At 40.1% G+C, this 121896-nt stretch overlaps 1 protein-coding gene across 10 annotated transcripts; it reads right to left on the bottom strand.

Annotated features, from left to right (window-relative positions):
• Positions 1–604: 604 nt before the first annotated feature.
• On the bottom strand, positions 605–101116 carry OSBPL3 (oxysterol binding protein like 3). 10 transcript variants are annotated; one of them, XR_012994719.1, is made up of 25 exons: positions 100897–101116; positions 80938–81054; positions 54804–55046; positions 41585–41701; positions 41330–41383; positions 41006–41119; positions 40052–40222; positions 36579–36705; positions 35634–35737; positions 35392–35484; positions 34624–34780; positions 32165–32295; positions 29246–29353; positions 26252–26386; positions 25450–25543; positions 22139–22389; positions 20092–20229; positions 17287–17350; positions 14217–14295; positions 10780–10924; positions 9285–9429; positions 8457–8583; positions 7771–7893; positions 5295–6200; positions 605–1325 (listed from the first exon to the last, which is right to left on the bottom strand). XR_012994719.1 is itself a non-coding variant. In XM_076331312.1 (25 exons), exons 4-25 carry the CDS (start codon positions 54894–54896, stop codon positions 6104–6106), a joined length of 2667 nt encoding a protein of 888 aa, XP_076187427.1. In that variant the 5' UTR covers positions 54897–55046; positions 80938–81054; positions 81173–81245; positions 100897–101116; the 3' UTR covers positions 605–6103. The 10 variants fall into 10 exon arrangements, 9 of the variants coding, with proteins under 9 accessions (XP_076187427.1, XP_076187426.1, XP_076187428.1 ...); XM_076331312.1 differs by adding an exon at positions 81173–81245 and having other exon boundaries at positions 605–6200; XM_076331311.1 differs by having other exon boundaries at positions 605–6200.
• Between the last annotated feature and the right edge of the window lie 20780 nt (positions 101117–121896).

Here is a 121896-nt window from a genome sequence, read left to right as displayed (position 1 = left end):
CACATTTTTCAAGATCCTAATCCATCTGTATTGCATCTTATACACATATGGTGGGACCGTGAGACATAGTTGAGATCTGATTGGCAGAGCTGTCCTGAATCACCATCTCCAAGGGAGAAAACACCACATTGATACCATTTCCTTCCCGTTATTTATTTTATCCAGTACATACTATGTTTCCTTATTTTGAAAAGTTGTTTTAGGGAGAACACGTGGTTTGTGGTTTCCACACTCATGCTAAAGCATAACATTTATGCTGCACATCTGTCTACTAAAAACTGCTTTTAAGAATCAACTTCCAGCTGTAAATGAATTCCATCAGCTTACCCCTTTCCCTGCCCCAGTGTCTGGCTTAATAGCCATATGACAGTGCTGTACAGTGCGTGCAGGTAACTGGTAAACAACTGGAACACTGCACAACTACCAGACAGATTGTAAGAATGATAAATAAGGCTTCTAGCAGATGGAAGCCCTTTCATACTTGCCATTTTGGAAAGTGTAAAAAGCACAGATCACTACAGCAGCTAGACTTGTTTCAGCTGTCACTAACAACCTTTGAAGAAAGATGCTTACAACCCCTGGGAAAAAGTCAGGGTGCTCTATGACCTTTTGCAAGTATGATTTATTAACATCCAACTAAATTGGTTACAGAGACAAAAATAATAAATCAAATTGCACATCAAGGTGCTCCAACATTATTACAAATTTTTGGAGTAAGTGAAGCAGAAAACAGGAATGATCCTGACTACGGAACATTTTCTCAAAAATCTGAAAGTCAGTGATAATTCTAACACATAAGATACCTTTCTTCATTCTGAAATCACTAATGCCCTATCAAAACAAACAATAAATTCAGCATTTAGCAGCTTTGCGTATGTAACACCTCATACATATGGTATGTTTTTCCAGTACTGGAACTAGTAAAATAACGTTAACATAAATACAAGACTTCCTGATTCTCAGGGGTACCAACCATCCCAAAGGTGCCGGGCTGAAGGAGCTCATCACCTCTTGTGGATCCACCTCCCAAACGTTCTCATAAGCTTTAATACAGTTTTGTTTTATACAACAAAAACACCAAATCCACAATTTATATAAAAAAGGAACTGCTTAAAATAATTTTTTAACATATGGCAACTATTTATGTGGAAAATTTCTCTTATTGCTTTCAAAAGCTGCAGCAAGAACAGTATCTAAGAACTGAGCAGTACAATAACACATTTGGTGATAAGTTACAGCATTTACTAAGTTTCAACAGATAAGCTAGATAACGTGCAGTTTCTTATGAACCCACGGCTGCTGGAGTAAGTTGCACCCACCAGTAGCTAGAAAATAGAAAGGATGAATTAGTGAATACTGTGAATTTTATTCATAATAGGCATAATCCATGAATGAAAACACACTCGACCAAAACAACCCCTTCCATTTTAACTTCACACCTTTGAACACCACCATCTGACTCTAGCCCTTGCAAGATGTATTCAGTTATGTGGAGAGGTTGGATTTCATCCTTCTCTCTATTATATATGCACTGTGGGCCAGATTTTGCACTCCTCTTCAGCTTGCCCCCTCTGTATGAGTTGTACACACAAAAAAAGCTGTATTGAACAAAGCAAGGTATGCTGAAAATCTCCTGCCCTGCAAAGCTGGTCATCTAGAGAGATGACAGAAGATATTTACGCAAAAGCAGGTGCAAGGACGTTAATTAGGAGTATGCTGAGCAGATGTAGCTGCGTATTTCTGCAACATGCTACCCTACCAGGTCTGACTCCAGAGTCCAAGTGGGAAGAAAGTCCTGTTCACAGTCAAGGAAAAGATACAGAAGTAGGCCACAATGTTTATGGGGAAAATTTTTAACTGCAGCTTTTAGGCATGATTTGTCATTTAAAAACTTGTTGGAATGGACTGTTTTCCTACTCTTCAGAAATTTTTTTAATAAAGAGAAAATGGGACACTGAATAAGGACTTTTAGGTATGAGGGGCCATGTAGAAAACCTTAACAGGACTGTAAACAGCTGAGGGAAAGTGGGGGGCATGGGAAGGGGTGAGGTTTTTGTTAGGTTGGTTTTTTGGGGTTTTTTTTGAGACCAGCACTAGACCTTTGTGCAACCCCAAAGCTGTCCCTGGTTGTACGTTCTGGCCCTGTGAATTTGTGTTCCTTTCTGTACAGTGATCTGGCTTCAACACTAAACTGCCAGATAATAAGGTGACCGTGTTTGCAACCACCACCTCCTTCACAGGCCAGGTTTTAAAAGAAAGCAGCAATCCTGCTTCCAGTTCTTCAAAGAAAGCTTGGTGGTGGAAGAACAGATCTCTAGGATGTTTCCTTCTCAAAATTTTGGCTGTTTTCGCTCTTCCTGCCATGCATCTAGTTTTCCAAGCTCTGTATAAAGAACCTAAGTACTTTACCGGATCTGTATTTCAAAAAGCATCTAAAAGAAGTAAATCAGTGCTGGCAAACTAACACATAAAGCATATGTCAGAGAGCAGAGATTAAGAAAGGAATGCAATGATTAATGGTGCACTCCAGTTCCACTCAGGCTAAAGGGCACTTTATGCTATCAAGAGTAGTCTCCTAAACAAGTTATGCTGTTTCATAATCCCAAACTTACACTGTACCAAAATCAGAAACTAAGTGTCAAGTTGGCAAATCTGGAAGTAGAGCTGTGGGTTTCTATGAATGCTATTTCCCTGGATTTTTTTTTCTTCCTTTGCTGTATAATTTGAAAACTGAGCCAGTGTTTTAACACCCAAAGGCCTGAGCTGCTCCATCACCTTGATGTAAGTTTATAGTGAGTTTTTTACTTTGTGAATGGATACACAAAGAAAGGCAGTGCTAGATGAGTGCTTCTCAAAGTGCCCTCCAAAATCATATTAAGTAATGCTTATAAAGTCATTAAATAAGAGAGCTATAGCAACTGGCAACAATCATCAGGAAATTTTAAGACTGATCCATTGAGCTAAACAGCTTGGGGATCACTGCTGTGTATGAAAGAAAGCAGTAAGTTGCCTGATACGTTCTTTTTACCATTCAGGGTAGAAATGGGGGAAAACAGTCCCTCAATGTCAGTTATTAAAAACAAGAGCTGTCTTAGTTATATTGCAGAAAGCTGATGTAAGTTTTGCACCCATTAACACATCTGAAGTTTTGGGGAAGAAAATTACCAAAATTTCATATTTTACCAAGAATAACTGTAGAGAGTATATTAAGGTTTGTGAATGATGACTGTATTTTTATGCAGAAATACACAGAAGTAACATCAAGACAATTTGCTTCCACTACTTGATACACAGTTGACAGAAGTTTAACAACTAAACCCAATTGTTTTGTACAAAAGTAAGCAGGGACAACTATACTGCAGTTGGAAACATGGGGTCAGAGGATCATTCACAACTGGTTACACCATGTTTGCAGATGTGTATCAGAGATTTACAAAAGGAGCTATTGTGCAATGATTTTGCTTCATGTATTTAAGAAATGCCCTGGATTATTCTCAGGCATTATTTTTCTGGAGATGACAGTAAAATTCTGAAGTTTACCTTTTTGATATGGGAATTTTGCTGAAGAAAATTTTATATAAGGCACTACTCAGCCCAATGCTTCTTGTCATCAATCAAATGTATTTTAGACATTTTAGATTGTAAGATACAAGGCAACACTGCCAGTCTGATTTCCCAAAAATCATGACTCAAACACCCAATAAGATATTAGTTTTAACACCTGCTGATTTTAATGCATTATAATCCTTTAACTTTGCCTTTTGGCCTCTAATCCTTTAATTTTAGATGCTATCAACTATTAGGTCATACGACAAAGTATGGGGAAATCCCCTGCATACACAGAAAATACAAACCCAGCAATCAGATCAGACCGTAATCACAGTAGCTGCCAAGTATGATGATGAGCAAGTTTAATGCATCCTCCACAAATTTTGCTCCCTTTCTTAAAAGCTTTTTTTTTATTTTCCCTACCCTTTTTTGTTGTTAAATGAATGTTATTTTTAGTATAAATGGTAATTACCAACAGCAAGAATAATTACAGATATCAACTCATTTTTGTGCCAAGTTTTGACAGTCAATACAAGACTAAAACAGAGGAAGGGAACAAGCCACAAAGAGATCCTCACTTTCCCTGAAAAGCCAAACAGCCCCCAAAGGTTAAGATTTCCTTTGGAATCAAAGCCCAGATTTTGTCCTCGTATTGACGTGAACCTTGCCTTATTCTAAGCTGCTGGCGTGGTAGTCAAGTCTTTAAAAGACATATTAAATAGAAAGAATTATGCTAACTTCTTTGGTAATAAATTACAGAAATGATAGTGAGGCAGAGTTCCTGGGCAAAGTGAAAAAGCGTGAAAAGGCATTCGTCTGCCTCTAAGACAATGGGGTTTCAATGTAACAGAAAGCAAAATTCAAATATACATCTAATCTGACATCATAGATGTGGTTTAAAGTGGAAGCGTTCATAGTATTTCCTTCATGTTACGTATAATACATGGATCCATTTTTAATGGGTTTTCTTTAGAACAATGCAGCACACAGTAAAGTGCAAGCTTTTCTAAGCTACTAGTCCCCTTAGGAGTCTCCCTTATCCATGCCCTGTCCAATTGTTCCAGTCATAAGCCAGTTAAACATGCCAACAACATTTGGGTTTATTTTTTGTCATTAAAGTGGCATGTAAGAAAAAGAAAAGGGGGTGCTGGTGGCGACAGGATACAGATCTAAACTTGCAAACTGTGTTGTTGCCAGAGAGTCACAGACACAGAACAGACTTGAAGAATCATGGGTCAGGCTTGAGTGGCAGATAGGTAGGAATGCAAATTATTCTGTTAATGACTGTGGCATTGTGATTTGATGGGGGGGGGGAAAAATACTGCCTATCTCTATAATCTTCATTCAAAAGTGCGACTTTGCTACATTTGTTTCCTGCTATATTTCTGACCTATAGTTTAGTAGTTCCACAAATCTAGCCATATGTATAAAATTACAGGAAAGAGACGCAATTGGTTTAGTGCAAGACACTTGAATATTTATCTGAACATAACAAACAGAGGAAGATCAAAGACTCCATACATTTCTCCATAAGGCAGATGGTAATTTTTTAAATATAAGATCTTAAATATGCTGTTCATTTCTTAAGAGGTAGAAAATATCAAAATACTAAGAAAAAATTTCTAGCTTAAAACAATCAGTTTGCTTACTTTTTAAAAAGTCTTACTGTTGCAATTTTTAGGTTAATAAAAACAAATAAAGCTATGGAAGCACAGGATTTCGTGCTCTGTATAGATTTTACTTACTGGAAAAAGAGAGCTTCTTCATCTAGTCAGTGCTCAAGCATTATGTACAAAGGATCTCCTCCTCTTGCCCTGTTGGGGGCTATAAAATCTGAAGATTCCCAGTGCAAAATTTTGGCGATTCCTGAATTTCTAGCACTACATTTAGCCAGGTACAGTTTATGTATAAGGCAGTAGAACCACTGATGTAAGCTCAGAACTACCTCTTCCATAATGCTAAGAAGAAAGCTAATAGAAACAAAAGCTTATTTAAATCTTTTCTACACGCAGCAAAGGATCATACTCGGATTCCAGCACCAGCTGATAATCTGTTTTAGCAATTTATACCAGCCCAGAGACAGCTGAACTACTCATTGAACTGTGGAAGCCTACTTACAGTTTGAGTTACTAAGGCTTACGCTCTGATTTCTCAGCACAGCTAGGAGATGCTAATGCTGCTGTCTCCAATGCAATTCAGTAAGGCATAAGTTAACTCAGAACTGACATTATTACATGTTGGAAAAGTAGTGTAAAAGGTCCTCTTTTCCCTCTCGCTGTTAACATTCAGTACTATTTATTAAATATTTTATAAAAAGAAGTTAGGGTATTTATACATTCAAACAACTACTGCAATAGTCAGAGTAAAGAAAACAAATGAATTATCAGATTCTAAATTAAGCACAATTATGCACACTTACACACATACACGCCCCACACATATATTATATGTGTGTGTGTGTATATATATGTATATATATAGATATATTTTATGTATACTTCTTTTAAATCAGATCCGAGAATACAGCACAGAATATCTTCACTTGACTCCTCTTTCACCAGAGGACAGGATTGTCCAGTTTGGAAAAACCAGGTTCTTTTCTAAAGTCCATGTAGGTTCCGTTGCTCACCCAGGAATCATCATTGGATTTCCTATCAAAGATTAAACAAATGCCTTAAATGTAAAGCTTATATTTTCCATACATATGCTGTGTAATGCAATGTAGCACTATGCACAGATACCCAATCCAGCCCGTGAACCAGGTGCAGTGCAACTCAGTACAGCCTTCAAACAAGGCAACATAGCTCGCGGAGTTTAACTGGTCTGTCTGCACTGGGCCTTGGAGATGCACCTCAGTAGCCCAGTGTTCAGCTGAGATCAGCGCTCTTATTTCACTGTCACATGCCATTGCTTAGCACTTAAAACTACAGTCCAGGTCTATTTTGTGGTCTCAAAGGTAGCTTTGAGTGGAAAGCGGAAACTTTCCTTTTACCTCTCCAAAGATGGCTCACCACAGTTATTGCATAAAGAGAGCCTATAGCTCTCAGTCAAGAGGCGAGACTCATTGCTCTAGGGACTGTAACCTGAAGGAATCAGTCTGCTTTTAATCTAGTGTACAACATTTTTTGGCACAACAGCAAATTATTCTTTTAAGTAAATCAAGGCTTGTGATTTGTTGAAGAGCGAAATCGCTATTGAAAAGCCAAATGCATAATTCATATCTACTCTAAAACCGGGTAACACTTCTGCTATATAGTAATTACATTTTTTATTCTGTTATTTAAATCTAAAGCACAAATCTCGACTTTCAAATCCTCATTGTGAGGATTCAAATCCTCATCCACATTCACAGTCCTCATTGTGAATATACAATTACAAAGTACTAGACTTTGTCTCTACCCTGTCTTTTTAGCCTGCTGGAAGCAACATATGCTTCTCTTTGGCAGGTGTGATTGACGTGATGAGTTAGCTCACCAGCTCCTTGGACAAGTAGCGGTCTGAGGCATTTCCTTTTTGCACCTATTTTAAATGTTTCTGTGCTCGTCAGAAGTACAGTATCTATCTATCCAGAAAAAAATTAGGATCCCAGATCTGTTAACTGTGATACATAGGCCCATACAACAATCACCTTGGCTCCAACTCTTTCATTGCAGGAGAACAGAGAAGCTGGAGGGCAAAAGGCCATGTCCTCGCTAGCATTCATTTTTGTCTTTCAATGGCTGAAGTCTCCCATTAATTGATTTACAACAGGAGGAAATAAAGTGCCCTCTGAATGATAATTCTCTCCCTATCATATAGGGGAAACATGTTCAGAAATAGCCCTGGAAATGAAAGGCCCCAGCTCTGCACACTTCTGCACAAGGCAATCCCACTGAATTCAGCCGAAGTTCAGCAGAGGTAATTAAGCTAAATCCAGCTACTTCGCCTTGCTTGAAAGAATCAAAGATGCTACATTCACTCAGGCAAATTCAAACGTAGACTAAATATCAATCACCATCAAGGCAAAAAAATTAGAAAGAAATTCAGGGATGCACTAATGAAAAAGCAATATATAATCCTGAGTTTTAATTAAGTCTGGAGTGTTCTACATTGCCAAAGTACAAAAATCAAGAATATAGAAGAAACCTGGAAAAAAATGGAGCCTGCTCTATGGCAGTTTAGAACCAGAACTATAATAAGAATTTCAATAAATTATAGTATATGTTAATTATTATATAGTACCTGAAAAATCTAGGCTGATGCTCTAGATTGTTTTCTTCCAGCACCTTCCGTCGTTCCCTCTGTAGCTGCTCGATCCTCTGCTTTTGCATTTCAGCTCCTTCAATATTCCCTTCTTCTAGAAACCTGTAGGACCAGCGGTGATAAGAGACACAACTGGTGTTCCTGTCCCCCATCTTTGCCAGGCCCTCTAGAGCTCCAGAATCTAATCTTTACAGCAGGCAGTTCACAGTGTTTGAAAGGTAAACAGCTACATCTGCAGACAACTGCACTATCAAAAAGCACTTAAGGAAGAGTAACTCCCATAACAAGCTCATTCATTGTTATATTATATTCTTTTCCTTGGAAGTTAGCAACAGTAGAAATTCCACCGCAGAAAGAAATTTCAAGTGTCTCAGTTTTTGGCTATTCAAACACAGTACGCTCAACAGCCAGTACCTGAAGTACTGAAGGTTTAACATCTTTGGAAAGGCAGTTACCTAGAAGCATGCAAGAGCCAATTTTAGGAAACACTGGTCCATAATGACTAGACCATCTCTTAGTAAGTGATTAAAATGTCTGTTTCAGATGCACTTTAACATAGAAATAGAAATACGCTCAGGTATCTACACAGAATAGTCTGAGCTTAGGGTAAAGTGAGCGTACAGAAGATTAAGAACTATTTGAGGAAGATATTTAAAACTTCTTACCTTTGGTCTGGCCTAAAACGTGTATCAGTGGATGGGAGTAATGACCTAGTTTGCAGCTCCAGTTCATTTAACTCCAGTGCAAACTGAGTAAATCCATACCACTGTTCATGATCTTTAGGCATCGGATCTACAGAAGAAGAGAGTACATGCAGAATTCCAATTAAATGCTATTATCTTTAGAAGGAAAATTCCAAGCTCCCCTCAGTCATTTGTTCATCTCTGAACCACGGTCTCAATTCTGGGAGAAGAGGAGGTTTTCAATAGTGTGACAAAAGAGAACATCCCCCTTGATAATTGCACTGCAACAAAACATATTTCTGTTCTCTCAGCTGAATCAGAGCACAACTGTGATGAAGGCCACAGTATTATCATAGTGCTTTTTCAAACTACAGTAGACAAAACCCCATGAGTTTGGGAGAAGTTCAGAAAGTTCAGAAGTTATGGCTGTCACTACAGAACTGAGCTTTGTGGGCTAGTCTCCAATGTTTAATACATGAAATACACCACACTTCTCTACACAAAAAGTGGGGGGTTCTGTTACTTCTTTTTTTTTTTCTTTTTTCTTCCTTTTAGAGTCCTCAATACCCACTTCATGCCCAAATATGAAAATGAGGGAGAATGGAGAAAATGCAGGAAGCCATGGGATTAGGTTCTCTATATTATTTAAGTTAAATGATGTATTCTTCTGGTCTAAATTTTAAATGCTTGACAAAAATCTAATATTCCACATAGAAATAACAGGAAGTTGGGGCCTAATAGAGATGAAAATAGTAAGCTCATTCTCAAGCAGATCTCAAGTTCTGTACGTCAGCCATTCCAATCACTAACTTGCTCTCCATATGCAGTTTGAAGATGAAGTTGTCCCACAGTATAAACTTTCATGCCACTTCCCAAAGAGTCGATGCACAACTTTCCCGGCTTTATCCATGACACTGCCTTCAATCTCATGTGCATTTGGATTCCAATACTTGGCCTAGAATGAAAAGAAACAAGGGGAAAAAAGGTGCATATGAGATCAAGTGTGAGTGATTTTGCCGTGTCAGTAGCACCATGTTGTAGAGTGGTTTTCTGAAATGAAAACTATTCATTTAGGTGTGCATTACAGTATCATATGCAAACAACTGCTGTTAGTACTATTAATCGGCTTATTAAAATACTAACATTGAGAATCATATTTATTTTGTTTGTCTTTTTTCGGGGCAGTACTAGGTGAAGCATAGCTGACCTTGAATTTTGCCTAATGACAGGTAACACTGACTCCTGCCTTAGTTACCTACATCTTCCCCAAATTTGCAGAAGAGGAAGAGAAGGAACTGATACAGTAATCTCCACTTTAGACAACTTACAATATCAAAGGTATAAGATTTGCAAGCTCTCAATCTTTAAAATTTGGACTTTAAACATCCACTGCAACTCTGCAAATACACTACAGTACTTTGAAATAAGTATTTGGAAAAAAAACCCAATCACCCTAACGCTTCTTAGAAAGCACAAAGTATTCAGGAAAACAAATAGGAAAAGGAAACTTTCTGTCTGCTGCTGAACATGCCATGCTGCATAGGTATGCTGAAGTACTTAGCTTGTATCTGTATGGTCTGTTTCTATGTAAAGTACAGCCTTTCTCCAGCAATCAGATACAGAAAATGCAGGTTAAGGTAAGTGTCCTAGCGTGCTTTGCAGGACTATTTCTCAGGTTTGAAATTTTGGCATTGTTTTAGGTTTTCATTGATTTTCCTTTACTAGGAAGAAGTCATCTATCCCCCCAAACTAATTTTAATTTCAGTTATAAGGGCATTTCCTGAGGAAGTCATATCTTGATGCCTTGTACTGAAGCAAAAGCTTTGAGTAACACGACAACCTCTCACTTAAGCTCCTCCGAGTACCCGCAAAGGGCTGGAAAAGAGCATTGGGTGAAGCACCCCGCATAAGCACTGGTTCTACCGTTGCTGAATGAATGCAACCACAGCACATGCCAATCTGTTAACAGGAGGCATGTGGTAAGCCACCTCGTGCCTACCTCTCTCATCAAACACAGTGTAGGTTTTTCATCATATGTCTTCCTTTCCTTTCCCCATACCTTTCTGCATCTCAAGTGGAATCACCTGAGAAAGCTGTTGCTTCTCTTTCTTGTCTGGCTCTACCTAGTGAGTGGCAGTTCCTTCAGAGTTAAAGTTACTCAAAGAATCACAGGTAATTACAGCAGAACTATAGGAAAATACAGCTTGTAAGCAGCTGTACTGAGCTTCAGCAGAGAGCATCCACCCACTGCTGTGTCTGTTAGAAAAGGCACTGCCAACATTGCTGTGGTTACTGCTGTGGTTACCTTTATGAAAGTCAGTTTGCAGTGGCAAGTGTCATCATTAAGATTTTTGATGATGATCTCTCCATAGTGTTCAATCCATCTTTGCCCACTTAAGATGTTATGGATGCAAGATGTCACCTTGTTCCATGCAAAATGGTCTTTAAAACTGCAAGAAAAATACACGCAAGAAAAATCTCATGCCATGTTCAAATGAGCTTATAAACTTGTGAAAAAAAATTGCAGAGAACTTGCATTAGAAAAACCCCACAAAACAATTTTTTTTCTGGAATGCCTCATCTTCTTGTCCCACACCTTCTCAAAACCAAACCCTATGACAACAATCCTGTCTCCCAGAAAACCCTTTTCACTTCTGCTATAAACTTTGGTCTTGAACTCAGTTTTCTCTCAATTTACTTGCCCCTCTTCACCAGCTTTAAGTTTCCAAAAGTAATCATTCTACTATCTTCTACTGGCTGAAATGCCCATTTCACAGCTTGCAACACTGTGACAACTGAAAACAAGGATATGGGCCACCAGAGTCATCAGAAGGCTTATTGAGTGGAATGAGCTTGGCTCAAGCTCTCAAGGCTGAGCCTATGTGTGTGCTTCAGGCAAGAGCAAAAGCTCTCACCAGGAAGTTCAAGATGCAGTTGCACAGTGGAAGACAGCAGACAGGGAGAGAAAAAATACCAACAGGTAATACAACATTTTACCTTTTATTAAAGAAGTATATGTTCTTATAAAACAGCTTTATAAAACTTCAAGAAAAGGAAAGTCTTACGAAGACATATATTCTACAATTTATTCTGGGTATTGATAGCCAAGTCGCTACTGGTAAGGTAAAGGGTAAACTTACAAAGCACCAGTTTCCCCATAGCAACTGCCTCGCACACATCCCATGAGGATATTAGAATCTTTCCTTACCTCCCCTTAATCATTTGCTTTCACTTGCTGCATTGTGAGAGCATGCACAAGGATAGTTTTTACAGACTAGCAGACAAGCAGCCAATTTATCCCACAGTAACTCATTTTCCTGCCCCTACCTGCAGGTCACATGCTCTATTATGCATGCTAAAAATAATGTATTTGCTCCAAAAGTAACCTTAATACTAATGCTTCATTTTTGCCTATAGCCTCAGTACCTTTTCTGTACCCAATTCTGTATCAGCTACACAGGAATACAAACCAGCACATGTAGACCACACATGAATCAGGTTATTTTCCAGTTCATCAGCCCACCATTGGCCCTAATCCATTAGTTACTGTCCTGGTTTCGGCTGGGATAGAGTTAATTTCCTTCCTAGTAGCTGGTACAGTGCTGTGTTTTGGATTTAGGATGAGAATAATGTTGATCACACACCGATGTTTTAGTTGTTGCTAAGTAGTGCTTACACCAGTCAAGGACTTTTCAGCTTCCCATGCTCTACCGACTGAGAAGGCTGGAGGTGCACAAGAAGCTGGGAGGGGGCACAGCCAGGACAGCTGACCCAAACTGGCCAAAGGGACATTCCATACCATGTGACGTCATGCTCAGTACATAAATTGGGGGAAAGCTGGCCGGGGGGGCCGCTGCTCAGGGACTGGCTGGGCATCGGTTGGCAGGTGGTGAGCAATTGCATCGTGCATCACTTGCTTTGTATATTCTATTATTATTACTATATTTTATTTCAATTATTAAACTGTTTTTATCTCAACCCACGAGTTTTCTCACTTTTACTCTTCCGATTCTCTCCCCCATCCCACCACGGGGCAGGGAGTGAGCGAGCGGCTGTGTGGTGCTCAGTTGCCAGCTGAGGTTAAACCATGACAGTCCTCTTTTGGCGCCCAACGTGGGGCTCAAAGGGTTTAAGATAACAACAGATTAACCAGAGCGCATTAAGGAATTTATATCAGTTAACAGTTGCGGGTCACAATATTGATTCATCTGTTCTCGGTAGTAGTTTATCTGATCTGCATCATGCTCTTTTTTTTGCTGTACATGTTAAAGATTAGTGTTGGGTTTTGCAGTTTCCTGTGGTCTGCAGTGATTAGTGATGTTTTGCCTGGGAGGTTTGTTATTAAAACACTGGCCTTGAGCTTAACCTGGTATTTGAGCTTTGCACTGAAGCCATTACCATACTTTGGGTACCACTTCGTGGAGACAATTAGCAATTATAGTTCTTCCTCTGAGAGGTTTTTTACAGAGGAAATACAGAATGGCAGTGTCACTACCTTCTTCTATGATGTTTCCTCCTTCATTACCGTAACTTTTCAGTATCTTGAACATCCTTGGGTAGTTAAGATACTTCTGTTGGTATTTCTTGGGAACACTGTTTTGGTTTTGTCTAAGGTTAATAAGCAATTTAAGAATATCATCCAGAGATCTGCCCCAAGGCTGGATAGTTATGACTAGCAGGGTGTGTGGGATAGCATGGGCAAGTACCTAGGACAGTGGAACACCAAGACAGTTACCTTGTTTCTGAACCCTCGCTCACATCCTAAAGACCTTTCACTCCGCAGCTTAAGCTAACCACTATGAACACAACGTTTCATACATCACCTTTGGGATACTATCTTACTATATTGAAATTTTACCCACTTAAAAGAAAAAGGCATGCTTAGGCACTTAGTCTATGTTTAATGGCTAAATTATGGTAAATGTTAGGTTCTCGGGTTATTTTTCTTTTTTCAGATGGCAGAATAATTGATTTTGTAGACTCTCTTTGGAAAACAGATTTAATTGGAACACTACTCCACCTTTAGACCTCAGCTTCTGCAAACACACAAAAAAAGGCCAAATTTTAAAGGATTTTAATTCTTGATCTATAATGGGCGCTCTGACAAGCCAGCATAGGAACACTGCAGATTTTTATTAAAAAAAAAAAAAATTAAACTATACTCAATACTTACTACAGTGGCTTCTTACTTCCTTGGATAATAAACACCAGATATGCAACTGGATCTATTTATCACTTACAATAATTATTTATGCAGTGATGACAGCTGTCAGGCTCACCTACAGACCAGGACCCCATGGTGTTAGGGTCCATACAAATATAGGTACAAAAGACAGCAACAACACCACCACACTCTCCCTCAAACTGATATTCAAGCAAAAGAACTCATAGCTTCCTCTACCATGCAGTTTTTCCCTGTGAGTTTAAAATGCACGAAGCTTGAAATTCAACTGAAGTATGAAAATACCAACTTTGCTTTTTTCAAGATACACAGGAGTGATGTTTTTTTATTTCATCTTTTGTTTTTTATAACCCTTGGAAGAGTTACTGCTTCTCTTATATGCTTCTGGTTTGGGTTGTTCCCCCCCCCCTTTATTTTTAAACTAAATCATAATCACCAGTTCTTCCAAAGGTCTAATACAGCACAGCACAGCTTGTTCTCATCTGGAAAAATGTGGCTTCAACGTGTGCAAGCATGTCTGTGCCTGTGTGTGAACAGCAATGCATGACTGCAGCACTTACACTGGAAGAGTTACATGTGTTGTACCAACTGGAACAATTTCCATGGACTTTCCCCAGAATTTGTTTTTCCATCTTACATCTGAAACAGGAAGAGGAAAAAAAAAAGACAGGTTTAGTCATAAGCATGGGTGAATCATTCTATTTCTGGGTTCTAATTTATTTTCAAGAAATGCAAAATAACAAAGTGCGACATAATAAAAGTGTTCGAAGAGTGCTGTGGACCTTCGAACATGGGGGGTTTGGGGTTTTTTTGTTTTTTCATTACGTTATTGGTTATTTAAATAGCAAAGTCCTCTCTCAAAAACTTTTTCAAAAGAGAGGAATTTGAATAAGCTATAGACAGCATCCATTTATCTGCAATTGCGTTGCTAGTGAATGAATGCAGACATTTCCAAAAACAAAAGCAGAATTTCAAATACAAAAATATAGCAACTATGAACATCCACAGTGAAGAAGCAAAAGGATGTTTCAAAGGGCACAAAATTGCAGAGGGATTTAGTCCAACTTCCTCTGTAAATTTAACTGGCCTTCTAAAATCTTGTCTGAATCACAGAAAGACGCGTCCAAGTCTCACGTCATTTCTCCAAAAAAAGGTGAGAAATCTCAATGCAAGTTTAGCCAAATTTATTGAGCAAAAACACCTGGAAGAGAAAGAAACATGGACAGAGAAGCACGGCAGAAGGGGTATAGAGTTAAATTAGGCTAGATAATCAGGCAGTAACTTTCACAGTAACTTCAGAGCTCAGGGGAATAGTATCCTTGCTGTATTAGACACTAGGAACTCCATTTCCTGGCCAATCTGAAAAAGAGGGAAAAAATCATCTCTAGTGTCAAAAAGATGCTAGTGCTAACACAAGGAAAACCAAAACACTGTTTTCTATGCAGTTGTGGGGAGAATCTGTTATGCTGGCTGTGAGACAGATGTTCAAACCGTAGTTAGGAGACTACGTATCTCCCGAGTATATATGTTCAAGTGATAGGACTGAGCCACACCAAGCTGCAAAGGCTGGAATGGGACATAGGGCAGAATTCCTCATGAAAAAAGTAACCCTTTTCTTGTCACTTGAGAACAGGACCCTTTTTTTTTTAAATTTTGAAGTGTGATGCTGGGCCAGCATCCTTAGTGACAGCAATTCTATTGTGATTCCTATACTGCACAATAAGAGGTCCAAAACTACCTTGACTAGGATGGTGTTGAGCCGAATTCTGTACTAGCTTTCTCTCTGTCGCAGTGGGATGGAAGAGAAAGGGCAAAGACACACCCTGCTGAGTTTAAGAGTTAAAATGTATTATCAGACTGTGTTACGTTCTATGTTCTCATAAATGGCACAGCTGTCCCACAGAGATCAGTACATGAGAAAGAAACATCTTGGGAACCAGTGTGTAACTTGAACATGCAAAAATTTTAGGACAGCTAAGAAAAGCAAAGTGTTATTTTCAAAGCTATGCTCAGACTAATTCAGGCACAGGTACTGTAATAGCTGGAACTTTCTATTCTGCGTTTCTGTTGTTCATGTGTCCACACTCCTTTGCAAAAGCAGAGTCAGCTTCATAAGTCAGGGAAAATGATTTCCAAAATAACTGTCCCTGTCAGAACCCAGTCTTTTGGCTCACTAGAGATGATCAAGAGATTTCTTGATGTTGAAACAGATGAACTAGCATCAGCATCTGGTGGGATGACAGCACTAGTCTGGCAATGTTGCTGAGGACTGTCTCCTTTTCGGCTGAGGAGGTAACATAGCAAGTGAAAAGATCTTTGCACACAGAAAGAACTTGTCTCATTGACAAGCTACCTTTATGATTAACTTGATGTTAATCTTTCCACATAAGTTAATATAGCCCCATAACAAGAGGCCACAGCATTTACAAACTGCCTTTGCATTGGAAAAAAATCATTGTCTAGATCTCCCATAAGCTCAGCTAGCCACATTTAAAAACAAAACAAAACAAAACCCCCAAACCCTGCAGTACCCTGAGTCTCCTGTGCTCATCAAGACCAAATCTCAGACTCTCTCTCATTGATCAGATTCTCAGCTCTCATCTTTACAGAAGAGCTTTGCTCTCTAAATGCAAGTGTTAAAATATTTGAGTGATAACCGTTGTCAAGATGTTAAACAAATCAGTCTCATCAGTTTTTATGAAGACAGGCTGCTATCTAGTCTTATTTATACAGTATTCAGTTACTGAATAAATTTTTGGTCATCTCTGCTTTTTGGCTAAGAACAAAAGGACTCTTGTCCCTGTATTTGTTTACAAAGCAAAGAATCACATTGAATAATGAAACCCAGACTAATGACAGAGTTCCAATTTCTGTTCAGTGTGGCTCCAGCCGTAATAACTATAATCAAGTCAGCAGAGTCAATCATAACAGAATTAAAGGTTATAACATGGCTACGTTGTGAATTGACAAACCTCTGGATGAAGGATTTTAACTGAGTTAAAAGGCACAGCTATGTTCTGTGTACACTCCAGAAATATCTAACCGCACAGGTAGTGTGACTGGCTGACAACTTCACTAGCATTACACAGCAAACAGAGCTCCAAAACAGTTTTTTTGAAACACAATGTTAGTAGTCAAATAGCACAAAATCTTACATACTGTAATAATGCCAGCAGAGAACGACATGGTAAATATATTTATCCTTGCTGTTATGCTCATTTTGGGAATTTTTTTTCAGAACAGGTTTACAAGATCTGCCAAGGCTCAGGATTTAACTTGTAGTTTTTCAAGCTGTGTTCTAGCTTGTTTGTTTTATAAATAGCTTGAGGTACAACTCTTCTTTACTAAAGAACTCCTCCCCAAAACAAACCTGATTTTAAAGAAATGCAGATATTTGTACATGAAAAGAATAATCAATTAATTTTACAAAAAAACCTTGAACATTTTTATAATGTCAGAACATCCAAGTAAGAAGCATGCAAGTAAGTATAGGCTAGCATTTCTTAAAGCCATTCTAATACAATTTAAGCAGAGAATGTCACCTTTTCCCAATTTCTGGATATTTCATGTTAGACATACAATGAAAATATTATGACCACTGTAAAAGTAAATGATAGACTGAAGAGTTACCTTGCCAAAAAGTATAATTCACAGATTCAGCATGGCATGCAGAAATAGGTGGATGGTGACTGACCTAATAGCAAGACATGAAAGGAGAAAAAAAAAGATGGACATATTAACACTTGAATAGTCATTTTGGTTTGGGTTCTTTTTTTTTTCTCCTTCATTTTTCATTCATATACGGCCTTTACAAATTGAACATTTACTTTCCTTTTGCAGTTGTGTCCTGAAGGGGGAGTCAGTGAGATTAATAAAGTACTGAGACCTAAGAAGCCTTGAAAGAAATAGGAAGCACTTATTTTAAAAGGCCTGTGAATTTTGTTCATCGAGTGAAAAACTATATATTTTGTACATTGTCTCTAATGTGATAATTACATTTACCCTTAGGGCCCCCTTAATATACTAACAGAAGCCGCACTTCAAGCACACAGACAAAAATAAAAAAAACAAAGGGCCAAATTCTTCTGTACAGTAAATAACCACAAAACGCTGACTATGAGGGAGGAGACAGTGATCAGCATCTCTGAGGGGGCCATGGGTGGAGAAATCAAGCCATGAAATTCCATCTAGAAACCCTTAATACTGCAGTAGTGACACCTCAGGTGTTTCTAGTGCGAAACTCTAACCATGTGCACTGCATTTTATCAGCTTTGGGTAATAGCACATACATGAATTGGGGCAACCACCAAAATAGCAAAGCAAGGACTGTGAGTAAATAAAGAAACACACAATGGAGGCTATTAAAAGGGAATAGTAAGTAATAAAGTAACTGCACAAAGTGAAAGCAGCCACTCCTCCTTGGCTGTAAATTCTCCCTTCTGGGTGAATATGACTAACAACTAACCAGGACCAACTCTTTGACATGTAATGCCTACTGTTTTTTTGAGAGACAACTTTATTTTCAAGTCAAATTGCTATTTCCCACTATGAATTTAATTTCTTAGCCACCTACATGGCTCAAATGCAGTTCTGCTTTCTTCTTCGTTACTCATTTTGCAAATCTGATAATTTTTTTCTGCAGGCATCCAGTTATTTACTGAACATCCTCTACTTGGTTTAAAAAAAAAAAAAAAAGGAGAAAAGTACTAATTACTCTCAGCTATGCCCTAATCCACCAAGAGCAACACTCTCTCTCACATACTGTACCCAGATTAACCCCAGATGTCACTACAATTCATGGGTTAAACTTAGCTCTCACTTAAACTGTTATAATTCCAGAGTAAGGTCATGGTGCTAAGTGGAGTTATTCTAAACTCACTCTAGTAATAGAACAGAATCTCTGTTATTTTATATGTTTTGCCTATCTATCCCATGGATTACATACTATCTGCACTAGCAAGTTATCTAGAGGAAGCATCAAAATGCTTGCAGAAACAAGCAATAAGCAACAGCTCCTGATGCGAAGAGAAATATTTAATGTGTGCAAGCTGCATGAAATTTCTTTCCTCCTATACTGCCCTCGCTTCCTAATATTCCTCCACTCCATACTATTACAGTAATTTTATCACTCCATAAACTCACGTCACTTATTGCACGTATTAGAACAATAGTTGTTAACAGCCCAAGCCCCCTCATGTATTAAAATTCCTCTTTAGAAAAAGTAGCCTTTGTACTGATTTATCCAATATTCAAGGGAAAATCTCTTCCTTTAATTCAATCTAACATTAAGCACAGTACCAACCTTTATTCACCACTTTGTTACTTCAGTTTGAAGTTACACTGGTAAGCGCAGTGCTCTATACACATCATCTTAGAACTGAAGTAACACAATGAAGACCCAGATACACTACTTGAACTTTAAATTTGATTCTTGCTTTGACTGTTTTGCCTTTTTTTTCTTTTCCTTATTTTTACTCTTGCCTGTGACATTTCCCGAGACTAAGGAAAGATCACATAGCACTCCTTTTTGTCAGTTCTAAAACATAATGTACAAAATGTTGTATCCTCAGAGATGGTCAAAAACACTTTTCGTTTCCTAAAGGAAACCTCTTAGAAGGCTTTCTCTGATCAAATTTCTAGGTTGTACACCCTTGCCCACTGCACTTTTTGTAATTTTTTTTTTTGTTACGTCTAGACAGAACGAGACAGCTTTCAATTATTCTTACTATGCTAGGCACCAGGTCATTTAAATTTTATCTCTTTTTAACATATGTCTCAAGCTTAGCAATTTTGGTAACTTGTCTGGTTTAAATTCAGTATTTTTAACCCATACTTAATAATTATTCTCCTGTTGGGGAATTTTTTTCATAAACACTCAGACCTTGATGTGTTGTATACATCCTTCACCTACTAAGCTGTGGTACCAGATTTGAAAAGCTTAGCCCACGAAGTATTTGGACAAGAAGGAGAAATATTCATGGTGCCATAGAAAATACTAGTGGTTGATTGACTTACACAAGGGATATATTTGTTGTAAAAGAAGACATTAAACAGCTGAAGATACAGTATTTTTAATGATCACACACAAAAGAAAATGACAAGAATGTGAATGCTTGTTGCAGTTGTGATCAGATTTCAGCATGGGGAATTGCACTCTACTTAACCAAGTTATCTAGTTACTGGAGTAGGCAGCCTGCCAGTCCTCGCTTCTCAAATGTCAGCTGTTGTTTGTCATGTTCCATCCCAGAGTTAGCAGAATTTCCTCAAAAACCAATTTTCTTAATTTATAATTGTGCAACATCCCTTAAGTTTTGCTGGGCTCAGGTTATGTAAAGTAATTTTGTCTTCTGCTATTAATTCCAGAGGATTCCAGCCATGCATTTAGAATTAAGCAGTGTATCAAGTAGCAAATCTAAGGGTTGCAGCATACAGTACCTGTTCTGCAAAGAACTGGAAACCCTTATCTTCACGAATACATTCGTAGGTTTCTCCAAGCACAGGATTAAATGGCTTACTTCCAGCTCGGTAGTAACTGGATGCATATGCAGAGACTGCAAATGCAGCTATATACACCTGGGAATAACATACATGGAATTTTGATTAATTAATTTACCACAGCCATGCACAATTTTTGCTGTACATTCTGATTTAACAGCAGAAAAAAAAAATAAGGTCTTATCCTAACATCAGATTCTGTATTTTTCCCATCATTTGCAGACTACAAACATGCATGCCTCCTGCAAGTTAAGCACTAGCTCACACACTAGAGAATTATTCAGTTTTCAGAGAGTCATTCAAGGGTCCAGGGATGGAGTTATTAGGGTCAAACACTGCAAATTTCACCAACTGAAAACAGAATTTCTGAAAACTCTTTGAAAGAGTTTAGCATTCTGCAACACAGTTCAAAGCAGTAACCTTAAAAATCAGTATAGATTTTGTATTATAACTGGCTTTTATAGTTATGGTCTGTGATTCTAAGGATCTACCAACTCTCCTTTTTCCTAAACATGGCACAGGGAAGTATTGCATGAGTTTTCACCAAGTTTGCTATTTTTAATGCAGTTTGAATTGAATTGCCTTTTATCTACTGTGTGCTACTACCTAATCATGAAACTGTTCTTGATTATGATTGAGACACAGGTAACCCTTCCAAATTTTTGCAGTCAACTCAAGCATAATTCCTCCTTAACCTGAGGAATTAGGATTTGGGGTTGTTTGATTCAGGTCTCTTTTGTACCATTTTTCTCCCTTTTCATTCCCTTTTCCCCATCCTGTGAAAGCGTAGATGCTCTCCTTTCACAATTTCAGAAATTGAATCCACTTCAGAATGGCTCTTTTATGGACTATTACAATTACTATGCAACAGCTAGCATTTATTTTGCTTCAGGAGTTTCTCAAAGGCAAAGAATACTCCATTCTGAGGTAATTTCCAGATGGTTGGGTGTGGGAAGGAGGGAAAAGGCTTCTTTTCACTCCCATATGAACAACTACTGCGTCTTTCCTTTTCCTTTTAACATATGTTCTCAAGAGAACAAAAAAAGCTATGCACCGAAAACCCCAGTAAATAGCCACACCCTCTGTCCTGAGAACAGACACTAAATTGTAACCCTTGAAGAGTGTCAGAATGGAGCAAGAGGCTTTTCAAACTATTTATACACAACTATTTACATTCATTAATAACCTCATTTTAAGATAAGATATATTGAGTTGAAAAGGCTTAATTCAGTTTAAGGGACAATCTATAGCTTCCATTTAAGATAATTTAGAGAGCTTTTAATCCCTTATTTATGGGCTTACATATTAAGTAGCTCTTGTGCACCTGGAAGCAGAACAACTGAAATGCATTTTTCACTTGTTCTTTTGCCAAATGCTGAATTCAGGGTTCTGAACTGGCAGAAGATGACACCATTATTGTACCCAACATACAGTCATATTTCCCAGTTTTGAGATCCTGAACATTTTGGATCAACCCCAAAACTTCACAAAACGAGTTAATAAAGCAAATGGAGCTAATTTAGTTAATATAAAGATACCACAGTAGTGTAGGACTGGAAGATCCAGCATCCTCTATGCACAAATGTGTTACCAGATTAGATGCCCCTAAAAAAAGATATATTGTAGCTTTCATACCCAAGAGAGAAGTGTATTAGTTCAACTCCCCTTCCCTTTTTGCTGTAAATTTTTAATCATACAGAGTAAGAGCTGCAAAACAGAACTAAACTACTTCTTTGTTTAACCTTGCAGGACAGCAAGGTACTTGAGGAGACAGACTTTCTGACAAAGCAACACAAATTATGCAGAAGAGTCAAAAATAGTGGGTATATAACTATGTACAGACACACGTTTGGACAGTCTGCCACTCTCAACTGGGAGAAAAAGAAAAATGGAACAGAAAGTCTTCATTTCTTTGGCAGATTGTTTTTATATTTACCCTATTCTAATTATATTGAATGTTACTAAGTATTTGGAATAACATATTTACCATCCGTTCAAATGGGTTAGGCGTATGTGCTGCTTTATCTAGTAGTTCACTGTACTCCAGCTCCTCGCAGAGACGCTGAAGGGTGTTAAGTGGCTCATTTAATTCAACAGGCATGGCCACTTTGGAGAGATCCTTTCCTATGTTATTTCTCAGGATATTCCATAGGCTGATGTTACTCGTATTAGGACATGGGGCTGGTAAGCATGTTCTCCGTTTAGAATTGCATCCAATTCCACTTTCAGAAATACAGTCTGAAAAGGAAGGAAGTGGCAGAACAAGTCAATTCACTGTTTACTTAGTTTCATCCCCTTTGCAAACATACATTAAAATGCAACCATCTTTTTTCTGTCAAAACTTCCTTCCACCCTCACAATTCATTCGAGTATTTCACTTGTGGTTTGAAGATAGCCTGTTATAAAAATGATAAAATTAAGAACAAGATTTTAGTTTCTGTATGTTAACTGAGGTAAATGCCAGGTACAAAAGATGCATAAAAAATGACCTTCCTTCCCCTTAAAGGCTATAAGAAAGACTCAGGCTTTCCATTGAATTTGAATGAGTAAATATTATAACTATTTTATTTGTAACAGAGATGGATTCCTATCTGTTTAAGGAACATAAAATCTCCCTCCTTGACAGAGCTTCAATTAAGTTGACACTTCTCAGAAGGCAAGGCATAACTTACAGATCCAAGCATAATAACAACTCCTACCTATCTTTTCCTACTTTTTTGAATTCTCCTACCAGGGAAATTTACTGCACCACAGATTTACATGCAGGCTTTTCCACAGTGCTCCCCACAGTGCTTAGCATTTAAAACATTTTAGTGATGTTAGCTTTTAGATACGCCTATACGTTGGTGGAGAAATGGCCTGTTTTAAAGGTGGAAAAGCTGAAGCAACTGTGGAGCTATGGGTTTGCTGAAGATAAAAAAAAAGGACTCAGGTCAAGAATCCTTGACATGAATATCTGAGGTCTGTGTTGCCCTGTCAAAGCAATCGGAACAGGATAAATAGTTCTAAGTGTGCCATGAAATTATTTGTGGCAGAATCAAAATAGAGCTACAAGCTTCTGCAACAGGCACTAGTCTGAAGTAATTACATTGCTTAGCTGTACATCAATCTCATTTCAGAGAGGAATACGGTTGCCACTACAAGAACATATTTTATCTTTACACGTCCTTAGAAGCACCTAGGAAGCTCCTGCCCTAGAATCAGTTACCATTTGGAGACATTCAGGTATAGCCCCAGTCTGTCAATCCCTGTCCTCATCCGGCTTTCCTCACACTGCTTTGTCTTGGAGGAGTTAAAACAGCACTGGGCAGCACATCTTTCCTGTGCTGCACATGCCCAAAGAATCACTGCCCTTAAATGCACGATTTCAACCAGTATTTCCTCTGCTGGTCCACTGATATAAGCATGATATCATTAGTGCTTCCAACAGTGACAAAGTATAGATAACCACAAGGGCTAACTTCTTCATCACTGCCATGTATGCTAGCCCATGCCTCAGATGGAGATTTTCAAGTGGAATCAGCAGCCTCAAAGTTTTGAGGAAGAAGTTTCCATCTTTCCTGCCACTCTCAAACTAGAAATCCTAATATCTCATATGACTGAGTTACGGTAACAAGGACAGGTGAACTATTTGCAGTCTGCTGCCTATCTTTTTCTTTTTGCATAAAAATGACACACAGGCACTATGAATCAAAAAATCTACCTGAAACAATTGTACTGTTAAGAGGTTGGCTCCTATACTTCCCTCTTAGAAGAATTTATTTAATATCAGAAGAGGCCAAAAAGAAGGATGTTCCCTTAAATACCTCAGGAATGAGGGGATATCTGGAGAGGAAGGAGGTAAATGCTAAAAATTTATCCTTGTTCAAAAGAACTCTCTGAAATGGGATTTGGCTATGTCCTTTGACAGCTTCTGATTAAAAGCAGAGTACTAATTGACTGAACTACATATTCCGGACTAGCCCATTAATTGGGGTAAACTGGTGACAAAACAGAGTAGAGAAACAACTAATATATTCAGATACCAAATTTTCTATACAGTGAAGTTTACCCACCCCCCGTGAAAAGAAAAGCCCATGCAGTTCTGATTTGCAAGAGCTGTGACAAATGGCCAGCAAAAATACTGAAGGAGATTAAGACATCTGACCTCCAGCTAGACTCAATGACTTTTAAGGCCAGACTGGACCATTATCATCATCTAGTCTGGCCTTCTACATTACAGTGGCCAGAGGATTTTATCATAATCCCACAATTTAGGGTTCAGCTAAAGCCCTGTAGGAAAAAGACATGCAGTTTGCTATTAATGGGAGTGGCAGGCTGCCCAAAGCACAGAAACAGCAGGTACCAGAAGCACGTGGAGGTGCTGCTAATATGGAAGAGTGATAGTCTTTGTTACAAGAAGATGAACAGCCACACTAGTACAGTTTTCTAAGGTCCAGATCATGAAATAAATCAATCTGTATTCTTTCTTATCTTTCAAAAAAAATCTTCATTTTTAAACAGTTACAGAATACAACAGATCTCCAGGCATATCAAACTACCCAAGTATGTAGGGATCCACTGGTCCTTGGAGACAGTCAGGAAACAGCTGCTAGTAAGAAACCACTGTTCAGCATTTTTGAAGATAAAAATATAGATAGAATGGGAAGAACATTGTGGTTAGCTGAAAGGAGCTGAAGGCACAAAGCCAATTAGTTTGTTATGACCAATTCTTCTCCTTCTTTTTTTGATTCTGTCTCTAATTAGCAAGACAGTTAAATAAGCATATGTACTAACAAGACTGTCATGATTAAAACATGCAAAAAAGAAATCCTTATGGTCATACACCAGGCCTGCCAGTGTGTAATTATTCTCATGTTCCTTTAAACACTGAGTTCTGCTAAAACCAACAGAACTCTGAATGCAGTTGTTAAATTGCGACTGAAAAAAGAGTGACAAGAAGAAAATTACTTTTTGAAAAAAAGAAAGCAGCTAGGCCTTGCTACTTTGAAAAAACCTGTGGCCATGAAAGGAACTGAAAAGGAGTGGGAGTTGCACCAAAGAAGCCAAGAAAATAGGTGTTTCTCTGCTGATACAGCACGACTATCCTGCTTAATCAACAGTGCCTGGGCCCTGTTAATCGGATTAGCCAGAATGTGCTGTTTAAAACCAATCTGAGGCTGTAAGAGAAAAAACACAGGCTGTTTACATCTCAAAAACTGTAATATCAAATTATTTCTAGTAAGAGAAGGAAAAAAATATCCCAAACAAAAAGAAACAAAATTCTCAAAACATGGTATAATAAAACACTGAACCTACCTAAAGTTTGTCTTTCATTCTCCATGTCATTGCTTAGGTTATCTTCTGAGACATTATCACTGATATCACTTACGTATGAGTCATCATCTGATACCTGAGTGTGGGGTGGGGAAATAAGCAAGATACATCACTCATTAAAATAACCCCATACGCACATGAAAATTGTTACTTTCCACTGCAATTATTGTTTTAATAGATTTGAACTGTTTAAGCTGTCTTTCAGTATTACAGGAAGGTACTAAGAAGTCCTAAGAAGACACAACTGAGTTTGGGAGAGATCATCATCATTGAAAATTCAGCTATTCTTTTAGTGGAGAATAAATCTTCATCTTCTTGGCCCCACAGCTAAGAAGGCTTTCCTCATATCAAAAGCCAAGGTTTTTATGGAGTCCAAGAGAGGTGACAAAATGAGCTATTAAAATCCAATATGCATGACATCAGCCCCAAGGTACCTACAGGTACCACAAGGACAGGTATGAATATATATTTCTGTGATACAATTTCTAAAGCACCTGTATAACAACTCAAGCCAGACAGTACAATATATGCAGTATCTGCATATTAGCTACCTAATTGCCATTTGCCTCAATGTGCATATAAGACTTCTCCATACTAATTGTTACATTTTCCTGTGAAGAGGCAATGACAACAAATAAATACATGCAGCATATTAATTTCTAAATGGTTTGAAAATTTTCATTTTCTGGCAGTCATCTGATGTGCAGTTAGCACTCAGAAAGACTGCACACCAAGTAGCAGATGAGAAACTACATCAGAATGATGTCAATCTTAATGCTCAGACCTCATTTTCTGAAGAGCTAGCAGACAGTAGGACTTCCTGTGCATCAAAAAATTCTGTGAGAGAGTCAGCTATAGACAGTCTGCTTTCATTGGAGACCTGGTGAACCAGACCTCTGCTTTCTTCTCTCGAATTTTCCTGTTTAGAAGAAATAAAAAGTTTTGAGAGGAGAAGTACCACAAATAGCATTCATGCACGCAATTCCACGTTCACATAACTTAAAGGGCTGTAAAACGCTGGGAGAAGATTGCACATGCTCCTCTCCAATTTAGTGAAAGGTAGCATGTGTTTCAAAGGGGGATTTAAAACCAAAGTAAAACAGACCAAAGAGAAGAAGAAAAAAAGAAGGGGAAAAAAGGCAAAGCATATTCAGTAAATCAGTTATGGCACTGCATGTACTTTTTCATAAAAAAAAAAAAAAAAAGGTAAAAATGCTTTGATATTTGAATGATTTAGCCAGATATACACAAGTATATCATCAAAAAGCCCCCAAAAGAACAAAACACCCATCTCTTTATATTACATCCTAGATTCACATTCCCTTCTGATCTTAGCAAATGAATTAATCTTTTCCTCCCAAGCCTTGCTTAATGCAAAGCCTGCGGTGCAGTGGCATACAAAATTCAGAGGGGCAAAGTTACTTTCTATATAATAGCAATGCTTTCCTAGCTCTCTTTCTTCACTAGATAATTGTGACAATCTTCACGCACTATGCTGTGCTTTGGAAAGCCTTCCTTCATATCCACACCTGAGATAGCTCTGTGTTAACCAAACCAACTTATCGAAGTCACGTAAGCGACATTGCTTTTGCTGCTGCAGGCATGTTTGACTGCCACGGAGATCTTGGTAACTCTTCCCATGGAAGCTCTACAGATCATTGGTGTAAGCAGAGTTCGAAAAGGTGGCCTAGCAAAGGTGGGGTGACCAGTGAGACTTGGTTCATTCTGTGGAATGCAGTAAAAAGGTTGGAGAACATTGTGCACTATTGTTTTCCCTGATAACTCCACCAATGCTAAGAAAAAGGGCTAGCTGGCCCAAAGGAGTGTATTAGCTGCTCTCAAGCTTTTCAGCATGAGATGGTTTACTAACTTGTAACCATGACTGCCCTATTATAATTTTGCAGGAATTGTACTGTTTTACTTTCAAAACAACATAATGAACAATCTGACAAGTCTATAATCAAACTGACAAATCTTCTTTCAAGGCATTTCTGCTAGTAGATTTTACTACAGTATGGAATGTTATTCAGTACGTGCTGATAATGGTGACATGATAACAAAACAAACTGTTATCGTACAAGAGACTTTTTTTCATAAAAAAAACCTTCTGATACAGCAGCAAGAAAAGAGAAAACCTCAACATCGTCTCTGGTGTGGGAAGGCAGTTACACTAGCCTACAAGTTAAAAAAAAAAAAATCTTACACACGTGAGCATTGCTACTGGGATTGTTTCCAATACTATTTTGAATCTGAGAAGGAAAGTGAGCAGGAAAGGCTCATAAAAGAACAGCACGTTTTTATATCTATCACGTGAGAGTTTCAGGTTGTCTTCTTTCATGTTCCCACTCTGGCATGACAAACTACAACATAAACTGCCCAATAGACAAACTAAACTTCTACCTTATACAAAGGCTTGAGATACTAGTTTATACTGCTTCAATTTTCACAGGTCTATCATAGCACCTGATGTGTCATTTAAAGCCAAGTTTTGTGCAGTGGCCCCGTCTTCCTCACAGCAGCACTACTGTATCACAGTCCTCAGACAAACCTAGAATGAAGCTTCTCCAGCATAAGTGATTTCATCCTTAAGTTCCATCCCAAACCATGCCAGAGGGATTCTGTGACTGAAATCTCTAAAGGACCTTTTGAAAGCTATTTTTGTCGTGTGTGTGTGTATATAGTGCCTAGAACAAGTTTCAGAAATAATCCATTGTCATTGCAAGGACCTTCACTAAATAAGAAAATAAAGAACTCCTGAAATTAAAAAATAATGCATTAATGCTTGTCTGGATAGCAGTTTAAGTGCTGTTCAAATTCTCATGGGATTAAAAGCAAAAGGCATTAGAATGATCAACTACCTTAAAGAAAAAAAAAAACAAACGGCTAAATATCACCAAAACACGGCTCTACTAAAACAGAGCTAAACCAGAAGTGAACAGACGGAATGACTAAACTGCCTTTAAAAATAAAAGGAAATAATAAGTTATATAAAACCCCCAGTGTTACATCCACTCAAGTTCTAATGAAAGATTTATACTACAAGCATAACACAAATTTGGATATGAGTTAACATTTAGGAAAATCCATCAGAAATAACACAGTTCTTGCTTCCCTCACTAGCACCATTAACACCTAGATCCTATGACCTATAAATACACCACATTCACATGCATTCTGCAGCAAGCCAAAAAACTGTCTGAACATCAGTATGTCTCAAACTGGCTAATTGGATATGTAGAAGTATGCACTCCCTGGCTTCACACAAAGAAAACCAAATGGCTGAAAGGGCTCTTGTACATCTCATTTCTTTGATCCTTTCATGGAAATGTCTGATAGTTGTTCTAAACCTTACACAAGCCACGCTGGTAGCCAGCGTTCTGGGCTAACAATATTTAGACAGCCAACAGAAAGAACTACAGAACTTGAATGTTAACAAGGGAATAAGGGGTAAAGAAACAGTAGCATGAGGGTAACAAGACGGCAGCTCTGTTCATGCTGAATGGGAAGCGGGCAGGAGGAGAGGGAGAACACCAGGAACCAGTAGCAAAAAGCAATGGAAGTGTGCTCAGGAAAACTGCTCACAAGGAAAGTCTTTGAAATCAAATATTACACAATGCATCATCAGAAATGACTCATAACCATGAAAGCGGACTCGTTTTACTAACACAATACGCCATAGCGAAGACATGAAGAACAGGACAAGATGCAGCTACGCAGCACTGTCTAGATGTAGGGGCTTGCGGAACAGACATCACTGAAAGAAGAAATCCATACCCACCTTCACCAAATCTGGACTTGATTTTGCATTAGATGCTGAATCAAGGATCATAGATTCGGCATGTATTCTGCGTAACCGGTCTTTAAGATCTGTGTTTTGTGCTATTGCCTGGAATATTTAACAAAAATATTGGGGATATAAAGTTCTCTCAACTAACTTGAATGTGGCTTTACTGTGTAAAAAGGGGTGAAGAGTATTTAAAGTGCAGTATAAAACACCATCACCACATGATTTTTCACTGGTTCAGCAAATCATTTATTAAAATGCTTCAAACCTCGTTCCTTATCTCTCAAATTAAAACTATTTTTGTTCAGTGTGAGGGAAAAGACACACAAATGGAGGAAAAAAAGCCAAAGATGGCAGGGATATTTCAAGTTACCAGGTTTTGCAAGCTGATTTAATAAATGAATTTTGTGCACCTTTTTTCTTTTCAAGCTCCCTTCCTTCACCCGTCTCCAACCTCGCCTCTATCAACATTAATTCTTACTCTTGCCACATCCAAAACCATTCAATTTTCCCATCAGCCTGCTATATTGACAGTTCCCTTTGCCTTCCGCTGACAGAGAAATAAGACTTAAATTCAGACAGGTACAGGTACAATTTATGTCCTATCAGCTTATAATGGCAGTGATCAGAATAAAAAGCCTCTACTGCAAACTCATGTTTGTTACATGTTATTTACTCATGCTAGGTGCATCTGATGGACAGGTGTCAGTTAGAGTAGACTTGTAGGAAGAGAATGCAACCCTGCCTGCAGTGAAAATATCTCTGAAAAAAAAAGATTGGGTTACTAATTTTGGAACAACACTGAAGACTTACTGCCCATTTTAGTGAACTGAATCAACACTAGGATGTGGAGAACCCTGCTGTTTACACATCTGCTTTGTCCCACAAATGCTTCTGATTTTGACAGTAAATTTTTGTTGGAAATAGTCTTGAGAGCAGGAAAGACAGTAAGCTCAAAGTGATGATGGGGGGAGAAAGTAATTTCTGGCTTTACATATGTGTGGTCTGAATTGGCCATACAGGCATATATCACTTTTGTGTCAAGTGTTCAAGTGGACAGCATTGTGTTATACCCACAACATCAAATAAGTGCAAGAAAGAATTTACACAGCTTTCCTGTAACAGCATCTTCCAATTTTCATTGTTTGCTACAAAGTGTTTTCTTCTTTCTATTGTCTTCTTCCTCGCCCAAACATAAAAATATTGTATTTTTCCCCATTCTGTATTTGCTTTTCTTAGACTGTGTGTAGGTCAAGGATACTATCTTAATGAGGGAGAAGCAGACAGAGAGATGCTAATTTTGTGGTGCTTTATCCACTTTAAATCTGTTCATTTTTCTTCCCCTGCCAGGCTGATGAGAGCAAAACAGACTTATGTTTGATAGCTTTCAACCTGTGAGTCTGACTTTTTGTTCCTCACGTACAGAAAACAAACTGAAATGAACAACAACAAACACGAAGTCAGTGTCATCCACACAGGACTCTCTTTCAAGTTTATCATATCTGTGCTTTCATACGTCTTCAAAGGAAGCTTATTCCTTTCTCCTACAGGATCTCTTCTCCACAGGGTGAGAAAATTTCTGTTGGTATCATGGCTTTACAGATCTGCAGGCTAAGAATAGCTCTCACAGGTGTTAACCGCTGCTGAAACTGCCAAGGTTCACAGACAACTTCTGGATGGGTTACAAAAGGCTTATTAAGTATCAGATACGACCTAAAAGCATGACTTTTAAAAGACATTTAGAGGATGAAGATGGACAACAGAATTTCATTGCTCAGAAAAAAAAAATTCATGCTAAGCTGAGTGTTCACTGAGTTCAGAAATCTTAAAACATTTTTTTTTTTATAAAATGGTAGGCAAATAACACTGGAAAAATAAAAGTCACCTATTCAAATATCAGAAGTGGAACATCTGAAAGCCAAAAACAAAGAAGCGCAAATGAGTGAGTACAGTTATAGAACAGGTTTCAGCTTTCTCTAAATACTATGAAGACATCAGAGCCTCTAAAGGTCTAGGCAGAGAGGCACGTTATACGCTTAAAAAACTATAACCATACACAGCTTTTGTAAAGCAAAAGGAAGTTTTCATACTGAAATAATTCTAAGATGATCTATATCACATTTATCAATGCCAGAGAGTCTCCCCTGCCTCTGATTAGGAATTTGCAACAAACACTGAAATCTTAAGACCATGGTAATGATGGCACTCGTTGTTCTGAAATCAGATCACTGTTTGGTTGACATGTTCAAACATGACCAACCTGAAAGTTCTGGTCTCAACCAATTACAAAAAGCACACCAATCAAAAACCCCCACCTTTTTAAAGAGCACAATTTTTTGTCATTTAGAACTCTGCCCTAACAGCTCCATTTGCTGCTTTTAGATGACTAACAGATAATTAAGGTTAGAAGTCAATATAAACAAGTTGAACTTGAATTTGCTTTGCAGTGTCTTGGTGCAGCATGGTGAAGCTCTAGTGCATTAGAAGGGACAGCTGAGTGCTTTCAGCCACTCTCACTTTTATTTTATGCCAAGTCATACAGTGAATACTTGAGTGCTGTTTAGGAAAAGAAAAGGAAAAGGAAACCTGCAACCTACCAGAACTGAGTGATTAAACGGTGTATGTTTTGAGAGAAAGTAGAGTCATCGTCACAGAGCAGCCCTCTGATTCTTATCAAATGATACAGATTATACCATATACCTAAATCAATCTATCAGACTTCAGTGATTTCACAATACCTTTAACATTTAGGAAAGAGTCTTTGAAAAACACCATATATAATAACTTACTATGATTCAATACTGCAAATTCTAGCACAGAACAGACACTAAAGAAACAGAAATTAACTACTATAAAATTTAAAAGTAGTATCTGATGACAATGAAGCTTGCTGAGCTTCAGCATGTCACTTACGGATGTTAAGGCATTCTTCAAGCCAACTATTTGTGCAGATGGAGATGAGGATGCATCATGCTCCAGCACCTGCTTCAGCTTTTCTCTCTCTGTGGATATGGTGCTGAAAGCTGACCTCAAGGTGAAGTAAACTAGAACCATTTCGTAAAAATTGACAGTTAAAAACAGCTACCAATTGTATACATACCAATTATGCAAAACTTCAATGAAACATCATTTATGGTGACAGAAACAAGAATTTAGGTTGAGAGATCCAGGGTGGGTTACTAAAAACAAGTAATATTAATCAAAGTTATAGGGTAGATTTTTTAGTAGGAAAAATGTTTACGGTGAACACTACCGTGTTGGCTATATTAGCCACAGTCAAAATTACTCTGATTATTTGTGACAGATGGCAACAAAGCTAACTAACCACATCTGCTCTTCACTTGCTTTTGTTCCCCAATTAGCTTGAATCTTCAGATGGTCATGACTCTATTCCACATTCCTTTAAGTATTCCAGTGGGGGAGAAGAAGAGAGGGAAGAAAAAAAAAATGAAATAGAAAAAAAATAATCAAAAAAGCAGCTATAACACATACTGTGCCACAGCTGTAGGGTTAGTACTTTCCCCACAAGGAAGTCAACTGTGGTGTTGAGTTTTGTTATCTCTTTTTGGGATAAAGAAATTTCAGCTTGTTAGATGATTTAGTGACTCAAAGGGTCAGATCCTGAATGTTGTGCACGTTACGCTGCTACTTCTACTCCTTCCTGAGCCAGTATCACCAGCCTGAAACATTTAAATCAGACAACAGATCATGCAATTTTAAAATCACTAGATTTTTAAAGGGGAAATGCACTTTCCTTACTTTTTTACTTTTAAGACTTTTAATCTTTTCTTTAACCACAAGGAATAAAAATTTATTCGAGTAATATTTGTTTATGTAGGATTTCAACATTCATCTAACTGGAGAATGAGAGGATTTCTGAGGGCCTAATCAAGCCTTGTAATACAGTCATGAGAACTGTATCCATTTACAGGGAAATGGAGATGTAAAATCTGAGCATGGATGCATGGAAAGGGCAAAGAACAAGAAATCTCTGATACCTCCCCCTTCTAATCATCCACTCTGAGTTAACTTGAATCATCATCACTTCACTGAGTATTTGCTGTAACCTAATTTACTCTTCTAAGAAAATATTCTTAAGGTATATTTCAACACTGCAAACCATTACTGAAGCTAATTCTCATACTTGAACCTATCTGAAGAAATCTTTAACAGTATCACAGGGGATGGGGACAAAGAACTATCCACTATGATTTATTTTGTTAGCCTTTCATATGTGGATGACATGACCAGAATCTTCAGTGATCTTAAATGTCATTTAATAAGTTGTATACTAACTTAAATTTTCAAGAATTATTACATACTAAAGTACTAATGTTACATTTCATTTAATTTATATCAAAAGCTAAAGCAAAAGTTTTCTTCACTACCCTGTTTTGGGAGGGGTGCGGTATAAAGCAACTTTGGAAAAAAATTCTTTGTACTCTTAATAAAACAATACTGTATTAAATAGTACCAAGTCAATTGTCCCCTCAAATGCATGGGTCAACCTAACTAAAATTTCTGACTTGGACATTTCAGGTAAGATGATCTTGAGTAGGTGATCTCTTTGCTCTGCTTAATAGCAACTTTTCCAACTGTGCCCACCCTTTTTGGAAAACATACATCAGTTTTGAATATAATTGACTTTATAAAGTTTACTACTTAGGTATATTCCTTACATAACGGAATCAATCAGCACCAGAGGGCAAAAACAAGCAAAGAATGCTTATTGATAACATGAACCATTATCTTGTGCAAAAGGGGCAAAGCCAATACTTCCAAAAGTCTTTCAGATATAAATGCTTAAGTGCCTTCCTCACCAAGATCACTTAAACAATAAAAATGTTTCTGGTGCGACGCTGATGGAGCAAAGCACTGCTAATGAAAAATGATTTTGGGAGAAGAAACATTTCTAGTCAAGCTGCCCCTCTGGCTGCTTTACATGATTTTACTTTTCTGTATTCACTAAAAATAGGTTACTACCATAGCAACCCTTGCATCACCAATAAATGTTGACTCTGAAATACAGTGAAGCACACCGAATATACAAACATACATGTGCTCATATACACACATGCGCATGTAAACACAAAAGAGTATAATCTGCTGTTGTGTTTATAGCAACTGATTTTAGGATTTTTACCTTTTGACAAAAAAATACAATCTGGGTTTTTAGCACATAAAACAAAGGGCTGTCCTTTATTAAATAAAAAACAAAAAAATGTTATGATTAAGCCACTTTTTTTCAAATTACTCAAGATCTCAACATTTTCTGCTTTTTCTAAACATTAAACAGGAAGCATTCTCAGAACTCACATCATTATTTAAATTGCAATGATACAAAACCACATATGAAAGACAATTTCATTTACCTTTATGTGCAATATGAAATAAGTCCTCTTGCATTTTAGTAAATTCTGATGATGCTTCAGAGCCATCAGAGTAATTTTTCTCCTCTACAAAATCTATTGTAGATAAGTTTGGATTGGAAGCATGCAGTCTCATAGGGGCAGAAAATACTGAAGGCACCTGTAAGGAGGAAAGCCGTTTGTGATGTTTTTACAAACTGCAAAGAAAATTTTGTTTTACTGTACCCACCCGGGTTACATGTTGGAGGCACCAAAACTGGAAAAACTGCTGTCAATTACCAATAGGCTTGGAATGGATGACACCTGGCAAATGAAACCATAGATATAACTTTGCCCAAGATATCATAATTGGAGATTTGGCAAAACTCCAAGAAACAAGCCCATTGAGAGCTGTAGCATATGCTATACTATTTTTCCCCACTTATAAGTATCTAATCACATGGCCTCTGGATACAAATGTGTACAAAACTATCTGGAGAATTTGCAAAAATCTGTACTGATAAAAAACCCCAACACCGCAACCCCCCCAGATTGGAGGCAGATTGAAAACATGGGTAAAAAACATGACCAGTCCCCTGAAAGTAACAGCACAGATCCTATTGCAGATATCAATGACAACGTATTTGTGTTTTGTCTGATAGATTACCACTTAAAATGAGCTAGCACAGAACACTACTTAGAAAGGATTAATATTTTCTAAACTGGTCACACCGAGAAGTGATCAATAACTAAGATTTGAAGAAAGATGGGCACTGAAAGGACTGAAGTCACCTGTAACATTCCTTTAGCCTCTTTCCCAACAACTCTGGATCGCCACCTCCTGTGTGTTCTCTTTTCCTTCTTTGGGCTTTCAAAAGGTCCAACCTTTTAACAACAAACAGGACAAAAATAATACAGATTGCCATGAAAATAGCAGAGCTAAGAAGAAATACCTTGGATCCTTTAGGATTTGGGGTTGTTTTTTGGAATTGCAAGGGAAAACTTTTTTTGGTTTTGTTTTTTAAACAACAAACCTGCATAGCATTTATAGCAGGCGCTGAATATGTCCTGTGAAGAACATCCATGCTCTGTAACAGCTGGTTCATTTCCAGTAAATATGTGTGACAATTGGAGAGGTCTGTTTTGAAAAAGAGAGTATTTTCAGTTGCCCTAAAGTAACAGACACACTGAGAGTTTTTTTTCTTCGTAGGTTAGTCTTATTTTGATTGTAGCTAGCTTAAGTTATTCATTGACTAAAAGCACATTATTAGACAACTGGATAAAAAGCTTGTATCCTTCTATCTTCATGTTCAAATTCAAAATACTGAAATGCATCTACATGGTGTGTATAATGATCACGATATTTTATCCTAGTTGGTTGCAGAAAAATGAGAATAACATGATAATTACTGCAGGTTGGGACTAGTCAGAGCTCCTCATGGTGAGGGTAACAATGCCATAGGCATCAAGACTGAGTTGTACATTCAGAGCTAGAGATGAGGCTCCTCTATATTAGAGCTGAAGCTCACCGGTAGGCAGAACTTTACCAAATAAGTATCACACAGACACTACCAACATGAGAAAGATCTTCATGCTCTTAGGAAAGCATGAAAGCAGAAAGTGACTTTGAAGTAGGAAGATTTAGTGCTTTTTAAATGACTAGATTTTAGATGCTTCCCTTTTTTGAATACCCAGCTTAGGAAAGGTCAAATCTTACTACTGAAGGTGATGTTCGTATATAAAAAAAATGTACTGAAATATATAGGTTCCTTGAAGAGGTGCCCACAATTGTTACCCCCACATCCAAAATCACTAGTCCTTTTGAGAAGAAGTGAGTAGCCAGTTAATCAACAACCACCCCTTTCCTCCCTCCAGTTTCAGAGAAAACTCTAACTGTAATGACTACTTACAGTGTAGTATTCTTGTCAAGAAAAACTAGGGGAAATAGGCTACTTTCAACTTCCTTCAAATATCATTACCTCTTGAGCATTTTTCCATGTCTTCAGAAGACTGTAGCCAAGATGAAATCCTGGACTCATTACTTGAAAAGGAAAATGACAAATTACCTCCAGGTGACAACGAATTCTGTTTGGTCAAGCTGCCTGCCTGTTCCAAAGAAGAACAAGTGAATTATTAACAAACAATATCTTAATGTTGTATGCACCAATTTTGACAACCAACAGTTGAGGTCCATGATCAGGGACAAGGACTGAAGGCATCAATAACATGGAGGAGAAAAAGTGTATGAACTAGACTAGGTGTACAGTCATTGAGCATAACGTCAGGATATCTAACATAACTGCTGTCCACAAGCAGTAGAAATACTAAACGAACCATACAAATTTGCTGAAAACTAAATTTTGAGGAAGGGCAAAGTTCTGCATAAATTAAGTCAACTTAATACAATTAAAGCACCATATCTGAACAGAACCAAAGCCGGACATTCTGTTCCTTCTTCATGCTCCCCAAAGAAGCCCCCAAAGTAACTTAAATGTAACATGCACATATTTGTTAAAGCTATTTTTCAGTGAAGAAACCAAGATCTACTAGATGTTATTTAAAAATTTTACTCAATGTTGTATGACTTTAGCATGGATTTGACTTGACAGGTCTTAATAGGTGTGTGACCATACACCTCATCTGGGTAAATACCCTTTTACAACGTCTCAGTAACCATTTTCAAACTGATCTCATTTTCAGCAGTGCCCACTATCAGATGCTTCAGGAGATGCTGGAAATTCTGTGTAAGAGCTAACTGAGCAGTAAAATTAAGTAGCTTCCAATGGGAAGAAATTTCTACCCAATACTATTACCAGTTGATTGTGGCCTATAATGATGGTTTCTTCTCTAATGTAACTACAAATAATAGCCATTCAAATGCCTCATTATTTTTAGACCTTACTAAACTTTTCATTTTTAATAATATCTATGTCAGGAAGTTGCACAAATTACATGCTTTGTCAACGTCTTGTTTAAAATCAGTTTTAAAATGTTTCATCTTAAGTGACATTACATGACCACTTTACTGGTTATGAGAAAAGCTGACTAAATTGTTTGGCTTGTCTCTGAAGCATACACTTTACAAACTTTGTTACCTCCTGCTCACCTTATATCAAAACTCAGGTAGTATAGTTTTAAATCTATTCATAGGAAACATCATCTACATCGCAGTCAGCTGCCGTATTCTTAGTTGGTCTTTTTAAATTTACAATATAAGCTCCAACCTGAGTTGCAGAATAAAATAAAATGCACTATCCACATGATGTCATTCAGTACTGTGTAAATTTGTATAGTCAGTATGCAATAATAGTAAGCACCAATAAGCACACTTATTTTTAAATTAATCTATGTAGTTTAACTGTTTTATTCCTACATAAAGCTGTATGAGCTTTAGTCATCTATATATGTATACCCAAATAATAATCCCAGCACCTTTAAAAGCACAAGTAAACTGAATTTAAAGATGAGCAATTGTATTGGCATTTTGTGAACAAATCCCACATTTATCTCTTCAGAAATCTATCTCATGTAACCAACTTTTCCAGAACTCATACACATGAGGGGCATGAGCAGGAGGGAAGAAGGAAGTAGGCATTGCCAAGAAACGGGCAAGAGAGAGTTTGTGTAGCTCCAGTTAGCATAGTTTTGCTTTTGATCAGCATGGCTAAGCTTTAAAATCCAAGCATTCCACATAAACATATGTAGATACACGCACCTACCTCCCAACAACAACAAAAAAACATATGTGAAAACCGATCAGGTGTTTCTAAAAGCAAATAAAATGCAATGCAAAGCTCACTTGATATATTTTTCTCAAAATAACCTAACTGCTGGATTGATATCAACTAACATCAAACTAGGACTGGTGTAAATTGGCAAACTTCCATTTAGCTTCAGCAGAGCTAAGGTGATTAATTGCAGCTTAAGAACTATCCCCTTCTATTTTTCACATGAAAATAAGTAAGGCTTCTTCGCAGTCCAAATCTGGATTAATAAATTAGAAGTGAATTAAAGTCTTTCATGCCAAAGAAAAAATGGTTAGTTTCCTGACAGTGAGCATAGATTTTAGATATGATGGTTACATGGAATTTTTTTTTTTTTTCTTTGAGAGCACAGGCATAGATATATCACGGGCTTTGCAATGTTCCACTTTTGCCCTTGATATTCGTCTCCCCTTCTATCCCTGCTGTCTTTTAGGAGAAAAGAACTAAATGGCCACAGGAGGTTTGCCATTTCCTTGCAGACACAGCCTCAGAAGAGCAGGCTGTAGGAGCCACAGAGGTGCTGGCACCATGGAAAGCATGCAGACAGCTCTTTGCAGAACAGCCCTGTTACCACAGGGTGAATTACTGTTCTTTCAGCTGCCCGCTTGCACAGATCCCCTCCCTCTCAACCACTAGCAAAAAGCTGTTCAGGCACGTAAAACTAATACTGTTACAGCATAGTCCTACCAAAGTGATGAACTGCAGGTATTGGGGAACAAGCCCACTCATCATACAGCAACACAGCCAGGGAAAAGAAAACCTTAGACAGCAGAGTAACAAAGAGGTGATTGCTGTTTAGGAGACGCTCTGGAGTTGACAGAAACAGAGAGCCGTTTCAGTTATAGTAAGTAACACCGTATTGCTAAAAAAAGACATTATTCTCAAAAGAGATCACGGTTTCTAAACTAGAGCAGAAAAGCTTCTTTGGGTGAACGTCAGCCAGTCAATGTGCAGACTGCTGAAGGCACAGAGGTTGTGTTCAGGCACAGGACACAATCACTCTTCTGTGAGCCTGCATCAAAGAGGTCATTTATGGTGTCGGACTGAGCATTTGTCAGGTCATTTGTGAAACTAACGCTCACAGACTACCTAAAGAGAACTACACTGCTGACTGCACCCATCCAGACCCCATACCCACCTACAGCATGGTCCTTGGATTGGTTTGAATAATGCTTCTACCTCACTTAAAAATATAAATAGTGGCTACAGGTGATGGCTCTTGGATAATTCCTACATACTCCTCATGTAAGCACAGTCAGATTCATTAATGTAAAAGGGGAGAGGTTTTATTAGCTAAAGGATAAATGAAAAAATGCTAAAGGGGAAAAAAAAAATCTAGCTGAGTACTCTTCTGTGACCCAGACTAATATTCACCAGCATGTATCAGACACATACTGATATATGTCTCAAAAATTATGAGGATTCTAACTCAATATGCAGTTTTAAAAGTCATCATGAAAATATAATTTACTGCATTAAAACAATGAGACAATATTATGAAATTTAACAGCATCATAGAGAAAACTGCTTGGGAGTAAATCAATAAATAATATCATCTTCCTCTTGACACGTTAGTTCATAACGTAAACCCCACCACAAACTTCCATTATGCTCTTTACTTAATAAACACAAATCAGACTAATTTAATCCCTGATGAAAGCTTATTATTTGTAAATCGTAACTATTACCTTTCTACCTGGAGTAGAATCACAAAAACCAGGGACAGAGTCCGCAGTAGTAGACACAGGGAAGAAAAGATTATTGACGTCATGAGGAAACATGGAGATTTCATTCTGACGGTACATTCTGTGATGACGAAGTTTTGCTACCCATTCATCAAACAGGTCCTGAGATTTCACCTACACAAAATTTCAGGTTTTATAACATTCACATTCAAAATCACTATCAAAGAAACTAAGGTATTTTGTGCTCATTAGACAGCTAGCCTGGCTGACCTTTATTGGCAAAATATCAGGAAAGTTTTTCTAATGATGCTCCTACTAAAATGCATACTGTATGAACTTAAGCATGACAGAAAATTAATCACAGGATAAAGTCAAGAATAAGAGAAAGTTCGATTAGTATAGTTATGACTTCCAATGCAGAACACAATACCTAGCAACTTCTAGATGGAAAAAAAAAACAATATAAATAAAAAAAAAATTAATTTGTCATTTCTTAATTGCAATTTTTAAGGTTTAGTCAAGGTTTAACTAGCCACAAATAGAAATTTGATTTTGGTGATGTATTTTAAAACAATTTATTCCACAAGGATAGACAAATCTACATATTTGACTGTGGAAAATACTTCCTATAGATAAGACAAAGAGCAAGATACAACTACTGAAAATAAAAGCACTTGTGCAACAAGTGCATACCCTTCGCTGAAAAAAGTGCTGGGTGAAAAGAGTGCTGCTAAACATGAGGCATCTTTGAAGTTTCTATTCAGAACAGGGTTACTGACTCTGGAACAGTACAATAAGACCTCTCAAGTTATAAAGTGTAAACTAGCCTGCTGAGAATAAAAGTAAGTTATTAGTGTAACTAACAGACCTCCTACTATTAAAAAAAAAAAAGTCTCCACCACACACAGCTAATGTTGTTATTTTGGAAGCAAGGTTATAACAATCTTGAAGACCTACCTTCAGATGGTATATCTGCTCTTCTGTATCCAAATCTATACATTTTGTTGATTTCTTTACAGACATGACAGAAAGTCCAACATCAATACAGCCATGAAGCTTCCCTCTCTCTATCTGCAAAGAAGTAAAAAGAATACAATCACTCCAGAATAAAGAAAAAGGATAGATATTACCTGCTGAAACCATCATTTCCCCCCCCTCAACCTACTGTTTAGAACTGCTGAAACTCTATTTCCCATTGCCAACAATATGGAATTACTGTTATTTTGGATAAAATAGTGTTGTTACCATACAATGGCCTTAAAGGGTTTCAAGATCACTTACATCAGCTTGGCATTTAGAATACTTCAAAATCCCTCTATCCAAAAAGAAGTATCTCTGTAACCAGAAATGCAGAGAATTAAAAACAAACAAACACAACACCCCCCCCAAAAAACAAACAAAAAACCAACCCAACCCACCCCATATTTCTTTGGAGAACACTTTCTCTGCTCTTAAGTAACCTTTTTGCCACAAAACCACACCAAGCAAGTCCCACTCACATGGCATTACGCTTTCAGATACACATTCCATTCCTACCTTGTGCCAGCCCTTCAAAGGCCATTTCCTCTTTTTCAGCAAGCAGCCCTCCTGCTTCTGTGGCTCCTGGGTAATATTCATTGCTCCTCGGAGTCCTTCTACAATTTCCCAGCTGTCCTGCTTAAACAGAAAATCCAAATGTAGATCTTATTTCTTGCAAAGAACAGAATTGTTAAGAGAGATTCAAGAGGAAGAAGGCTGTAAGTAAAAAAACCCAAATTATGTTGAAATCTAACCTTAGATCTGTCTTTACACTTTGTTATGTATCTTCCAAGAGACAAGATTCTTTTTTTATTTTGATAGAAAGAATACAAACTAAACACTATTTTTATGACACTGCTTCATTGAACGTTTGTGTTTACCAGAATTTTATATGTATATTTTTCTGTACATACATACACACAGTGTATAGCCACAGCCTAGTCACAATTTAGCATAAAAAACCTTCTGCCATCACAGGCAGAAACAGCCTATGCTAAAAGGATATGTTTTATAGGTTATGAAGCAGAAATAAAAGACACTGAAAATGAAGACCTTTTCTATAAAACTCTTTTGCCCGTATTCAGTAACTCAAGGTTTTGTGTTTGGTGTGAATTACAGCCTCCCTAAAGTCAAAATAACAAAATAAAATAAAAACAAATGAAAAAACCAGGGCAGTTACTCAAGTACTATGAGGAACATAACATAAAAGGAGAACACAAGAAAAATAAAAACTACCCTTCATCAGATACACCTCTAATTAAAAGAGGATCTCTCTTTTTTGCCATCAGGAACTCTTAAATGAAAGACCCTGCAGCAACATAACAAAGAAGAGAATAAATCTCACAGTATTTTTACAGTTCTTATTTATGGAACGACTGCTAATGACAACGTAACATGAGTTTCAAGATTTCTGATCAGAGATCTCATGAATTATTTATTGCCAGCTACCATAGGATTTGACAAGATCTAGAATTATGAACAACTGACAGGAAATGGCATGTGCTAGTACCATCCCCATATATTTGAAAAAGACAAAGAATACTTTAACATCTAGAATTTAATGACAAAAAAGGATTAGTATGAAACACTTTGGGGAAAACAGAACTGTACCAGGTAGGTAAGTACTTGTGATCCTCCCTGTAAGATACACAGGGAAGTATTCCCCAAAAGAACTTGACTGACTCAAAAAAACTTAAAAACAAAAATGAAACAAAAATTAGCAAAAGTGCTAGTTGTGCTCATTTATCCATCTCCAGAATCCTTAAAATTCACCCCTAGAAACCTAGAAAAAAAATTACGTCAGGTAATATGCTCATTACTTGAGTAACAAGGCGTAACGGCAAACCATCTTCTAAAAGACATTCATTAAACACTTCAAGGAATGTAATCTCTTATTCCACCACGTTACTGGTGGCACTCCACTATTTTGTTATTATTTTCCTTGCACTGCACTTTATGGAACAAACTGGAAAGCTGCTCTGCTTCCCTGGCTTGAGTTCACTCTGCCAACACTCACCACAAAACAGGCTGCAGGCAATAGAAATGTGGGGCTGAGCAGCTCCACAGACCACCCAATGATGTTCTACTACTTGAAGGTAAGTCAAAACTGCAGTTGTCCTAACTGAAATTGTTATCACGGCACACATTTTGTGCCCCTACAGGTTTGGGTTTTATCCTTGTCAGTTTTGTAACAAACAGCTTCTTTCTTCCCTCCAGGTTGAGAGAGATTTTGACAGCTACTTAGATACCATTATTTCTAACCAAGGATCATGAAATCGTATTTTTTCTATTGAAAACCAGAAGTTACACTCCATATTCTTTATTTTTTATTTTTACTACTTTGGGACTCACTTATAATTCTCAATAATCATGAACCTTTTCCTGCTTTGGGGTAAATTACTATGATACCAGATCAGGGAACAGAGAAGTTATTCATGGATATCATGAATTAGCGGGCTGAAGGGAGAGCAGAAGGCCTCCTCGGCTGTCTCCAGCACATCAGCCTAACACCAGCCACAGCAGCACGTGCTCTGCTGCTAGGGACCAACAGCACTGGTCTTTCACAGGGTGAAGCTGGCAGAGAATGAAGCAGAGAGCCAGCCTGTGCCTGTGCAAGGACAGTTAGCTAGAGCTTGCTAGCTGCAGTTTGACAGCTATTCAAGTACAAAGGCAGCTCTAAGCCTCCACAATTAAGGACTTTTTTTCCCCTCTTTTTTTTTTTTGACAGAACATTCCAGTCTACAACCTTGAAAGCCAAAAAGAAATTATGTTCCACCACCTCTTTTGCCATAAATTTAAATATTAGGCCACTAAATGCTTTCTGTAGTGGTCTTGGATTACTTTTTCCTGTTAAAGATTATTAAGCCTATAATCACAAGGATTGGGACTGTTATGATGACAGAGAGCAGCCTCTTTAAATATCATCAAATATAGTGTAATGCTACACTTTACATTAACTAAGTAACTGCTGAACTTACTGCTGCTTAAATGTCCACGTGTGGATAAAATCTCATCTCCTCAGAAAATATGATCTACTAAATGAGCCAATATAAAAAATAATCTTGACATTAGCCGATTTCAAATTGGGGAGTTGGATAAAGGTAAACATTTTAAAAAGTGAGAAACCTGATGGAACTAGTGAGAGAGAATTCTAACTAACAGGAGCATCTGCGAGATTAAGAAAAATGTTGTGCTTATGCTTTTGCTTCTTTCTTCTTGAAATTAGCCAGAAGAGTTTAAAGGCTGTTTTGCCTGATTACCAAGCAAGCTATTTCCCCTGCCTTTGCCAAAATATATTAAACTGCAGTACCCAAACACATAACTTCTCCACTGAGAATTAATCTGATAGCAGTCAAGACTAGCGAACAGTAGATCCTTTTCAATATTCTAGTGTTATACCTAACAAAACAACTTTCTTGAACTTTGGATCAAGTTCTCACAGACTTTGGTTAAGCTTAAACACAGTATATGGTTGATAGAGTGGTCTGCTTGCAGGAGACAAGCAGAAATTTCAGCACAATCAAGAAAAACATAAGAATCCAGATTCACCTTTCTGTAAGGATAAGCCTTAGAAAGAAAGAGAATCCTGAAGTGAGACAGACCAATGCTACACTGGGCATATGAGATGAAGAGAAAGGAAGCAGCTGAGAAATAGCTCAGCCAATTACACCCACCTGGAATATACATGGTGTCAATAGTTTTGGTCAAACTTTTAAATACAGAGCGCGTCCTGGCCTGCATTACAACTCCAATTTTGTCTGGGCCTCTCGGGCAGTCCAGACACAAGGTGTCTCCCACGTTCCGGCAGGAGAGCTACATTTCTCCCTGTTCTTCAGGTCAGTGAGGTGGCCAAGAATGTGCCTTCATAATTAAGTAAGTGTGAAAATGGGAAGAAAAGCTGAAGTAGGAGCACTTCTTCCCACCAAGTAGGCCCGATGGCCTGCCAAATCTCAGGCGGTGAAGACAAGTCTCCTACTCTCATTTCTGCCCTGGGAACCTCACCTTCAATTGCAAACTTTACATAAAGGTAGCTTAGTTGGATTAGAAATGGATCCTTTTAGAAGCACGAGACTATTTAATCAACTAAGTTACCCAAGGAAAGGCAAGGAATAGCTCAGAGAATTAACAGTTTGGGGACCTGCTGGATACATGCAAGGTGCAATGCTGCATTAACAGCATCCGGTCCTCTTCCACATACATCTGTCCAGAAGACTCCAACCTTTCCCACCTGAGCCTCAGAACTCCCACATTTTTCAAAACAGTGCTGCTGTGACTGGTTTTGCATCTGTTTGCTCTTGACCCAGACCCTACAGGATCTTGATCGGTATTTTGTTTAGTGAGAGATCTGACACCTCATTTAATGAGGAAAAAGCATCAGTTGGCTATTGCTGGGAGCAGCTGCAGAAGTGAAAAAAACCTGCTTACTCTCTAAAATGAAGGCAAATTAATCAGGCTGGTCAGTTATCATCTATTCTCATCTGTCTGAAACAGCAGAGGAGTGAATTGGAGATACAGATTTCCTGAAAGCTACTGGAAGCATTCAGATTATGCTCCATTTTGCTGATTCTTATCGCACAATAGGGAACTGAAAGAGATACCCCAAACCACAGTGCTAAACTAAAAAAACCCAACCACTACGCAACCCCCCCCCCAAAAAAAAAAACCAAACCAAAACTCCCAGCTGAATGGCATTAACAATTCTAGCATAAGGCTGATGTCCAGACTGGTCGTGTCTTAAGGCTATGACACTACAGAAGATTTTGTATCATTATGGGCCAATATCTGCACAAAATGATCAACACTGCATTTGCTGCCCAGGCAGAAGTTTCACCCGAGGCTGAGGGAGGAACATACTCTTTACTTTTCTCAGGTCCAGAGGTGCTTATTTCAGATCAGCACTGGAAAAATCACCCTATAGTTGCTACTTGGCTTATACCTGCTCTGTGGCTGAGGAAAAAAACCATACACTTTTGTCTTCAGAGATAAGTCTGTCATTGGGTAACTGCAGTAATTTTCTTTGTTTAATAAAATAAAAGCCACCTCATTTTCTGCAATATACTGTACCATATATCTCCTCAAGGCGAATTATTTCAGGAGAAATAATGAAGTAATGAGTTTGAACGTCTCTCAGACCGATGCTTGCAGTTGCAGCTCTCTGAACGAAACAGATGACAGTGCCAGACTTTCTTCCAGTGTAAAATGCAGTCAGTTGTACCGAATATTTTAAAGTGCCAAAAATAGAAACCTGCTTTGTGGAGGATAAGGATTGGCATCAGCTGCAACTAAAGCATTTGTTACAGTTCATAAAATTGGCAGAAATGATCTAATTTTCTTTTTTAGAACATGAGTTTTTTAAAGCAGCTCTCCTGACCTAAAGCTTTTCCCTACTGAATCTATTTTAAAAGTTAGTTAACATATTAGACTTAAAAATAACTACCACAATATATCTTCTTTTGATCACAGGTCAATTTAAATTTAAAGAAGATCAACACCAATTTTCCTTCCTCACAAAACACAGTTTGAGTTGTGGCTTTGTAGGAGAGACCCCTTTCCATGACTGAAGGAGAGGAGCAGAGAAGAGCAGAAGTGGGAAGTGGCAGTAGCCTCAAACCTCCTATGAGGCTTCAAGGTGAAGGTGAACTTAGTGGAACAGCATTAACTGTTAACCTCTTCAGTTCACACTGCAAATGTGTTGCATCTGGCAGAAAAGGAGCACAAGTGTAGCAAAAGAATCATAGAATAGTTTGGGTTGGAAGGGACCTCTAAAGGTCATCTAGTCCAACCCCCCTGCCATGGGCAGGGACATCTTCAACTAGATCAGGTTGCTCAGAGCCCCCTCCAACCTGACCTTGAATGTTTCCAGGGATGGGGCATCCACCACCTCTCTGGGCAACCTGTTCCCATGCTTCACCACCCTCAGCATAAAAAAATTCTTCCTTAGATCTAGTCTCAATCTACCCCCCTTTAGTTTAAAGCCATTCCCCCTTGTCCTGTCGCAACAGGCCCTGCTAAAAAGTTTGCCGCCATCTTTTTTATAAGCCCCCTTTAAGTACTGAGAGGCTGCAATAAGGTTTCCCTGAAGCCTTCTCTTCTCTAGGCTGAACAACCCCAACTCTCTCAGCCTTTCTTCATAGGAGAGGTGTTCCATCCCCCTGATCATTTTCGTGGCCCTCTTCTGGACCTGCTCCAACAGGTCCGTGTCTTTCTTATGCTGAGGGCTCCAGAGCTGGACGCAGTACTCCAGGTGGGGTCTCAGCAGAGCAGAGTAGAGGGGCAGAATCACCTCCCTCGACCTGCTGGCCACGCTTCTTTTGATGCAGCCCAGGATACGATTGGCCTTCTGGACTGCAAGCGCACATTGCTGCCTCATGTCCAGCTTTTCACCCACCAGTACCCCCAAGTCCTTCTCGGCAGGGCTGCTCTCAATCCCTTCATCCCCCAGCCTGTATTGATGCCGGGGGTTGCCCTGACCCAGGTGCAGGACCTTGTCCTTGGCCTTGTTAAACCTCATGAGGTTCACACAGGCCCACTTCTCCAACTTGTCCAGGTCCCTCTGGATGGCATCCCGTCCCTCTGGTGTGTCGACTGCACCACTCAGCTTGGTGTCATCTGCAAACTTGCTGAGGGTGCACTCGATCCCACTATGTCATCGATGAAGATATTAAACAGTACCGGTCCCAATACGGACCCCTGCGGGATGCCACTCATCACCAAACTCCATCTGGACATTGAGCTGTTGACCACGACCCTCTGAATAGAATCATAGAATCACTGAGGTTGGAAAAGACCTCTAAGATCATCGAGTCCAACCATCGACCCAACACCACCATGCCCACTAAACCATGTCCCTAAGTGCCTCATCTACTCGTCTTCTAAATACCTCCAGGGATGGGGACTCCACCACTTCCCTGGGCAGCCTCTTCCAATGTTTAAACACTCTTTCAGTAAAGAAATTTTTCCTCACGTCCAATCTAAACCTCCCCTGGCGCAACTTGAGGCCATTTCCTCTCATCCTATCGCTAGTTACTTGGGAGAAGAGACTGACACCCACCTCGCTACAACCTCCTTTCAGGTAGTTGTAGAGAACGATGAGGTCTCCCCTCAGCCTCCTTTTCTCCAGGCTAAAATCGTTGCGACCATCTAACCAATTCCTCACCCACCGGACAGTCCATCCATCAAATCCCTACCTCTCCAGTTTAGAGAGAAGGATGTTGTGGGGGACCGTGTCAAAGGCCTTACAGAGGTCCAGATAGATGACATCTGTAGCCCTTCCTGTGTCCACTGATGTAGTCACTCCATCATAGAAGGCCACTAGGTTAGTCAGGCAGGACTTGCCCTTGGTGAAGCCATGCCGGCTGTCTCGAATCACCTCCCTGTCCTCCATGTGCCTTAGCAGAGCTGCCAGGAGGATCTGTTCCATGATCGTCCCAGGCACAGAGGTGAGACTGACTGGCCTGTAGTTCCCCGGGACTTCCTTTTTTCCCTTTTTGAAAATGGGGGTTATGTTTCCCCTTTTCCAGTCAGTGGGAACTTCACCAGACTGCCACGACTTCTCAGATACGATGGGTAGTGGCTTAGCAACTTCATCTGCCAGTTCCTTCAGGACCCGCGGATGGATCTCATTGGGTCCCATGGACTTGTGCACCTTCAGGTGCCTTAGATGGTCTTGAACCTAATGTTCTCCCACAGTGGGCGGTTCTTCATTCTCCCAGTCCCCGCCTTTGCCTTCTGTGGCTTGGGCGGTGAGGCTCGAGCACTTGCTGGTGAAGACCGACGCAAAAAAGTCATTGAGTACCTCCACCTTCTCCGTGTCCCAGGTAACCAGGTCTCCCGTTTCATTCCGGAGAGGGCCCACATTTTCCCTTGTCTTCCTTTTATCCCTGATGTACCTATAGAGTCTTTCCTTGTTGCCCTTGATGTCCCTGGCCAGATTTAATTCTATCAGGGCTTTAGCTTCCCTAACCTGATCCCTGGCTGCTCGGACAATTTCTCTGTATTCCTCCCAGGCTACCTGTCCTTCCACCCTCTGTAGGCTTCCTTTTTGTGTTTGAGTTTGTGTTTGAGAACAAGGCCTTGTTCATCCATGCAGGCCTCCTGGCATTTTTGCCTGACTTCCTCTTTGTTGGGATGCATCGCTCCTGAGCTTGGAGGAGGTGATCCCTCAATATTACCCAGCTTTCCTGGGCCCCTCTTCCCTCCAGGACTTTGTCCCATGGCACGCTACCAAGCAGATCCCTGAAGAGGCCAAAGTCTGCTGTCCTGAAGTCCAGGGTAGTGAGCTTGCTGTGCGCCCTCCTCAGTGCCCTAAGGATCTGGAACTCCACCATTTCGTCGTCACTGCAGCCCAGGCTGCCCTTGAGCTTCACATTCCTCACCAGCCCCTCCTTGTTGGTGAGAACAAGGTCCAGCATCGCACCTCTCCTCGTTGGCTCCTCTACCACTTGGGGAAGGATGTTATCATCGACGCATTCCAGGAACCTCCCCGATTGCTTATGCCCTGCCGTGTTGTTCCTCCAACAGATGTCGGGGTGGTTGAAGTCCCCCATGAGGACCAGGGCTTGTGAGCGTGAGGCTGCTCCTATCTGTCTATAGAGGGCCTCATCCGCTCGGTCTTCCTGGTCAGGTGGCCTGTAGCAGACCCCCACCGTAATGTCACCTGTCCCTGCCTTCCCTTTAATGCTGACCCACAGGCTCTCGGTCGGCTCCTCATCCATCCCCAGGCAGAGCTCCATGCACTCCAGCTGGTCATTGACATAGAGGGCGACACCCCCTCCTCATCTCCCCTGCCTGTCCTTCCTAAAGAGCCTGTATCCCTCCATCCCAACACTCCAATCATAGGAGCCATCCCACCACGTCTGTGTGATGCCAGTAAGGTCGTAGCCCTGCAGGCGTGCGCATGTCTCTAACTCTTCTTGTTGGTTCCCCATGCTACGTGCGTTTGCATAGAGGCATTTAAGTTGGGCCCCTGATGAAGCTGTCTTACTGGCTGGAGTTCCTTTGTGCTGCTCTTCAGGCACTCTCCTGCTGCCCTGTGTTCCTTCTCCAGGCTCTGGGCATCTATTGCTGGCCCTGGCATCAAACTGGTAGGAGTGGGATGGATTGAGGTTCCCCTCCCCTGGCATCTCTAGTTTAAAGCCCTCTTCACCAGCTTGGCAAGCCTATGACCGAAGATGCTCTTCCCCTCCTCTGACAGATGGACCCCGTCAGCCCCCAGTAGACCAGGTTTCTCAAAGTGAGTCCCATGGTCTAAGCAGCCGAACCCCTGGCTATGGCACCAGTTTCGTAATCATTTGTTGACTCGCCAGATTCGACTGGCCCTTTCAAACCCCTTCCCTTTGAATGGCAGGATTGATGAAAAAACTACCTGCGCTCCAGAGTCCCTTACCGTCACTCCCAGGGCTCTGTAGTCCTTATTGATAGTCCTCAGACTGCTCCTGGCTGTGTCACTGGTGCCCACGTGAAACAGCAGCAGCGGATAATAGTCAGTGGACTGTACGAGGCTTGGTAACCTCTTGGTGACATCCCTGATGCGAGCCCCCAGTAAGCAGAACACCTCTCTAGAGAGTGCATCTGGTCGGCAAATGGGTGCCTCTGTACCTCTCAGAAGAGAGTCGTCTACTACTATCACCCGTCGCCTTTTCTTAGTGGCGCTGGTTGTTATACGGGGGGCAGATTGGGCTGCATTACTCGGCTCCAGCGCTTCTCCTGGTGTGACAGGACCTTCCTCTTTGGCCTGCAGAGCGGTGAAGCGGTTCTGCAAGGGCACCTCAGGCTTCAGGGGAAGTCTCTTCCTCCTGCTGGTCCTTGCCTTTGCAACTGTCCATTCTTCTGCATTATTGGCCCTCCCGCTCCCTTCTGTGTGTGCCGATGGGGGAGTTTTTGGCTGTTTGGCTGTGGGCTGCGGGTCCGCTGCAGACTGCGCTTGGAACCAGCTATCTAGCTCGAGTAGAAGTAGGCCCCTCCACATCCTGCAGCCCTGCTTAAGTCAACTCCTTTTTAGCAGAGGCCCATCTTCTGCATCACAAGACTCATGCTCCACACCAGCAACACACTGACACATAACTAAATTTTAGCAGACACAGCAGCCTTACACTATTGTGGTTCTATATCCCAGCCTCAGGTCAGTTATTATTTGGTGCTACTGTGTACCAGCAACAGTCTGTGCCGAGGAAATCATAGAGACTCAAAACTCAGATCCCACTATTTTTTGGGCAATGCTGCCCCCCCCAAACTCTCCAGGTCCCTTCCCCCTGCACTTTTCAGAATTCCTACTTAATCAGATTAAAAGAACTGCTGTGTCAGACCAGCAGTGCAGAGAAAAGCACCTGTCAGGCAGATCTGTTGTTAACCTGCAAGCAACGAGCCTAGCTCTGAAGGTCCCTGAGAAAGGCGAAGTGTTTGAAGGAGGAATAAGCCCTCCATGGAGCTGGAAGATGAAGGAAAGAATATCAAAATCATAGCACGTCACTCCCTAATCTGCACAGCATATGGCCAAATTATTTAAACTTGCATGATACTATTAATAAAAAAGTATCAGTAACAGTGTTGCATCATACTCTTCTACCAGGTCTTTGGAAAAAACTAAAATTAAAAAAAAAAAAAAAATCTGCTGGAGGTGTATGTTGCACATGTGGTACTTTTTGGATTAGGGGATTTTTAATGGTTTTATAGAACTTTAGATTGTTGCTGTTTTCTTAATAAAACACCTAAAGTGCTGCCATTTCAACTAACATGCAGATGAAAAGGGCAAATTAAATAACTCTCAGAGAGTGGCATCACTCATCCCTAGTCTTGTCAGCCCTGAGTAGGTGAATATTAGTAGGGATGGACTGTGAAGCTCCAATTTACCAATACAAGAGGCTGAGTGAGAAAAGAAGCAATTAATGATATAAACAAAACTACTTGATTAGGTGTGACAAGAAATTCTCTGTGGGAAGGGGGGAGCAAAGGGACAGGACCCAAGAACATCCTCACTGCCCAGACCAACAATTCAGGTTTTATAATATATGCTATACTATATGGTTTACACCACTAAAGAGGGGGTCTATCTAGCAAGGTAAAGATCTTTATAATCTGCAAGACCAGAGCCTTTTGGGGAGCAGGAACAGGGAGAAGATAACCGTTCCTCACCCAAAGCACTACTGTGTCCAGTCCAGTAAGTCTTGCAGAGTACTGCCTCTGTTAGACCTAAAGGTCCCTCTTTCCACATGCAGCACAGAAGACTATATCTAACAAAACAGCCACTGAAACATGCTACCATCACAAACTATAATTAAAACAAATAAATTAAAAAAATGTAAGGGAAAATGACCCACAGAAGTTATTTTCAAGTAAATAACTGGAGTGCATACTGCACAGGATATTTAAATCTTTGTTTCCCCAGCAAAAGAGTTTGTTCTGTAAACTGCAAGACAACTTCAGTGTGAAAAAACAGCCATGTGAAAAACACCAAAAACATCAGGGAAATAAGGAAGGAACAGCAATACACAGCCATGCACATAAACACTGACAATGCTGAAAGAAACTGTAATTTAGAATTAATTTTTTTTTTCTTTCCAGATTTTGCTACTTTGAAGGAAGACCTCTAGATCACTTCAGCAGATGCAAACAAAGTTATAGGATAAGATAGAAAGTTATTGCACTTGGTAAAGATGGAAATAGAGAAAGGATTAAAGTATTCCATACAAATATTACAAGTCTCTATTTAAAAATAAAAATATCAGAAAGACCAGTGGAACCTTAAAAAGCACATGTAATTTCTGAAAAATGTTTGTAAATTTTCAGGCTATATAGAAAATGCAAGCAAGCAGAGCTTTTAGCCCTGCTTAGTGATCATTTCCCAGCATATAACAAGTCACACAAACTCCCCAACTTCTGTGGGCTTCCCTCTATCATTACCACCCCCTGAAAACATGGACAATCAGTCAAGCCATGTAGGTTCCCTAGATGCAAAAGTATACTGTTACTTACTTGGTATTGCAATGACTGACCATGAAAAGATTAATACTGAAACATTAATCGAAGTAGAGATACTTATTGCCATGCCCCATATTATCACAAAGAAATATCAGCTGTATCGCTCTTCAATATACATTGGGAAACAACCTACTTTATATCTCCATTTAGCTTGACATGACAGGTGTATGAGGCAATTTACCGTCTGCCTGACTATAATGAATGAGCACAGATGTACCAGGAATACAAACAAAACACCAAGTTGCATCTCCCATCTTGGTCAGGTACACCTTGCATTTTTGTACAAGGATCAAAGACTAAAAAATTGGGGATTGACAAGATGACATTAAACCTTACTGAATTATTCCTTTTCTTTAAAGAGAGCAGATGAGAACAAAATGGATAAGAAACGGGACCCACTAATAATAGTATCAAAAGCCTGAGCTAGCCAACAGATTTGATCACGTTAAATGGCATAAGCAAGGTTCTTGCAGAAATTGCTTCTGCGTAAGTATGGTTGCTTATACTGGCTGTGTAACACACCAATGGATTTAGTCATGCTTACGTAAATCTTATTATTTAAATACTACATGGTAACACTTGATAGACATGAACTGTTGAAATAAACAATACCAAATGTTTTAAATTACACTTTTTAAAGGTAATCTCATACCGAGGATATAAAAAATAACGTTGCAGGAAAACAAAAAAGGCATCTTGAAAGCAAGGATTTCTTTGCTCGGTATACTAGAAATTCACAGTATTTCTTACAAGCACAGCACTTTAAAAGGCATAAATTTTCCAGAGATTTGTCTGCCTTGCCAAGTGTATGTAGAGGGCCAGAAGTCCCAGAAAAGCAGATGCTATTTCAAAATACAGCTGAGGTCTCCAGAGCTTTTGGGGGATTGGGATGCTCAATTCCAATTAAAATTTCAACCTGAGGCAGCTTCAAGAGCTCCACTAAGCCAGCATCTGCACAAATAAAAGTTTATGTTGAGCATGTTGCTCATGATTTTGCAAGCATGGATTGAGCGTGTTTAAGCTTAATTCTCAGTGTGGATGCAGGTCAACGTTTCTTGCCCACAAACAAAAGCTCTCTTCAGCAGTCTCACTTGTCAGGTGCAAATACTTGTAGACATGTCTTTTAAAACTGTAAGTTTTAAAGAATAGCATCATCTCTGCAGAAAACAAAGCATCCTTTGCACTAGGCACCCAGATGCATCACGTTACACAAATACTTATTTTCTTAACTATAGTACTACAGCAATAACCAGCACACGCAGGCATTCACAGGCACTTTTGCATTGTCAAAGAGGCCCTATGTCAAGTTTCAGAAAAATGCGTTCTTTCACACATGCATGCACACCTTTCCCTGGAAACTTGAAATAAGCAGAGCAGTTACACAATATTCTACCACAAAAGTGGTAACTTACAGGGAGGATTTGGGATTTCAGGATCAACCCACTGAGACCAAACCGCTACAGCAGCAATATTTCACTATAAAGACACCATATATACAATGTGATAGAAATTCAAATTCACTGTTAGCATTCCAGTTTTACAAGTGCCTGCTATTCAGTAATATGCGTTTACTGCATTTGACTCAAAACAAGATGCTGCTACCAACAAAAAAGGAAAACAGAGTAAGGAAAACAGGGAAGTGATGAAACAAAACAAGCAACATGAAAACAGAGTTTAAGAGATTCACTGATATTCAAGAGTGAGCAAAAGTAACATCCAATCTTAGTGATGCTTTCAGTTTGGTTGAAAAAGTTTGTATTACCTGTCGACTTCCCTGCTTGGAGGAGCAGCTGCTAGTACTTCTTGAAGGAGACAACATTTTCTGGGATACACCAAAGCTTTTTTCTTCACTCATGATCCAATATCATTTGTTTCACATAAGCTCACTTAGAACACCATGAAAAGGTAATTTAGAAAATGTGTTGGAAGACTCCTGAGAGAAATGCAGAATTCATCCTTTACCCAAACGCAGTCCAGTGGTATGATCTGCATCCCATGCAAATTCCTAAATGGGAAAAGAAAAACAAAAAGCCAAGTTATCAGATGCCATCTCTTATTGCCATCCTGTAGCACAGATCATGAAATCATAATAAAGGCTTTGGTAATACAAGCTGACTGCTTTACTGCACACTGTTAGAAATTAATTCAACAATCACTTTAGGATAAATTTTCACGCCTCAAACAGGAACAATAAGAATTTTGGATCCTAAATGCATGATTTAATTGCCACTATTTATTCAGAGGACAAAGTACAGTATCAAGCATCTTTTTAAAGATCTAAATTAATAATAAAAAAGATTAGTAAAGACACACGCAGAGTATAATAAATATCTATATAAAAAGAACCAAAACACCCTCAAAATGAGAAGAAAACATCTAATAAAATGTCTCACAAAAAGGATGGTAACCCAAAAAATACGTCTTTTTCCCAGTTCCTTGATAATTTAAACAAGTAAGCATGGCTTCAGGTTGTAAGGAAAAAAAAAAAAATCTCTCTAGATAAAAGAGCAATACGTAAAAGTAGTGAGCATGCAAACTCAGCTGCATAGAGCTGTGCATGACCACTCTTGCCTGGAATCAGAAAGTTGTAACTATTGTCACATCAGTTGTCTCAGTCAGTGACTGGAAGAATAATTAACAGTCTGTTTAATAACAGTGCTGTTTGCAGCATATGCAAATAAAAACCATGCCAGAAACTCCCAATAATGGATTTCCAGTGTGGGCAAGAGTTGTCATGGTAACTGCTTTTTTTTTTTTTTAAAGCAAACAGAGAACATAACAAAAGGGTGGTGCTTTCCAAAATTTGGGGTGGTAGAGGAGCTTTGTGAATTGTGTATCACTTCAGATTTTATTGTCTCGGGCAAGGAATTTGCACATTAGGAAAAGTGCAAGAACAACCACTGAGGAAGGTAAGGAAGTTTCCCCAAAGAGAAGAGAAATGTCATTGCTGAAACAAGGAGGCACTACTTCACAATCCCCTTGCTTGCACTGTCAGAACAGTCCTGAACTTTCCCTTAAGAAAAAAACAACAACCAAACCCCACATAAACAAACAAAAAACCCCCCAACAAATAAAACCAGGTGCTATGTTTAAGATGAAGGCAACAGTATGCTGCAGAAAATCTCTCTCCCTACTGCCATAGTCTGAAGCATCCAACTTCTGAATAAAGACCTTTTCCAATCTACAGTGCCTCTTTGGCAATACAGTTTGCTGTAACATTTCAACCAACATGCCCTCTTTCCACCTGAAACAAGGTCTCTCTTTGTGGCATTTACCTTACCTAATTAGAAATACTCAGTTACCCCCAGAGCAAATCTATGCTCAGCAACAGTAATGAAACAGCCCGAGTCTCCAAAAGTCAGGTGAGAAAGCGAGCTCTGCTGAGGCTCTTTCACTGGTGAGTCAGCTTGGCAATTATTTCCAGGAACCATCAGACAGGTACAAAGCCAGTGAGCACAATGCAAGAGCCTAAGAAAGGCACAACAGCACAGCAATGTGATAGTAAGGTCTGAATTGGGCCTAGCACATGGGTTTTACACTGAAATTACTACTGTGTGATTAGGAATAGTGCGTTTGGGAGAAGGTATAGTCGCTTCCTATCCAGAAGATAAATTTGTGTGGCATTTCATTAATGACTAGCACTTTTAACAGGTTCAGATTTATCTCACTTTATACAAGTTTTTAACTGTGGAGTAAATGTATAACTTTCTTGCTTAGTTACAAGCTGCATTTAGTAAAAGAGTTTAATGATAACATCTCTATTAACAAGCAGAGGTCAAATATTCACAACAGGAATGGAAACATGCTTCCTGCAAACTCATCGTTCAGGTACCCCTTCAAAGTACCATGCAGCAAGTGCTTTACTTTTTTGGCACACTATTCACTCAAATAACTGCCTGTCCTCTTCACTGCTCCATGTTCAAAATGAGCACTTTATCACTTGGCTTTCATTGGTGACTATCTGGCATTTTGGCAAAGATTGGAGGAGTTCATGGCAAGAAACAGGCTCTAATTTGCAGCAAAATGCACTGAAAGTTGCTGTCATCAGTACCTTGTGAGTGTATCTCCAGGACACACTAGAGGTAAGTTATACGCCATCCTGGGCTAGATGTTGGGTCCTCACCTTTAACTGATTCACTACAAAGGTCGACTTTTACTGCACTGCTTTACCTGCTAACATTGATGTCATCTAGACACAGACTTACGCCACCTAAGTACTTAAGATCTCCTAGGGCAATGCCATTTGTCCTTTTGGAATCAAAAAGAGAGAGAGATGGGCCCTTGTCCAGAATTGAAATGAGCTGAAGGTGACTCAGCCACCTAACCAGAGGTGCTTAAACGAGGGGCAGGAGACAGGTGGGGTAAATCTGACAGAGAGCACCTGAAGTATTTTGTCAGTCTGCTTCCAAAATTGGGCTTCTGAATTTTCCTTTATTCCTTCAAATTAATTTACTACATGGGCTGAAGAAAAGGCCTTTGTTACCAGCCCTGAAGAAGGCAGGAGTGAAATGTGCCCTCTCTCCAAAGTTTTTTATTATTATTTTATTGGTGTTTCCCAGTAATTTAACTTATTACCTTGAAAATTCCAGATTTGAACGTGAAAGTGTATATGAACAATGAACATGGCCCAACTCATCTGTGAAAACTGCTGCATGCTCCAACAACTACTTTGTGGTCCTTCTTTAAAATTCTCTTCAAGTTCAGGAAGAAAAAAAGAAAACTGTGGTTGCCCTTCAACAACAACCCACTTACTCTTCCAGGAAGGTGTGAAAACACTGATCCTGCATCCCAAACTGACTCTCATATTCTGGCTGCCAGCAGCAGTGACTGGGCCTCTCTAGGGCGACTGATACTTTACATTACCTGTGGAACTTAAGGCTACCAGGTACAAAAGCAATTACAACTTTAAAGCAGGCATAAAAATCAGTGTTATGCTAACTAAGCTAAGATTACAGCTGAAATTGATGTTTTGAGGTCATCATGATCCAATTGCTTCAGGTTCAATACATTTTCCTCCTCCCCATGCCACAGGATGGCCTCAGAACTGTGTTTGTTCCCACCTTTCCTCTGGAGCACACAGTACCACTTACTTCGGTCTACTCCAAAAAGACAAATCAAAAGTGTGAGGCTGAGGCAAATCCAAATAAATTTAGGACAGGAATTTTCATAAGTGCTAAGTATTGGCCTAATTCTTCGCTATGAAGTCAACAGCAGCAAAAGTAGGCCAAGAATACTTTTGCAAATGACCTCACCAGGTGCATTTTAAAGAATTAAGAATACATGAGTATCAAATATTATTTATAGCTACTACATCCTAAACCCATAAACAGCACTTATCTCTACTTATCATCTGTTACTAAGAGCCTTATCATTCTACATCACTTAAAGCTAATGTAAACATATGATAATATGTACAACAGGAAGACCTATTTTTAAAAAAAAAGTTCCATCCTGAGTTGTCCTCGAACCTTTAACATTGCACAGGTTCAGAGCAACCTCTCAGTATCACAATCCACCTCTTGCAACTCTCAAAGCAATAAGCTTACAGCAAAATTCAAGTTTTTCCACATCTCACAAAAGACGACAGGCAAAAATCCAGGGGAAAAAAAAGAAAACGGCAGTAAAAAAATCAACGTGATGCAATTATTTTTGTATTGGCTCTGGGAGAAAAATAAAGCCTTCACAGCTGCTTCAGAGCTGATTCAGCAGTGAAAGAACACTGAAGAGAGATTTTGAGCAGCAAAACTGGAAGCGCACATCTCATTCTATAACAGTAGTCAATTCAGGTTTTGTGGATAGAAGAATAGGAACAACAGAAAGCCTGATGAGAGTCACGTGGACACAGCAAGCACAGGACTAAGCAATCCAAATCAGAGTTGCAAGCAACATTGAGTGACTTTCATGGAATTAAAAAAGAATCCATGCTGAAACCTTTGCTCTGTAGCTATTATTAAATTATTAAGTTACATTCACTCACATCCACCTGGATAAACAAAGCAACAGTCTTTTCCAAGTAATGCTTTCATGGCTTTCTCTGTTCTAGTTCAAATTGTCAGGTTTAATCTATCCCAGTATCTCATCTGGCTCAAAAAAGGAAAGTATTATTTATAGACTACAAATACACCATGTACAACTACTGGAGATGTCTTTTCGAGGAGAGTATTAGCTGTTCCTGAATTACCATAAGGTTCATACTATTGAAGGACTTCGAAAACAAAAGTTCAAACAACTTAGGGAGACTAACAGTAACAGGAAGTATTTCAGAACTGCCTTCCATCAGATAGGTGCTGTCTCTAGACATTGTTCAAATCACAACCTCTGTTGAGCAGGTGCTTTCATTAGCCGTGGACACATACTACTCTCTGAAGTAGGCTGTGATGCAAAGAAACAGTTGCTTCCATCTAGACCACCTCCTTCAGGAGGCTATTGTAGTAATTAAATCATACTATTTTAGTGACCCAAAAGAGGAAAATTTAGTTCAAACAAAACTCTCCTAATTTTCTAATCAAGGGAGACACAGACACAGTGGGAAAGGGAAAAAGCTAGACAAACGACAAACATACCGCACTTAACAGGAGATTACTTTTCATATATAATGTTCATTACTTGATGAAACCAAATCCTGTACGTTCCAGTATACAGAAAGCAAAAAACCAAAACAAAAAAAGAAACAATCCAGTGGAATACATCCCAAGAAAGACATCAAAGAAGAACACGCTTCAATATCAAGTCTAGTCAGACTTTCCTGAAGCAAAGCAAATATCTGCTGTTTCACTAACCATTGGGGTGATTAATTCAATCCTTATATTAGAAAAATCTTATATAAATTTAGAAATAGGTCACTCGGCATCCTGAAATATAAGTATATATAAAAATACCACCTTTCCCTCACATCCACCATAGAAACTGACTATAATACTGCATATGACATGATTCATTTTAAATGCGTAAGCTTGACACTGTTTCCACCCCCCCAGGAGATCTGTGATAGATTACACTTGTATAAAAAAACTTGCTGGGTATATATTCTAGACAGATATGTTAAAAACCTTGGTGACTAGCAATACAGAAAATACATGCAGTAATGGCGGTATTGTTACAGTAGTTAGTCAGCTGTCATACCACGTTTTCCACCTAACTTTTAATCGTAGTTGAGAATCATAACTAATAGGACTGACCTAGCTCACAGTCAGGTCCTAAATAATTAGTTCTCCTTCTCCCCCCATCACTTTCGGAAAGAGCCTTGCCTAGGGACAGCCTAGCAGCTCAGGGCTCTCTAGCAGGAGCTACCAGACTGAATGGGGTCCCACATGCCCCCTCCAGCTCTTAGCATGACTCTCTGACACTCGACTGTGAAGCCAGAAGCCAGGGGACCGGAGGAACCGGTTTGTGACCCAGTAACAGAGGGGTCCACAGTCTCCCTGTCAAAAGGATGGAGCAGAAAATAACAGCTACTGAGCTGTGATCAAATCCTACACTGGAAGAACATACACTGCATACAGCAGTGCTATCGAGGTTGACAGCCCTCCCTATGATCAATTAATAAAGAAGCAGTGGGTCTGTTTGCACCGGAAGTGCTATTCATCTAAAGGAGACCTTACAAGTGAAAAGACAAAGGATGATCAGGCAATAGAAAAGAGAGGAAAGCTTATTATCATTTTCAGTAAGGAAAGTAACAGGCACGCAGTATCATTTTAGTCTGTACCAAAAACCTTGGAAAGGCCCATCTGTTAGTGATAACATCCCAGAGTTGGTACGAGTGGAAACATTACCATCAGTGCTTTGGCACGGGCTTGGTTGCCTTTCATTTTTCTGCTATCTGTTACTATTTAAAGCTTTGCTTTGTTCACTAAAACAAAGATACTCCACTATGCCTCAGGGTCTATTCCTTTTTAAAACTGCACTCATTATTGCTAAAATGTTACTGAAATACACACTGTTTGTTTTCCTAGATTCAGTTTTGATAGGCACAATGTTAGTTCTGGAAGTCAGTGCCTTCTCGTTGAAACATCTGTCAGTCTGCCAGCATGTAGTATAATTCAAGATCTTAAGACAACACTGCCTGCACATCAAGAAAAAGACATCACTTTCCTGTCAAATCATTGAAGGCATTCACGTAACTTCAAATCAGACTGTCTCTGTGACCTGATAAGCTGCATAATGCTGAGAGATGCATAAATCTATCAAGGCTGACATCAAGCAATATATTTCATTAAACCAGCTGACATAGTTGGTTTAACTATGGAGAAAGAAACCCAAAACCAATCACCTGTGGTTTCAGGTAGAGCAGCAAATAGGATTATTGGAAGAGTTTTGGTGGCCCAGGAAGGATCCTTACCAAAGTCTGAAGAAAAACGTCATGGGGTATATGTGAACAGCAAACACAACACAGAGATCCTTTATCTCATGCAGGAAAGCTAGATATGTTCATTAAAGAGTGGCAGGTTCCAACAAACCTGCTTTGTCCTCTTTGATGTAGTGTTTTACTTTTCACACTTTGGCATCATCTACTTTCTAAAAAAAAAAAAAAAAAAAAAACAAAACACCACCCCCCAAAAAAAAAACCTAGGGTCCCCCTCCCAGATATGTTTTTCCACGATACACTGGAATTGTCATGTATGTCTTGTGTATGTCACTTAATTTCTAAAAGAAGAAAGTTACAAAGGAAATAACACTTCCCTTTGAGAATGTTTAGTGCTTCTCCTTTATAAGCAGGCCTATTAGCTCAAAATTTAAATCCCATTAACTTTAATGACTGCGGTAACAAGATTCAGGTCTTCCTAGTATACACAGAAATTCATTTACACACTTTAAAGTGTAATGACCATGAGTTATGACAGTGTCACATTTCTTCTTGATCGACTTACCATATATTTAGAGGCTTCTGTCTCCAAGTCCATTCCAGTACACCTTTTTCAGTGTACTTTACAACATTAGTATTTATAAATGCAGAGCTACAGCTTTGTTTTAAATATTATGCAGATTACTTCTTTACAGAAGGTCTTTCATATGAAGACAGCTTGAAACATTTGAAGAGGTGCATAGTATGCTGAAGGAGGGCAGGTAGTTGTTAGCACATCAGTGTTAACCCTTTCTAACATCATCTTAGGCAAGGGGCCACTAACTTCCCAACACTGTGTGTCTGAACATGCAATGCATGAATAAACCTTGACACTTTAGAGATGTGTTGTAGGAAACAACGTGTATAAAGTATACTGAGGACAATCAGTACTACAAGCGCTAAGTATTTTTGTTGTTAATGCCAAAAGTTAAGAATTTGTTAACTCCAAGCTTTAAATGAAAAAAAAAAGCAAATATAAAGAAAAAAGTGTACACAGAAATATGTTTCTTTTAAATAAAAATTAAAAATGTTAAGGCTTGGGCTGGAGCTCTTCAAGGACAGACAGGACGATGCCTGCAACAGTCCTTTGCTTGGAAACACGTATCACGTACATGTATGCAGGTGTCAAGAATCATGAGAAGCAGATGCAGATGGAGTGAACCATGCTCTTGGAAGAGTCTACATTACAGTTGGTCTTAAATCCATGCATATTTATGATTGTAACGAACACCTTGATAATGGGAACCAGGAAAGAGGTTCCACGGATCAGGTTTTCTGCAACATTATCCTCATGGCATAAGATAAAGATGAACTGAAAGAGACCTAAAGCAGAGATATGCAAGATGCGGGAAACCAGATTATAAATCTGAATGATTACATGCAATGTTTTGCCTAAGTAATATGAAATAAGGAAGTATCAACCACAATAGCTGGGTCAGCCAAAAAAAGATGCAAGCTAGAGATGAGGGCCTCCGACTAGGTTAAAAGGGTAACTCTTGAGCAGAAGAGAGACCATAAAAGGGATCCTCTCCCCACCTCAAATGATAGAACCCCACCACCACCTCCTCAAGTTCTGGAGGAGAAGCCAAATACAGCTAGGGTTACCTTAGAGGCTCTACTTGGACAGAGCTGGTAAAAGAACTTTTGACCTTGAAAAACGAAGAATGTGAACACAAAGCTGCAGAAGCAGCAACCATGCTCAGGAAGAACAGAAGGTCCATTTCAGAGTGAGTGCTTTCATGTCAGATCTTGTCCTGCCGCTGCCTAGCTACAACGGAACAAAATCTAAAAGCAAGTTAGGAGATTGGCCAAAAAGGAAAGCTTCAATTAAGACTGAATAATTTAACACTATTACAGACAGCCCAGAACAAGGAAGATGTATAGAGTTTTAATGCACTAAATTTGTTTATACAAGTCTACCACAGTATGACATCCCAATGTAAAAATATGGCCTGTCTCCAGCAATAGAGCTCAGTTAATACAAAGCCACTGAGAACTTTTATGGGACTCAGTAGCAGCTCAGTGCCTCCACTGAAAGGTTAGAGCTCAAATTCATATTCACTTTTAAAACTGCCAAAGCAGTTAATGAAATTCTTGCTCCTAAGCAATTTGTTACTGTCCCTTTTCTAGAGATCAGTAGTTCCCCTGACAATAAATAAATAAATAAATCACCAGAGCCCTCCCTAATTCATTTCAGCGGAGAGTCATTTGTCACAGGAGGTAGTTCACATACTTTGCTTTGGCCAAAACGCAGGAATGGTCATCACCAACTTGTGGGCAAGAAAGTGGAAGCAGTATTATTTTCAACTGATCCAGACATATCTGAAAAAGATACTCTGTCCCTAGTCTTACATTTAGATTCAGGTTAGTGCAAGCTACCGGCTTTCTATTTGAATTTAAATTAAAACCAAAAGAAACTGCGCATAATTAGGAAAAGCTTCAGCTACACCCCTATTCTCAAGCATTTTTAGAGGTTTAAAAGATGGAAGGTTTTAATTAGGATGCCTCAGCTATATCAAAGAATGAATAATTTACAAAGATGATTTGATTTGAGCTCAGTGAAAGGGTGCTACAACTTAACAATCCATATGTGTTATTTTTAACAAGTACTCTCATTTTTTACTTCAGTTCCAGTCACTGTAAACAGGCTATAGAGACAGCAGACAACAACGTGAAGAGTTTTATAATGTGTGCAGTCTAGCCTCTTGGTCGCTTCACAGCATTTTTGAGGTTGGTTATACTTGAACTGCAACTAACAACTGGATTTTAATTATAGGCTATAAAAGCAACAATAAACAGAAGTGTTTACAAGTGATGTAGATTCTCCTTAAACTGCTTAATATTAGAAGAGTGCCACCATTTTTAGTCTTTGTCTTCTATCTCTCTACTCTCCTCCCAACCTCTCATCATTTTTGTGCTTGTTTCTAAAATGCTGGCATATGGTTGTGGCTTTCTAGAACATCAGGACTTAGAACACAAAAATAAATTAAACCTGCAGTTAATTATGAGTAGTGCAGCATAAACATCAGCATCCTGACATACTTAACAAGACATTTTCCACAATTTTTCATATAATGCACTTGATGAATTTCTGAAAAGGAAAATAGAAAAAAGCAATTTCTTAGAGAAAGGGGTTTTATTTTTAATAAATATATGACTAAAATAATAACATATGAAGTTGCAGGAAACAATAGTGAAAGCTAATTTCTTATCAGATGGCAGTCATACCCACTTCACCCATGCTGACCTACATATTTTTTCCTTGACTTTTATTAATATTCATCTTTCACTGACTGTTTTCCACAATTTTGCCAGCAAATGATACTTTTAGGATAAAAGGTCCGAGAAACTCATTCAAGTACACCTTTTTTACATGGTAAAACATAGAACACAAAGGAGGAACACACCTTTAAAAAGCTTATGCCATAAAATTGCACTTTTGACATAAAAATTGTCTTTTCAAAGGCTGCTCAAGATTGTACATAGAGTTTCAAAGTTTTCATCAAGTCTTGACCACAAAGCTTGAAGTTTGCAGACATTAAAGCATTTTCATAACTCACACTTTCTTCTAGAAAGAATACACCTGTGCCATACAGACAGTTAAAACACAACCATTGAACTGAATTTCATTATTTTGTTCTATGCATTTAATTGTGAAAAGGTAGAAAAATTAAATGTATGCAGAAAGTGAAGACCTGGAGAAGGAATGTGAAAAAAAATTACTGTGAATGATAATTTAAGTCAAGAGAATTTAAAATTTCCATATAAAATGCACCCAATCTTTTCTACTAAGCATTATGTCATACTGTTTTTAAGAGCACATCATAAAATACATCAAAAATATTCCAATCTTTTACTTTTGTTACTCCAAAATAACAAGGATTTACATGGAATATCACATTAAAGATAAATCTTGGAATGACCGATGGCAGTTGGAAGGATTACATTTGGAGAAGTTACATCATCAGCATTTGCAGTTTTCCAGTCTTCTCTTCTGTACTCAAAAATAAGAAGATAACTCAACTGTCTGTCCTAGCAGCAAAGAAGCAAGGTGGCTGTGGGAGCCGGCAGTCCCCCAGCTCCTATTTCAGACTGTAGTTCTCGGGCATGCTAACTCCCCTGACTGCTCATCAGCATCTGTGGAAAAGAGCAAGGTAGTTTGAGCATATTTTCACTTCATGTGCAATGGAGAGACTGCTGCAAAAATATCCTTTTGGAAAGACTTACAGGCTTTCCTGGAGTAGAAGAGGGGGGCTTCTATGTAACAAATTATTCATGGACGAAATTTGAGCTGCATTTTGTGGTTAGCAACACAAAGATGTCAGGAAAAGTACCACACACACACATCTGATTTCCTAAAAAAACTCTGAAAGCCTGCACATACAGAGAGACTCAAAAGGACAAACCATTCCTATTTTGACTGAAGGACCAGCCAGCCCCCTGATGTCCCTCGTTATAATGATCTTCCAGAGTAGAAGACTTGCACTAATCTGGAGAATAATATAGTTGTTGTTAAAGCTATTCCTACATTGTTCCCAGAGTGAGATGATTGACAGATTGTTCTCTAGTATGATTTTATAATACCAGTTAGGCAGACGAACAGTGAAGGTGATCATTGCTTCAAGTCAGTAACCAAACAATAAAATAAAGTGACAAAGCAAGCAGGATCTCCTGTAACACTCCAGTATCATTTGCATCACCTAAAGAGACGATTTTAGGAATAGACCGCTTATGCTGAATGGGTGAAAAGGTAAAAGTCAAGAAATACAGAGTATAGCACAACACGACACATTTCTTGAGCACCTGGTGTTGTATTCTGTCTCTTCATTTTGGTAAATTGAATTAAAATGCTGTTAGAGCTGCATGCCAGTTCATTTAGGAAGCCCACACATTAAAATCCAAATAATTTATATTTGTGTCAAGTACAAAAAAGTTATCGAATTACTTGGAGAAAAAGATTCTGGTCTCTCTCCTTGTGTTTCTCTCCTTTCAGCACCATTAGGTTTTTCAACAAAGATTTTCAAAGTGGAACAAATGGTGAGCCACATGCCAGGCTCTGGCATCCAGTGAAAGCTGACTGCATCTTCATGCTTCCCAAAACACCCACCCTAAAGTGCAGTTCATTTAGACTGACCCAAAACCACATTAAACTTTCACACTTCACATTTTGCTTTCACATAAATGATAGCTTTCCCAGCCATTCAAGTTCTGACCTATCACCATCACCAACCTATCAAAAAATTCAGTATCATTCCCAAAAACTGGATGTAAGTTTGTCTTTACTCCCTATGGCGTCCAGCAACTCATTTTGAAGAGTCTGTCATTTGCTGTTGTGGGTTGTTTATGCAATTCCAGCATACAGTGCTTTAAAATAATTAGAGCTTCCAGTAAATGCTGCAACACACTGTTTTTGCTGCCTTGTACAAAGGGATCTGACTTTATATTATTTTTTCCTGGGGACTCCACAAACTGCTCAAACAGAGTTCACATCTCCTGTTGCCAGTTCGTACATTCACAGCTCCATCTCTCTCCATCTTCCTCCTTGCCCCACTCCCTGTGCCTAGAATACTTTTCTAGAGCTAAGCGAGGACATGGAAAAAAGCATGAGGCATTTAGAAGTTAAAACCAGCAGCTTAACCACCTTATACAGCAAATTTAAGAGGCTTAAACTCACCAACAAGTGCAGGAATTGTCAAGCTGGACGTTATGCATTAAGCATGAGAAAGTAAATACATGCAACAAATGCATTTCTTCCCATGTCAATGTAATGATTCTCAGCTAACGTATCTAAATTAAGTCACACATTAGTTATATCTGAACAGAGCAGAACGACAATTTACATTTTGTACATAATCAACCACTGGCTTTTTTATATTCAGAACCAATGCCAGGGATGCTGCAGGCCTGACTTTTCTTCAGCTGAGCAAGCAGCGAGATACTTAAAATCATAGAATCATTGAGGTTGGAAAAGACCTCTAAGATCATCGAGTCCAACCATCGACCCAACACCACCATGCCCACTAAACCATGTCCCTAAGTGCCTCATCTACTCGTCTTCTAAATACCTCCAGGGATGGGGACTCCACCACTTCCCTGGGCAGCCTGTTCCAATGTTTAACCACTCTTTCAGTAAAGAAATTTTTCCTTACATCCAATCTAAACCTCCCCGGCGCAACTTGAGGCCGTCTCCTCTCGTCCTATCGCTAGTTACTTGGGAGAAGAGACCGACAGCCACCTCGCTACAACCTCCTTTCAGGTAGTTGTAGAGAGCGATGAGGTCTCCCCTCAGCCTCCTTTTCTCCAGGCTAAACAACCCCAGTTCCCTCAGATGCTCCTCATAAGACTTCTTCTCCAGACCCCTCACCAGCCTCGTTGCCCTTCTCTGGACATGCTCCAGCACCTCAACGTCCTTCTTGTAGTGAGAGGCCCAAAACTGAACACAGGATTCGAGGTGCGGCCTCACCAGCACCGAGTACAGGGGCACGATCACTTCCCTACTCCTGCTGGCCACACTATTTCTGATACAGGCCAGGATGCCATTGACCTTCTTGGCCGCCTGGGCACACTGCCGGCTCATGTTCAGCCGGCTGTCGATCAACACCCCCAGGTCCTTTTCCAACAGGCAGCTTTCCAGCCACTCTTCCCCAAGCCTGTAGCGCTGCATGGGGTTGTTGTGGCCGAAGTGCAGGACCTGGCACTTGGCCTTGTCGAACCTCATACAGTTGGCCTCGGCCCATCGATCCAGCCTGTCCAGGTCCCTCTGCAGAGCCTTCCTACCCTCAATTCTAAACTTACTGAGGGTGCACTCAATCCCCTCATCCAGATCATTGATAAAGATATTGAACAAGACCGGCCCCAAAACTGAGCCCTGGGGAACACCGCTCGTGACCGGCCGCCAACTGGATGTAACTCCATTCACCACAACTCTCTGGGCCCGGCCGTCCAGCCAGTTTTTGACCCAGCGCAGAGTACACCTGTCTAAGCCGTGAGCCGCCAGCTTCTCTAAGAGAATGATGTGGGAGACAGTGTCAAAGGCCTTACTGAAGTCCAGGTAGACCACATCCACAGCCTTTCCCTCATCCACTAGGCGGGTCACCTGGTCATAGAAGGAGATCAGGTTGGTCAGACAGGACCTGCCTCTCATGAACCCGTGCTGGCTAGGCCTGATCCCCTGGTTGTCCCGCTCATGCCTTGTGAGTGCCCTCAAGATGAACTGCTCCATAATCTTCCCTGGCACCGAGGTCAGGCTGACAGGCCTGTAGTTCCCCGGATCCTCCTTCCAGCCCTTCTTGTAGATGGGCGTCACATTGGCAAGCCTCCAGTCGTCCGGGACCTCCCCCGTTAACCAGGACTGCTGATAAATGATGGAGAGTGGCTTGGCGAGCACCTCCGCCAGCTCCCTCAGCACTCTCGGGTGGATCCCATCCAGCCCCATAGACTTGTGAGCGTCCAGGTGGTGTAGCAGGTCATTGACTGCTTCCTCTTGGATTATGGGGGGTTCATCCTGCTCGCCGTCCTTGTCTTCCAGCTCAGGGGGCTGAGTACCCTGAGGATAAGTGGTCTGCCTGTTAAAGACTGAGGCAAAGAAGGCATTGAGTACCTCAGCCTTTTCCTCATCCTCAGTGACAATGTTCCCCCCCTTCAACAACAATCCACTTCAACAACATCCACTTAAGAGTAATCCGCATTCATGTCCACGTGTGCAGAAACAGGATATTTCACAGGTAGCAAATTAAATAAATCATGTGAAAGCAAACAGTTCAAACTGGGTCACCACGATTTCTCCAAAACCACTAAAAAGCCTTCCATTTGATCTTCCCTGTAACATACCGAATCAGGACTTGTTCACCACTGGTAACAGAAATAAATAAATAGAAATCAGCAATGCTGGTTTTCACAATCATTTCAGAGTACTCTGAAATACAAACGCATACAGAAATATAAGTACTTCTTTTGTGACAGCAATAAAAAATTCTTCATAAAGAGGAAGGTACATCTTCCTTACCCTGAACTTTATAACATGCTATTCTGATTCACACCAGCTAAATAAGCAAAGACCTTGCTAAGGACACTTTGTTAGACCTCAAATAAAGCTATCCCTAAAAAAAGAAGAACGATGGCCTGTTGTACTCAGACTCCAGCTTAATGACGGGAATTTTACTGACTAATACTCAATTGTGGCAGTTGCAGACTGATGCTGCAAGGCTGAAGGACAATTAAAGGTCACTGCCTATTAGATTACACTAGCCCCACAACAGAGTGTATTTGGAAGCTAAGGCAGAAGCCCCCTAGCTCTGAGTCACTGCAGAGTCTGAACAGATCCGGACATTTCACTCAACACCCGCATCACTTGTGCTTTCTGAGGTGGCCACTGTACTCAGATCCATCAGTATGCCACCTGCCTGGGAGACGCAGGTGGACCACAGCCTTCCTCTCTACCAAATACACCTTCAGCAGCTGTATTCCATTTATCAGGCTAAGAACTTCTGCAGCACCTTCCATGGCAAAACCCACAATTCTTGCTGGTCATAAAGCTGCTTTATTTCCAATGCCTATGCAGAGTATATGCATATTTATATACATGCTTTCTATACGTACATCTACAGTCATGCTATCACCTGGTTCAAGTGCTAATGATCTTTTTTAATTAAGTCTAAACGTGCAGATTGTTTTTTCCTATGACAATGCCTTTGTGTTTTAAATGCATACATCATATCTGGCATGTTGTGGTCAGACTTCTGGGCTGTAAGTTAAATAAAATGTGATGCATAGTTGTGTAACTGAAAAACATGAATTTATCTTCCCACAGGTGACTAGCCTAACAGCACAGCTGGAGCATCCCACACACAGCCAGACATCCAGGCAAAAGACAGTGTTAGTAGCTCCATATCCCTTGCAAGCCACTATTAAAAGGGCCTCCAGCTTGTAGCCAAAGATTCCACTTCAAAAGATTTCCTCAAATTTTGTGCCGCTAGTCATGATTTAACCAAGTCTGAAGATGCTAACAAGATAAATCCCAAAATATTAAAATCTGCCTAAACAGATGCACACTAAATAACCTGTACCTTGACCAACATAACTTTGCAGAGGTATTTATATCCTCCTCCATTAGGACTTCAAAGAAAAGAAGAAAACTGTGATAGTCATGTACATTGAGTTGCATTTCAGTCTTAATGAGGGTTTTCAAAACCTTTACATTTGCTTTTTCAAAAATATTGAAGAGCCAAGACAACGCTGACAGGAATAAAATGAAATACATTTAGAAATAATATTTTAGCCTGGTTATGTTTTACAGAACCCTGAAATCTGTTCATGATTTGAAAACATCTTTCTACTTCTGCTTTGAAAGATACATGTATTATACAAAGCCCGATACTTGATTTTAAGTGCAGAAATGCGAAGTTGTAAGAAATTCTTATCACTCCTTTCTTTCATTCCTTATGTTTCCCTGAAGCTCCTAGTCACTGTCCTCTCCATCTTTCAGCCATACTGTCCTCTGTACTTCCCACTGCCATGCAGAGATGATCACTATCGATGCATGGTGCCACCCTCCTACCAACACATTTGCTTTTACTAAAGCACAGCTCATTTCAGTAATACTGTTTTGACATACTGACAATCTGAAAGATACTCAGTATTTAGGAATGTTATGTGGTTCTTCTTTTGACAAATACTTCTGTGATATTGTTCAAAAGTCTTCCACATGAAATACAACTGCAGGGAGAAAAACTGAAGAACACAGCCAAAACCAGTGAGAGATTGCAGGCATTTCTGGGGGTGGGAAGAGAACAGCCTCAAATGAAAAAATGAAGTTTCTCACTGCAAGTGTCTTGAACAAGACATCTCAATTTTGTCAAGTGAGATTTAATGATACAGTGTAAAGCTACTTCACTGGAGGGGTGTTTAGTCCCCCCCCCCCCCCTTTCATTTCAAGGGCCAACTTTGTTATTGCAGCTGTTACAGTTCACTACAGTCACTGCTTTCTTTAGCTTGGTGTTTGGGGATTTTCTTTTTTGTAGTTTCACTTTTTTATTTAAGTGAAATGAGCATTATTTTTTCAAGCTGATACATTAGGTCATGGCAATTGTTGCCAGTAGAAGTAATATACACCACCCCTGAAAACAGACTTATTTTTGCCAAATATATCTAAAGTCAATCCCTATAAAGTTATTTAGCTTCGTGTACACCATCAAGGTATACACTTATTAGAATAGAATGTGCAATTTCTATAAACTTAAAAAAACAATTTAAAGACAGCCTTTTTCACACCACATCATAAGTCACCCTGATGAAGATTATAGGAAGGGTCTGACAAAAGGGCAAGTGTTTTATAACTATTCAGGGTAAGGACTGGCGTGCTTTCCTCCATAGCATCTTGTACTGACCAGTGCCAGAGACAGGCAAAGAGAAACACAGAGTACATCCATCGCGGCAGCCCCTGCACACTGGTCACCAGCATTCCTTCACCAAGGAGCCTGGAAATACAGGTTAGACAGAAAACTCACAAGTTGCAGGGGGAGGCAGTTGCAAGGGAAGATGCTGACTCATGCCCTTAACAGCTGTTATTTAGCTATTACCACCTCTTATTAGTGTTTTCTTTTAGATTTCCTTGAGAACTGTATGGCACTAAAAAAACCAAACCATAAACCGTATGCAAAACTTTTAAGGGTAAAGTATAAACTACAGTTTGGCCAGATAGAACAAATAGCCGCCTAGATTCAGTGTTTAAGTGAAAGCATGAATTATGGCCTGAGGGAAGAATAATTTTGTATTTAGGAGACTTTCAAAAAATTTGGAATTGCTGGTCATGTGATGACTTTGAAAAGAGGCACTCCCTCACTCTCTAACCAACCCCCAGCAGGATTTGGGCTAGTAAGGAAAGAAACCTTGTCTCCAAATTTGATACATCCAAGCATTTCTCTGGAAAATGGCCCAATACAGCCTACTTCTGTAGAAGACCCCATGCTGCACAAAGCCAAGAAGAGGATTTAACTGGATCAGTAAAACCCCCACTTTTCTTACAGCCAGCCAGAGTCCTCCCTCACCCACTGCTGGCTTCCCTTTTCTTCTCTCCAATACATCCCCCAACAGCGAGTGAAATAAAAATAAAAATGCATGCTGTCAAGAACTGATTTATAAGAGAACCAAACAGAAAAGTTTATCAGTATTTCAGACACAGATGTGAACACTTATATAGTTGGTCATACAGCAAAGATACAGCATGTGCAACAAATTCTCCAGGCTTAGTGGTCTGCTGTAGAAAAACACTCATTTTTATTTACATTTTCATTCCTTTATGTTTACTTAAAGAGAATGATGAGCATTCATTAATACCTTTTCCGAACTACAACACTACAGATCATAAAACCTGAGTTTAACCAGCGTTGATTTAAAAGTCTTTAGTAGTTACTCCTCGTAAAATGTATTATTGGAAGCAAATTACTCTCTGATTGTTATTTAGAGTGCGGCAGTTAGAGATTTTGCATGTTTTATGACCTGTTGTCTTTCCCATTAAAAGAAAAGAAAGGAAGGAGACAGGAGAGCTGTCCCCTGTGTTTCTCAGAGGACAGGTGGATTCTGTCACCCCAGATGATGACAGAACATTAGAAATACTGAAATTGTGGTCACTATGGACAACCTGAAAGATCAGCAAAAATAATCTTGTCAAAATGTTTAACTTCGAAATTTTATTTCTGAAGGTATGATTACACTTCCAGACAATAGTCTACTAAAAATGATTTAAATTGAAAAAGCAAATTAAAGCAGCACACGTTTAAATGGGAAGTTTTAAAAGGGACTCTAACTATAGAATTAGGAAGAGCTGGTTATCACCCACTTGGAATCAAATCAAGGCTGCTCTGGAAAGTTAACATGAACTTTTATATAGCAACATCTTCTTCAGGTAATATACACTGCCTAGTCTTAAGCATTGTATATTGCTCACTCAAAAGGGGGAAGGCAAATGGGAATTGAAAAAACTGCTAATTCTTCACCTAATAAATTAACAAAATACCAAGAAACTGTGCAAGGCAACAGCTTTTACACTTCTGAAGTACAACCAGAAACAAATCAGTAGTGGTACAATTGTACATTTCTGGTTCCGTAAATTAGTTCTATGTATGTTGCACACTTTAAAATGTAATTTTAAAAATTACTTTTTCAGTATTTTAACCAATTTCTGTGGAAATGCAGTTTACTACCACAGATCATACACAGAATATCAGCTTAGTCACCATACCAAGAGTAATAAAAAGTGTAAAGTTAAGAATCTCAATTAGACATATGAGATGCTATATAAATTATTACTTAATTAAGCAAATATGTACAGCTGTCTGTGAAAGTACTTTGTTTTGCTAAGCTAAATTTACTACCAAATATCCACATATAGTTCACTAGGTTTTAATGAGAATCAGTCTTTCCATATCTTCATAAAAAGCAAACATACAAAAAGATTAAAGCCAACTAAAAAAAAAATTTTCTTCTGGATTTAGGGACACTTCTGTAGTTTTCCGGTATCACCTTAGTTTACATGACCAGAGATATGTAGCATGTTTCCTCTTTACAGGTAGAGAACACAGTCTGCTCTGTTTATATTTTCTCATCCCCATTTCATTACAACACGCTAAATTTAGTCAGAAGTTTACTAGCTATGAAAGCCATCTACAGACATAGAAAAATTGCAAATTTATACTACCCTCATGACAAATCGAAATCCACTGAACTTTTCAGTTCTTAACTTTGCAGCCTGTCTCCCTCCATACCGTGGAAAATCCAGCTTTCTTCAGAGTCCCAAAGCTTGAGCTAAACGATGAATGCTTTTTCCACTTCTCCTGAACCAAATGTTTTCTCTCAAAAGCTGCTGGAAGGTATTACAGGTAAAAATATAAACTAGCTTATCTTAGAGTACCTTTTACCTTGCCAACCACTTGTTAATATCATTTTGTCCAGTGATGACAAAAATAAGATCAGCAGGTAGGGAATGGTGCGTCATTAAATGTTTAAGCATTAACAAACAGTTTCAGCCTTTAGAAGCAGAGTTGCTGCCCAATAAAAGTTGGCGTTAAAATCACATGTAAAGGGACAGGGCATTTTTTAACTCCTCCTTATCCTTCTCAGCAGCAACACCAAGTTCTATTGCTGGCTCTCAACCAGAAACACACACAGCGTTTTTCACTGTCAACACAGTAAGCACTGCTGTCTCTGGCTATTACTGTAGCTGACAGCATCAACCTTTGGGGACAAAGTCCCCAAGAATTAAAATGATTTCATTTTGTAGCACTTGACAGCTTGTTAGCAGTTCCAAACACTTGCTGCACTACAGAAGGACAATTTTCTAGTATCAACATTTTCATTAATCACTTAGTATTAGACTTCTAAAGTAGAATAATAATTTAAATTTCTTTGATTTTTCTGAAAGCACAATTCCTACTGTTTAAAATAAGCTACTACTTGCAGTACATTCAAACACACCTGTGGACAGTTGTCAAATTGTTCAGATATCTGAGTACTGGGAGTAAAAAACTCCTGGAGACAAACATATACATGGACAAAACTTAGCCGGGGGGGGGGGGGGGGGAGAAGGAGAATTTTTGGTACTTTTTAAGATAAGGCATCATATGAAATCTGATGTTAGATCAAGAACTTTTCCTTTTCTTTAGTAACTTGCCATCCTCCAAAAACACAGCAGCAGAGCCCAGGTCTCCTACAGGAAATATGGAAGCACAGAAGTCATCTGGACAGAAGGGAAGACCAGTGAAAGTTACAGTAAAACATGCTGCTGCACTGAAATCTTCTTAAAGCTTTTAAAAATCATTTTATACTGTACTGCTCTGATGCTCACTATTGCGTCTGCAAGTTACCAGCCAGCATGTTGTACTTCCTACCAGATAAGACCTCGTCTGGTTTTCTGCCAGAATCTTAACGTTCTTTCAACATAACTTCAGCTGACAGGAGAATATATTTTTCTTCTCAAAAGTTCTTGCTATGGTTTTGTAGCTAAAAAACACGTCTCTCCACAATAGACGTTTTCTTTCATAAGTGTGCGGCACACGCATAAAGTCAGTAAGTTTAAAAAAACTCATTAAACAAATATTGCAAAACACGTTACATTTTCATAAATACATTTCTGTTTATTAATGACTACTGATAATTATCCTTGGTCAGGTTTGACCTTTTTTCATCCTTCATATATGCTTTGATAAGATATGCAACCAAAAAAAAAAATCTACAACTGATTACATGCTTGGACCAACAAGTGAGGATAAAACAATATTAGAACACATTACTACTGATTGTGAACTTTATACAGGTGGCTTTAAAGAAATTATACTGTTAACATTTTACTCCATCTTTAAAGTAGTCTATTTCTCCTTGAAAAGTACCTACTTTAGTAATCATAGTATTTTTCTGCTTAGCGTAGGAAGCTTCTTCAAACCTAAAGGAACAAGGCAATTTTTGTTTCTTCTTCAAATACTTACTGCTATAAGAACTTGCCTTATGAATTAAAATGAGGATATGACCTTTTCCCAAAAGCAATGGGAGTATAAGGCATTTAAACTAGGAGTCAGTGAATGAGCAAAACAGTCCCTAGAGGCCAAAAACATACCTCATTCACTATTACACATGCCAGGATCGGAGATTCAGTCCCACATGCTCATTACCATACCACTAAAGGAGTCCACCAACAACTGCAACCTTCTCTTCCCCTCTCACACAATTAGCTTGCCTGCAAAACCTTTGCTGTTGCACAACTGGAAAGCAAGGAGCCCTGAAGCTATACAACATATATGTTGCTCTTCATAAACAAATTTCTAAGGCCACCCTTGAAATGCGACAAATCTTCTGCCTTCTGATATACCTGAAGCATTATTTTTATTCTTTGCCTGGTGGACAAATAAGCAACTTGATCAGAGTTTACATAAGCAAAGACAGGAAGAAGTTACCCAGTCCTTCTAAAAGGGATAAGGCTGATGGAAACACATGTTCAAACATATCATGAAAGACAGAGATGGTATCTTAGAGCTACTCTTAAGATGAGGGGCAAGTTTTCATGGCTTCTCCAAGCACAAAGCTGATTTACATCAAAGGACTGACTGAGTTCATGACCTCCAGATGAAAAGTATGTGCTTCTGCTCAGTGAGATGAAACATTTTCAGTGGTAAGAACCTGGACTATCTGTATCACCTTCTGGAAGCAAAATGCAGAATCTCACTTTGTAAAATCCTCCTTGTAATGCCAGTAAGCAGGCAATTTGTTCCTGTTGCTAAAATGAAGAGTGACCAACCTGATTGTCCCTGGAACGACAAGACACACAGCAGTTGCTACTTTTCTCTGCATATAAGCGTAAAGAATCAAAAGTTTGAATAACAGGAGACAAGATTCATGATCTTCTCTTATAAGTTACTTTTGGCTATGCTAATTGCCTACTTCAAGCACTTAAGTTCAGAGTCTCACCTAAAGCAGGAAGCAGTAACTATTAAAAAGGATCTGAATTTTCATGTCTGAGACATATTGTGTCCCTGCTGCAGGGGGAACAGTCTGTGGCCTTGACACCACAGGACCAAGGAGTTCACAACCTTTTCACACCACGTTCAAGCCCAACATCAGCCTGACACGTCTGGCATTTACAAGTGACAACTTGCCCCAAAAGATGCATTTAAGCTATGACTGGTTTACAACGCTGTATTAGTGAAACAGTGCCTGTACATTTGATCCACCTTTTCATAATTTCACAAACATTTAATTTCTACTGACACAAATTCTAAAAATGACTTTATTCTGTAATCATACAAAATCAGCAGTCCAGTTGTTTCAAACAGTTCCCCTGTCTAATCAGGTATTACCTGTTTAAGACCAAAGTACCTATCACTAAAACAAAAAATTACAAATTATGCTCTTATGAGGTAAAGTTATCCTGCTTCTTCACCCCTCCCTTCCATAGATGCCATCCATGATGCTCAGATGTATAGTTTATTTTAGTCTTAAAAAATGACACAAAATTAATTTGTTTCAATAGCAACTAGTAAGACAGTAAGTTAACAAACATTCTTTTTCTCCCCTTCTCCACTCTTTTTTTGCAGGAACATCTACCTATGCTAGTATCCATTGAATAAGTTAGTGCAAGTATTTGTAACTAAATCCACAAGAAACACTTTGGAATTCATCTGAGAGAAGTAGCTTAAATTCATAGACATGAGCTTGTGCACAAAGAGCAGCTAAGGTTGTACACATCAGGTTTTTTTGCATTTACAAGTACATGCACACTAAGATTTGACCTCATTTTCCTTCAAAGGAAGTACTAAACAATGTATTTTAGCACAGAATTTAGTTCTGTACAAAGAATTTCTCCTATAAGACAGTTAGTAAAGAGCCAGCAGACAATGTCGAGCTGCCAATATTCTTAACATTTGTGTCAATATTCAGCTTACAAAGTAAAATTAAATACCTTTCACAAGATTTACTGTGTCAGTAGCCCAAGTGAGAAAAACAAAAATCAATGTACATATTTGTACTGAAGAACTAAGCTTGGAATTTTAGGTTGGCAAAACTGAGAGAAAATACCAACAAAGGAATACACAGGGGTTCCACTAAGTTTCTTAAATAAAATTTATGAGGATTGAGGAATGAGGATGACATCCTTCACTATGGTTTCCTATGTCCAAGAGAGCAGTAAAGAATTCCTCTAAAGGCTCAGTAACATGGAAACTGCTTCTATAACGGCCATAGATTCAGTGTTCAACTTTGTAAAAATGAATTTAAGATAACTTCACTTTAAGGTGAATTCACTTTGAGCACCAAGTACTGTTTCTTTCCTTTTTCAAAGACATAGAGCTATTCAGTGAAATTACACCGCGTGTTAATATGAGATTTAATATATCTTAAAAAAGGGTGTTACAAAGTATTAATGCATTCCAAGGACATATGCCAACAGGACGGTACTATGTCAGTATGAAAACAAAAATATTGTTAAGATAAATACTAGTTCTCATTGCAGCCTTCTGCTACAGCTACTAGAGGAGCAATGAAAAATTCCCTTCTTCTAACTGTTCAAACTCTGTTAGTTTTGTATCCCTGTAGATCTACCACCCTTCCTTTTAGAAACTATCAAAATTGTCTTTCAATGGAGAACATTCTTGAACTGGAAAGATTAGGATAAGCAAAGTGAGGGCTTGACTTTTTCACAGGTTTCCTGCATGACTCCATGTGAAGTCATGAACATACCTGTTCCACAGGAACCCCCTGTGTAAACAAAATAGCTGCACATTGCACACTGGGGTGGGGCAGGTCTATATTCATTTCTGCCAAGTACACAGAAACTTCTTGAAAGTCATTAGACAATCATGAAACATTGCTTTGCTACTGTGCTGGTTTTGGCTAGGGGTAGAGTTAATTTTCTTCATAGTAGCTAGTACGGGGCTATGTTTTGGATTTCTGCTGGAACACAGTCATCGACAGTGTTGATAATACAGGGATGTTTTAGTTACTGCTGAGCAGTGCTTACACAGGGTCAAGGCCTTTTCTGCTTCTCACCCCACTCCACCAGCGAGTAGGCTGGGGGTGCACAAGAAGTTGGGAGGGGACACAGCCGGGACAGCTGACCCCAACTGACCAAAGGGATATTCCACACCAGATGACGTCATGCTCAGCATATAAAGCTGGGGGAAGAAGGAAGGGGAGAACGTTTGGGGAGTTGGTGTTTGTCTTCCCAAGTAACCGTTACGCATGATGGAGCCCTGCTGTCCTGGAGATGGCTGAACACCTGCCTGCCGATTGGAAGGAGTGAATGAATTCCTTGTTTTGCTTTGCTTGGGTGTGCGGCTTTTGCTTTACCTATTAAACCGTCTTTATCTCAACCCACGAGTTTTCTCACTTTTACTCTTCTGATGCTCTCCCCCATCCCACCAGGGGGGAGTGAGCGAGCGGCTGTGTGGTGCTTAGTTGCTGGCTGGGGCTAAACCGTGACAGCTACTTAAACATAAAACTTCCCAACATAATCAGCTAACTATTTTGTAACAGTATTTGATAAACTCTGCTATCTGCATAGGTAAAAGGATCCTATAGCAACTGCGCACCTCCCAGAGACAGCCCATTGTAGCAGTATGGCAGTACCTACTTCTACCAAGCAGAAGTATTTTCCACTCCTTGCTCTCCTCCTCTGACTCTTTTTCAGCTTCTAATTTGTAGAAGCTGAAAACACACATGGATGTTAATGTGCTTTATAGCAGCCACATCTAGCAAAGATTCAACCCTTGTGCCTGCTACATAATTCAGTTTTCATGACCCATCTCCAGCTTTCCAGAGGAAAGTAAGTCCTACTAGGCAATATACAGCTAGCGATACCTTTTACATACTCACAATAGAAACTGTAAGAAATTAAACCTAAAAGAATTCACCAAGCTTAAAGCAGTGACTAAGCCTACACAAACACAGATGTAAGTACAATGGGAAATTAGTGCAGAACAGCAGTGCGATATTCTGCTTTACAGGTGAAAGATCCATGTAAGCCTGTTAACACTAATTTCAAAACATTAGTTTATATACAGATCGCAGGACTAAGAACTGCACAGTTCAGAACATCCAGCCTTCCACAACTGCAAGCAAATATGGAAGTTATATGCATGTAAGACCTACAACATCCTACCTGTCCTATGTGCCCTATAATACTAATTTAATACCTATAGGTTAAAAAGGCCAAGAATATATTTAAAAAAAAAAAGCTAAAATGCAGCACAAGCAGCTAGCCAGGCAGCTCGAGTGCATTATCAACATCCCTACCCCAAACAAGAAATTAAGTATTCAGGATGCACTGTGAGTACATTTACATGCTATCAGAGAAGGTAAAACGCCACAAGTGCAACAAACGCTGGCAGTATGACTTGGGACAGAACTTCCTCCTAATGATATGTCTCACAATTAGTGAACACTCAGGCAAAAAACATACCCATTAGCAACATGAGAAGTTTTTCAATATCACCAGTAACATGATCTCAACCTTGCCAAAGTCCTATCTTTGGCTGCAGTCTATGGAGAGCATTTCAGAATGAGACAAACCACAAAGAGTTCAATGGCACAACGGGTGAAAGAGTCCCTTCCTGACGTGGTAGGTGACCAGTGGAAGCCCCAAAGCCTAAGATTAAAGGGAACCCAAACACAGTACAACCCAACAAATAGTATTTTTTCCAGTTCCCTCAAAAGTAACACAGCTTTGAGGTATTTTTGAACAATTACTCTCATCTCAGCAGAATATAAGGTTACATTAGCACAACTTCAAGTTTACCTATTCCATTTCCTTGCTACATCCTTCAGTTCTTCTTCTAGATGTACAATTAAACACAATGTATCATCCCCAAAGAGGATTCAAGTCCTGCCTCTATGCCAGCTATACTACAGTCCTCTCCCATCCTCCATTGATGGAGTGATTCTTCATAGCAAGAAGCTTCTTATGTAGCTTCTTTCATCATGCCCCCTCTAGGCTGAAACAAGCTCCACATCAATTTAACTTCTGCTTTCCTATAGGGAGGGCACCACATCCATGATATAAGGAAGACTGACTTACAGTAAGTGAGTAGTCTCTCAGTGCCAACTATCAAGAATCCAAATCTCCTCCTCTTTTACAGCAGTGAAAGTCTGAGCAATTCCATTAGGCAAGATTCACATGAGTCTGGTGGTGTACCTGAAAAACAAACAAAAAAATCAGATGAGAAATAAAACTTCCTGCTGCATTGTCCTTTCGTGCCCGGGAAGCACGAGGGAGGGGATTACAATATATGAGTATCTGGAAAATTTTCTACCTTGTTTTTTTTGTGGGTTCCCCCCAAAAAGTATTTCCCTATAATACTGCATCTACAGCTAGATCTTCCTCTCCTGAAAGATATGTATTAGAAGTTCAGGTTAGCAATGTTCTCCTGTATCACTAAGCAACTAAGTTTTAGTCTACTAACACACTGAGCAATGCATTTTGTAACAGAAATCTTTCTTGCCCCAAGGATCCAGAATTCTGCACAAGCGTGTAACTCTACTGAGGGTATAGGGAACCCACTGAAACCTTGTCAGCACAAAAAAAAAAAAAAAAAAAAAAAAGAATCCTGCATAGAAAGAGGTGCCGGGGGTACTACTCTGACAAACTCATATCACTATTCAACTGTTGCTTTGAAGCAACCAACATGCAGTTTTGACATTTAGTCAAATACACTTTCTCTGAAGACAATCCAATTTTATAGTTTTAGCAGCCTGCAGGACTTCTCTGTACAGTATGAACACTACCAAACAGAAATGGCTTATGACAAAGTTTGATCCTTTTTAGCCCAAATTGAGCACATCAACAGTTTAGCCTCTATATTCATAGACTGTATGGTGCTTCATTCCAATTATTAGATTTGAATTTCTGTTGCACTGAGTCAGTTCCCGTATCAGCTTGACAATAATCTTTCCTAAAGTCTGTAATCAACACCAGATGAACCAGTGTCTGGGTACCACATATCATTTATTTTTTATGAAAACTAGCACATCATTAAGCTTCCTCTGGTGCTCTGAGGCTTTCCTGATCTTTCTTCAGGATCAATATGAGAAACAGAATTCCTCAAATTATTTGTACCCGAGATTCAAAACTGTTATCCACTGTGTAGTTTGTGGGTTTTTCTTAAAATAATAGCTTTAGCAGTTATAATTTAACATTTCTCTTAGTTATTAATTCTATATGCTGTCAATAGACCACACAGCTTCATTTCAGTAATGGAACTAAATTCTTCTGCATGTCTTGCATTATTGACATTACTGCCCTTATTTAGTATTTTTCTTAAAGTGTTTGCATATTTTCCAAGGAAAAAGGAAATCCTTTTCCCTGTTTTCAACTCACTGAGTTTTGAGCAATACTTTTGCCTTCTCTTATCAGTTGTCTACATTTAATAACTCCTAATTTCATGTTTACACTCAACTCCTTGCTTCTTCTATTTGTTACATTCCTGAAAATGCCACCAGCCCCAGCTGGTTTGAAGTCTAAACATCTGTGATCTAACTTTAGGATTAGATTTTTTTTAATGTATGAACTTGTGTATTTTTAATAATAATCCAAATATTAAGAGTGGAAGTTTTTAAAACTAGAGCAAGAAAGAACACTTGATGTGTTAACTTTGATATTTTATATTAATCTAAGGTTCTTTCATTTGTGCTGCCTTTTAAGATTAGAGACCTAAAATAGCTATTAATGTAAGAGTCTATTGACATTTTTAGCCTGTAGGAGCATGCAGTGGGCAGATGCAGCTGAAATAATAACATATTTGAATGATGAACCAGCTTTACAATTTTATTACTCAGACTTTCCCAAATCTATGGCTGGCGTTTTTTCTCCAGTAACTCAGAAATTAAGCTGTTCTACATTTAAAACTTCCAATTAATCATATACTGAAAAATTCTCATGGTTAAGGCAACAAAATCACCTTATGATGAGCCTTTGAAAAAAATAAATAAAAATGCCTAGCTCTGAAAAATAGTGCCTTTAATTCTTTGTGTTATTTACATGAACAATGTAAGAGAAATAGGAAAAAAGACATCTGATATAGGTTAGAGACAATTATGCTAGTTATCAGGAGTATATTACATATTACATTGAAATAGCAGGGACCCTAGAGGGACCCTAAAGGGAAGTGACACATACAAGGGAACACAACCTAAGCATTCTCCCTCACTAGGCACATTAGGCCATCAGCAGGTTGGTGCTAACTTCCAAAATGCATGATGGCTTAAAAAAAAAAATAATCACTATCCCAAAATTAAGAAAAATAATTGAGCTTTTCAACACAGCCCACAAGGTAAGACCTTATGCAGCAACTCCACAGATTGAAGGACAGGAAAGGGGAGTTGCCATTTCCACCATTTCAATCTCAAAGCCTTATTTAGCTAAGAGTCACCCAAAACAATATCCAGAATTTTCCACTTTATTGTGCAGTCCCCTCTGTAAGAGTTTGGCCTTGTCTTCACAACTGCAGAATTCATGAACTCCATGCCACCTAGGACAAGACAAACGCAGGGGTCTTCACCTTGAATGATGTTTCTAAAGGTATCCAAGAAGTCAGTCAGGGAGCTGAGGCTTGTACCAACCACTTAGTCACCCCATAAAGCCAACTGATGCTTTTGTTGTTCCACAATCTTTCCACATTTTTACACACACAGCAAGTCTTCCTCCTCCCAAAATGAAGTTTTTGCCACAACTTGCTGGTCCAGAAAAGGTCCTATGTTCCCCATTGCTCCCCAAACCACTGTGCTGCAGTGATCTAGTCTGATCAGTGAGCATAGGGATGCACCCATATGATGTTTTGTTTCTGAATATTTTGCAATACAGGTGTACACTTCCTAAAGTCATCTGGGAAATCCAGACCAGCTTAACTGCACTGTTGATTGATTTATAACTTTTTGTGCTTGTGAAATAAAAAAAATAATCCACATTTATACAGACATACTCACAAACAGACATTAGAAAAATTCTAGAGTCTGAAACATTGGAATAGAAGGATAAATTGAGCAATAAACATATCTCACAGTGGGTGACTACAGCTCATGTGAGTATCATAGAGGGATGCTCATTTAATGCAGAATGGAGGAAATTAATTATTTGGTACCCAAGGAAAAAAAAAAGAATGAACATGCAATAATTGACCTTGTAACAACTCTACAACAATTCATTAAGCTGTTTTGTACTGTATTAGTCCCAAAGAAGCTACATATTTCTAAGTATTTCTGGAAGAGCCTACCAGGAGTGCAGCAAAGACCTAATCTGGCAACAGAGTGTAATTTGATGTAAATCTGCAGCAGGCAGACCTAAACCCTTGGGGAGGAACCAGCCAATTCTCTCCCTTCTCAAAGTTAGCCATTTATTTCTGCTGCAATTCCTACTAAAACCAGTAGGAACACACCTACAGAGTGGAATGAGAGGGGGAAATGAATCCAGTTAATAATTAACCAGGAAAAAAGCCAGATTTTTAGCCACAATGTTTGCTGAACCAGTTCATTGCATGAACATGCTGCCAGCATATAGGAGATGAAAAGAACAAATCAGGCAGCTGCAGACAGGAGGGAAGAGCAGAACTACCCCTTTTGGAAGCAGAGGATTATGCCGATTTACACTGAAAATGGAACTAGGAACAAAGTGACAGGGAACGGTAAGAAAGCAAGTGACTTGCCCAAAACAACCTGCAACAGACACCTTCTAAAATTCAGAGTTTGATGCATGTGAGCAAAAGCTGCCAGTAATACCAAGTCTTACTGAAACCAAACATTAAAAATCTTACAGTTTGCACGATGGATAAGCTAGTTACAAGTGTCATTATATAGTGCTAGCTTTAATTGCTCTGAGCTAAATATAGCTTTCAGAATTTAATAGCTCCCCCTCAGCTTTTCTGTCTTTCAAGCAGAGAAAAATCTTCCCGTTAGAAAAAGCACACAGGCATACACAGTTGCATGTTACCACAGAGAAGCAGGAAGCAAACCATTAAGAGGATTAAGTTAGAGTCTCCAACACTCATTCAGAACTCCTGTTTTCAAGAGACCAATTGCTTTCCTGTTCCACCACTCTGGTTCCAGCTAAAGCAGGTGACGGAAGCATGCATACCCACTCCTTTTCAAACTAAGCCATTTCGTTGTTTAATTAGCAGACTGTACTGAATCTTGCTCACCCCGTGTTTCAAGTCAAGATGTTGCCTTTACCAGCAAGCTGTCCTGGTACCCACATGCTTCTTCCTGTGCCACCCAGCTAGGCACAGTAGGGGAGGAAGAGCGAGTCTCCTGCACGCACATACAGCCTGACCCTTCCCTGCAGCTGTTGTACTGGCATCACATACACGAGGGGGTCCAAAATCTGCTATGGCAGCAGAGACTGCAGCACCCCAATAAAGGCATGAAACAAGTTCTCTCTTCTGCCTTCTTGTACCCAATAAGGACTTCCAAAAATTTAATGAAAAGTTTTATGTAGCAGGCTTTAGTTTCCCTCTGAGTTGATAATGGGTTTCACGCAGAAAATTTGGCTGACAGCTAGAAATGTGTTCTACAGATTCAGCATTTCTGTTCACCTTCATTTTAGAGGTCATTATGTAATTGAAGTGCCCGCACTTTTTCTACAATTCTGGGAGTTAAATTAAAAATAAATTTAAAAAAAGCCACTGCTGCAATGACAGTCTTTCCGCTTTCCCTCAGGCCATGCCTCCAAACCCCCTTTCCCCCACTCTTCCTCTCCTGGCTTGTGCCCTCTACCTATTTTCTCTGTGGTTTCATCCATCTTCTCTTTTCTTTACTGAGCTGAACTCTTAATTTTTATGAAGAGCCAGAAAGCTCCCTACTGTCAGTGCAGGTGTAGACAGACTTCACTTATCCATTTCTGATAAAGCACAGAATCATGACGCCCATTGTCATTAAGATTTTTTTTTCTTCTGAAGTAACAGACCAAAATGTGGATAAATAGCATCAAAAATAGGGATGAATACTGGAGGCACTAAGTATACTAGATCTGTCACACTTACAGAAGGCATTTTTACTTTAAAACTCTGCTAATCACAACAGCCTATTTAGTACAGATCAATGTTTTCAAAAAAACCCACACACAACATCATGCATCTACTATGGATAAATATACTCTTAATGCTACGTGTTAACTGTCATGAATCAGAGCTGAGTGACCTAGAACTCCACAGGGCTGCTCTTAGTTCACCTGTTCTGCTCTCAGGCAGCAGCAACCAGATACAGGCAGGGCAGGGCAGCCTGCCAGGTGTGGCTGCACAAGTCTTGAGTACCAAACAACCTCTCCCCACATTTAAAACCATCATGTAAGGTTCACTGCGTAGAGACATACCACAGGCTGCCTTTTAAGAAATTAGTAGAAAACCCCACACAAGCAGAAGGATGGAAGAACAGTGGAGACCAGCCAAAGCAACCGCGGCATTAGTCTGGGAAAGTAAGCATGCAGCTACAGTAGCATTACGTGACTGTCCACTAAATCTGGATCTGGGGATTAGCAGGAGAGAAAAAGATACCAGAAGAAGGTGATTTATTTTCTTGCCACCAGCAATACTGGAGAGATTTTACTCTCCTCTCCAAAATTAGAACACCTATGTAAGTATAACCCCTTCTTTTCCTCTTAGTGTCACATGTATACACAGAAACCCACAAAAAAAAAAAAGCATCATCAGCCTCAGATCAGGACAGTTGAGGTCTAAACATTCACAAAACTTTCATGGAAGCATTAATTAAAAAGCAATTATGTTAAAACAACAAGATCCATCAGAGTAAATATATACCATCCTCCAGGATCCACCAGAATAAATACATACAGTCCTGCAGAAGCTGCAACCTATTCACAGTAAGTTTATTCAGAGAATTTTTCCTGCAGAAGAAAAGAAATAGATGTGGCCAGTTATGATGTCTGCAAATTTCAGAATCTATTTATTTACCAGATGCTTTTCTCTACACCTGGTGGCCTGCAAAATTGCATCAGCTGCAGCAATAGCTGCTGAAAAAACTCTGGCAACAGCTACTACTCTATCTGTGACTTTACGGGGAAAGAAAATTATATATAAACATTTTCAGTTAAATATATATTAAATACAACTTGAGGGGGGGGTTTATGTTTTGATATAGATATAAATAAAGTCACATTTAAGTGAGTGCTTTCACAATCTGATCAAATTATTCACATACATCAGCCCTTCCCCTTCCTCCTTACACTTTATGTATTCCCCTGCTGATCTGAAGCTATATTCTTTCTGGGTGTTCAAGGTTACTTAAGTTACAGTCAAAGAACGGGGGGGGGGGGGGGGGGGGGGAGGGGGGGGAAGGGTGTGTGTGCAGAATCTGAAGATTATTTGTATGGTAGGACTTCAAACAATGAATCCAGCTATATCTCAAGGGATTTGATAAAGAGGCATTAAAATAAAGAAGATAAAAGATGGGTGAAACACTGGAGTATTCAGAGTCTCATTCATGAGACAAGGTACCTTGACACTCTAGGACAAGGTGACACACCCAAGAAGGGATTTACAAATGAAAGTGAGAAGTGAAAGTTGTTGGGCACCCACACAATCTCCACATCTAACCTCACTGCACTAGCAAAGGAAAATGAGGATGTGGCCAAGAAGGACTCTTATCTCTGGTCCTTTCATAAAGGACTGAAAGTCCTAACACAGATGAGAACAGGGGTCAGGCAAACAAGTAGTCTGCCCTGGTAAACAGGCATGACCAGATAAAACATTATGAAGTATTTGTGTACTTAAAAGAAAGAGGCCTATACTACAAAACTGATAAACTTGAATTAGGTATACAAGGCTAGATATCACAGGGACAACAGTCTTAGTGGCTAAAACACATACTGAAACGTACATGCTATTCAGAAAAGCCAGTAGAAGTAGGTGCAGTACATACCTACACCACTTAAAACTGTGATAGATTAAAAAAAACAAACACACCACTAAAAGAGTGAACAGAATCCATTTGGGTCCAAAAAAAGCACTTTAAAAAAGGGACAGTCCTGCTCAGAGTGCTGGGAGTCCGCAGGAGATTCCAAGAAACCAGCCTTGGTGCAGATTTTATTTTATTACAATGAAAAATATGATGGTGAATTGGGCATTACAGGAGATTAACTTCTCTGACTCAAGTGAGTAATAAGCAAAAGGAACTAGTTTAAGTAGTCAGGTAGACTGAGGAATTCAGACTCTCTGAATTGATAATGCTGAGCTGCTGCTTCATTAAATGTGCAGAAATGAATCTGGAAATGCCTCATGGGATGCAGTGTGCAGTAGACAACTTGCAAGATGAAATAGGCCTAACTAGATAAATAGCTTCCCCACCCCTCCCAAAAAGACAGGGAAGGAGTTGATTAAAGAAGTTGCACCTCATGTTAAAGTACAGGAATAAAGTTAAAACTTTCAAAAATTTATTTTAAAGATATTAAAAACAAAGTTCTTCAACAACACATCAAAACTAAGTGAAGTAGTAACCTGGCAGTGAAAATTTCTTAGTAAAGAAACAAAGACAAGATGTCTACTGCGAAACAGGCCTGGAAGCTGTCACAACCAACATTGAATCAAAAGTAACAACTTCCTGAGCATGAGTTAGGAAACCAGATGATACTGCTACAGATTTCTGAAAGAAAAGGGAGATTAAATTGTACATATAGTTGCAAATAAAACTTTCATGCATTCTCAAATTATTGTGCCTACTTCACCTCTAGCCAATATAAACATTTAAAAACCATAATCTATACTTTTTAAGCAGACAAAAACACAGTGGGAGATACTCCATGATGGCAGGAGAGCAAACAGAATACCTGTCTTTAGAGTTGGAGGCGAGGGGAGAAAAGGGAAATCAGCCCTACTGCAATCAGTAACACGCAAGACTTCAGATTAAGTCAGTCAGAAGGAAATACCAAAGTCAATGGTAACAGATTTTTTTTTTTAATAAAAATAAGAAAAGACAAAGGAAGTCTGTAGATCTCATCCGGACCTGACAACAGCTGCATAAAAAAAAATAAAAGCTTCCAATGATCTTATTTAGTGGAATAATTGCAAAGTGATAAGTAACTGACCACAGAAGACGGTAACAAAATATCAGGCTGGACACGGATCACTGGAAGACGTTGCCAAGAATTATCTTGGGGCTAGTTTTATTTAACAGTCCTATTAGTGGCAAGGGAATTGAGGTGTCTAATAGAAGTTGCTGCTGACAAGGTATAGAGGCACCTCTGATGGACCGAATGACTAGAACACCAGGTGAGGGGAACCACGTGAACAAAAACGGTGATGGGGAATACAGTTTGTCAGTCCTGAAGGCAAGGTCAGGACCCAAGGAGTAAGACAAGCAGAAGTTCTGCTATGACAGCTGGAAGTGAGCAAGGAGGGGAAGGTACTCACATGTATGAGCTGATTACACACTCACTCCATCACCAATTTGATGAAGGTCTGAAAAGAGAAAAAAAGCTACCCTTTGACATGAAGTAAGGCATTTCCTACAGAGACATATAGGGAGGCATTAAAAAAAAGTCATTGTGTAAGGCAGTGCCAGCATCTAATCTGGTCAGGAAACAAAAAATAGCACCTAAGACACACCCGAGATCACTGTAAGCTTATGCAAGGAAGATTCACAGCAGAATATTGTCTTGAAGTGAATACCATGAGCGTACCCAGTCAGCCACATCACAAGATTCTCTGCATCTCTAAATGCAAGTCCCCTAGACTGACTGGGGGAAAGGGAGAGTCTCTCCAATGTGAACAGAGCAAAAAGTTAACCAGTTTACAAAGGCTCAGAGGGAATGCAGATGCTCTTACAAACACTGACAGAAAATACCAGTTTTAGCCAGGTGTACAAACTGGTCATGGATACATTTAGCCAGAATCCTAGAATAAAGTTTTAGCCAAAGCAGGGAAGTTTTGAAATAATTTGTTAATGGGACACCTGGGGACAAAGCTCTGACTGTTTTAAGACAATGCTTGGCCACTTTACAAACGGGAATATACAAATCTATTGATTGCAACAAACATTGAACATGAATATCCAGGAACTCTCTTCCAGTCCCATGATGTGTCAGTACAGCCACTTTCGGCAAGGAAGTCTTTACATACCACTTATCAATGTTACTATTGCTGATTTAACCTGGGCTGCAAACTGACCTTGCCTTAATACTCTAAAGTTTCCATTAATAAAAAGAAATTACTTCAGCTTTACTCACTTATATGTATTTCTTTTGTGAACAAAGGTTTGGTGGTGTTTTTTTTTTTTAAGGAATATTAATTTCAAAAAGTGGCAGATGAAGGAAACTGTACTTTTTAGTACATGTTTAGGCTACCAGACGTATGTAGCTTCTACTACATCAATTCTGACAAAGAAATTTACTGATATTTTCTTCTTGATTTGATGTCAGTACTTTGCATGCCCATGACTTTCCAAAGACGATGACTGCAGTTTCCAGAGTTCTGGAACTCTGACACACAGAAACAAGCATTTCAGAATCTCAGTGCAGGGAGGAATTAGGGGATCAGGACAGTTTTCTTCAATTCCCTGCTTCAACAAAGCCAATCCAAGCACAAATCTAGTCAATCTATGCCTTGTGATTTGTTTGCCCTCCTCCTACATTCCACAAAACATTCTTGCATGCAAATGTTTCAGTGGCATTCACAGACTGGGCAGAAAAGTTTCATAAGATGACTCGCCTGTATTTACTCAGAACATCCCCATTATTTTCAAGGGCCAAAAAGAACCACAGAGAAGTAAAAAAGCAGTTTGGTCAAACAGAATAAGAAGTGAGAATTAGTTGCGTACCCTAATATACAAAAAACTGTTTTCCCGCCCTTCATCCATAGTTCCCTTACCAAATACCACTCTTCCTCTCAGCTGTAAGTGCATTAGGCTAGGCTAATATAGAAGATATGATTTTATTGATAAAATAACGCACAACAGATGCACAGCCTACACCTTCTCTCTTCTTAAGTAACCCATCGCAAGGTGGATCGAGTGGCAATGCACTTGCGGACTGTTGAGTAATGATACCAAGAATTAAAATCCCTCAACGATTCAAGTTCTGCAAGATCCGAGTGCTGGGAGACAGGCCATAGTGAGAAAGGCATTACATCTTCCTAATATTCAAGGGACAAACTTTTTTGGTTTAGAACATAAAATTCACTTAACAGCAAGCAAAGATGATCCTTTTGCAGAAGGGCTCTGCACACTGAACTATTTAATAGTTTAATTTCAGAAGACTAGAAGCAAACAACTCTCATCCTGCACTGAATAGAGGGTGCATTTATGCTGACCATGCATTCTAGTCATATTAAAGTAAATAATGCAAGCTCATTTGGCGAGGAACATTTGGTAGTTCAATGTGAACTGTCATTATGTCTGGATTATCAAGACTGAAACAGCATCCACAGTTCAGAAAATGTGGATGTTTTCAAATACCAAGCCATGCCTCAGAAACCAAGATTTCCTAAGCCTCTTCAAGTAGGAAGCAGTCATCACCACAGAGAAGCCCCACAAATGTTTCCCAAAGTAAGAACACTCAGTCACTTCATGATACTGAGATACAGCCACTGTTCTACCACTGAATTACTATGAAATTAAGGAAGCCACTTGTTTAAAAATAAAGAGATGGCTGACAATACAGTAAGAAATAAGTGGGAGGTTGCATCTTCCCTGCTCAGCTTAAACTAATCAACTAGGACTAAAAGCAGATTATTAAAGCCTGCCTGATGAAAACAATGATCTTGTATGCATTTAAAAATACTCAGTGGTGTCCCATTACTTGAAATTTGATCTTTTAAAATGTAAGATTATCACCAGTAAGGGGTCTTCAGTACACCAGCAATTGCATGCATATGACATGGCAGAAGAAAGTGACCTTGTATACTTAAGTGTTCCTGCAATAAAGGAAAAAAATTAATTTTACAAGTCACCCTTATCAAATACTCCATTTTGTGAAAGCCTGACAATGCTTCCCCCCTACCTTTTTCTTTTAAAAAAAAACAAGCAAACAAACAGTAAGTCTCGTCTGCCAAAGTGACATCCTGACAATGCCTCTGTTGTTGATTTTCAACTGGAAGCGTTGATCTTGCTGAACTTCAGAGAGTACACTACAATATACTATTATATATAGAAAAATAAGCTGTGAAATGAAGTGTGTGTGTGAAGAGAAGCCTATGATTCAGCTATCCTGTGGAAAATTCTAACATCTCCAAATCTGAAATGAAGTTTCATATTTATTTCAGTGAATTGAATGAAACAACATGATTTCAGCAGTGCATTTTATTCTTATTCTAAGAAATAGGATGTTAAAAAGCTTGTTTCAACAAAACAAACTGGACATCAGCTAAAAGGCAAGAACTTTATTTATTCACAATAGGAGAACTTCCCCCCACTGAGACAGGGAACTGCTTTCTCAACAATTTGAGATTCTCTAAGCTCTAGGAGATATTCACTAAGTGAGCCTTAGTTTTATAAGGTTATCATAATATTGAGTGCTTCTGGTTTTAATGCCTTGCAGATGAGATAGGTGGATTTGAAGGACAGTAACAAATCTGCAGATGAACTCAGTGATATCACCTTTTTTTAACAACAGGAAAGAATGAATGGGGTTTATACTTCCTGTATTTCAGCAGCTGTGGCAGTAGTGTAAAAGCTTTGAATTGTTACTTCCTAGCTAGGTCACTCAGTAAAAAGTTACCTGTACCATTCAGTTAAGTAAGACAAGAATCAATCATAATACTTTGGCCCAATATTTTGCTCAACACCCAAGATTTAGATTTCATTTCACTTTAGATCTGTTTTTTGAATGGAAGGTTAAGAATAACATGGCAAAACAGCACCTCATACCCAGCCCAGGAACCTAAACCCAGCTGGGTGCCCACTCAGCCTAGCAGTGGTAAAGATACCACAGTGGTAGGCAAATAAGCATCCATGATACATCTTAGCTGTCCATCATTTTATTCAGTAAACAGTATTTGCTGATGCTAGTAAGGATACACCTACTGAATTCACTTCTTAAAAAACAGTAGCTTTCTTGCCAACACATGACAAAGTCCTGTAGACCAACACCTAAATTCTTTTCCTTCCATTGTTCAACCTTAATCAGAAAACAAACAAGAAATATCAACTCTTCTTTTCCAACACAGTTGTTACTAGAGTTCAATAACAGGACTAGATTTAGCCTAGATTCTCCTCTCTTTACATACAAATTGCTTGTTATCTGACCTTAGTGTCAGCAAATTAGCAAACCCCATTAGTTCTAGTTCTATTTCTAGAAGTCAAGTTCTGTCAGACAGATATCACCAATCCTCCATAAGAAGCCTATTCCAACAATGGTTGCACCCTGCTGTATAAAAGATGACCTGTATCCCAGCCACAAGGTTGCTTATTGACTCAGTTAAGGCCCAGGCAAGACTGGAAAAGAACACCAGGACTCTGACTGGCTGTCCTGGTTTCGGCAGGGATAGTTGATTTCCTTCCTAGTAGCTGGTACAGTGCTGTGTTTTGGATTTAGGATGAGAACAATGTTGGTAACACACCGATGTTTTAGTTGTTGCTAGGTAATGCCTACATTAATTAGTCAAGGACTTTTCAGCTTCCCATGCTCTACCGACTGAGAAGGCTGGGGGTGCACAAGAAGCTGGGAGGGGGCACAGCCAGGACAGCTGACCCAAACTGGCCAAAGGGACATTCCATACCATGTGACGTCATGCTCAGTACATAAACTGGGGAAAGCTGGCCGGGGGGGCCGCTGCTCGGTGACTGGCTGGGCATCAGTCAGTAGGTGGTAAGCAATTGCACTGTGCATCACTTGCTTTGTGTATTATTATTATTATTACATTATTATTACTATTATTATTTTATTTCAATTATTAAACTGTTTTTATCTCAACCCATGAGTTTTTTCTCACTTGTGCTCTTCCAATTCTCTCCCCCATCCCACCGGGGTGGGAGGGGGGGAGCAGGAGTGAGCGAGCAGCTGTGTGGTACTCAGTTGCCGACTGAGGTTAAACCACAATACTGGCTTTTCCAAAGTCATTTCTAGATCTAACAGAATTTGAAGAGCAGAGTTGCACTACATTAAACTTCAAAATACACTAGTAGAATTATCACAGAACAGTTGAGGTTGGAAGGGACCTCTGGAGGTCATCTGGTCCATCCCCCCTGCTCAAGCAGGGCCACCTGGAGCCAGTTGCCCAGGACCATGTCCAGACAGCTTTTGAATATCTCCAAGGAGGGAGACTCCACAACATCTGCAGGCAACTTGTGCCAGCGCTCGATCACACTCACAGTGAAAAAAACACTTCCTGATGTTCAAAGGGAACCTCCTGTGTTTCAGTGCCCGTTGCCTCTGGTCCTGTCACTATCTTAACAAGTGACAAAACTATTATCAGAATGTTATCTTTTAAGAAAACAAAACATGGCTGTTCTGAGCGATTCAACTAATCCTATTTATCAGTAACAGCAAGTAAGATGCAGTTCTGAGAAGTTTCCAGGACATGACAGCACCAGGGTAGACCACAGAGTCTTATTAATCACTCTTACTTACTAGCGAAAAAAAATTTAGGGATAAATCTTATCTTCAGGCGTAGTCATGACACCTTTTGCTTATTATTTTTTGTTTCTTTGTTCCATTATTGCTTATTTAAAAAGCAAAGACCTGCAATCTTTCAGCAGTAATGCCAGCTCCAAATAGCCTGATGCATGCTAGGCGGCCTGCTTCTTTTGGGGTGGTGAAATTATTGCTAAAAAATGGACTAGCAAGTTCTTAGAACATCTGCTACCTAAATGGCTGCGTAGCTCCCAAGAACTGACAGATCATGTGCCACTGAGCTACACAGACGCAGATACATCGAATTGTGGGGGGGGAACCCCACACAGTTACCAAATTGTAGAAAGGTATCTCTCAGCAAGTACCAGCCTGCCTGCCTTTGGCAAGCAGCAAAGTATCAGGGAGGGAACCTGCGAAAGCCACCACAAACTCCTACCACAGTCATCTTAACAAGCTAGTAAAGACTCAGTAGCCCATATCCTTTGGAGTTAGCTTCATCAGCTCCCCACTATACAGACAGTAAACACTAGCATGTCTTTGGGATCCCCATTGCTACTGACAATTTACACTTCATTATTTTGAAGTGCTCAAGCAGTACTACAGAAGATTAACAGACACTTGCTGTTTCTTTTTTTAAGGTATACGAGACAGTCAACGACTGAACCACATTCATAGCGAAACCTCCTCCCCCCCCATTATAAGTTGCACTTAAATTCACAGTTTATGCTGTCAAAGCTTTGTCTAGGGGATCTCAGCACTTGTATTTGTCACAAGCAAGGGATATAGAAAGAAATGATAGAACCATTTACTCTCCTTCAGAATACAGTATTTTATAAGACTATTAAACAAGCTTCTTTTCTAGCAATACAGTTGCAGCCAGTGTAGTCCCAGGTGCCAGTATGAGCAAGACACGTTCTGCATCGTGTTCCGGGGAGACACTGCTATTATGCTTCACAGCCTGAGGCAGCAGCAGAACCCTTTTGACAATGAAACTTATCAAGGCTGGTTTCAAAGCCATCTGTTGCCACTGCAGACAGGACAGCAAAAGTTCTGTAAAAATAAGAATTGTACATTTCACTTGGGGAACTAAGAGTATAAGAAAAACTCTCTCTATCCGTCCTCAAGGCTATTTTTCTAGACACACTGACAAAGCAATTATCTTGGAGAAGAGGGAGACATTGCAACAAAATTTTTTTAAAGTGAGTAGTTGGCAAGATGGAAGAAAGTAGTGCCAGAGACCTATATCCTACTCTGCTCGTGTGAGAACTTGAAGGGCAGGACTTAAGCTTCTGTAACAAGCAGAATTAACAGTGGCACAGATGGGCTTGTGCACTGAGAAGGATAAAGTCTCCTGCACACACGGTTCTGTTGGTGATTGACAAGCTGTTCAGAAATTGTCTCTTCTGTGGTTTCAGCTACTCTCCAGGCAGAAAGTAAACAGGTAAGGCAAATGGACTATACCCACACAGTTGTTCTTTATCGGAACCATTAAGACCAGGAGTTTCATTCATTTTCACCAGCAACTATATGAAAATGGAACAGACTAAAATCAGAACAGTAACAACGCATATGCTGCGACCAGGAAAAGCCTCCAGAATCACAGGAAAAAGGGTCATAAGTCAGATCAGACAGAGGTGACCTAAAAGTGACCTAAGTGATTGCCACAACAGATAAGAGATGACACTTGTGATAATGGACTCTGCAGTATCATCATAAGCAGTAATAACAGAATTGGCAGAAATTAACATGAGGGAAGAGTACAACTACATTCAGCCAGGGAAACATTTCAGACTTCTTTCCTAAAAACATTCATCAGAGGATACACCGGATGGCCAGCAAGCCCAATGCTTCAGGTTTTTCTAATGGCAATAAAAAGTCATTACCAAAATCCAACAGGTATCATTACAGTAAACACAGAATAGTTATAAACACTGGTACAAACAAGGATTAGTTTCTCACGTTTACTATTTTGTATTGTTACCATCTTCATTCTAAGAACAGCAGTTAAATACAAGTACTGCATGACAACTGCAGCACGACATGCTACCATGTTTTTGCTGTGACGGTTTTTTAGGTTTTAGCTCAACCAACATGCACGCAGCATCTGAAGCTATCACTTAAAAAGTTGCTACTAGGGAAAGATGAATCAAAAGAAAAATCTCCTTAATTCCCAATTCATGCATTACATTGGAAGGCAGAAGAAAGAGAGATTTGTTTGCACATCCATGTTAACATAAGCACCAAAGAAAGTGTCCAGAAGGAAATAATTAAGTGTTGACATGGCAGCAGCTGTGTTGGCTGAATCATATTTAGGTTGGCAATCAAAACCCCACAACTTAAAGACTAAAGAGGGAATCTTCAGTTCAAGTACTTGTAATTTAACAGCGGGACTTGAAAGTGAGAAATCTAGAAACACAGATATATATACACCTCCTGGTCAGACAAGGAATGCAGAGCTTGGCTAATATGCTATTCAGTGACTTCAAAGGAAGTATTTTTCAAGTTCAGTCTAAACCATTAGAAAATTGAAAAGCAACGCATAGAGGCACATAAAGAATTGTATCTGCAGCCTTCCTCCTGTGACTTACCAGATGCTATTAGGCAGCCACTATCTTTATGTCAGGCTGTCTTACAGACAGATAAACAATTAGTAAGTTTGGAGATCTCTCTAAGAGCTAGAAACTCATAGCAATTCTCAATGCGCTACTTCAGCTTAGGGCTTAGAGGTCAGTGAAAGTCAGTTCTCACCGTGTTGCACATAACAGGGATTCCTGTCAAGTCATGCTTATCAATACTTATTTTCCACAGAAAAAGATTCAAGAGCCATGTCTAGAATAGCCTTCATCCAAAGACTGTGAATCATTAGCAAATAGGCATTGCAAAAATTGCTTAGCACCTTCCACATCAAAAGCAGCTCAACTGTATTTCTTTACTTTTGTGGTTAGCATCATGGAGCGCCCAAACACTGAAATAGGATTAAGCACTGCCATGTTTAGTGCTACACACTAACACGTGACTTCTACCCTAAGGAGCTCACACTGAGTCAGTGCTGTGCTGGCACACCAGACAGGCACGGCAGTAGAGGCTGAGCTGCACTGGGCTGAACTGACCGAATGCGTTTCTCGGTCTCAGCTAGCACTTCTCAGAGTACTCACTGCTTTTACTAACAAGGCAGGTACCAGAATTGTCATTGAATTCGTATTTAAAAAATAACTCTAATCATTTAACAATTATCTCAGTTGGGATACCTGAATACAGAAAAATCAGAAAGAATTTGTGCAAGTTTTCCAATTTCTTCCTCCACTGAGGCTGTTCTGGACTTTTTTTTTTTAAAGTGTTTCAAGCAACTTGCAACAATGTGCCAGGAGTTTCATATTGACAGAACTCCAAAACCACTACTCAAACACCCTGTTAACTGATGTCGTAACTTCATATATAATAGAATCTGCTATTTCTGAACTTATGCACTACGTGAAAGTCACAAGCAGCTTCAAGAACTTTGCATGAGCAACAAGCTAAAACAGATTGAAAGAAGGAGTTACGGATATCCTGCCTCCCAGAATTAGACCCACAGCTGTGCTTTTCTTAGCTTTTATGTTTCCAACTTTACCTAGCTTGTCATATTCATTACCATCAACACCCACATCACTCTACCTTGAAGACAGACAGCAAACTTCGCTCTAAGGTAATTAGAAATTAACATCAAGGAGATGTATTTTATGTTAGCAGAAAAAGGACAAGTACCCACAAGAGGAAAGGTTACATACACAAAACCTCCTTGTCCTTCAGATAAACGAGAAACTAAAGCAATGAAACATGTATTTCCAGGCACAATATTCAAGGATTTATGTACTTGTACCACAAGTGACAGCTGCAGGAGACCAAAAACAATGTCTGTCCCCCAAAGTATACTGCTTGAACACAACCACAAAGGCAGAAGACAGACATAAAAATCCAGCATCTCAAAGAGCAGAGCTGGGTAAATTTGGTAACAGAAACACATTAGTCCCAGTCTGGAGAGTTGTTTGTCAGATCTCACAATATCTGCATCCTATTATCTGAAACTTGATACAGGAAAAGGCAATTAGATTCTCCTAGAAGTTTCCTTGGCTACCTTAGTAGTGGGGTATCACAGTATCTATCCCCTAGCCTTTTTACCAGCAAAACTTTGCGCCTTTGGCGAGCCAAATCTTAATATAGCTGAAATCAATTGAGAAATTTCTGTTGACTTAAATATGATCAAAATATGCTGATATAGATACTATGCTGCTTCTGACGTATAAAAAAGTACCCCATGACTGCAGTCACATATTCATTCTGCTGCCTCATTCATCACTGCATTTTTTGAAATGAAAACCAAATTTAAGCCTAAAATATATTAGCAATTTATATATGAATTACCTTTTCAATAGGAAGGCTTTTCTCATTTTGTAGCTAAGAGCACTGTTTGTAGCAACTGAAAACTCAGTTTTACAACTAGAAACCGTAAGATCCGAGACTGCCAGAATAATGCCCTGTTTCACTCTACTTTCTACGCAGCATGTAACAAGACCTACAGAATGCAGCAAATGAAGGAAAGGCCGTTAGGCTGACATGCATCTATTTACAATAGATGCTGTTTGAACTAGACCCAATTCTTTATGGTGACATACACACAGCTACTAAAAAAGAAAAAAAAAAGTAAGGTTTTGTATAAAATACAGTATACTTACATTTGCAAAAGGGAATGAGCTAGCCACACATCCAGTGTTGCAATAAGCAAACTCCAGCTGAGTCTCACCATCATTTCCTGTCCTTGGTGAACATGCTAGCAATTTCAGCCCAACCACAACTGCTCAGCGCACACACATGCACACTCATACACAAAGAGCATCTCCAATCCCTAAAACTCCCCTCCCACCTCTCCTGCATGCAAACCCAGATACTATACAAAATTAGAAGAGGGGACATAAATGGGCCTAACACAGCGTGTGGGGAGGGGGATATCAGAGTAAAGAAAAAGAGAATAAAGAATCGTGAATGCTGTTGCTTTGTAAATGGACTAGGAGCCACAGTGGAAAATATTTAGCTTAATCTATTGGGAGCACAGACTAGGGAGTATTACTCAGGATTTTTTTTTTTTTTTTAAATTTTCAACAATAAAAAACGAAGTTCATGGAAATTAAAACTGTTGTTACCCAGGGCTTTACAGAAAATGTCCATGAAAACACTTGCTTTAAATACCCAAACCGGACTTACAAGCTCTGTTGCAATTAAGTTGAGTGAAATATTCTGAACTCCATGACTAATCAATGAAAGTCAAGGGATGAAGCAACAACCAGCTGTTCCTTGTATCCCTTCTCGAGAAAGCAGAGAAGGAAGAACACTGTTACCATCATTAGAGGCCTAGAACAAAAATGTAAGGCAGACAAATTACCTTACAAGGAAGAACTAAAATTATTAAACGCCCTTTTCTCTAGCCATTCCAGATATCCTCCTAGTAAAAATAAATCAGGAAGTGTCAGTGAATAGTACCTCACTGCCAGTGAACTATACCAAACAAGTTTTCAAGTAACAGAGTATTTAAATGCTCATATTGTCTAATTTGTCCTCAAATGGAAATTAAATCAACCTGGAAACTGAAGTGACTGGATTTAATTAACCTATTTTCTTGAAGATGTGGGCAAGAAGAAAAAAAAAACAAAAATAACGGTGGCATTTTTTTATTTTACACAAGCACAGAGAACCACAGATTTAGACAAGAGTGACGGCTTTGCAAACGTGCCCAAGATTTCTGAAGTTACATTTAACAGCCAGCCGGCTGCCTGCTCGATTCCCCGGAGCACGCAGCAAGCGGGGAGACCTGCCCCTGCCCACTCCCTCCAGGGAAAGCCACCTCTCCGCCCGGGAGGTTACGTTTGGGAAGCAGCTGCCCGGTGTATCAAGCTAACCTGGAACTCGCTCTGTCTCGGTGCCACAGGGAGCACACCGGGAGTTAAATAGATGACGAGCAGCCCCCAGCAGCACTCTCCCGAAGCAGGGAAAGCTGCTGAAGTTGGCTGCCGCTCCGGAACAGCCGCGCGGGGCTGTAACAGCGGGGCCGGGGACCCCGAGGGCCGCAGGAGGTGACCGGAGAGGGTCTCGGCTCGGCGGGGCAGGCGGGAGGCGCGGGGGCTAAGGCGCTGCGCCGGCAGCAGCCGCCCGCCCGCCCGCGCCCCGGCGGGCAGCCCTCGGGGCTCTCGCTGCGACCCGGGCGAGAAAGATGCCTTTTGTGTGGGAAGAAGCCACTGTTCTCGCGTGCCGAGTTCGCCGGAGGGCACCGGCCCGCCCCGCAGACCACCGGCACGCCGCGGCGCCTCAGCTAGGGGGGCCTCAACCAACACCCGCCCCCCGGGGGCTACACCGCGCCACACCGCCCCCTCCCCGCTGCCCCGGCCCTACGGCGCGGCAGGGAAGCGGCCCTGCGGCCGCCAGCCCCACCCGAACACCCACCTGAGCTCCTCACCAGCTGCCGGCCGACCTGCCGCCGGCTGAGCTACAGCCCACCGGGCGCCCCCGCCATGGTCCCCGGGCAGCGGCGCCCTGCAGACAGCAGGAAGGAGGGAAGAAGGAATCGGGCGGGAGCGAAAACCGCAACCATAAAGAGCCGCTCTACCTGCGCCAGTCCCGGCGGGGGCGCACGGAGCGACACCTCTGCTCGCCTCGGGTTCTGGGGAACGTCCACGAGAGGGATCGGGGGCGGGACCGTCGCGCTCGATTGGCAGCCGCGCTGACCAATGAGAAGCGCCCGTTCACTTCCCTCCCCCCCTCCGTGCTAAGGAGGCGTTATTCCCACCCTCCCTCCCCGGCCGTTGGGGCGGGGGAAGGGGGTGTTTCCATGACGTCACGGGCGGCGCCCGGCGGCCAGGTGGGGAGCGGTCCCTGAGGGGACGCGGGGACAGAGCCGCGGGGACAGGAGCCCCCGGCTAAGCCGGCGCTGAGCCCGCGAGCCGGCCTTAAGCGGCTGGGACAGGGCAGGCTGCAGCACGCGGTGCTCGGGGGAGGGGGCGAGGCGCGGAGCTGATCCCGCACCGGCCTTGCGAGAGCCTCGGAGCCGGGGGAGCGATGGCTCCCTCAGTCGCCCCGTTCCGAGGGCGCGGCTTCGCCCCTCGCGAAGTGCGAGGGGGCGCCGGCAGAGAGGGCTTGTCGGGGGTCCGCAGCACCCACAACGGCCTGAGGGGATCAACGACCGGGGAGCGCTCCTCGCGCCCGGCCTTGCCCGCCGCCTCGGGAAGAGCTCCTCCGGTGGGAGAGAAACGCCCCGCCCCGCACTCCTCTGAGTCTTATTTAAAAAGAAACAACTTGAATGACTAATTAGATCCAAGCCGTTAGAAGCGCTCTGGACCGCTTCCGTGAACCCTTTAATGTGTGCGCTAAATCTTTCCGAAATTATTACCGCTGGCGAGGATGTAGGCGGGACGTGACCTGGCACACAATTCACCCAGTTCTTATTTACAAAGTGCCATTTAATCCACGCTTAGAAGGGGAGGGGGGCGGGAAGAACCGCCCTGATTTCCCTACTCAGCCTCATGTGCCCAAAACTGATCAGCTGCTTTTCGATTCCATTCAGAACTTGGTGCTTTTCTCAACTGGAGTGATTATAGGAAACAGAAAACCTTTTTCTCATTTATACCATTTATACTGCATTAGAAAAGAGCAGAAGCATTCGGAAAAGCAAGCTCAAGTGACATCACAAAAGGTAGGGAGGGTGTTCATGAATGGGAACTTATGGTAGCATAACCTGGGAGCAGAATAGTACCTTGCACTTTGAATGAAATCTTATTTGTTATAAGGGCATGAGAGACACCATAGCATATCAGATTTATTAAGAACAGTATCCAGCAGAGGGTTCCCAAACCGTAGGCGCCAAAGCGACTCAAACACCTTGAATGCTGCTTTCAGAGCTGGCCTACGTGCCACTACACCAGAGAGGGCTTCTGTTGCCTCTGCTGCTGACTGTAGGCATACAGCCTGATGCTGCCTACGCAATGAAAACTCAAGTAATGATATTTTGGTCAGTGTCAAGCAACGAAGTCAATGAAAAGCAACAGAAGCAGTTTTAATTTTGATTATATTGTTTAATGTAGCTTCAAGTTGCTGCTGTGTGGGAAGTCAGGTATTGCCAGAGGGTATTTATCAGCTTGCAAACAACTGGAATTTAAAAATAGCACACAGCATTTCCTTAGGTTTCAGGTTTTATAAAAGTTTGTTTTTATAAATGCAAGTTTTAGGACAAAATTAGCAGTGTCCTTTCAAAGAGCACAATTGTTGAACTAATGGCACCAAATAGCCTGCAGCAGCAAATCAGTTAAGGAAAAATTAGGCAACTGGAATATGTTGATGGTACACCTTTCCAGTGATCACATGATGTAATAACATACTGTTAGGTAACAGTATGTTTACTATGTATGTGCGGCCCGTTCCAGCTCCCACTGAAACCAAACTCGGACCACCTCTTGATTTAGAAAGGAACAGGGTGGCTCCCTGAGGATGTACAGTCTCCAGGCCCTGCAACAAAAAGGAAACGAACAAAGCAAAAATAAAATTCTCCTCTAGTCCAAAATCTCCATCTTGAGTCCTGCCGTATAGACATTGCACTATTTGAGGTTACTGAAACATTTAGGACATTTACTGCTCCTGTGTTCATCACAGCAAAAAACATGGATTGAGCATTTCTCTGGGCTGTATTAAATTATTTCGCTTGAATTACATCAGGAAGGAGTTTGATCTCTCTATGGATTTAGGGCTTTGTTTCCTTTCCTTTTGTTCTGCCCTTCTGTTGAACAGAAACAATGAAAAAATATTGGAGTGCTCTCTTTTCCTGTGCTAAAAAATAGTTTAGAAATAAATTAATAGGCAGCCCTTTGAGAATAAGATTATTCTTTCTGTTAGAAAATCAACACACAGAGAAATAGTGACAGTCTGTTAACCGAGATGGCAAAATACAAGATGGTTGTATACATCAGGGGAAATTTATAGGCAGAAAGCCTGTCTGAATATAGATTGCTGTTTTTCTTTCTTAACAGGTCCAGCAACACAAACCCATCCGGTTTATAATAGTAAAAGGAAGGTGGTTAGGGTGTTCCTCGGAACCATGCACTTAACCTTCGATTTATCCTTGCTCTTTGGTTTTTCTGTTCTGATTGATGGAGCCTCATGACATCTTTCCAGAGCTATTAAGAACAACAACTCCATTCTACATAATCCAACACGTATTTTTTTTAATTCAGTTTCCCTTTGATCTAATATAATTAAGAATTAAATTACATGGCCTGAATTAAAACTCTACCACAGTGTCCTTTTCGCTTGCTCTTTCCTGTGGTTTGGTAAAGACAGTTCACAATAATGTTTCCAGTGGTACAATGAAAGGGATTGTCTTTTGATTTCCAGCCTTTTTTATTTTTATTATTAGGTGAAAATAATTACTGCATCTCTGTTGAACTCTAAGACATGCAGTGATGTTTCATGTTTAAGCAGTCTTGGCCTCATGTGAGTGAACAAGCTTCCATACCATGTATATGGACCAGACAGGGAAAGGCTCATTGTGAGATACAACTTATGTCCTGTGGTTTGAGCTGAACAACTAAGACAGATAAGTCTTGTGAAGACCACCTACATTTACAGCAGAGGAATATATTTATCAGTATCCTTGTGGCCAAGAAAGTGTGAGCAGCAGCAGAGATGTGTACATAGCAAAGTTATTGGATTAATCTATCTTTCTCTTCTGATGACTATGCACATATATCTTCAGTCCTGGGCAGGAATTATGAAATTCAGCAACATCTTTCCTTGTGCACCAAAATAAATCTCTCCTTGGTAGCTTTCCTCTTTCTACCAGCCCTCCCCATCATGTCATTTCTGTCCTTATGCCAGTACGTTTTATTTTATTCTCAATCATCGCTGAGAAGCCTTCTATCCCATTGACAATGCTTTGGCAAACGTTGCTGTTGTCCTGTTGCATTTACAGGCTGGTATTATGTAAGCTACTGGCACTACCTTTCCTGCGTCGTTCTTGCTGGTATTTCTAAATGCTCACCTATCTCCTTAATCTGCCCAGGCCTCTTTTCACATGACCATAGTCACTGGGTCTTCTTCCATGGCTTGTCTGGCTTCCCAGCTAGAATTAGCCTTGTTAAATTCCCTTTGGAGCCCTTCTGAATGCCTCTGAAGTACCAAGTTTACCTCTGAAGTGCCTGATGCTGTAATGCCCGTGTGAAAGCAGCTCGCATGTATTGCAAAATCCACGAATTGTTGCAAATACTTTTAGCAGTCTCGATTCTGCCCTTCATTTGTATAGTGATCAGAGCTCTACAGCTGTCGAGGAAAGCAGACCTGCTGTCACAGCAACCTTTATTATTATTCTCCTTTCAAACTGCTGAACTGGCTGTAGTTCACTCATTCAGATGAGGGCAGAGAGCAGGAAGTCTTACAGTCTTTCCATGTTGGCAAAGCAGATGCGTGTCCGGAAGTTAGTCAAAATGGGAAGGCAAAAAACTGAAAAGGAATGAATATCCACGAGCTTGGCACTCAGCAAGGAATTTCCCTGTGGAGTGTACCACAGTGAAGAAAGTAAGCAGATGTTCCTTTCCCCATACCCAAATTGTTCTTCAAGAGAGTCCCTGTGCCAAATAGTCAAAAGAAGTTTGCTCTGGCCCAAGACTTACAGAGCTGGAGTAGGATGAACCAGGTTGCAAACATTAATAAGATGCACAGATTTACTGTGGCTGCTATGACCATGCATAGTGCGTACCTGCTGGGTAACATGGCACATGATAACTTTACAGCCTTTCCACAGCACTGCTGATCCATCCCGGAAGGCGCCAGGGCACACCAAAGAAATACAGAAGGCATTGAACATAAATTCTTTAAAAAAATGCAAAAAGCTGAAAATGCAGACTCTGGAGAACCCTGTCTTTTTTGTGTGTGTGTTTGTGCAGCACCTGCCACAATAGGATCTGTGGACTTAGAAATAGCTGAATTCCAAATAGTAACATTCATCACTGGTACTAAAAGTACTTTTCTTGCTGTTGATTTGACTTGCATTTGCCTGTTGCATTTAGCTCCAGGGGAACTGGGAGGGCCCAGTTGTATTTGGTCTAGCCCCCAGGCTTACTGCATTTGAGGGCCAACTTGTGAATGTCAAGTGGCCACTGTGTGGTGAGTGAGCAAAGCTAACATCCAGACCGCTGGAGAAACAGGGAGTTAAGAATCACTAAGCTTCTGCTTCACACAGACGAGGACATGCTTCAAGCAGTAACTTTAATACTGACTTGGAAATGAGAGGCAACTCCAAGGTTTTCAAGAGAAAATCATTCTGATTTTTTTAAAATAGTAGCATTTTCCTTTAAGAAGAAAAGTTAAACAAACTGGCAATTGAAGATTCTGGATTTGTCAGTCTTGTGCTGGTTTCATACACGCCAGACGCTGTTTTATAACATTTATCCCCCTCCCCCTCATTGGTGACTATTACTCATTCTTCCAAGTATTCTGGGATTTTAGTATTTATCTAAAATGCAGTCAGATGGAAAAAATAGTCCTATTTTTTCCATATCACTTAAGGCAGAAAGTATCAGAGTACATGGAAGTTTACTGTATTCAGAAAGCATGTTTACAGAGATGGGATACAGGTCTCTGCAGAATCTGGCATCCAGATGCTGTTCAGCTGGCAGAGGGCAATACAGCTGTTAGGAAACAGTGTAATTCAGTGCACTGTGGGCCAAATTATCCTTTCCTACTGATGCAAGCGTGGTTATTCGGGTTGCTAGTGAGGGGTTCTCTCTGGAGTAGGAGAGACAGAAACCTCCTGTGGGGCACAAAGGTCTAGCAGAGATACTCCACACCCACAGGTCTTTTGCCCTTCTAAAGTCTTACGTAGTTGCAGATGGAAGACAATATATTTTCCATTGCAACCAAAGCTTCTACTTACTTCACTGGGCTCTGGGTGAGGCCCAGGCATACCTCTTGATGTTATTCTTTCTCCGTAACTGTTGCACACAGCGTGGAGCACTTCAAATCCAGAGATTAGGTTCCTGCTCTCCTTTTCTCAGAGGAACTGCACACAGATTCTTTAATCTTTGAAGACTGACATGTTTTCTGCAGTGAGACTAGGATCCAGATTTCTCTTATTAGGGCTAGCTTTGCTATTCTTTTCCTTTGAATACACACAATAGGAAAAAAATGTGGAAACATTAATGCACAAAAACTGCTGACATCAAGTTATTTCATTCTTTTGGGACCATGAAAGCAGAAGGTAAGATGAGGCACTGAATTTATATCTGGAAGGCATTTTCTGGAAGGCCGTGGGGTAGATGCCTTTGCATTTCACTCCAAAGTAAAAATAAATTATATTGTTCAAGCCTTGTAAATTGTACCTACAAGGTACATTTCCTGCCAGCATGGGCAAAGTTTTCCATTGAGTGAACTCCTTAAAGTTGAAAGTGCTTCATTTGAGTGCATGCAATACTCAGCTAGGGTCAGTAATGGCAGGAACAAGCATGACCCCGACAATGTGTGCAAGTCCAGCTGCAGACATTAAACGTGTTAGCAAATAGTTACTCCTGACTGGCGTCAGAATGAAAGAGCAGAGAATCAACTCTCCTCACACTCACGTGAAAGTTAGGCTTCTGGCCTCCAACCAAAGAGCTGTTCCAGAGCCTTCCTGCTCCAGTGGTCAGACAGTCTTCCAGTTCTCAGACTAGGCATAGTTACAGCCAGTTTGTGCCTATTGATACTTTGCACGCCCGGACCCGCACTTCAGTAAAAAGTTAATGTACCAGACCTATCCACTGCCACAGCTCTTAGATATATGTACTTAGGTAAGAATTTCACTAGAGGAGAGTAGAAAGCATGCCTGTTGCTAGCGTGAATTAACTGTTCATTTTGCATCAGGAGATTTCCAACAGGAAAACTGTTCAGTCTGGCTGCCAAGTCACAGTGGGAAAAAGCTAAGCTAGGTGGGTTGAGTTCTGCTGATGTACAGTAGTAGCCTCTCCTCTTTCTGTACTACAGCCATTAGTGTCACGGCCCGAGTTTCAAAACAATTCAGAAGCATACTAGTATGGTTTATTTCCCATTTTCAGTGCTGCCAGCAGACCTTATTTGACAGAAAAATACGTCTTCCCAGACATCATAACCCTGACTCCACACAAAAGAAGTCAGTAAGTCCAGACAGATTTGCTTTTTTTTTCCAGAGGCTAGCAATGGTTCCAGGCAGAAGGAACATCCAAGAAATTAAATCTTCACCTGTATTTGAAGTAGCATTACAGTTCCAGGCAGCTGCGTCGGACCAGATCTAGAGCTGTTGAAATCAATGGAAAAATCATCCTTCAAGTTCAACAAGCTTTGGGTCAGATGCCTCACCTAACAGATCAAAATGTTGAGTGGCTGGGATTTTCCCTTGTGTCTCAAGACATTGATGAGAATCCAGGCAGCTGTTGGGAGGACAACCGCCTCACCCCACTATTGCCCCATGATAATTGAGGCAAGACAGGCTACCCAGTCTATTCCTCAATGTATGCTTTCATCCGTGCTGTTGTTAAGAAAGTTCTTACAATGATAAAGCAATGAAAGCCTTCAATTGAACTCAAAGGTGATTGCTGAGAAAGAGAAGAACAAAAGTATTTATGGCATTAGTGCCACAGTCTGACATGACTGACTGACAAAGTAAAATAGAGGAAAAGCAAACCTCCCACACAGTGCGCCTTGGGCAAACACAAACACAGAGGTCACTAGCAAAAGGCATGAAAGGAAGTTTACTCACCTGCAGCCCAAGGTATAGCCAGTTCATCACGGTCACCTCAATCCAGTCAGTTGCTAATCAGGCAAGTAGTCACTTGGCACAAATTCAATTAACAGTGCCCTCAACCATGAGAGAGATGTGCAGCTGCTTTTCCATTTTCCTGCCTCCAGAAGAGGTGTGGAAAAGGGATATCACTACAAGGTTTTAAAGCCAGCCACTTTCAAAACCTCCCTTTTGAATACAAATAGACACAGATTTACCAGATGTTAAGATAAGCTGCTATTTCCCCATGGAATTAAAAAAAAACACCTGTTGAAAAGTTAAGCAAATACTATAGCAAAAATGTTGAGGTCATTGTTCTGTACACACTTGTAGGAACCAAGAGTGAACAAGTGTTAAAGACTTTAAAAAGAGAAAGTCCTCCATTCATAACCAAAGAAGAAAAATATTTAGCAGAGACACAGAACTGTTTATGTACATTCATTATCACACTAGGTAGTATAATGGAATGGAAGGAAACAACTGCCTGTGGGGAATTCAGAGTTTTATCTTGGTTGTTAGAAGTAATAAAGGTAAAATACTCCTGGAGACATCTTTGAAAAGATGAAATTAAATGGCATTACTTAACTGGGAGCAGGTGATATAAGAATGTCTAGTGAGAACTGAAATAAGAAGCAGCTGAATTCAGGAAAACCCATCCTACAAAATGAAAAAAGCACTTTGAATTAAATGGGCTATTTCTCTGACCTCAAAGAACTAAGGCAATGTGTTACAGCAAACATTTACTTTGCAAGGAGAAAATTAAAAACATAGTATTTGCTCTTTGAAGTGGAACTCATGTTGATTTTAGGAATCACATAAGTTATAGAGTTTTAACTCAGTGTTGAGGTAAAGAATTAAAGGTGGATTTCCGAGGCAGCTGGGGGACTATTATAGGATGCAAGCAAACAGTCATAACAATAGGAGAAGAAAAGCAAGCAAATAGGCCTCCCATGCACTGGCTTTGATAAGCCAAAATAAAGTCACTTGCTAATGGTGGGAAAAGCATTTATTTTCTAAGATGGAAACACTATTTCAATATTAAAATAATGGCTAATGAAGGATGAGGGGATGCAATTAATTTAGAGCCTTGAAACACTGTCAATAAAGTCTTTTTCAAAGAGACTGTAGAGGAACTTGAGAATCAGAGGTGAAACGTAAAGTTCTGTCATGAATTAAAAACTAGCTGAGAGAGAGACTACGAAGAGCTAGAATAAATTACTACATTTTAAAATGGAAAAAGGTTAATAGCAGGATGCCCCAAGGACCCCGGCTGGAGCCAGTGTTCTGTATATTATTTAGAGTCTGAGAGGATGAATGGTCTGGTAGTGAAATTTGCTTGTGATACAGATTATTTGGGTTTGGCACAGTTTGGGACTATTATGAAGAATACCAGATGGATCTAATAAAGCTACTGTAAACGTTTGGAAGCAATATAATTGTAAATGAAATGCCAACAGAGAAAGTTCAAGATAAGGCTTGTTGGAAGTAACATAGGCTGCGGCACATTTGTATGCAGTGGGCTATGAATGAACTGTAACCTCCAAGGACAGCTCTAAGTAGAACTGGCGAGAAGACCATTAAAAAAACACTGGTAAAACTGCCAGTGAGATTGCTGTCATCTTGAGACTGTTTGCAAATATGAACTGACTTTGCCAAATAGTTTCAGCAAGAAAAGACCCACAAATATTAGAGGGCCAGATTGAAAAAAGTGAAGTAGTGACTGGAGCACTTGGCACAGATGCAAGAGAACTGGTTCCCCTTCCTCCCCTGTGAGGGAGGTGTGTACCTCATGGGGGAATGCCAGAGCTACCACAGGACAAGCTGTGCCAGAGGGTGTGGGTTGAGGGGGTTTCATTTACTCAGAGAAAAAAATAAGAGAATGAATCCCTGACTTCGGCAGAATAGTTAAATTCACACGAAGATGCAGTGCTTTAATGCCTCTACCTGATCTAGTGTGTTTAATTAGTTGTATGCCAAAAAAAACTTGATTCCTTTCAGCTGTCCCAGAAAATGCTTTAGACAGGTGGTTAGGGCTCCCACATCATGGGTAAGCACTTACTCACTGAAGAAGCAGGAACGGTGATGTTGGAGGGTTAGATTGTATTTTCCTCTACTTTTCTTCTAAGCAAAGCCTTTCTCTGAGGCTGAATGGAGTATTTGTGTCAAATGAACCAGTTTTTTTCAGGGTTTTATTTTGGCAAGGAGAAGGTAGACTTCGGTCTTGATTGTAACCAGTTTTTGTTTAAATTGACCAGTTTAGCTGTCAAATCAATTTGTGGTACTCAAGATGCAAGTACATGTTGACAGCTCATCCAAGACATCTGCCGGGTGCTCAGCAGATGTTGAAAAGTAAGTAAAGTATTAACATCCGTAAGAAGAAAATGAAAGGTAATAAACAAAACGATATGATACCATGCAGCGTTCTTCTGGTCTTCACTTTGTCATTTATCAAAAGGCTGTTACAGAGAAGGTTTGAAACTTAAAGGCATCTTTCAAAGACATCCCGCATTGCTTTCTTGTGCAGCTTTTTGCATTCCCACTCCCTCATTTCATCTACCTCTTTTCTCCTTCGTTCCTTCACCAGACTCACATGTACCACAGGCGCAGACCCAAACATTTCCTCTACTATTTTTCCTCTATTTTTCCCCTCTCACCTCCTCAGGTGGCGATCCTGTCACTTCTGTATGTATTTGAGATTGAGAATAACTTGAATTTGAAAAGCACCTTGTTTAGCAGGTACATGCTAAGAATCTATGCTTTCAATTCTTGAAATCTCACACTTAGAAGAAAATGCTCCATACATAACCAGCTGACACTTTCACAAATTATGACTGTCATCATAAAAGTTCCCCAGTGTCAATGTGAGGTGTATATTCAGTATGTGCTCCCAAAAAGAAAAAAAAGGAAGTAAAGTGACACAGGCAATGTGTGTGAGGGAGAAAAACGGAGTGTGCTGCTTGGGCTTCTGTGTTCTCAAAGTAGCTCAGGGAGGAGGTGCCCGGAAAAGTGGCTGTCATTTTTATCCAGCAAATGTAGGCTGAATGGCAATGACATCTTCAAACTGCCAGCTGAAAAGATCTGAGTCATTCAGGTGAGATTTCTGAATATAAATAAATAAATAAAAAAATCAGAGTAAGAAACTCCAGACGGAAAGAGAAGACAGTATTTCATGGGCAGCAGAACTGACAAAGTCTGATCTCCTACAGATTTGTTTCTTTACCTGTTTCCTACAAAGGTCCCCTCAATAACCCCAGTTTTCCCCTCATCTTTTCCAGTTTACCGACATATCCCTAAGCTCTCCTACAATAGTCTCACCTCACTCCAGGTCCTCTAATTACCAGGCAGAGAAGAGGCCAGATGTGCTGTAGCTGAATTAGAGCTCTGCACCTGGTCGATTAGTAGCACAGACTAACGGGCCAGCCTGTTCTCACCCAAAAGAACAATGGCTGATTTTTTCCTCCTTTCCCTGCATCATGAAGGAAATAATAGGCTTTTTCTGTCTAACCACAGATTTTTTACATGATTTGCAGGAACTCTGCAAATTTGCCAAATCTGGCTGAAATCAGTCTGTAGGTTCATAGTTATTAGAACTAAATTGATAGATGGGTGAACAAACAACTTGGCTGAGTAGGCATTGTTTCCTTAAGAAAACAGATTAAAATAGTTTTCTGTTGTGAATGCCCAACACTCTGGGGGCTCTTTTCACAATGAATAGACTTAAATAATTTTCAGCCATTTTAAAAGAAGTAAAGCCTAGCTATCTGATCCAGCTGAAATAACTTTGTAAATGGAAATTAGCTCCTAGAAATACAAAAGAAGAAAAAGGCAAAAGAGTCTCTAATAAAAGCTGGGTTGAAGCACTGCAAGTACACAACAGACTTCTGGTAAAATACTGCCATCCTAGCCACCAGATCCAGTAATTCTTGTCTTTTTTTAGCTTGTATGAAATACAGGCAAGTGGGTTTTAGTTTATATTAACCCATCCAAACCCAAAACAATGACAGTCTCGTCCTGGTTAGCTGGGAGACGATTAACTAGGTGGCATGGTGACTGTGCTCTCAGTACAGAGACAGCCACACGGGCTCCATGTGAGCCAGGTTGAATCTGGAAGCAATATACCCATGTTCTCATGGGGATGTGCTCTAGGACTTACTGGGTGGAGCTCATGCTAGTTTGGAGAGCCTTGTACTGCAGAGTTGCCTACTATTAAATCTCTTTGTATGTGCTGATGCCAAGTTTTACCAGTGTTTTGTATTAACTTTGTTATTGTCTTGTCTAGCTTATCCTAACACCTCCCTCACAACTAACTTGTCAGGATTGCGCTCCTGAATCTGGCTCAGCAACCTGAGGGTGGCCTTTGTGGACTCTGCCGGGGAAGATAGAAATGACCAAGTTACTCCCAAATAGATTCTTTCTTCCAGTAGAGCCCAGGTAGGATTCAGCAGTGTTTCTCCAGCCAGACATACTTTAAAATCTAGTTGTCCTCAAGCATTCACCCCAAGCCCTTTAATCCCAGTCCCAGCTAATGCAGCGGGTGAGGAATGTGGAAAGCTTCTGTCCTGCCTGTCCTAGATGAAAAAATGGCTTAAATTGTGAAAGCTAACAGGGGACAGATAGTTGGGTGTATGTGTGTGGGGGTGAATGTCTGAAGCTGAACTTCTGATCTATCAAGCAGAAGCCTGCTAACTTACTAACTGCAACTGGTACAGGCTGATAGTAAATTCTGGTAACACCTGGACTAAACAGAGGCGGCACATGCCGAATCCTGCAATTAATGAAGAGACATGAGGCAGAACCACCAATTACAAGGCTGATCATGCACATTGTGCTTCTGCACACTGGCTGTTCAGACTGGGAAAAATGGGGTCCTGGAATTCTGGAAAGAAGAGCTGGTGATAAAATGAAGGGTTCCCAAAAAGAAGTGGTCTCAATAAAAAGAAGGTGGCCTGGAAAAAGGAAGGTGAAGATCTTGGCTAGACAAAAGGTTCTGAAAGTGGGGGAAGATCCTAGAGACCCGAGGGCTGCGTGTAGGTGAATGCCAGGGGATGGCCTTCCTGGATGGGCAGTGATGTCTCTGCTGGGAAGGGAAGTTGAGACCTAGTGGACATAACACTGGGGTGGTGGCGGGAGTGAGTGAGTGTGTGAAATAATTAAGAAGGGTAGAAGTTCCAATCTTGTTGGTTGTTAAGTAACCCCCAGTTCCCAGATCCACCGTGGGTTGTCATTTATCCTGTCTCGTCTATGACACTGCCCTTTTTAAAGTAGCCTGCATTTCCTGGGCTAGAGATGGTGTCAGCTCATGTCACTTTTGTACATTTCTTTGCTGTTGTGATACAAAAGATTAAAAAGAATATTGTCATATGATTACTGTTTACCTCCAAAGATTTCTCAGCTGATACAAAAGGACTCCAAATCACACCTGTCAATGGGAGAGGAACACTGATGCTTTTAACCTTGAAAGTAGGCACCTGAACCAGAGTAATGCAGTATAAAAGGTAAACACTGGTCTGGTTCAAAAACCTGCTGGTATTCTAAATATTTGTGCATGGGAAGGGCCTTTTCCAGATACAATAGAAAGAGCTAATATGGAAACTCATCAATATTAAGAAGTCTGCAAACTGTTAAAATGCGTGCAATTAACAATTTATCAGGAATACAATTGATTTACAATGCAATAAAATTGATTAGTGTGTAACTGAGTCATAGTAATACTTATTTTTCAAACAAATTGCCCGCATCTAACAGTGACATACCTTTGAGTGACTAAGCCCAAGTCCTTTTCGTGGTGTGAAGTGAAGCACTGGAGATTTGCAATGACATCTTACGTCTTACTGTGCGTTAACCTCATCTAGATAATAAGCGTTAGTCTTGTATTAGCAATCTGTTTCTCCTTTCTCTTCTGTCTCCACAATAAAATCCTGACAACTCTTTCTGATGGTCAGATATGTGCTTCATGAGCATGTTAAGCTGTCCATGTGGATGTAGCCTTTTGTCACTGTTTTCAACAAAGTCTTGTAGGCAGAGCTGAGAAAAGCCAGAGATCTCTAGTTGCTCGGTTACAGAGAGCCACTTTCTTTGGCAGCACAGTACCTTGCAGCAGCTCAGGGCAAGCATTTTCTTCTGACAACATTCCAGCAATGTAATCATGAAAGCTGCAAACAATTATCTTCTCACAGAGTTTCTGAAACTTACTGGTGAGGTGAGCAAGACAAAGCAGCAAGGACTCTGGCTGTGGTGTAACTCTTGGAAGGAAAAGGAGGGTGTCACTAGTTTGGCAGGTCATTTCCGTTTCACTTTTTACTGCTAGATCTTCACAATCCTAGGTTAGGACAATAATAAATGATGGTCTTCTTATTTTCTGCAGAGTAAACTTGTGCTTTTTTTTTTTGTTTTGGACCATTTTTGCAGACTGTGCCCATTGCCTGTCTACAAAGAATATTGTTGCAGCGTCCTTCAGCTTGGTGAAATGACTGTTGTGCAAAGCCTTTGGTTTGCTCTCTGAAACCAGGATTTCCAGCCACCATTTGTTCCCTGATGAAGCACAGCACTTCCTTTTTCAGGTCCTTGTAAAGTTCCACAATACTTTGCATCAGATCACATACATGATGAGTAACATGGATTCTGGAAGTCTGGGGGTAATTATCCCAAGTCTTTTCACTTTGTCATATCCCACCACTTTCTTGGAGGCTCACAGAAATATTATTGCTGTTGCCGTTTGCCTTAGAACTTCAGTAAAGCTCAAGTCGTATAAGAACATAACACTGAACTGCAAAAGGGTGACACAGTTACCTTGACAAAGGGAACAGCGATCGGATCTATTGCAAATGCTATTCCTGGAAGAAGGTAAAAGATGTAGATTTAGTCTCTGGTTGGCACAAACTCTGAACTAGGCATACCACCAAGTGAAAAAAACTCAATTCACTGAGGAAGTGGCAAATAACCCTATGGTGGACTGGTAGTGACTTTTACGCAAGTACTGTACAAGCGGAATCTGGTTTCTTGCATAACAGCAGCTCTTTCAAGGTCACAGCTTGATAAGGCCTATTCACGTCTGCAGAACACCCACACTAAACACATCAGAAAGCCAAGAGTAGGAAAAGGTGTTAAACACTACACTTGGAGTAAGCTCTGCTTACATGAACTGGCTCTGTAGTGACTTCTGCCTCTAATTCGTAAAGATCGCTGCACTGAAAGAGAGAACTGCTGCTGACACATGCACACACGTGCTTTAGAGCTGTGGCTCTTCCATTTACTTACTGCAGTTATCAGGGAGCTGTTCCCTGGCTAGGAAACACTATTTTTTGCCATGCTAAAATTTCAAGCAGCTGTGGAAGTTTGCATCTGCCTTTCTAGTCATTGCTGATAAGAGAGCCGATACAAAAACAAAGCTATGGCAACTGGGAATGAAGAAGGAAATAACTTATTCCATTAGCAGTAGAGTAAGCAGTAAAGTAAGCCTGACATCTTACAAATGTATTTTCTGTGTCCTGAGCACTAATCCATATATGTAATCCAACTCTCATCTATGTTTCTTGCAACACTGCCATCACCGTGCCCCCAGTCTTTGTCTCTCCTAAATCCTCCTTCCCCTCAAGCTCCTCTTACAGTGCCTTTGATCTGTTCATACAACATCCGAAGATCTACTTACATCTCTTGTCTACAGCCTTCAGGCTTCCTGCTGAGCACGAGTGAGCACAGGGTATGAAGAGCTACAGGCACAGTCACTGGTTAACCAGCTGCTGTCAGAGAGAAATCTCAGCTGAGTTCCCCCTGCTGCTGCCTCTTTCTTTCCCCCATCCAGTCACTTGTCAGATTTTCATGCCTCTGAGATCTCTGCCCAGTCATCCTTTTGCTGAAATTGACCAACATGTTCAAAACTCTTTGACAAAGACTTTATTTCCTTAAGACACGAAAGTGAAAAAACCAAACCAACCTGCTCGCTCTTTCTCTCTCTAAGAAAAATAACCCACTAAGAAGAGTGTGCACACTTAGCATCCTTATACACTGGACAGTGAGAACCTATAGAAGTGAGAACCTGGCAAAGGTTTGGAGATGCGTGGCGCTCCAAATAACAGAAGAACCTCCAAAAATCTAGGGGAAAAAACCTTAGGTTCAGCTCTGTATTTCTTCTTAGCCAAGGCCAAAGTGTCACTTATGCCCAGAGGTTTGTCTGAGATGCCAAACGTGAGTGGGACAGCATTCCTGCTGCCACCCTGGATTCCAGGGGGTGATTGTGGTTCTGCTGCAGCAGCACCACTGCTCTGCAGTGGGAGAGGTGTGGGGTGACATCCAAAGCATTACTCATGTCCTTCTGTCTGCAGATAAGTGATGATGGCAGTCCTTGGCGGCTCTCCCTGGGCACTGAGCCCAGAAGGGCCATCACATCTGAGGGGGAAGGCACCGTACAAGTTCTCGGACTCTTAATTGTGATTCTTCCCTACCCAGCCTCCCCTGAGCTGCAGATGTTGTCTGAAAGGCCACAGACATCTCAACTGTGTCAACGCTAACAATTCTGAGCAAATTCTGGTCCTCCAGTATTTATGTGGTCTACCTCTGCATGATCAATGGCAATACAGGTGACTGTTGGATCATTCATTGTAGGGAACCTGAGTTAACTATACAGAATAATCTTGTCAGGATACTTCATTCAATAATAAATGAAAAATGAGTCTTGCTTCCCAACACTATCCTAATAATAGCCCTTACACTAACAGCTCAGTAGAGCTCTGCACAAATACTTTTGTCCTGCGAATTTCAGGATAGGAGTAATGTAAGTGTGAAACTCAGCTGACAACTGTGAAAACCAAGTACTGGTCCCAATCCCGGCCATCAGACGTATGTTGAGAAATGAAACAGCACACACAACCTTATTGTAGGGAAAGATCACTAGCCCTACTGCTAGCATCAGGGAGGAAGGAAATGCAATGAAGATGATTCATACTTATAATATTTCCCATGTAAGTATGTGGGAGTACTCTTAGCCTTTTACCATAACCTAAATTTAAAGAAAAGCAACAACTTGTTTCCAATTCAATAACAGAAGCATATGACATTTTATGTTAGCCTGAGGAATGAGGGAGGACACAGTACGACATAATTCTCTTATTTGATGCTCCATATTCTGCAAATTTATGATATTTACGTGCTATATTAAGCCATTTGAAGAGACGTTGTCAGCCAGAAGCAGCAAATAAATGAGTGGAAGAATATATTGGGAGAATCATAAGGAGAAAAGGCCACATCTTATCAGACTTCTGACTAATAAATATAGCACAGCTATGATGAGATCTTTCTAAGCTGTCATAAAATCTTTTGACTTATAGAAAAATAGAAAAGACGAACAAAATTCTCAAGTAAAGATTGATATGAATAACTGGATTTAATGACCTGACATCCTTAAACAGTAACAAACAAGTAGATAAGCTCTTGCTTCAGAACACGTTTCTATCCATAGATAACACACCAGGAAGCTGGGCCACAAAGATCTGCTTTTCTCCTCTTAGTGCTGACAAAATGATGGCTGAAGCAGATTTTAGGTGCCTGGTTCTTTACTGAGCGCTGCCCATGATCTCCTGGAAGATGCCAAGGGAGCCCAACCAATTTACACAAACCAGAAATCTGCCTGTGAGAAACTATAAACAGAAGCTGTGGTGTAGGAGACTCGTGATATGAAGCTAGCGATGACTGGCAGGATGGGATTACAATTTCCAACAGCACCTGATTTTTCTAAAGATATGTTGGCATTTTTTAAAACAGTACTCCAGAATTTAACCCAGGAAAAGAAGCAGCTGTGCTCACAAGAAGGGGAAAAAATCCAAGGAATTTTTCAATATTCCTCTCTCTCCACTGCTCAATGGCATAAAATTACAAATCATGAAGTGTCAGTCTGAGCCATCATGTTTCCTGGTCCCTCAGATCATTACAATATGGAGAAAACTCTTCATTCACCTCCTGTATATCTCCAGTCATTCTAGCTATCACAGACACCCCCTCATTCTGCACGGTTCCCCTGCTGTAACTCCACATGAGTTACAGCCAAGAGTGCAACAACAGAAACCTAAGTTTAGATTGTTTGTTTCTGAAGCTGTGCTGTTGCCAGCAGAACTCCACTGAAAGAACAACTTAGAAGGACACATTTCTCCTTATACTACATATTTTTATCATTTTATAGCTCATCGCCAAATGTGAGAGTTCAGGCTATTGTAGCTCTAGCAAGCTGATGGAGGTGAGCCAATTTTTACCACTCAGAATCCTGGCTCTATTTCCACATTCCTGTCCACCCACTTGTTCTGTATTGTTCCACAAAACCACCTCATGCCTGGGCTATTTATTTTCAAATGTGTTACATTTCTCTCTAATTACAGTGAGAGAGTAGATGGACTTGCTAGTTCTATGTGAAATACGCTAATTGTAGCATCATCTAAATAATTTCTGAAAAAATGATCAGCTCTGAATAAAGAACACAGTGAATGAAGGAGTAAAACATGACCATATGCAGTAAGTTCAAGGCATGAAGTCATCCTGATAACTCAGGAATGTGAGTCAAGCATTTCAGAAAGTTTGAAGATTTGGGAAAATTCATTTCTGGCACTGTACAGAAAAAAAATAAAATTAAAAAACCCTCCAGGCTGCTTGCTAATACAGTTGAATGCAATTTGTTTCTTTATACAGCTTGCAGCGTACAAAACTTTGCAAAGAGAGTCAAGAGTCGGCAAAAGGGATGAGTCAGTGACTTGAGAAGGAAAGAGGATTTTAGACACGTCGGGTAGCAGGCGTGACACAGCAGTCCTTTGCTATAGGACACTGCAAAAATGCAAAACAAGGGAGACTTAGGGTTTGTCTGCAAGGGGATGCTCAGTAAGTTAAGCCAATTCATCTGACCATGGGAAATCAACATGCATTAAAGCCCCAAATGGATGTCCTCATTTAGGATTAAAGTGGTCCTAATGTGACTAAAGTGGTCCTTAATCCTTAGGGATTTAGTCCTTGGTGAAAGAGTGCTCTGAATTGATCCAAAGGCATTTTGTAGGATGAAATCTTCAACATGCAGGTTTCTCCCTTGTTAAGTTATGCCAACTGACTTCATACTTCTTCTTGACTCACCATAACGTTGCTGATTTTCCCCATGAAACACAGGCTTAATTTGAAATAAGAGCATTCAGAGTGACAGGACGGAGCAAGTCTTGGGCAAACTGCAGCCAAGCACTACATTGGGAGCACGGGAGACTGCACAATATCATTCAGAGAACTGGTAAAACCAGAGCAAAAGCACTAACCAAACTTGCCCTGAGATAAAAGCTTCCAGGCAAAAGCCTGGAGGTAGCTGCCCTAGACCAACAGCACACGAGCTACTGTTCCCAGGGTAAACCGCCTTTGCTAAGATAGGAATCACCCTTTGGTTTAGCTGGGGTAAAACTTTCCAGCCAGGGCAGATTTGCCTTTGTTCAAGAAACTCTGCCATGTTCTTTGGGGTGGAAAGTGGGGCATAGGAGGTAGTTAGGGTTTTCCAAATGTATCTCATCTACGTGTCCATAGCCCAGGGTTAGTTACAAAGCAGTTTTACGCTTTGGGGGAGAAAGCGGTGCCTGCCATGGTCACTTCCCCATCTCATGATACAAAATACGCTATGGTACTTACAGATGAGGAGAATTATACTCCTCCTGATTTCCCCCCGTAAATCCATCTTTGCAAGGCCTAAGAAGATAAACCCGGAGGAAGGCAGGACATACTGATCTCCAGGGCATATCCAGCTTTCATCCTTCTGCACTCAGCTTCAAGACAGGATGCCAGCACCAAATGCGTCAGCTTGTGCAGAGCAGCACCCGTCTGCTAGAGCCTGGACATGGCTCAGGTTAATTTTACACAGCCCCAGCAGCCGTTCCAGGCTAGCGGCTTCCCTATGAACAGCCAGCAAATTAAAATTGACATAATTAAAGGAGGAAAATGTCGATCCCATCTCAGCTCCCAAGGACAGGGAGAGTACAGGGATTATTCCTGACACTTGCACACCTGCTTCACTCTTGTTGTAAAATCTTCCATTGAGGAAGATACAAAAACTTTTATTTTCTAATGAGGAAAGCCAAAACTGTGACACTGATAGAAACCATACAGGTTGCATCAGTCTTTGAATCTTTTGACATGCTTACCTAATCTTATAACATGCACTTACCTGCAGTTTGGGATTGTCTACAGTCTACTTCTGCTATCAGTTACAGCAAGTGTTTTCTCCATTCTGACTTCTGCGTGAGCTGAAGTGTGGGGAGACATTTCCATCTCAGCTTCACTCATGTCGAAGAATTAGGCCCCAGGCTCTGCAGATCTGCTGTGCTGGCCTCCTCTAACAGATATGTGCAGAAGAGTCCTAACAGTGCTTTTATATTCCTATATACTAACGTCTAAGTGAAAGATATTTGTGTGGCAAGTGCTGGGCTAATTTTGGTGGTGAAACAGGCCAGGTGAATGAGCAGGGCTAGCACAATCATCTCTCTGAATGACAGTAAATAGTTAAACGTACTTTGCAGTGCGAGTCCAGCTACCACTGTCTGCTCAGTTCTAGGAGAGGTAGTGAGACAATTCAGGCCAAACATTGAAGAACAGGTTCATTACTTGTAGGGGAATACATCTGCTGATATTCCCAATGCACAGTGCGGCTTATCAGCCACAAATGGCAGATGGTGGGGGATGCTTTGGATCTTGTCGCTCTTTCATGATGTGGGATGTCACTGGACAAATCTAATCATACAGGAATGGAAACTTCCTTCCATAATGCTATAGCTTGCTAGTGTGACAATGAGGCCCAGAGGCATGAGAAACAACAGGTAGGAAGCTATACGTGTGTATGTGTCTGTGTGTAAGACAGACAGAGGGAAAGCAAACAAACTTGATTTTCTCTGTATCAAGATGAATTTGTCTGGTCTGGCAGCAGTGAGACAGGAATCCTTATTGATGCACTTATCTGACCATCCCAGCGGCTGAAGCATGTCTGAAAGAGTCTCTGGAAAAGAAGAACAGACAGCATGGTCCTTCCCTCAGGAGTTGTTGAGAAATTGGATGTGTTTCTGCAAAGGCAAAACAAAGTGGACACAGCAGAGTGAAAGTGCAGGAGATACAGATGAGGCTTGTGCTGCTGCAGCACTCCTTGCACCCTTGCAGCTAGGTTAAATCCACAGCCTGTGAAATCTGGTGAGCTGTCATTAGCATTCAGCCTCTTTAAGGCACAGCTTTCTAATCCAGGTGTCACAGAGGTGTGCAGTCCTACCTGCACAAGGAGAGGGAGAGGGAGAAGGGTGAAGACGAGAAATGAAAATGGGATGCGAGGAAGGAGAATGCAGAAAGGACAGGCTGGAGGGAGAACAGTAAGATTCAGGTATAAGCTAAAGCCAGTGGAGATGATGATGTTTCCTATGAGCCTTTCTTTTTCTTAGCAGAATTAGGATGACAAAAGCCCACCTCTCAGGAAAAAGGAAATGAGAGCCCCGTTATGTTAGAGAGCATTTCAGCAAAAGGTAAAAGTAGGGTCATGTTTGTAAAGCTGGACTCTGAGTGCCAGCTTGGCACTTTCAGCATCAGTACCAAAGTGCAAACCCAAACGGTACTAGCTAGAATGGCTAATCTCCTTTTATTTTTTTCAACAATAAGGTCTGATTTCAGATTTGTTGGAGGAATCACTTTGA

This window comes from Aptenodytes patagonicus, chromosome 2 (assembly GCF_965638725.1).
Source record: "Aptenodytes patagonicus chromosome 2, bAptPat1.pri.cur, whole genome shotgun sequence".
Lineage (NCBI taxonomy): Eukaryota > Metazoa > Chordata > Aves > Sphenisciformes > Spheniscidae > Aptenodytes > Aptenodytes patagonicus.
The sequence above is the reverse complement of the archived record's forward strand: the minus strand, read 5'-3'. Positions and strand labels throughout refer to the sequence as shown.

Excerpts from the sequence above, each read along its gene's own strand:
- OSBPL3 (XM_076331312.1), bottom strand. The coding sequence starts at position 54,896 with ATGAGTGAAGAAAAAAGCTTTGGTGTATCCCAGAAAATGTTGTCTCCT. Across the intron at positions 35,485-35,633 it reads CTGCTATAAATGCTATGCAG|GTTGGACCTTTTGAAAGCCC; the intron begins GTTTGTTGTTTA and ends TGTTGTTAAAAG. Across the intron at positions 20,230-22,138 it reads CTAACCCATTTGAACGGATG|GTGTATATAGCTGCATTTGC; the intron begins GTAAATATGTTA and ends TGTTATTCCCAG.